Source organism: Periophthalmus magnuspinnatus, chromosome 17 (genome assembly GCF_009829125.3).
Source record: "Periophthalmus magnuspinnatus isolate fPerMag1 chromosome 17, fPerMag1.2.pri, whole genome shotgun sequence".
Taxonomy (NCBI): domain Eukaryota; kingdom Metazoa; phylum Chordata; class Actinopteri; order Gobiiformes; family Gobiidae; genus Periophthalmus; species Periophthalmus magnuspinnatus.
In genome coordinates, this window is record NC_047142.1 from 4,849,136 (window position 1) to 4,963,530 (window position 114,395).

General features: G+C 39.3%; 3 protein-coding genes across 3 annotated transcripts in view; all 3 read left to right on the plus strand.

Annotated features, from left to right (window-relative positions):
* Positions 1-1,145, plus strand: part of LOC117385507 (tenascin-R-like) — a 50,169-nt gene extending 49,024 nt beyond the window's left edge. The window contains 1 exon segment of the mRNA XM_055228602.1: positions 1,051-1,145. Coding sequence (XP_055084577.1) covers positions 1,051-1,145 — 95 coding nt within the window.
* Positions 1,146-10,760: 9,615 nt separating this feature from the next.
* LOC117385508 (tenascin-R-like) lies at positions 10,761-79,967 on the plus strand. The gene is given in 29 exon segments (XM_055228576.1): positions 10,761-10,844; positions 11,084-11,297; positions 11,521-11,621; positions 11,763-11,925; positions 12,769-13,245; positions 17,963-18,082; positions 18,458-18,601; positions 19,813-19,851; positions 19,854-19,927; positions 22,688-22,838; positions 24,788-24,963; positions 25,642-25,732; positions 26,435-26,533; positions 26,879-26,983; positions 28,254-28,343; positions 29,881-30,014; positions 30,124-30,253; positions 32,095-32,361; positions 35,874-35,993; positions 38,002-38,145; positions 48,569-48,688; positions 50,663-50,806; positions 59,233-59,363; positions 65,263-65,395; positions 66,502-66,653; positions 68,343-68,439; positions 74,545-74,706; positions 75,144-75,307; positions 76,502-79,967. Coding segments are annotated over 29 exon segments (4,143 nt in total). The 3' UTR covers positions 76,619-79,967.
* Positions 79,968-104,558: 24,591 nt separating this feature from the next.
* Positions 104,559-107,351, plus strand: LOC117385831 (uncharacterized protein KIAA0040). The gene has a single exon (XM_033983168.2). It carries the CDS (start codon positions 104,963-104,965, stop codon positions 105,290-105,292), a length of 330 nt encoding a protein of 109 aa, XP_033839059.1. The 5' UTR covers positions 104,559-104,962; the 3' UTR covers positions 105,293-107,351.
* Positions 107,352-114,395: the final 7,044 nt, after the last annotated feature.

The following is a 114,395-nucleotide window of genomic DNA, read 5'->3' on the forward strand; positions in this document are numbered from 1 at the left end:
TGAGTTGTCGGGCGTGTCCCACAAGAAAAAGCTGCCTTTGAAAGTGGAAGATAAAAGGACCAGAATGGCTTGGCAGAAAGAGAGGGCAAGCCGGAAGAATAAACACGGCTGTGTGAACTGTGAAGTGACAATGAAATTTTGAACTTTTTGGTCAATTAACTTCAACATAAAAGGCAGAGTAGTGACTGAGAGAGATTTTAAAAACAGGATAAATCTGACAGGCCAATCGATTTTATCTGAATGCATTTGGCATCTAGAAATGGTCCTAATGTTTTTTTTTCTTTTTTGTTAAAGCTGCATAAACTTTTTATCTCACTGCTTTCATCTAAGAGTTTGTATACTATCAGGCTATGTACTTTGTGCTGCTGTTTCACATCACAGCTGTATCACTAGCACAGAGGAGTTCTTTTGGAATTGGTCTTCCATTATGTGGTTGTGTGTTGTTCCATTGTGTACACCATCCACACCACATACCTGGAATGGTTGAGTTTGTAAACCCTTTATTGAACTCATAACCCGGCTGACTGGAGGTGCGATTGCTCTTTCCAAGCCTCGTCTCCATAGTGATGTTGTCTCCATAGAGATGTTAGAGGCACATAATATGGCTAAAGAAATTAAACTTTTTTGTGAAATGTGTGAACTGGAAAGCTTTTTTTTTTTCATCAACGAGCTTGATAAACAGCATTTTCAATATACAGTATAAATCCAATCTATGCAGCCAGTCTACTTCAATCTACTTTCAAACTAAGGATATGATTGTTCTTGATTGCACTCGTGCTTTGCAGGAGGATCATCACACTGTATCAGAAATGGACTAAGGACTGTGCAGCTCAGAGGTTGTGGGAGCAGCCAATGGGCAGAGCCCAATGGTCCAGAAATACAAGGCAATTTGGCCAGAGTGATGGGAATAATGAGAAAACCATTGTAATGTTTCCAGTGTCGGAGACAGAGGGAGAAGAAGAGATGCAGGAAAAGTGCAGGATAAGGCTGGAAAAGAGAGAGCGATCAGCCACACAACAGAGACTGCTATTGGTTTTGTGTTCATGTCAGGGTGGCTGCACATTAACCTGTGCAAATGGAGGCTAGAGGTTTACCTCCATAAGGGCCCGGCAAGAGAGGATAACGGGCCTGCTGCCAGAGCTTAAGGCAGCCATTGTAACAGAGTGCCACTATAGTATCGCCACCTTTCTCACTCTTCTATATATCTCACCTATGTTTCAATAAAATACATCTGTAAAGAGACATTGTAAGAATACAAAGTGTGGGAGAATGGAAACCCTGGTAGAGCAATAAGAGTGGCTGAATATGTTGTGGAGAGATAATAAAAAATGGAGCAAAGGTGCTGCACGGCAGAGGTGATAAAAACCACGGGACGGCCCATTTAATCAGTCTGCCTCCATTAAAGCGCTTATTAGGACACAGCAGTTTAGCATTGCAACAACAGGAGGAGGGAATGTTTGGACAAAAAGTCCTTGCATCATCAAAACATACTCATAAAACTCAGTGCTCAAGAAAATGCAGAGAGACATCAGGTTTGTCAAACAGGGACCGGCACTGATCCAGATCATGTGTCTGTTATCTCCTTATATGCTGTGCATCTGGAGAGTTATATAAGCTGCCAAAGTTAAATCAAATAACAATTTGCAATGTCCCATATAAATGTGAAAAATGTATTATATGATCCACTCCCACTTATGTGAACATACTTAAGACTGGTTATTTAGTTTACTACAACCACACTGCTGCAGATCTGTGGTCATCCTGGAGGCAGCGATGTATCATCTGCAGGGGTTACAGTTGATCCCTCCTCTGTGGCTGGTGGTGGTGTCTGCAGCAGCTGGAGGCTGTACTCATGTCCCTTCTTCACACTGACTGCTCATGATCACTGCACCTCAGTCCTGCCGTGAGTTTAGCAACCGCTGCAGCACTGGAGATTAGAATCACAGCTGGTCTGCACCCACCCATTACTTTATAAAGCACCTCTCTGTCCTTCTCCATTGGAAGTGAACTGCTCCCAGATGACTCATCTACTCATCTGCTCTCTCCGGCCCCCCAGGACCACCCAGAGCAGAGCCCACTTGCACAGATTGAGACATATGTCCATGGGGCAGAGTGTTAGACACTTTACCGGACGGACTGAGTCGTAGAACCCTGTATCCATGGAAAGATGTGGAATGACACTAGTGCTGGGGTAGGGTAATGAAGTATGCTGCTTTTGATCCAACTGAGATTAGAATGTTCTATGAGCCCATAACCGCTCAAAAATGCTGCAAAACCCACCTACCTCAAAGTGTAATCACACTGTGTGGGAAGAGAAGTATTTAACAGCTGCTTGTGTTGTGATGCCGCTGTGAAAAGGATCCTTATAACTGTTATTATGCCTTTTCTGCGTTTATAGATTTATATGAACTGAAACTCATTTTAAAAGATACATGTAGAGCACAAAAATAATCTACTGTGAATGAAGAGGGAGAGAATAAAATGGACTTTGACCCGATTATGCAGGCACAGTGCCCAGGTGGTTAGCGCTCTAGCCTCACAGCACACATTACCTTGCATAATTTGCTTCAAGAAATGGACTGCCTATACGGATGATTATTGTTTTTAAGCTAATGTATCCATTAATGCGCTCTTTGTATTCTTTTACCATTCACTCAGCTCTATAGCACAGAGCTCTCCCGTCTGCATCCCTTTCACTCATCCACACTGACAGGATGCTAAAAGGAGAGGCCGTAGCACTTACAGTAGCTGTTAAAATGTTGTGGTAATAACCGGCTGTCATCCTTTTGTTGGCGCACATCAAAATCCCGAAAGGCTTGCAACTCTCACACCTCTGATGGCAACTTGAATGCAGCTATGAAGCTCAATGTTTTCATGTTGTGCTTTTGACACTTACAGCCAAAACAAAACTATACAATCACATAAACCTTTTCAGAGTGACTATGACAAAAAGCTCACCATTCAAACTACTGAATGTGGTCTTGATGTAGAAGTAATGTGTTTAGTGCATTAAGGATACAAATGCTGCCTGAAGACTACACGCTTCTCCTAAATCTGGAAGTAAAATAGAAGGAGTGTGATTGACAGGATAATAATTTGACTGGAAGGAATGGGAGCCCTAGATAGATTCCCATTAATTCATTACAGCCCAAGTGAAAGTGTACAAAATGTTTTACTGGAAAACTTGAAGCCGTTGCCTCTTATTCTTATCTTATTCCTAGGTCTCAAAATGCCCGTGGCACATTGTTAGTTTTCCCATACATGACATGTTTTGGCATGTGTGCACAGCTTTAGAACAACACTTTCAGAATGCAAAGTGAAACATCCCAAAACGCAACATAGCAACTTGCGTGTCAGACTCTCTCCCAGGTTTGCTTACGGGTTCTATAAAACGTGTTATAATTACATTTTGTCACATAGTGCTATTTTTACAATCTACTCTATGGAGGAAAAAAATGAAAATGTCAAAGGTTATTGAACTACTCCACTGGAAACTCACCTTATGTATGTGGAAGTCCACCTAATCAAGTGCTGACTGCATACATATCAAGGTCAAAAAGGCCAACATATAATCAACCAAACAGGTTAATAGGCTTTTGAGTTTGTTTACAAAGAGCAGTGCAGTGTGATGAAGGGGAAGCAGCATGCATTACATTGCAGCCTGAGCTTTGACCTAGTGTCTATAGCTACAAATTCCAGTAATCCCTGAGGAGAAATTAGCATTCAACCACCTGACTGCTAATGACAACCTCACTACTGCAGCTATAACACCGGAATACTAAAACAAGACAGCGTGGAAAAAGGTTGCAGCTTTTGAGGGGGAGCTTTACTTTCATTTTGTTATCTGTTTTGTCATTTATTGCTGGCTTTTTCCATATCTACCTCCCACCTCCACCATGCGCTCGTGATAAAGGACTCTTTTTGAAGCAGCCCCCCCTGACAAAGATTGGATTAACGTCTGGGAGTAATTGCAGTGTGCGTTTAAAAATTCAATTCTCATATCGACTTACATGGCCGTGAACCACATAGAAGATAAAAGAAAATATATTCAGTGCGACAGACGGGGAGCAGTGTAATCTGAGATGAAAAACTTTAAAAGATGAGATAAAACTGATGCTTTTTTTTAGTAACAATTTATGGTTCTGCTCAGGTGTGCTCAATTACAGTGACCTCGTTTGCATAAGATGGATATTTGGACTTTTGCTCTGATAAAAATAAATAAATACATGAACAGGTTTTACAATTATAGTATGTTTTCCTTTTTTCTGCATGCTCTCACCATTAAGGTAACTCTTATCTGACTGTATCTGTTTAATCCACACAAAAAAAAAACTGTCTCTGTACCAGCCTCTGTTCTTGTTCACTCTGATGCTGGAGACAGACTCATTCAGACGCCTTTTAAAGGTCTCGTACTTTCCCTCAAATGCATTTTTACTGAATCGTATTTCAGTCTAGACCTCTGATTTATGGATATAGTTATTGTGACATATGACACTATTATGCAAATGGCTCAGTCTAAAAAGTTACCTCATTATACTCATTGCTTCAGCGTGAAATGTTGTTGTAATGTATCTGAAAATTGGCTAAAAAAACAAAACAAAACTAAAGTGCACATAGGAAAAACACTTGCTGTTTTATTTCTATTATTATATTTGGAAAAAGGCTTAGTTATGATCAACACCAAAGTCTCCACATTGGTTTATTTTTGTATTTTAACATGTTTTCAAAATGCATTGTCACTCATAGCACACAATTATAGACAATTAATTAATCGTGTGGTTCTTGAAATGTATTAACGCACTGAAAATCCCTCATTTCCCATGGTAAAATCTTTTGAATTGGTTTAAGTCTGTCATATTTAGAGTCTTTTACTGCTGCAGGTCAAGACGAATAGTAGCATTTCTTCAGAATTTTGAATCATTTGTTGTTTTTTTTATTAAAACTGTGCGACTTACCAAATGCTGTTGCTATTTTGCGCGCTGGTTTGCTTTGTTAAGAAATGGGATCATTTTCTGTTATCTTTTTTTTCTTAGATTTTACAAATAATAAATAAAATATCCAGGGAAAACGAACCTCTTTCATTTCATTCCCGACCTTCTTGACTAATTCAAGTGATTTTTTTTTTTTAACGGGACATTGTATTGGACATTACCACGTTAGGTCTACATGGTATGTTCTTTAGTAATCAATGACTTCGTGCGTCACCTTTTTCCACTCAACTTCCCCAGATTGAGAAGCTTCGTGCTGACACATGTAATTACCATCAAGGCAGGTGGGGCGGTGCAGATTGGAAAGGCCACATCAATGACATACAAGCGGTGGGTCCTGTACTTGTACTTTAGCTCATGTGCATATAGATTGAATTGGCATGTCAAAGCGTATCATGTACAGTAGGTGATTCTCATATGTAACTGACTTTACCTTCTGATCTGGAAATGGGGAGTAAACTTAGTTATTTTTGTGCCTGGTTCGCTTAAAGGTTCTATGTTACACAAAATTGACTCTTGTGAGCTTTAAGACACGTTATAATGTTGTTACCTCATCGAAAACATTCCTGGAGTCGTGTTTTGTTTCATTCACACATGTTTAAGTAACCCTTTATTGTCTGTCTATATTTCCAAAGCTCAAAACGCTCTGTTCCACCTTGTGATGTCATCAGCTGGTTGTTTTCAAGTTAACACCTACCTTTTACCTTTTGTTCAGCAGAGATTAGCAATTCCCTGGGCTGAAATAATCCAAATGATTCTATTGATGATGTATTGAGTTTAAAAACGCATTGGAGCACTTCCTGTATTACCACATGATGACATCACAAAGTGGAACGGAGTGTTTTCAGTTTGAGAGAAGAACTCAGGGTTTGTGTGTTTAAATGTGTGTGAATGAAACAAAACTCCAGGTCTGTTTGTGATGAGGAAACAACATTAACGTAGATCAGAAAATAGCACGATACGGGACCTTTAAGTATAAATGACTTAAGTCTAGCTATAATTGAGCCTCCATGAAAATTTTGCCCTCCTCATGCATCACGCTCCAAACCTATGGGAATCTGCCCGCGCCAGGACCTCGTGACTAAAGCTAAATCTTCTGACTTTGAAACCTCTTTTAACTTTAAACAGAGCCAGGGCAAAACTATATATGGGATCACATTAATGCACGCTTCCATATTTAGCTGCCGTTTGGAAGGGTGTATCTGCCTTAGAGCGAGACACTTCTATTCTAAAGTAATGCCTTTATCTCCATTTTTCATACTTCAAAAAATCGTGACACTTTTTCCGATACTTTTTATTATAGTATTTTACTTACTATGCATATCGATACTGGAATAAGTGATTACTTTAATTACATACTTTGTTTAAGACAGTGTTTTCTGTGGCAGCGCCTAGACCAGGGGTGCTCAGACTTTTTCAGTATGTGAGCTACTTTTAAAATGATCGTGTCTGAAAGATCTACCACCTAATACAAAAATGTTAAACATATATTTATTTGTAAATGTATTATGAATTCTTACATGTTCAGTGCATTTTGATGTACCTTGCACAACGTCATGAGATAATACTGCACAACACAACTGAACTTCTTACATGTTCATAATTACTTGAATGATGATTACTGCTCTGACTTGCACTGAATGGAATCAGTGAGGGATGCACAGTTCGGGCAGTAGCTTCTGACAGACAGGAGTAAAATTGCATTTTTCGTTTGAAAGCGATAACAGAGATAATCATGTTGATTACGGTTTTGTCTTTTTTTATAGCCATAAAAATCATGTTAAACGAAGTATCAGAATTTACTGCATTTTTTCACACAACTACTTCTATTTTACACATCCATCCTTATTTTTTCTTTTACGCATCGAATAAATGAGTGTGTGTGTGTGTCATTCGTCACCTTCGAGGGACAACAGAGGCAGATTACCGTAATGATGGTAACATATTTAGATAGCCCTGTGTCTCCGCTTTGAGACGCCGTTTGAATTTACATGAGAGCACAACTGGGCACGGAGTTACGCTGCTGGAAAGTCCGCAACCCGCTCTATCGGCGACGATAGGATCCGACGCTATAGGGTTAAACTAACTCGCGCTTGTTTATGCGTGTGCAGCGCCCATGATGTGGCCTAGGGTCAGGTGTAATCTGACTGGTTGTCCTGTATATTAGTCATGTGACTGGATGGATGACGGGACGTGATCTACCCAAAATGCCTTCGCGATCGACTGGTAGATCACGATCGACATAATGAACACCCCTGGACTAGACTATGAAACAGCGCCCTCTGCCTGTCAGATCCTTAATGCAGTTTAAGACTAGACCCACCTCTTCTCCCTGGCATTTAACACTAGCTACACAGGAGATCTTGGTGTTGTATTGTTGTTTTCTTTTCCTATATTGTTGTATCTGTATTTGTTTTTCTTGACTTTTTATGTGAACTTTGACTTTGATCATCTGAAGTTGTTTTTAAATGTGCGAGATACGTAAACTTGAACTGAATTGAGACACATATGCATTATTCAAAAAGGATTATACTATAGTCAAAGTAACAGCAAGAAAATGATATTATGAAATTAAAAAATAAACAAAACAAAAAAAAAAAACAACAAACGATAGTCTCTAAATATGCCACAAATCTTCACTCACACCTCCACCTTTTTATTTAAATTTACTTTTGGGAGCTTATTTGGAAAGCCAGTACCCCTTTTCCTTTTACCATAGCGATCCAGAAGTTGGGATAGAAACTTAAAGCAGCATAACAGAAACTCACTTTTAATAAGCCATATTTTTTCACACTTCCAACACACACTTCCATGGAGTGACTTGCACAGCCCCGTAATGAGATTAACACGTACGAACTGCGAGATTTGTGCATTAAATGTACTTTTACAAATTTTCTTCAAGTTCCTTTTAGGCATCAGTGGTAGAATTTCCACTTTTTTCATGTTTATTTTTGATTTTTTTGTATATAGAGTGATGAGTGAATGTATTATTGGACAAGTACTTAATGCAGAAAGTAACAGTTGCATTGATTTGACGAAGCTTTCAGGTACACAACCAAAAAAACGTCACTGTATTTTAATATTGCTGTAATGGTGAGTCAACAGTTTGAATATTACAAGGCTCTGCATATTACCCATAGCCGTGCAATTAAAACACCGGTATGATGGCTCTTTAACTTGCACTCTCCATCACCCTCTTGCAGCACACTCGTTGAGCTTGAATATAAATCAGCCGTGCTTGTTACAGTAGGCCAGTGAAAGATCAGCACAGCCCCATTCATCATGATCATGTCCGCTAAGGATCCGCCTACTGCACGCTGCCACGAGCGCGGTGCTTAGGCTAATGGGTCTGAACACACGGTTACGCTTGGATTTGTCCATCTCGCTCTGTCAGAGATGGTGTGCTTTTCATTTTGTTGTGAAGATGCGGTTAAACGGTTCATGTCATGTTAGACGCCGACGCTACGCTTTAGGGAAGGTTCTTTTAAAACCAGAGAGTTTTCTCTTTCTTCAGGATTGCATAGAAGCTGAAGTCATTTTTAAAAGCATTACCGGCTCGCTCTCAAGTCAGTAGATTGTAACATACTGACTATCTCCCCCCTATGGGTCTTCCGTGATAGATCGGGGGTGCCAATATGTTTGGTATGACTGATTGTCTCTGTACCAGCCTCTGTTCTTGTTCATTCTGCTGCTGGAGACAGACTCATTCAGACGCCTTTAAAGGTCTTATACTTTCCCTCAAATGCATTTTTACTGAATGTAATTTCAGTCTAGACCGCTGATTTATGAATATAGTTATTGTGATCTATGACACTATTATGCTAATGGCTCAGTCTAAAAAGTCACCGCTCACTCATTGCCTCAACTTGTAATGTTGCTATAATGTATCTGAAAATTGGCTTAAAAACAAAAGCGCACGTGAAAAATACTCGCCATTTTATTTCTGTTATTATATTTGGAAAAAAAGATTGGTTATGATTCACCAAAGTCTCCCAATTGGTTTGTTTTTGTATTTTTAAACATTTCTTAGAGGTCCTGTATTACACAAAACTGACTCTTGTGAGCTTTAAGCATGTTATAATGTTGTTACCTCCTCAAAAACATACCTGGAGTTATGTTTTGTTTCATTTACACATGTTTAAGTGACCCTTTATTATTGTCGTAAAGACTGACGGAGGGACCAAAGATGCAGATTCGTGGAACAGTTCTACACAGTTTATTTGCAGATACATGAATGTGAAAGAAGGTTGACAGAGCACAGTTGGGAGTGGTGTCGTTGCATTAGTCAGGAGCAGGTGGGTCTCAAGGTCAGAGGCTGGGGTGTTCGTACCAGACATGGAGAGCTGGGTCGGAGACGGAGGTGCAGAGTGACTCCAAGGAGCGGGATCACGGTGGATACACGGACGAATAATCTGCAACATGACATGAAGAAAAACCAGGAGATGACAAGACGATTTGGCCCTGAGTGTCGGGTCCTCAGTCCTTTTATCCTCACAGGTGCAGCTTGATTGATAATGTGCTGCAGGTGTGTGTGGGAGGAGCCAGAATCTCCACCCAGCTCGAGGCACAAACACAGAAGTGACGGGGGGAAAACAGCACAGAACACACGAAAAACCCAAATCTGACAATTATTATCTGGCTACATCTCCAAAGCTAAAAATGCTCTGCTCCACCTTGTGATGTCATTTAATGGTAGTTTTTAAGTTAATGTCCGTCTTTTATCTTTAGTTCAGTAGAGATTGGCAATTCCAGGGCTGAAATTATCCAAATAATTCTAGTGAAGGTGTATTTAGTGGAGCGCTTCCTGTTTTACCATGTGACATCACAAGGTGGAACAGAGTGTTTTCTGTTTGAGAGAAGAACTCAGCCCTAAACATGTGTGAATAAAAAAAAAAACACAGCTGAAGGTATGTTTTTGATGAGGAGACAATATAACATAGATCAGAAATATGTGCTCTTTTAAAATGACTTAACTTCCAAGCACACACTTATAAACCATTACGGTAGTTAATTGTATTCTACTCTTGAGATTTGTTAACCTGCTGAAAATCCCTCCTTTCTCATGGTACAATATGTTTGAGTTGGTCCAAATCTGTCATATTTTCTCTTCAACTGTTGCAGGTCAAGAACCTACACAAAAACCTACACATTTAGTATTTTCGATCTCATCTATGTGCAAATATATCCAACATTTCCCCTAAACTCTCAGAAAATACAAGTGTGGGGTAATACGCCCATTCGACACCCACAAAAAGAGGCGGCTGAGAGCAATCGCTGCCTCATCCACACAAGATGCATTGTTGTGATAGGAGAGGCTGTTGAACACCAACCGCTCTGCCACATCAATGGGATTTTGAAAGCACCTCTTCAGTGGCTTCTCCCGACAAAAACATTGGCGTGAATGTGCTAAAACAGTGTTGTGAAAATGTTGCCAAGGATTTGTGAAAATATTCCTCTAATTGTCTGGCTGCCTCATAATTATCCTGGTGAAACATCTGCACTGGGTTTGGTTGCCCTTATAATGATTTACAGAGCGTTGACTGAAGTCGGGAGGGAGCCATCTCCTTGAATGACTTTGTGTTTGTTTGTTTGTTTCCTGATATAGATCATGTATCTGGTCGTAAACATTGTGATGAGATCTCCGTTCTTTTTATTGCATGAAAAGTATTTATCCCCAGAACTGATCTTAAATTAAAGTGGATTAAAATTCATCATACATTTCTCTTATCGTTACAGGCGTGGCTGCCAGGAGTGCTGAGGCTGTTTCCCAGAATGCTTTTGGCAGAGCACCTTCACAAGGCCAGGCTGCTCACAACAGGCTGGATCCTGGCCCTGGCACTGCTCCTCCTTTTACAGGTACAACTCATCAATTAAAAAGATCTAGTTATGAGACACAGGGGACAGCTCACAGGGCTGTGTAAAATTAATTTTCTGTTCCACTATTTTAGGAAGTAAGTTAATTACTTTTGTCTGGGCTGTTTTAAATAGAACAAAGTGGCGAGGTTGTTGTCTATATTGCTATTATGCATTTACATTTGCATTTCAGTCTGTCGGAAAATATCGTTTTACATAAACTCATACGACTCTTTGGTTAGAATGGTAGTTATGCTGCTCCATCACAAGACAGTCCACTGGTCCGCACCACCAGAGTAAGAAGACAGAGCCCCGGTACAGACGAGCCCCCCTCCTCCTCCACAGTCAACCAGACGATGAAAGACCAGCCTGTGGTCTTCAACCATGTCTACAACATAAACGTCCCTATGGAGTCTCTCTGCTCTGTGGATCTGGACGCCTCTGCAGCTGCCCCCGGTGATGGTGAGTGCATGCAACATGTTCCACTGATAAACTTATTCTTCTTATATCAGAAGTTCTTATCTGTAATCCTGTCTGTAATGCTTCTTAAAAGAAAAGATGTTCTTAAATACAGTAAGGTTATTATTGAAATGTATTCTAATGACAATATGAACATAACATTTAGCTAATTCAGGTAATTCATTCAGTTAATAATACTGAGGATAATGTTCTTTTGAAGGGGCTCGGGCAGAGCTGGGGTCCAGACTCGCTGTGCAGGGGCCACTTGACTCAATGGAACCCACAGAATACACAGAGCAGACGCTGGACACTGAGAGCCAGGTCAGTTGTTGGTTCTTTTATCTGTGAATCTTATATCGATTTAAGCTTTACTCAGCCTAATAAAATTGTATCTTCGTTGATACTTTTCTGCTGAGTCCAATATTCTGTGGTGTGTATTTGATCACTATTTGCTCTAATTAGGTCACATTTACTCATCGCATCAACATCCCCAAAGCCGCATGTGGCTGTCCCTCGTCCATCACCCTCCAGCAGCTGGTCACTCGAGTGGAGATGTTGGAGAGGGAGGTGTCCATGCTCAGAGCGCAGTGTGGCGCTGGGTGCTGTGGGGACGGCTCTGCCATGGGTGAGTTCTGTTTAAACGACATAATGCGCTGTATGTAATAAAGTAATGCTTTGCTCCTGTTTTACTATCTCATTATACTGATGGTCCAAACAGAGAGAACATTTAGTGCTTAAAAATACTTGCACAGGGTGAACTGCAGTTTAAATAATTTCTGTAAATTTGCATGAAGGGCAATAAAGAAGAATGCTGTTGTCTAAAAGCTCTTTAAATCATTTTGTATTAGTATTCATCTGATGTGTCCATGATTACGTGGGAAACTAGACTGGGATGAAGTTATAGGATAGATTATGGTTAAAGGATCTGCTCCATTGACACCATCAAACCATTCAAATATTTTCTAAAAATGCCCTGTCTCTTCAGCGGGAATATGATTATCTGCTGTAGTGCTGATCTGAATCAGAATGAGGCTGAGAGCCTAGCTCAGGACGCTTGGAGTGGAATAGAAATGCACTAAAATGAGCCAAGATTACAGTCTCTGATGTTCTGACTACTGTTATGATTTCTCAGTAATAAATATCAAGTGGACTGGACATTTAAATTACTATTAGAATGTTATGTTATATCCAACAGTTTGTTAATGTTGTTTACAATTTTCAGACAATTTTGTGCTTATGAGCAAGCAGGAAAAAAAACATTTTACAACATTCTGTGGTGATACATTTGCATATTCTTTTCCTGATACATTTGGTCTTTACCTCTCAACAAGCACATCAACACATCAGCCCCAGTTTTGATCATTTTACATATTATATTTGTGTGTGAGAAGGTTGTTTTCTTGTTAGTTCCTCAATATTTCTTGTGAATTGCCTTCATGATGTGATTTTTCCTAATGTTTTTTCACAGGCCGTTTGGATGTCGGCTCCAGCTGCAGCGGTCATGGCACCTTCAGCTTTGAGATCTGTGGCTGTATCTGTGAAGAAGGTTGGACGGGCAAGAACTGCTCAGAGCCGCGTTGCCCGGACGACTGCTCAGGACAGGGCATCTGTGTGGAGGGCGAGTGTGTATGTGACCGTGACTTCGGAGGGGACAATTGTTCGGAGCCGCGGTGCCCTTCAGACTGCTCGGGGCGTGGCCTCTGTATCGATGGAGAGTGTGTGTGTGAGGAGTCCTACACGGGGGAGGACTGCATGGTGGGACGCTGCCTCAACGACTGCTCTGACCAGGGCCAGTGCGTCAACGGCACCTGCCACTGTCGCCCTGGATATGTGGGGGAAGACTGCTCTCTGGTCTACTGTGCCAACAACTGCAGCAAGAAGGGGGTGTGCAAAGAGGGCTTCTGTGTGTGCCAGGACGGCTACGCTGGAGATGACTGTAACTCAGGTATCTGACTATTACGTTTTCCTTGATGTAGTACTTTTTCTTATTTATTATTTCTTATCTTAATACAGCTTGTACTGGAAAGAGAAAAGCTCTCTAGAGTCAAGTATTCTTCTTAAAATTGGTGCTTTGTTTGGTCTCAACAACTGCCTTGAGAGCAGAAGGAAGCTAGTTCAGTGCAGTAAAAACATCTCCCAAACCTCCATGCTATTGGTTTGTACATCCAGTGTGCTTCAATATTTAAAGTTTTATCTTTTCTTTTACTTCTGGAAAACAGAAGTCATCTGTGATGTCTATAATGGTGAGTAATTTGTTAAAATTGCCAACACAGTATCTCCAACTGAGACACGTTTTGTTCCTACTTCTCAACTTTTTAAATTGACAATGACAGGACATGGGAAATCATATTACACACCAATTCCCTCTCCTACACTGAGTGTCAGTCTGAATGTCTTTGTTCTGTACAATTATAGGCTAAAGCAGCAACACACTGGCCACGGATAGTTTGCTGAATTGAGAATGAAGCAGTTCAATTACCTGGGACCTGTCTGGTGACAGGCGTAAGTGTTTCACATTATCAAAAGTTGAAAGAAGCTGGATGTATTTTCGCTTCAATTATAGGAGCCTGTATACTCACTCAGGAAACCGATGCTCTTGAATTTAAATTGCAGAATATCTTGACACAGACGAGCACAGAGGTCAGCCTATGAGGAGGCATTTAATCTCCAGCTGTGTCAGGTATTCTGTAATGATTTAAATTGGTTGTGAGTGAAAAGAATCGGTGACACTTCCTGACATTCTCTGCTTGTGATGCATGGGATATTTGTACAGTGACATTTACATCGGTCTATGTGATGTGACTGAGCGTTTTCATGTAACTAGGAGAAAAATTACAACTCACAAACTTTACATCACTACACTAAAAACTCACTTGTTCCACTTTGCATACATGTATATACTCATTCTGCTAATGCTAAATAACACTTTACATATGCACCTTGTACCTTTTATGTCCCTTTTATATACTTTTTTATTACAAAAAGTTATTCAAATGTTGCTTTAGACCGATAGTACAAAACATTGTGGGAAATATTTTAAAGCAAGCTGAGCTGACAGTGTTTTGGCAGCCATTTGACAGTTCATCTTTGGTTGCTTTTGAATAATATTTGAATTAAATGCGTTCTGACAGGCGTGGAGAGAAGGACAGCTCGATTCGTGTGGCCCATTCAGTGCTTTGCCTCAGCAGCTTCAGAACCAATACTGTCACTGTGGTTTTCATGTTGGAGCTTGTGACCAATGTCATTCAATATTCAGAGCCGTTCCTCTTTGCTGACTAGAAATTGATTCTCCATTTTGCTCCATGACAAAGCACCTCTGAATATGTGTTCGGCAGCGCTATTTTGTTGACCACGTCCAGGCACAATAAAGTGATATGTGAATGAGCGTCTGTCTGCAAGGAAAGGTCTGATGTTGTTCTTTTGTTGTGCATATTATGGTGTAAAACTTGGAGAAAAACAAAAGGAGCTCTGTTTTGAAGTCTGTTTTATCACACTGCGGATTGAGATGTAAGAGTGACATCACGTTGGCGTTGTTTGGCCAGGTAGAGCTGCACTGTGGCCCGTGACCTCAGATTAGGGTGCTTATTGTTAATGGTTACTAACTATGTGTACCCATGAGTGACCCCATGAGGTATTCTGGTGGTGGACAGTGGTGAATACTGATTATATTTTTAGCGATTTGTGCTTTGTCACATATCGGCTGTCTGTCTTAAATCCTGCTGCCTTAAAATACCCATGAATACGAAGTTTGAAGACTGCACAAAACACGATTACACTGCTGTTTTATAGTTTTTGTGGTAAAAAGGGCTGTGGGTGAGTTTGAAGTAAATTTAAATTACAGAATTTGGGGAAAACAATAAAAATCTGCCCCACATATTGACCGAAAAATATGGGCAGAACTAATCAGCCATTAGGTATCGGCATTGGCCATTAAAAAAAAAAACAACATATCGGTCAATCTCTAATTTATTTACTCTGTTATCTGGTTGCCCAAAAAAAAAAAAGACAAACAACCAGCCATCATTTTGCCTTTAAGCTTGGCCCTTCTTCCCCATTCAATCTTATTTTCCCTGATCTTGATAATCTAATAAAATGTCCCCTACAGCAGTGTCCAACAACAACAACTCTCCAGTCCAGGCCCTTTTGTTTGGGAATCGTTTCAAATATAAAGCTAAAAAACAAAAAACACTGCTTTTTTTGTGGGTTGTGGATCCACAGGCACAAACTGTGAGGGTTTGTCATCAGTGAGATAGTGATGTAAGGCTTTTACATTTTTAAGATCACTATTGATATTTCATTACCGTTCTGTCCTTATTTCTGAAGTACTTTTCTTCTGCAATAGCCAAAAATGATTTACATTACATCAAATCAATAAAAAGGACTCTCTTAACCCCAGACTGACCCCTAAAAATAAGTACATTTGAAACCAACAAATTAAATTACCAACAATCCAAAGTTGGCAATGGATAATCATCTACACTGCCTATATAGTAAACAATCTGTCATACTGTTTTTATTCCTTGTGAAATCCAGAATATCTCTGTATTTTTTTTTACAGTTTGATTTCAGTCTGGCCCACACGTCCTCTGATGTCTCATGTCTGGTCAAACGCGATCTTGTAGTCGGATTTATTTTTTCAGTGACACTTAAAGTGAAGGAGCTCATTGGTCAGAGATTCTACAGAAATTTGCAATGTTTTTCAGCCCCTTGTGATATTTTTCTTTTCATTTTTTCCCATACGGATGGACCAAGCGTGTCCCCGATTGGCTAATCCACCTGTCAATCACAGCCAGTCACCAACACAGTACTGAAGTGTGTATTTTGGATCCAAGGCAACAGTTTTTTTTTTATAGTTATGAAGCTGGTTTACTCAAAGGTCATATTGTGATTGAGCATAGACCTTGTTGCTGGGTTCATGCCAGACTAGGTGAACGTATACATTACCTTCTGTGGGAGCATACTTCATATTTCTGTTTGAATTTGAAGAGCTCCTTTGTTCCATAACGTCAAGTGCCGCAGAATCTGTCCTTCACCATAATGTTCAAGCCGCCTGTCGCTTTGCCGTCCTCTGCGACCTCATTCAGTCTCTCTCTAGCCATCTCATTGATTAGTACCTACTTTTGATTTATTTCCTCACATTCTGACAAGTCTCAGATGTTTTAGTGTGTCCATCTGTCGTGTGCGTGAGGAAGGAGCTGAAATGGCTACTAAAAAGTGCCCAGTGGCTCCCTGAGGAGTGTATGTGGTGCTGTAAAGTCCAGGATACCAGCTTACAGACATAAAGAAGAAGTTGATGGGTTGTGTATTATTGCTCATATATGTCTCTACGGATCTATTGCTTCATGTTTATGCCACATCATGCAGAAATGTTGGCCAAGTTCTCCATTCAGATGATTTACAGCCATCCACCTGTGCCTTGTTTTTTTCATACACCGTTCTTGTCCTTCGCCGCCTTCGTCCTCTTACTCTCCTCGTTTCCTTCACAGAAACCCCCATAAACACTCTTGTTTATGCCACGTCATTCTCATTCAGCACCACCTCTCCGGTTTACGGCTCAACAAAATCCACTTCGCCCTGAATGAGAGGCAGCATTTCATCACTCCGTCTAACACTACTCTCTGTTGCTAAGTGTCAACATCCTTTACCAGCAAGAATGTGCAACCCCAAATATAGTCAATCATCCTGTTTTTACGCTTTGATACCAGCAACTGAAACTTTGGGTGAGCTCCCATTTGTTAAAACTGTGTGAAAACTAGAACAGAACCCAGAACGAAACATGGACTTAACCAGGATTTAACCAGAACTTAAGAAGCGGCTTCGATGAGCAGCGAAACGTCTTCACTACTACAACTTTTTATCCAGTTGACAAGTTAGATTTTTTCTTTTACTGTGGATCAGACTTGTATGACTGAGGGATTTCACAGACAAAATAAAAAGAGAGCAAACAGAGTCATTACAACCAAATTAGGTCCATATTAGGACTAAAATGAGCTCAAGCCAGGATAAATCTGCAGTATTTCGATTAGATTTGCAATTTGTTTTTATAAAGCAGGATTCTATTCAGAGTTCACTTTGCAAACATTTCCAGGAGCATTAACTTTGAGACAAGACAGACATATAAACTGTGAAACTAATACAAGAATCCCATGAATTTCAGAGCGTGTTTGTCCTTGCAGAGGACATTCTATTGTTAAATTATTGCAGCTTTTGTGATCTCCAGCTCAATTTGCGATTTATTCTACAGTCCTACTCTGAATCTCCTTTTTGTGTGGTATTTTCATGGGGGAAATGATAGTTTCAAGCTGTGGGGTTCTGAGCTGTTATGAGCTGAGCTTTTACTGGGAACTTATTACAGTAAAACAAAAGAAACTGTATTACATGAGTGAGAAAGCAAGTACAGTCACAGAGTTTGACCCCTGTGCTCCGCTCTACCCTCTCATGCTGTCAAACTGTCCTAAGGCGAGACACTAGATAAGAAGATCTACTGCTAAAAAAAAACAAAAGAAAAAAAGGGCAACATATTTAACATGCCGCCAAATGTTCTACGCTCAAGGGGGATTTTCTGCACCAATACATCTGAAACTTGCCGCAGGCTTTGTGAATTTTGGGGATGCACATCAATAAGCTCATGAATAAATCGTGTTTAAATTATTCTTTTTCAGTGGCACCAGCGATGAACTTGAGGGTACGAGCAGTGACCGATCGATCAATTGACCTGGAGTGGGAGGGCTCGGTCGTCCTTACAGACTTCCTGGTCACTTACACACCCAATACCCCTGGAGGTAAATGCTTTAATGTGGAGCCACCGTTTTATGATTAGGCTGAGACGTGGAGTGTAAAATGTTTATGCGAAAAATATGTAAGATTGTATGAGTTTGCAGAAATGTTAATGTATTTTTTGAGTTTTTTGTACATCAACACAAAGTATTCTTTAGTATTCATAGTGACATTTTTAGGACTTAAAGGATATTGAGGATATAAATTTTGTTTTGAATTTTTGCTCATTTTTCACGCTTCTGAAACCCATGAATAGTGTAATGAATTGTAAAAGGTGTTCTCTTCGACTTTCTGCTGTAGGTAATTGTCATTGAAGTTAAACGCAAACTCATATTGTTGTATAAAGTATACGTAACACGGCGTTGACTCTTTCGTCGCAGGGGTGCAGATGGAGTTGCGGCTGCCCGGTAACACCACCACATGCTCCATCTCCGGGCTGGACGCCGGAATGGAATACAACATCAACGTGTTCTCTGTCATCAACAACAGTATCAGTGTCCCCGCCAGCATCACCGTCTCCACCTGTGAGTGCTCTCCTCTCTGTAACACAAGCAACTTTATGGTCCCATGAGGCCCCTTTAATATTCCTGTTTACTCTCCTAGACAGTAAAGGGAGCATATTAATTCAAGCAGATGCACATCTAGTCTCACACTATTTTCAGTTGATACAACCCCCCAAACCCTCCTGCTGGTTCACTGTGTCAATAAAGTGAGAATGCCACCTGGGTTTTTTCTGCAATCTTGTTGTAAATCTGCTCCAACACCTGTTTAGTATCAGTTTTAATTCAACACAAACAAAACAAGTCTCCCATGTGTGTTTTCAAAATCATATATTAGCAGTATTTGGAAACTTACTTTTTCTATTAAATAAAAAATCTACATACATTTAGACATGCATGTATTATTAATTGGATGCTATGTTTTATTTAATGTGTAAATAAAGCAACAATTTGTGCTTTTGATATCATTCAGCCCTGTAGCAAACATGAATTAATAATAATGATAATAAATAATAATAATGCGCCTCAAGACACACAAAGCGCTTAACGTACTCCGCACTCCACACTCAGGTTATGGTAAATTATTACTGTAGCCACATCTGCCGTGGGGTAGACAGGCATAAGCGAGGCTGCCAATCTGCGCTGTTAAAGCAGAACTATTACGCAAAATCGAGTTGTAGTTGTTTACCCCTCTGTTTTACCCTCTCGAAGTTTTTTTTTTGAGTGATTCGTGCATGTGTGAGCAATCGTTAATCACTTATTTTCAAGACGCCATTTTGCCGGTGAATCCCCGTCTTCACCGTCACCGTTACTTCGGTCTTCAGTTTTATTTTCTTGAAAATAAAATCCATGACTTTTTAGTGCGATCTGCAGCTATCCATAAGAAGGGCCAACAGCTTCATGTCTCTATGTTACGATGACGTTTATGGCGACGTCAGTTTCTTTTATTGCGTCGTTTTAGATGAATATTGCGATTTAAATGTGCAAATGACATATTGATCCACAGTTGTCATTGATTACAGCGATATCGTAGACACAAGCACAACAGTTCTTCTTTAATGCTAATAATTTTACTCGTAACCACGGAATGAGTGACCTTCCACTTAAAGTTACATGTTCATCTTTTTTATCACAACATATTTTTGTGTTTTCTTTGCACAAGTTTGGTGAGGTTGTGATTTATGTTCCGTAAGGGTCACTGAAGAACAACAATATGTCTTTTCTCACCTTTTCAGATGTCTCCAGTCCAGATAGCTTAGTCTTCAAATCCATCACCAGACGTCAGTGGAGGTCCAGTGGCAGCCGTTCTACTTCTCCTTCGATGGATGGGAGATCAGCTTTATCCCTAAGGTTGTGTTTTTACCAGTGTTGACCCATTTGTCAGCGCCTATATGAGTCTACAGTGGACTATAGATGACAACTATAGTCTTTGCGCTCAAATGAAAAAGAGACGGTGAATCTAAAAAAAGCAAAACATCCTGAGTAGTGAAATTAGTCGTTCAAAATATTTGCTCTACTTAAAGCGCACACCAAATTAAAGGAGATTTTCTTAAGCTTATTGGCTATTAGATGGATGAGCTACTAAACCCTGTGTGAGGACAACGTTAGCCAGCCTGGTTCAAAGTCTGAAACTAAAAGCATTCTGTCTTTAATTCCCAGTGTAAACTCAGGTACTCTGGGCACTCTAATCTCATAGACCCTCTCAGTAATTGGCTTTCTGCTTTAGGACGTTCTCAGGGGGAGACATCCTTTGGTCCGGCCAGAATACAATGCACTTTTTATTTATCGCAAGCCTTTTAAGAAAAAAAGGTTCCTTCTAATTTGCTTTTTATTGGCTTACTCCTCCTATCCAATCATTTCCTATTGCTTTCTTCTTACTATAGACCCTCTTGCCTCCAAACCACTATTTTTACATTACGCTGTCTCCGTCTTTTGTGCATGTCATCTCTCTCTCTCTTTCTGGAGTTGTATTCTTCACTTGTTCATCTTTGCTTTCTCTACCCCCCTCCTCCACAAGGGAAATCATATTAAGAGTTGCCTGTCCCGCCCCATGTGGATTTAATCCAGCAATGGGGATTGTGAAATTTAACAATCTCCTAATGGAAAAAGGCATGGAGAGATTGGCCTGAGAGTTCAAAGAACTCACTGCGTTGCTTAGAAGTAGGAAAGAAATTATGAAGAGACAGTGCTTTGTTTGTGCTAAAATGGAAGTTATGGTTAGGTTGTGTTCATGATTATGAGGATCTGTACCTATTTGATGGAAGAAATTGTAGTATGCGGAAGAAAGAAAGCCCAGAAACTGTACCGGTGTGTAGCTTTCTTGTTTAATACTGAATATTCTCATACTAATTTTTGTATATGATGTGAAAACTATAATTGCAACTAACTTATATAATAATATTGCCTTGATTTTTGATTAGATTGTTCAAAAAGTTACTCCACGCTTCATCGCTCTCAGTGTTTGAGGCTACACTTGTGCAAAAATATCTTGGCATTTATTAAAAAATTATATAATTTGACACAAGGAAACTCTGCCTCCTTCTCCAATACACGAAGAAGAAGCAGTACAGTGTCCCTGAAGTGCCTTACCTCAGCGTCATAATTCACATGCAGCAGACGAGCTGGAGGTCAGAGCTCAGCGGTCAGGCCACATGCAAATGCAAATCTCTATATTTCACTGTGAAGGCTGCTCTATAACGTCTTCTTGATGTTGAAATGATGTTAAACGATGCCTGCAGCTACAACACTGTTCCAAATGCATACTGCTAATGATTTCTGTACTCCTGAGTTACTGGAATGATCTGTCAATTGTTCAATATCAAACAGACATTTAAATTTAACAGATATAATCTAAATGTTACAGGTCCAGTGATTAGTGATCTAAAAAGCAGTGTGGGATTTGTTTTTCACTGATTACTGCATATTTAAAAGCAGCTGTTTACATTACATTTATATTATAATACTGTACATATGGCATTTGAAAGGAGAGGTTAACTTGTCTATATTTGGCTATATTTGAATTAGGATTAGTATTTTTATTGGAGCTTTATTGGGAGTCACAGAGTTTGTTCACAGATCTGAAGGTGTTTCAAATCCAGCTCTAGACATAAACATCATTGGTGGAGCCGTTCAATCCACTGACCTACAGGTTGGCAGTGCGATTCTAACTCCCACGGATGGATGCTGTTGTGTCCTTGGGCATGACACTTAACCCCTTGTGTGTGAATATGTGTGTGAATGGGTGAGCGGTTCGTCGATGTAAAGTGTTTTAAAGTACCTTGAAGGTGAAAAAGCGCTCTATAAAAAAATCACCGTTTATCACTTAACGTTTGCTTAGTTTTGCTGTTGTATTTTTTACAACTTTTACAGCAAGTTTTTAATATTTTGCCATTGTCAGAGTGAATTCTTTTCTGCATTCAATAAACCTTTTGCCTCAACAACAACATTTATTATTAAAAACTGAATGATTTTTAGGTGTGGATTTGACCTTTCTCACAGAGTGAATCATTGCTAATTATGTGCACACAGGAGGCAGCTGGAGGTGCAGGAGTAAATTGTTGGGATTATTCTAAATAAGCGCCTTAGTTTAACCAAATAATTATTGAGAACACCAGTTGTGATATGAGCACTAAAACTACAGGATGATGCCCAGTGCAGTAATTCAGTTATTACATAGATTACAACTCGAGTAGCATGTGGAGTTATTGGAAACACCGGGCTTCTTGGTGTTAGTGCAAACCTTCACAGAGCGGGGTCTACAGCAGCATTAGGCCTAACATCTGTCTGTCTGCTGGAAGTGCTCTGAAACCCCCTCTGCCTGAGAACACGTCCAGCAGCTCCATATGGATGAGTGCAGGGCTCAGAATGAACAAAGTGGTGCCCAGGGTAGAAAACTCTCTGAAACATCTATGCTAGAAATTATTGATAATTTTTTTCACTTTTGGTAACACTTAATCTACTTCATTAAAGACAATGCAACTTGTCTAATTCTAACACTTATTGAACACAGTGTTAAAATAAAAGTGTGACCTCATAATTTTCATGAAATTGTCAAGTGAACAATAGCTTTTCTCTTCTTCCTTTATCTCATGACTATGTTTTTCCCTCCAGGACAATGATGGAGGGATGACAGCACAGCTCCCCAGCACCATCACCTCTTTTGTGCAGACTGGTCTGAGACCAGGAGAGGAGTACACAGTGAACCTGGTGGCCCTGAGGGAGCAGGGCAGGAGCCAACCCATCACTGGCATCGTCACAACACGTATGTAGCAGTTACACTACCCAGGCTTTGTTCTATACGTGTTTACATCTTTAACAAATGAAGGCCGTGCCCCTCTCAGTTACATTGGGATCGTGTGGTACATTGGGATCCTACACACGCATTACCTCATTTGCTCATTATTTTATGATTGCGTCACTGCACACATAATTGGAAAGGTGTTGTTCATTTCTGTACACTGACCTGAGTTTCTCCGACACCGTTAATGTCCGTGAAGTATGGCTCTACTGGTTCACCCGCGTGACTCCGCTGGGACAGCTCTAATAGATCCAATTCAAAACGTTCCAATAACAAATTCAGACTGTGGTGTCCGCAGTCAAAACATCATCCATTTCCTGTCAGGCCTTTGTTCCTCATTGTACCTTGTAATTAAGTAAGGATTAATAATTCATGACTCCTTGTTTCATTAATTTTCACTTGAAGCCCCACTGCAGGACACCTTATTGGATAAGAACAGAGGCAGAAGACAATTTGAAGTTGCTCAATTATTTAGATGTAAGATTTAATCTTCCGTAGAGAGAACGACAAACCAATGAGGAGGTGAAGGGAGGCTAGTGGGAGCAGGACAACTGATGTGGGAGTAGTTTTCTTCCTCTGGATTGTTTTCTAGGACAAGGCCCAATGAGACCAGTTCCTAATGCAGCACGGATTGAGACAAACCTGTAGTATGTCAGATCTGACCTAAGAATACAGTGTTTCAGTGTAAGTCTTCTTTACAGCCTGCTGTGCTCTAAGTCTATTACATTTATCCTGAGGCAATGGAGAACACTTATTATGACTTATAGATGAAATCAATGTAAACATTCACTAGATTACGTAACTTCTAATGTTACGGTAATAATGATCACATATATAAACAGTGTTACAATAAAAAATGCATAAATAAAACAGACAATTTCACATCTGATTACCATAATTTGGCTAATCATCAATGAAAAGGTTTTTAATTGTTCTGTTCTTAGCACCTCATTACCTGAGCTGTAAATCCTCTGCATTAGCACTCCTCTGAGCAACCCTGAGTCTGTGAAACTCATTGTGAGGTATTGTGTTTGCTTCATTACACCTGATATGTTTTCTATTCTTTAACACTAATAAGAGTTGTCTTTCAGCAATCACAGCGGAACACTCTAATCATGAGCTGTGTTTTACACCTCTCCGACAGAGCCGCTGGGATGGTGTTGTGTCAGGTCTGATAACATGCACATGTCTGACTGTCGGGGAACAGCATTTCCAGATAACAAAATCTACTGCTGAAAAGCTCCCAGCAACGGACAAAAATCCCACCAGTTTTTCTAATAAGATAAGCTCTTCAGCCACAGCAGTCAAAAATATACCTGCAGCCATAAAACTTTTTTGATAGCTGTGAAAATGTCAGCGGCATGGAACATTTTTAAATTAACTTTTATTACGGTTTGTAAAAATGGTACAGATCCTGCTGTCACTGAGTATTTACACCCTATCTGTTACAGTTTTGTGATGGTGGAAAGGAAAAAAAAAAAACATGAATGATTGCATTATTTTGAATATACATACAAGTCTCTGTGCTGAGGCTGTTCTTGTTAAAATACTTTACAATTTTTGAGTACATTTATCATCAGAGTTCTAGCATTTTTTCTTCTCAAAGATCAGAAGTTCCCAGTTGCCTTGAACACACCATAAGAACGAATGTCCCTTTCTAAAAATGTTGCATAAGATTTTAAACCATTACATCTTCCACTCGTGGCCTCTGTTCGTCACGATTAAATATCGGTTATTGCTGAAATATCGTTTTTTTGCTGTTAGCGTCATCCAACACAGTTCTTTAAATGTCACTTTTAACCCAGTATAAAGCATAGAATATACATCAGAAACATCAATAGTTCCTTTCAAAATGTGCTCGCGGCCGCAGCACTTTGTAAATATTGTGTGTCTTTTGTGTGCTTGTTCCTCAGTGATAGATGGCCCCACTCAGCTGATCGTTCGAGATGTGTCAGACACGGTGGCGTTTGTGGAGTGGACCCCACCGAAGGCTAAAATTGATCAGATCGTTCTGCGCTACGGCCTGGTGGGAGAAGGGCCGCGCACCACCTTCCGCTTGCAGCCCTCTCTCAGCCAGTATTCCCTTCAGGTCAGCCCAACATGTTTGTGTATGTCTGCATGTGTGCGTCCTGTTAACCTGCCAAGAACCACGAACCAGATGGAGTATTTATCTAGCACGAGATAAAGCATGTTTTCTCTTCATGGTTTATGTCAGTGGCCTTCAAACATTTTCTATGAAATACCACCAAAGAAAGGACTTCACTTTCCAAGTCCCACCAGATCTAAACAGGACTATTCCAGGTCTTATTTATGACTAAAGCAGGTCTAAAAGTGGACTATGTAATTTTCCACTGTAGTTCTAATCAAGAAATTATCCAAAATAAGACAAAAAAGTAGATAAAATTAACTCTGAATCATGCAAACCCACAAGAGTAGACAGTAGCTCAATTGGTAGAGATTTTTTCCACTGATCTCAAGGTTGAGGGTTCAAATTGGGCAAAACACACCCACCTCGCCTCCAGTTTACTTCTGCGTATGAGTGTTAGTGTGAATGAAGTGAAAGTGGAAAAGCGCTATACAAAAATGTCCATTATCAAACCGAAGGGCCGTCCAAGTACCATGTGAACGAGCCCACGTACCACAGTTTGAGAAACACTGGTTTATGTTTAATCAGATCTCATGCCTGTCTGCTGTCTGTGCTGGGAGATAAAGCAGAGACAAATGCATAGACCTCTCTTAGGTGTTTTTTGTGTTTTGCGTTGCACAGGTTCTGCAGCCCGGATCACGTTATAATGTGTCTGTGAGTGGAGTGAGGAAAGGAAATGAGAGCGGAGCCATTTCCACAGAGTTTTCCACTGGTGAGAGCTGACAGCAGCACACGGAGATGTGGTTCTGCTGGTGCTATTGACCTTATTCCGCCTTCTTTTGCCTCTAAATGCTACTACACCGAGCTTTCTTTGTAGTGGCACTTCCGGTTAAGCAGGAATCCCCATTTATTTCAGTGGAGAATTTGAGAAAAGTTTTCAACACTAAAACATGATGTAAAGTAGGTTGATTTGTGTAAAAAGTTCAACACTGCACTGATTCTCTGGGAGGCTTTAAAACAGATTTGTAGTCTGTTTAAAAATGTATTTGTTGTTAAGATTGGCAGCCCAGATGCAAAATAATACAACCCGAATGACGATGGCGGTGCTCACGACAACTTCCGGAATAAGGTCAATAGAATACAACATTTCAGTGTTCAGTGTGTCCTCATTATGTGTATTATCATGTGCAGAATAAGAAAACATATTCATGAACTATTATTCTTGATTTGACTGTAAATCTGTAGTTGACCTTTTATTATCCAGTTGTATTTATAATATTATTCTCCAGCGTTCTTAACATAATAGAATGTATAAGTATAACTACACTGCACCAGTGTCATACTGTTTAATTAAAACTGTTCCTGCATCAACATAAATAAGATCTGACTTAACAACAAGTTGATTGTGTAAACTGCTGATGTTTGCTTGTTCAACCTCCCTGAGAATTGGTCTCAGTGTCCCCAACATTGTCAGCTTTATCGTTTTTCTCAGAGATCGATGCTCCTAAGAACCTGCGCCTCGTGACCAAGAGCTCCACCAGCCTGGAGCTGGAGTGGGACAACAGTGAGGCGGATGGTAACACTGCAGAAGCCTTGTTTTTTCCTTTGTTTGTTTGGTTTATTCGATCATTTCCAGTTTAATCTAGAACACTTATTTTTTCACTTTTGTTTTACTTTAGGTTTGCTGCTATCTCAGTTGTCTTCCCACACAGCTAATTTCAATATTTTGATGTTTTTGACAGATTTAATTGGGTGGGTTTCTTTAGTCTCTACAAGAAATTTAAGACCCATGACTCTGATATGTTGAGGAACAGTTTTCTATCTCTGTACTGGTTCAGACAGCAGTGGATTTATCCTCTGATCTATGTTATGTTAATGTCGATGTCTTTATGTAAACTATATCACGTTGCATCTCTACAGGTGGATGGATACCAGGTGGTATACAGCACTTTGGCCGGAGACCTGTATGATAAAGTTATTGTTCCACGCAATGAAGGAGTCACCTCCAAGACCACACTGACAGGTAAAGCAGATGTATTAAACCAGCGCTACTTCATACAGTTTGCACTTATGTAATGTGTTACAGGCAAAGTAGGAAAAAGATACTTTATTGTCTACTTTGTCTAGGCATTTTATAGAATTCTTGGCAAAGTTTGGCAGATATGTTTATCTTTGGATATTGCTGCAAATTAAAGGAGAAAAGCTACTTTTCTAAGATACGAGTGCATTATAGACCTCCTCATCAAACCTAAATGTAACCTGTACTATTGTTCTACTACGTTTGGACTGTGACATAGCACCAAGTAGAGATGGTACAAGGTCAAGTTTTAGTATTATGATTATTGTGAGAAAAAAAAACACCACAATTTAACAATTATTCATGATTATTGAACCCTTGACCAAACAGTGAAATCACAAATTTTCAGCATTACAGTGTGTGATCTGGTTTATGACACAAAACTTTCTTAAGGATTAAGTAAATTTGAGGTGACATAAACAGTCAGATACAAAACACTTTTGTACTCCATAATTGTACTTTTTGGAGTATAGATTGAATAGAAATGACTCCCAAGCATTTTCTAATGCCTAAAATGACCAGGCAAAGAAAGAAATTAATATTAATATTCTCTACTTTTTCTTTAGGGAAATGCCTTTAGGGATTCTATAGAATGGCAAAGTTGAGAATAATGATTCATTTGGTTCTTTTCCTGGTTGTTTCGGGCGTTCTATCACCTTTGCCTGTAACTTATGCATATTGGGCTGTGTGTTGTCATTGAGGATCATCTCTTCAGCTAAAAGTGGGCTGACAGGCTCCTGACTGTTTCTGCACAAACGCTTGTTGTCCTGCGGCCATATTGAAAGGCTGTCAGGGAGAAGGGGTCAGCTGGGAGTTTTTTCAAAAAGGCCATAGTGCTGAAAGGGCACGGCTGGCATAAGAATAGAAGCAAAAGGTCCCTGTGTTATTCAGTATGTCCAATGCAATCAATGCACTTTCTCCTTCCATTCCCTCTCCAACACCTTCCCTTTCTTCATGGGCCTATAGTATTCTTCTGTTGATCAGTTTTTGGTTGCTCATATATTTTATTCCAGCAGCATGGGGAATTCTTTAAAATGATGCTAATTTAATCAGTCATGCTGTTGGTGAAAAATCGCTGCATCTTCAGAATTTAAATGATCTTAATTTTGCTTAGTCACCAAAGTTGCGCTAAGTGGGCTGTCAGACCTCGCTTGTGTACAAGGACACACTTTGTCATACTCTCTAACTAGTGCATCTTTTCCTTTCTCCATCACAGACCTTCTCCCAGGCACAGAGTACGGCATTGGCATCTCAGCAATGAGAGGAAGCAACCAGAGTGCCCCCTCAACCATGAACGCCAGGACAGGTACGTCACAGGGGGGTGCACACACTGAGCCAATCCAAGCCCCTAAAGCGTGCTGCGTTTGTCCAGTGTCAAACTGATCCATGCTCAGGACCCGGGAAGTTTTAACATTTTAACAGTATTCTGACGGAGTGTTTATAAGACATTCTTGGGGGCAAAGCTTAATGAATCTTTACAGTTAGCCTAGCTAAACTTTGGCTTAATTTTGCTTCATGGAATATCTCCAGTGTTATATATTTTTTTTTCATAAACACGACAGTCCCTCCAGTGAAAACTGTGTTATTCCTTTTACTGATATTTATTACATTCAAACTCAGACACAAAGAGTGAAGCTTGTATATTACAGGAAGACCCAGTGCCAGTTGTGCTCATTTAAGTGGCTGGTGTTTTAAAATAGCTTCAATCCGACGACTCTTTTAAGCCCCATTTCTTCTTTCTTTCTTTTAACTAAAAAATACACTATATTCAACATGTATTTTCTCAACCAGTATTAAATGATTTGAAAACACCTCCATCTTCCAGGCACAACACACAGCAGGACATAGGTTGAAAGCAACATTTTCATCTGCTAGACCAGGTTCAGTTAAGGCTGGTCTCTTTTCAGCCCAACTTTGAAGGTGAATCTTGTCTGTAAAAAGACAGTATTTATATCATTTAGTATTTACTGTTAACTAGTGATTAAAAAAACTAAAAAAACATGTTTGTCTAGATGGAGAATTGTGCACATTATTTTAGTTGATGACAAACCGTCTGAATTCACTGTTATGGTATGTTATTCCTTATAATTTTTTTATTTATTCTGATTGATTTTTCGGTGAAGCGGAGCAGTGTAACACCAAGCTTGAGCATGAACATGATTGAACAAGTCCGGGACAGGAAGTGTAAAACATCCGTTTCTATTCACTGTGATGGACTGTCAGCTTGTATCACACTCCCCTTCTCCAGCCATTCACCGCACATTTGTGTTAACAAAATTTCAGTCTATGAAATGTCATTCAAGGTGAAAAGATGTTTACACAGATTTGTTTAACAGTTTAAAATAGACCAATATATATAAATATAGTTTAGTGGTGATATTTTCTAGTTTTAGCATATCAGTTATCGGCCTTAAATCTTCAGCACAGGCCAATATTTTGTTTTGGTCGACCTGCTGCCTTTAAATACTCATGAATACGGAATTTGCTTTGCTTAAACTGTGACTACACTGCTCTTTATAGGTTTGTGGTAAAAAAGTGCTGTGGGTAAGTTTGTTGTAAATTTTAATTACAGAATTTGGGGAAAACAATAAAAATCTTCACCACAAATCAACCCAAAAATATCATCAGACATTCTAAATAATCGATATTGGCATCGGCCATCAGAAAACTTATATCAGCCGATCTCTAGTTTAAGTTTAGTCCTCCATCTGATCAGGTTGTAAAATAAGCTCACAGTTTAACAATGAACTAAAAAAAAACTAAAAAAAACATTTTGATCGTGAAATATTTTTTATATGGTGCAATAAATTTTTCCTGATAGTATTTTAAATGTTTCCTCATAGGCCTGGACGTTCCATTGGACCTTACTGTCACAGCGTCCACAGATAACACCATAACTCTTGCGTGGGGGGTCGTCCAGGGCCCCATTGACCATTACAAGGTTACCTACATATCGTCGTCTGGCGTCACAACCGAGGTAAAAATAAATAATATAATATACTGTATATCAGAGGACATCAATAACATGCTCCAAGGATGTGACCTTATGTTGGTTGCAAGAAATGAACATTTTTGTTTTCTTGCAGCTCACTGTTCCCAAAGAAGTGACCATGGTGACACTAGTGGACCTTGAGCCTGGAACCGAATACACAATCACTGTGGCTGCACGGAGAGGCAGACAACAGAGCACCGCCGCTACAATAGACGCCTTTACAGGTAAAAATTACATAGGAAATTGGATTGAATTCGTCAAAGAATTAGCGCAAAGTAGATATTTTTTTCTTCATCACCTTCAAATGCTGCTTAAACACCATTTTCAACGTTTTCAAAAAGATACTCCTCCAGCTCCATCCAAGCTCCATAATGAACTTGAATGGATTGTATAATGAGGTGGTTTGTGGAGGTAAGGCTACTCATACCAGAAGAAAATCAAGACCTTAAAGGACTTTGAACAAGTAATTAGCCACGGTAAATTATTCTAGTCGACTAATGAGGCTTTTACAAGTGTTTTCTAATTGTGCCTCTGTTCTGCATCTAAAACGATTTGTGTTTAGCTGTAAATCCTTTTCCAACACCACCACCGGCCATTCATTCTTGTGTTTAAGCAACGGTACTGTGACTCACAATCAATACTTCAATGTTTCTCCTGATGTTTTAACAAAACAAAAAAACTGTGACCACCGCCATTTTGACTTGTACAAACGACGTTGTCATGGTGACGGGCATGCGCTAACCTGCTGTCGGATCTGTGATTTGTGTGGACGCTCTCGACTGTCATCCTTCGCTCCTCTTTCTTTTTTTCTTTTTTTTCTCGCTGGACTCATCACTGTCATCGCTGGAATCACCATCTCATTTATCTGATAATGGGAGTAGATTCTTTACCTCTTTAACCATCTGGAGCGGTCTGAGCGGAGACAATAGTGAGATGACAGATTTTAAAGAACAAGAATAAGGGAAAGTAATTGCCCATAACGCTCATGTCAACTTGTCACTTGGTCAAATTGGCAACATCTGTCACCCGGTATTGACGTGAACTCTTCCTACACGACCGTTCTCCGACTCAGAGTGTCTTGAAGGCTCCTCTGGCTTTGCTTTAAATGCGTAAATGACCTAACCTCTGAAAGAACAATAGTAAAACACATCTAAATAGTAGCCTGATCATTTAAATGCTCTTGCCTCCTTCTCTGTTATTAACACTTTTAAAAGGTCTCTTCACCCAAAGTGTTTTGAACGAACTGAGCAGCAGAAACAGTCTGACCTTCATCTGCGCAAAAAACATCTCTAGCAGTCCAGAATGTAGTTTTAGTATTCAACGGAGCAATAAAAAAACAAAAAACCCATAGGTTGGCAGTGCAATTCTAGCTCCCACTGGTGAATGTTGTCATTGTGTCCTTAGGCAAGACACTTAACTCACCTTGGCCTGAGTGTCTGTGTACACTAGTCCTTAAAGTAACGTGATTTGAGTTCCTAGAAAGTGGAAACATTTTTTATTTAAAGCTCAAATATCGTATTAGTTTCATCCTTTCTGCTACGCACGTCATAGAAATGTGCTAACAATAGTGCATGACCTTACGCTTTCAACTGAGATAAGCAATGAGGATTTACATTCAGCTAAAAATATTGAGAAATTGATGACCTGTCTTTAATCAGTCTTTCAAAATTAATCAATTTTTTTACTCAACAGAATGAATTGTGTTTTCTTGCAATCTCAAGTAATGTCTGCTTTTTGCTTTTTAATCACCATCATAATTTCAGTTACGTTTTATTTTAATGCCACATAATCTCATTATTTCTGTCTTTTATGACCAATTAAATCATTACTGGCACTCCATTGTGCTCTAACCTACCTCATCAAGATTTCACCCAAGGCCAATTTTCTCAACTGTGTAATAAAGGACCCGTCATGGCCGCCCGGACCGCCTACATCCATCACTGACTTCCTCCTTTGTCATCTTCATAACAGCAGCACATTTCCTTTTCTTCTTCTCTCACTATTGCTGCTTGTGGTCAGCTCTTTTATGCGTCCTTGGCTGACATTGAAACCTCCACTCCTCCAGGAATCAGGCCCGTAACTCACCTCTTCCTGTCAGAGGTGACTTCAAACACCGCGTTGGTGGCCTGGAGCTCTCCAGCGCCCCCTGCAGACTTCTTCATTCTCAGCTACAGCTCGGCCGATGGGACCGACACCTCCAAGGACACACTAGACGGATCCAAGACCAGGTCTCTGGTTCAGGGCCTGCTGCCTGCGACAGAGTACACCATCAGTTTAATCACTATACAAGGAGACTCTACCTCGGAGCCTATTACAGCCTCTCTCACCACAGGTGAGCGGACAGCAGCCGTCACGAGTTCAACAAGTCTCATACACTACACAGACACTTTTACCAACAAAGTCATTACATGGATCTGAAAATGATTTTATTATTCCTTTAACCAATATCACCCCTACAGAGTATCCACACAGGCTGCTGCTTTAAAATGAAGTTGCTTTTTCTGTTTAGTGGACCAAGGATTTTACCACAACAATCAAACAGTTCATAAAGAGGTTCAAAAGATTCTGCAAATTTGAGTTTCGTGTTCAGTCTGCTACCGTTGGGTTAAATATTTGGCAACACACTAAAACAAGTGATATAAATCCTCTAATAGTATATATTTACACAAATACAAGTTTTACCAATGGTGCATAGACTTATTATTTCCCTAAACTTGTCAGGATAATCGTTTTCCTTGGCACTCCAATAAAAATCTTTTCTGGTTGTTTGCCAAAGCAACTTCATAATGTTTGTTTGAAAATGAAATTACTTTGGGAAGCATATGTCTGCTAGACAGATGATGCAGTACTAATGATGTATTCTTCAACCAAAATCCATGTTTGACTATTAAGTGCTATCTCCATAACGCTGTGTGAATGTGTTTCTGCTGATGACTTCATATGCAGCTTTACAACAGTGACCCTTTTATAGAAAAATAATAGCTTTTTGTCTGTGCTGTCATAGTTTGCTGCAGCAGCTTTCACAGTCCGTTCTAAATAATAACCTCATCCTTATTAGATCTAGTGCAATTGGATGTTAAAGATGTTAGCTAGCTTATAATGTAGGTTATTTCAGTGATTGTTTTTGATATGTAGTCTCTTCTCTGTTCCCTTTGATGTAAATGTTAAGCCCCTCACAGTCTTACACCTTCATTGTAAACAGACAATGGCCCAGTTATGTCATACGTGAATGGGTTTGATGCTGCGTGGCAGCGCACAATATCTCCCTTTTGATTTCGAGTATTCTTTCATTCCTCGCACAGAAGGCCTGACTCGCAGGTCAGGATTAAACAAATAAAAAAAGAGATGCTGTTTTTTCCAGTAGAAAGAGAAATGAAAGGAGAAAAATAAAGCTGAGGAGACAAAGAGAGAAGTCACCATGGATGGATATATTAGTGCTGTGCCAGAGCCAGAGACACCTGCGCAGTTATCTGATTACTCTGCTCTTTCTATATAAGAGCCTTGGCAGCCTTGAGCCACACTGCTGTCTCCTCTCATTCTCCTGCACATAGTGATAAGCAGGTGGACCGCTCTGGATTGGGGAGGGATTTTGAGGCACTGCGCTGCACCTGTCTGTACAATATCTCATGCATTGATTTTGGAGTATTTTTAGAAGGTACTTTACAATTTCCCTTCACTTATCTTTTCTTTTTTTTTTACCCATGTCAGTTGCACAAAACAAAATTGATCTTAGTCCTAGTAGCTGCAGTAGTAGAAGGACACTGCCTGGCCAAAAAAAAGGTCACACACTCTAATATCTGGTTCCGCCTTTAGCTTTGATTACGACACACATTCGCTGTAGCATTGTTACGATTTCGCTTCTGAAACGTCACAAGATTTATTTATTTCTTGCATTGATGATGGTCAAGTCTGACGCTGCACAAAGCTTCTCCAGCACATCCCAAAGATTCTCAATGGGGTTAAGGTCTGGACTCTGTGGTGGACAATCCATGTGTGAAAATGATGTCTCATGCTCCTGAACCACTCTGTCACAATTTGAGCCTGATGAATCCTGGCATTGTCATCTTGGAATATGCCCGTGTCATCAGGGAAGAAAAAATCCATTGATGGAATAACCTGGTCATTCAGTATGTTCAGGTGTCAGCTGACCTCATTCTTTGCTGAACCTAGACCGGACCAACTGCAGCAACCCCAACCTATTTGCTTAGTTAAATCCAGGTTGCGACTTTTTTTTTTTTTTTTTTTGGCCAGGCAGTGTATATTGACATGGCAAGGCAAGTTTGTATAGCACCAATCGGACACAAAGTAATTCAAAGTGTTTTACGGAATAAGGAAGACTTTAAAATCACAATACAACAAGTCAAAACATAAATAATCACAAGTAATCATCATAAAATTAACATTAAAAGAGACGAGTGCACAGTTAAACAGAACCATTTTGAGCCTGGATTTAAACATTGAGGCGACAGTAGCTCAATTAAGTCTCCACTGACCCAGGTTGGCGGTGCGATTCCAGCTCCCACAGGTGAACACTGTCGTTGTGTCTTTGGGCACTTAACCCACCCAGTCCCAAGTGTCTGTGTACACTCGTATAACAATGTGCGTGTGAATGAGTGGTTCTTTGCGTGCCTTAAAGGTGGAAAAGCGCTGTATAAAAATGTGCATAAACGGGAGAGACATATCCGGATCGGTCGTTATAGTCGGAATTTCATCATGAACTTTCATTATAATCCATAATCTCAATTTTCAAGGTCACAAAATATTTTAGAATTACAAATATGGATTTGAACAAAGCTATGTATAATGCACAAGAACATGTTTCTGTCCTAAAGCCTGTTCAAGATAAATGTGCTTCTCGGAGCATTTGCATTCCCACCATGATGGATTCAAGCCCTGGGGTCGCGCGTGTAATGTAATGTAAATGGAATCATATAGTCAATATTGTCAGGGAATTGTTCTATAAGTATATGCTTCCACAGCCAGAGGTAAATTATAGAATTACTTTCCTACTTTTCTGTTGTGCTCTTTTGTAAATTATACATCCGCGATTACATAACAACTGCTGAATTCTATGCAGGAAACGTTTAATTAGATCTGAGCTTTGAATTATAAATGGGACAGCTGCTCATTCAGATTAGCAATTTTCTCTTGAACATAAGATCAAGGCATTCCCCACTTTTCTTTTTAAGTCCTGATTTCTTGTCCAGCTCTACCCCATTTCTATTTAGCACAAGGGACCTGATATCTTTTAATTACTGCATTAGCCCACATTGTTTTGGCCATAACCTTTCCGTCGTCGCTCTGTCCGTCATCTCTCGAGCCACATAAAACAAAACGCGAGCAGCAAGGGACTACTCACCAGACATGGCTCCCTCACAAACCTATTGCCTCTCATTGTGTTCTTATGGCTGGATGATCAGGCTTTTCTTGCAAAAAAATTCAACCACTTCCTGAAATACATTTGCACAATCGTACTTACACGAAGCACAAGGTTTGTTTACGTAAATGGGATGATGGGGGATTAAAGGTGTAGAAAAATATCGAGTACAGATAAAGTCGTCTTAGCGTTCAAGAGGAATAAGTCTTGGGATTACATAAATTTAAACTTTTTCGTTCTACTCCCATACCAGCACTTTAATTAAGTCTGGAAAATTCGTAGTTCCTGGTCTGTTTTGTTGTTCAAACCAATAATTAACTGTCAACTCCTGGACATTTTCCTGGACATTTTCACATTTTTCGTCACTATATAAACATTACTTACTGCGCCTGCCAAGTTTACGTTATCACTTTATTATAATATGCATTAGTTTGGATATTATTTGGCTCTTCTTTGTCCTCTTCCAGGTACAGACCCACCCAAAGTGCTGCTGGTGTCTGATGTGACGGAGGACTCTGTAACGCTTTCCTGGATCACACCACTGGCTCCTTTCAAACACTACAAACTTTCCTACCTGTCTGCCCAAGGTATCATACACATTCAAGTATCAGTTTGCTGTTTAAGTGGATATGACATGTCACTAAAACATAGTTAACACAGTAATTTGACTTCCTGGTTACACGGGGAGCAGATATGACATACACCAGCAGTCAAAGGTTTGGATACACCATCTCATTCTGTGTTTTTTCTGTTATTTTTACTTCTACATGTTGTTGTTGGTTTTTTTTCTCAAGCCCCTGAAGAAGAAAGACTTTGTGGTTTATATGAGTTGAAGAAGTGGAAAGAAGTGAAGCTATTTTTTATTGTTTTGTCCATTTTATGATGAATTTATAGATCCTTTATTTGATTAAATGTTCACGCTGTGCCCTGATATGTTCTGGTGTAATGATGACATCAACATGAAATAGTTGTTTAAATTTAATGTTTATAAGTTGGCATCATGTCTGTGTAACGTCTGGAAGAAGCAGCAGATGAGTTTGTTTAAATGAGTCTATTGGTGTTTGTGTTTTATTGTATTTTGTTAATGGCGTCTTATAAACCCATTAAAGGGATCGGCATTATTTGTATGCAAGACACAATAATAAAATAGATTCAAAATCATGTTAAAACAAACAGAATACACCAGATATATGAAGTAAGATATATGGAATTATGGAGGGAAAAAAGCACATTCTGCAAGGCTGTCAATCAAACCTGTCGCTAACGCTAGTGGGAGCGACCTCGGGGAAAGAAAGCAGCTGATTTGTCTCTTATTAATGTTCATATCTTGAGTTATGGTCGCAATAGTGAAATAAAAACCCCAGGATCATGTAGAGTTGATCAATACGAACAGCTTAAGATCAAAATGACGAGCCTGACAGCAACAGATACAGACAGAGGGGCAACACTTTTGTTATCTAAAGTTTGGAGTCAGAATCGATGGAGCCAGAAGCGCACCCATAATCATTTCCTATTTCAAAAGTGGCAGCTAGCACATTAGCTATGTCCATTTATATACTGTATACAGTCTATGAATTCTGTATATCTTGCTTCATATATTTGATGTCTTTCATATGAATCTAAAATGAAGAAAGTAGTAAAAAGACATTGAAAGAGAGGGTGTGTCCAAACTTTTGACTGGTACTGTATGTAGAGATAACACCACTGCAACCATTTTTGCGAAGTTAATGGTTAAACTGACAGAAAAAAATGTGACTGTGATTAAATTGTCCATGCATTTTATACGGAATTTTCCATGTTGATGGCAGAACAGGGTACAGTTGTCACTCGCTATAACGTGGTTAAGCTTTCGCGCTCTCGCTTTTTTGCTGATTTATTTAGTACAATTTTTCATACTTTTTTACATCGTATGAACGTGTATTGTGTTCTGCGTCCTGATTGGCTAATTGACTGCAGACCATTGTCCATCAGTCTCCTCCGTGCCGTGTCTCTTGTACAGTACAGAATGTGTTCAGACAAATTTACATAAATGTTGGATCGCAGTGTGACTCTGAAGTGCTGTATGTTTGCTAAGTTTTCTCCCCGACAAAACCCACAATGTTGATGAAACGTTCTGCACCGATAAAGGCGCCTACGAAGGTTTGAACTTTGAGAGAGTTTAAACGAGAGAGAAATGTGAGAAAATGTTAATGCCTGTGTGAGAAAAGTGTATAAAGTGTGTGGTGAGGGGTTTTACCGCTGCATAACTTATAGAATAATTGTAAAAAATAAAGCTGATACTTCGCGGATTTTGCCTATTGCGGTTTATTTTTAGAACATAACCACCGCGATAAACGAGGGACCACCGTATTCAGTTTTAAAACTCATCCCTACTTTCCGTATTTTTGTATTGTATTCTTTTCTTAACAACTGTACAACTTTAAAACTATGATAAATATTTACCACAGACACTATCCCACCAAGCCAGGTAATAATTTAAAAACACAACAACATGAAAACCTGTTATGTTCCCTAAATAGCTCTAAACTCACATGCTGTACACACACTGGCTCCTTGGTGTGATTGTGTTCTCATATGTGTCGTTGTGTGGTGCAGGCCGGGAGGACAGCATGGTGATTGACAGTGATGTGAACAACTACACCTTGTCCAGTCTGTTCCCAGCCACGGAGTATGAGATCAGTCTGACTGCTGTCCGTGACAACCAGGAGAGCAAAGCGGTTAGCACATCTGTGTTTACAGGTAAGCAACGCATACTATTCAATTGCTCACAAAATATTACGCACATATTTACGTTCATTTTTGTTACTTTTACTGTAACAAGAGCGTAGCGTAGGACAGCCGAAACCCCGCTATAATTAATATCTTCTCCCTTCATACGCATGCACCTCTGAACGCCTTTGTCCTTGTTTGGACTCCACTGCACTTCATTAGCGCTTTCCTTAATAGCCTCGGTCTCTGAACTTTTAAGATAGCCTTGAAACACAAGTTTGAGAACCACACTTTTTTATCATTTTCAGATAGCTCTAGCCTTTGTGGAAGCGCTAAGATTAACACACTCTCCTGGCACTGTATGCATAATCTCCAGTGTGAGAGATGAGGAGCAAGCAGGAGAGCTTTGGAGAGGACAGGACAGGAGGGAACCGGAGAAAAGAAAGTGTTTGCATGCCAATGAGACCTGATTCACCGAGAGCTGCGAGGTTCAACCATCCAGCCCAGGGAATAAGATGCAGTAAAAGTCCTTTTCTCTCACTTTCACTTAACTCCTCGGAAAATGTTATCTGCTTTTTTAACAACCCCAGCACACTCAGCAAGAGCAGAGGCGCTGGGACTGTAACAGCTTGAGCTACTTTAGTATCAGCCTTGTTAGAAATGGTTAATAGCATTTTCATTATAATATAAAAAGCATGACAAGGGACATGCTAATACCATTTTTAAAATGACACAAACAGGGGACTGGAAGAGTAATCCACTTGGCAAAGGATGTAATGGCTTGAAAAACAAGGCCTTTGTTATTCATTTTACAGTCATGTAGAGAAGGACTGAAAATGAGAGAAGTGTGTTTTATTGTGCTCATTTTAAAAGGAAATGGTATGAAAGAGAATTTGGTGAGGCTTGGAGCATTTGGTAGTGCTGGGCAATATGGGCAAAAAAGATAATTTCTTTACGCACTGATCAAGCTTTTCAGTTCATTTTATCCTTCCTCCAGACCAAGTGCTTCTACAGCAAAAGTCAAACCTTGAACCAAACTAAAGAAGCGCTGTCTGTTTTCTAAACAAAATATTTTAGTTTCCTTCAAATCATATTTGAGAGCCCTCAAATTTAGGTCAAATGAGTAAAAGTGAAAACATGTATTGTATCTGAATATAGTTGATTAGGGGACATTTATTGTATTTTACTGCTAATGTCAATGATAAAGTGTCTTATAATGTAATCGTAATGAAATGTGGCGTTTAATGTTAAGATTAATGAATTTGTACATGATCCCTGACAAATAAACAAAGAAAGAAAGAAATAAGATGCCACAAAGCACCTGCATCTGTATCTACCCACCGTACTGTAATTACCCCCAACTACTAAGTTTCAAATGACATCAGAACATTCAATAGGCCTGTGATGGTTAATACAGATGAGGGCAGCTAAAATTAATAACGTTCATGTGCAATTGTTGTAATATAGTGAGTTAATAGTTCTAGTTACTGTTAGAAATAATCATTGGTGAGATTGCCCGGACAGATGGTTGGATATTTCGTGGAAAAGTACAATATTATCATTAGGAAAAACTGGTTCTTGACCTCCATCTGGGAGTATGAAATCATTACATTTGAGAATCTAAAAATTACTAGTTATTCTAAAAAGTCTCACTCCGGGCTAGAGATGTAGAGTGCAAAAATGTCATGTAATCATTGTTAAAAAATAAAACATATGAATGAAAGTCCACTGCCTGCAGCAGTGAAATGCAAGATCAATATCCTGCTTTGCAATTAACAAGATAAAAAAAAACTGCTTAAATACATAATAAATATCTGAAAATGTCTTCTGTAACCGCGTTTTACCACATACAGTATAACCTGACACCCTGCCCTCTTGTTTTTTGTTCATTACGGTGAGGATTTAGACCTTTAACCTTTCGTATCCTCATACCAGGCTTCAATTTTCTTGTGTCTTTGTATCGAACAATGTGTAAGCCCCAGTCAATCCCAAATCCCTGCTTATCTGAGCCAGGCCATTTCTATCCTGTGGTCAACTGCTGCTGCCTGGACCACCTTGTTTTCTATTGATTAGGTCTTCACTCTGTGTACAAGTGCTGCCAGAGAGGGGAATGAGGTTTCACTACTGCACCGTCAAAGGGCTCGGCCTATTGATAAGTGTTGTATGAGCTGAAATTCAATAAAAAAATAAACATGGGTTGTTTTGATAAAGATTTGTATTTAAAATCACAACAAAATATTAAAAAAACACCCACTTCATCATTGTTGAAAACTAGAGAGCCATCAGTTGAGAGATCTTTGCAAATCAGACCAAACACTTGTCACAATGGCTTGGTGCCACGCTACTATCTCCCCACTCCCACAAATCACCAGATTATCTTCCACACTCACAGTGGCAAAATACAAGCCAAATGAGAGGTTTCTTCAGAACTTCAGAATAACAGAATGAAGACTGTGCAGCACTTGTGCCATCTAGACCCAGATAACGATTTATTTCAACCACCGCAAAGCAATACTCAAGGTTTGAATGCAAAATGTCTCTTTTTAACATAGTTTATCAGGCTGCAGGGCTGTTCTCTCTCTACAAATGAATGCCAAAATAAGACGTCTATTGCTGAAAAAGGCCCATGGGAGATAGCTGTTTTAAGATTACTTTATATAAATGTACGTATCTCTTTGAAAACGTAGCTTGAATCATCCACAAGAGGAGCTCCAAACGCTCTGTTCCACCTTGTGATGACTTAAAAGAGTAGCCTTCAAGTTAAGAGCTACTTTTTACCTTTGTTTAGTACAGGTTGGAAATTCCAGGGTTGAAATTATCCAGATGATTCTAGTGAAGGTGTGTGGAGCTTAAAAACACAGTGGAGCAGGTGGAACACAGTGTTTTGAGAGAAGAACTCAGCCTAAATATGCAGGATTTGTAGGTTAAATATGTGTGAATGAAACAAAACACAACTCCAGGTCTGTTTTTGATCAGGAAACAACATTATAAAATCAGAAAATAGCATAATATTGGCTCTTTAAAGAACTCAAGAAGTGTCAAAACTGTCCCTTTCGATGCATTTTAAAGGCTGCATAAACATTTATTTAAAAAGATTCTTTTTCCAGACAAAGGTTTAGTTTGTTTTGATACCTGAAAGTTTCGACTGCTCACTAGTGGACTTCCTCAGAGTGGTCGTGTGATGTTGCTGATTTCAAAAGGTTTTAAGCAACAAACAAATCTTGGTCTGGAAAAAGAATCTATTAAAATAAATTAACGGATGACCAGATGAACCTCATTGGACTGTTGCATAAATATGTTGATTTGTGAAATACAAGCCAAATGAGAGGTTGTTTCAGAACTTCAGAACAACAGAATGAACAGTCAGAAGATCAGAAAATAGTGTAATATGGGCAAAACTCAATGCATTTTAAATCTTTATTTACGACATACAAACCAAATGAGAGGTTGTTTCAGAACTGCAGAATAACAGAATGAAGACACTGTGCAGCACTTGTAGTAAACGGTTATCTGGTTTCTAGATGGCACAAGCAATACTCAAGGTTTGAATGCAAAATGTCTCTTTAACACGGTTTAGAGAGGCTGCGGGGCTGTTCTCTCTCTACAAATGAATCCCAAAATAAGGTGTCTATTGCTGAAAAATGGCCCACGAGAGATAACCGCTTTAAGACTACACTATATAAATGTATGCATCTCTTTTTAAAGAATTTGCCCATGAAAACGTAGCTCGAATCACCCACTAGAGGAAATTCAAAATATGCTTTATGAATAATTTAATGCTGGAGTATTTCACAAATTGGCTTTTTCAAATAAACAACGAAATGAAAGTGCTTGCAGGATTTGTCTGGTGAAATAACCAAATGTAATATGAAAGCTATGAGCATGAAGGCATCGAAATAATTATCTAAAAAAAAAAAAAAAAAAAAAAAAAAAAGTTATTGCAGTAAAACATATGCTGTATTACCTGAAGTCTTTTCAACAACTACATCAAGATTGGCATAAGAAAACGCTTTGAAGTCTATTCTCTGAGCCACAGGAGCCAGTGCAGAGACCTGAGCACAGGACGCATGTGTGAAGTACTTCCTGGTTCTAGTCAGGACCCGAGCAGCAGTGTTCTGGATGTACTGCAGCTGTGTTAAGGCTCATTTGGAGAGGCCAGTGAGCAGGACGTTACTGTAATCTAACCTACTGGAGACAAATGCATAGATAAGTCTCTCAAAGTCTGGTTTAAACACTAAACTTTTGATTTTTACAGCATTTTTAGATGGTAAAAAGCTGTTGGTATAAGCACAATTCTCTCTTTTGGCGATTAACACATATTATTGAACGATTATTGCCTTCCTTTTCTTATCAAACTTAGCGGTATTTTAGTTTAATGTCCCTCCCCTCCACCGAGATGAGTGGGCGAGTACATTATGAGAGGTTAATTGCCTATATAAAGGCCATGTACTGGTTTTAAAGTCCACCAGCGGTTCTTTTGTGAGCAGGAATTTAAAAAAAGATTATTTAAGTGCAAGCTTTTGTGCACGTCTCACAGTCTCAGCGTGAAGTACTTCGAGTTTGTCATGAGTACATACGTTTAAATGAGTCCATTTAAGTAGTTTTCAGTTTGTTACCTTTCACAGAAGATCACAGAGTTTAATATTATGATAATTCTATGCTAAGTGCTCCCTGACAGTACATAATGACCGTTTTCCTAATGAACCATTTAGGGTTGGGTGCTAAACGCTATTCAGCACAGAGCAATAATTAACCCTGATTGAATGTAATGATAGGTCATGTGTTACCTTTCAAATCTGCTTTTAAACACTGAGAGCACGGGTCTGAGAGCTCATGAACAGTGTGAAGGCAGTAATTTAACTTCATTTGGTGTCACTTTTTTGTAACTATGGAAATTCTGAACAATGGTAAAATGGGAGACAAAAAAGATCTTTCATACAACTGTGATTGGCTGGAAGTTGATGCTTAACGGCCCTGTACATGATTTTTTCCCATGTGTTTGAGCAAAATGTGTCTTGCCCAGTACAGATATACAGTTGTCCCTCACTATAACGTGGTTCACCTTTTGTAGATTTTTTTAGTGCAATTTTACAGCGTATGAACGTGCCAAATTTACATAAATGTTGGATCGCAGTGTGACTCTGAAGTGCTGTATGTTTGCAATTTGTTTTCTCCCCGATAAAACCCACAATGTCGATGAAACGTTCTGCACCGACAAAGACGCCTACGAAGGTTTGAACTTTGAGAGAGTTTAAACGAGAGAGAAATGTGAGAAAATGTTAATGTCTGTGTGAGAAAAGTGTATAAAGTGTGTGGTGAGGGGTTTTACAGCTGCAAAAAACATATAGAGTAATTGTAAAAAATAAAGCTGATACTTCGTGGATTTCGCCTATTGTGGGTTATTTTTAGAACATAACTCCCACAATAAATAAGGCACCACTCTTGAGGTCAAAATATGTCCACTGAATGCTGTGTGCATCTGATAATTAAGTGTTTTATTGTCTGATAATTAGGAAGTGCACAATAGCATACTCTGCTTTTCTCTCTGAAATGAGTGAAAAGTGCTTATTATGGCGAGTAATTAGGATGCTAGGAACAGCCTTGCACCGGATTGGCTCTTTGGTTGCTATGACACTCGCAGTCGGAATTCCAAATATGGTACTTGGCTCCAAATTTCCCCCTATAACTGCTAGCGTCGATGAGCTTTATGTGATTAAAGCCGAACACTATGGTGGACGTCCTCCTCCTTTAGGCCACTTCTTTTTACAGTCCATGTGAATAAGAGATAAGTGATGAATAACTTAACTCGCACTGTTTTTCATGTTTTTAAGATAGTAAAAATGTAATACAGCTCCTTTAAGACTTTACCTGTTGTTTTACTCCATTAATAACATGACGAAGTTTCAATTATGATAAATGAGGAGTAAAAACCTAATATTCCAGAACACAAATTGCCCGTTTATTTTTGTCATCTCTTTTGCATATTCATATCCTCTTTAATGGACTTGGCAGCTGAATTCACCTCTTGCAATTACCGTAATGATTTTAATCAGGTTGACTCATCTATTCTAGAGATAAGAACACTGCTCCGTTCACTAATGAGTGCAATTCTTTCTTTATTGTGGTGAGGCTAGGGCAGTATTAATTACCTCATTTGAGTTTTGGAAACACACGGCTATTCTGTGTGCTCCTGTCGTCTGCCAAAAACACCCGCCCGAGGAGAAATTGAGGTTGAAACATTGGGGTTAAAGGTATAATTACATTCAAACCCAATTTTGGCATGTCCAGGAGTGAGGGAATGGAATACCGACAAGGATGGAGAGAAGTGGCTCTGGAGAGGTGCTATGGGGTATTTGACTGTAAACCTCCCCTTTAATGTGAGGCTGAATTAAGGAAACAGTGATCAGGTTGTAGACGTAATTAAACGGTGCAGCTCTTCTGAGAGTAGGCTCTTCTGATTCTGAATGGTGCTGAAGACCTTGATTGGTTTTGAATGTGTGAGAATCGTTATAGCAGATATATTAGCAGATCATTTAGAAATATAGTTCCCAGACTGAAAATTAAAGAGCTTAAGAACTGTCAAAACTGGTAATCGCTTTCAATGCACTTTAAAAGTTGCATGTTTTGGGGTTTTTTTTTGTATGTGTGTTTGTTTGTTTTTTCAAGTGGCTTTTGTTTTCTTACAAACTGCCAATAACCTGAGTTAATATCCGACTGTATAAAGAAGTGGACAAAGGAAGTGTGACGTCTCTCCTAGCGTGCGGCTCCAGTCATGTAGCAGTTATAGGAGTGAATTTGGTTCCATATTTGTAAATTCGACCGCAAGTATCATAGCAGTCAGTGGCAGGCCGTGCATTTCACCCCTGGGCTTTCAGTGGCGTTCCACTGACACATCACAACATCACCTCAATACAGACGAGTCAAGCAACACTTAATTTCAGGAGCATTTAAAACCAATAAGCAGCATTGCAATTAAGAGTAGGAAAATACGTTCACAGATATATTGTCAAAAATAAAAAATAAAAATGTGATTTAAAGATGCCAAACAAAATGCAACCAAAATGATGCTATGTGAGTTTAAACAAGTCTGTCCAATAAACTGCACAATGTCACCGTTTGATATAAGACACCAACCAGACAATAACAAAACAAACTATTCTTTGAAAATAAAGTAAACAGATCATTTGCATTTTTTGACAATAGGTTATACAACAGGAAATAACTGAAAATGTGGCACAGCTGAGATTGAATGAACTTTAGTGCAGTTTTAACTGAGGTGACTTCAATGCACCACGTTATTATTAACATTATAAACTCACTTTTTCATTGTGGAGCTCCGTCCTCCTGCGTGCAACTGTACAATTTGCTTTGTTTCTCTGAGCCACAGGTGCTATTCATAGCTGCTCGTCTGTAAATTGCGGACAAACCCCTTTCCTTGCTGGGACAGGTTAGGTAGTGCAGGGGTCTCATAATATCCAGCTTTTCATGAAAGGCCCATCTTGAAAAGGTAACGCCTGTTTCCGCCCACACCGCTGGTTTAGCAGGGAGCAGACACTTAGCAACGAGCTCAATCAAACCTGTTGCTAACAAAAACGGGAGCAACCTCAGGGAACGAAGGCACCTGATTTGTCTGTTATTAATGTGCATAAATTGATTTATTGATATAATACGGAAATAAAAATAGTAGGATCATGTAGAGCGGGTTAATACGAACATTTTAAGACCAAAATGACGAGGCTCACTGCAGCAGCTACAGAGAGAGGTGACAGTTTTTCAATGTAAAGTGAGTTGGAGCTGGAAGCGCGCTCATTTCCACTTCCTATTTGAAACGCGGCTGCTATCATGTTACCTATGTCCATTTATACATACAGTCTATGGTCAACGCAACAAGGACACATACACCTTTTTATTGCCGTTTAAGACTTTTGATTGACCTGATTGGTGTAATGATTTGAATATATTTCTCTAAGATCGGAAACAAATCAAAAGTCAAATGAAAAGTAAAAATAATGCCACTGCAACATTTTTGGACTCAGGGAGTAGTTAAATATGCATGTCCTTGTCTGGGCACTGCATATTTTTGTGTCTGTTTACTGTGGCTCACCGATTGATCACTGTAAGCCGAGTGTTCGTGCTGAGAATGTCAAAACAGCTCACCAATGTTCTGGCTCAAACTTTGCGACCATCCTCACAATAAATCCACGCGTCTTTAAAATTTTAGACTCATAGTACATAAATAGATGCCGTAGTAAAGAATTTTAATGTGTTTTTTTTAATGTGGTGAACTTTTAGTGCTCGCTGTAGTGCTGTCTGCTATTAAATAAAGATCTACTAATAAAAGACTGTGTAAAGGAGCAAAAATATAGTTTGATTTGACAGTTTTCCTTTTGCTAATTCAATGAAACAGCTTTACATTTAGATTATTGATGTTTTTGTTCGTATTTTTGCATGTTTTATATCAAACCTGGTGTCAAAAAACTGCCACAAACCTCAGATGCCTTTTAATACTTTGAAGTCTCTTGTAAATCCATGTTGTTGTGTCCTCATCTACACACTGTGAAAAGGTTTTATCATTCTTTAAGGATAATGTCTCTGCTCTTCGACTGTCAATGCTCTCTGCTGTGGACCTTGTAGCTCCAGCAGTCTGTAATTCAGTCTTTGAGTGTTTTGAGCCAGTGTCAGTTCGGATTTGAAAAAAAAAATCTTCAACAGCTAAGCCTTCCTCGTGTCCGCTAGATATAATTCAATTTGTCTGTTCAAGGATGTTTTTGATTTTCTTGGACCTTATATTCCCAGTTTTATAAACTTGTCTCTGATGTCTGCTTCTTTTCCTACTGCCCTGAAACATGCTGAGGTCCAGTCACTCATCAAAAAGTCTAATCTTGACCCAAATATTCTTTCTAACTTTAGTCCTAGCTCAAACTGGCCCTTTTTGTGTGAGGTTTTAGAAAAGGTTGCATATGACCAACTGCACACTTACCTTAAACTTACCTGAACAAAATCGGTGAAAAATGTCAGTCTGGTTTTAAATCCCAGCGCAGTACGGAAATAGCTCTATTTTTGAACGTTTTTAATGACCTGCTTTTAACTGTTGGCTCCGGGAAATCTGCAGTTCTTTTGCTTTTAGAGTTATCATCTGCCTTCGACACGGTGGATCACAGCATCCTTCTGTCCCTTCTGTTTCTCCTGGAGTCACATTAAGGGTGCAGCGCTCTTGATTTTGATCCCATCCGTCAGACAGGAGTTGTTCTGTGGGCGTAGGACAGTACTCCTCCTCTGTGTGAGTACAGAGTGCCCCGGGGATCTACATTAGTGCCAGCCCTTTTTGCTTTGTACATGCCTCCCTTGGGTGATGTTTTTGGAAAGCACAACGTCAAATTTCATTGTTTTGCGGATGACAGTGAAATATATCTACCAGTGACCGCCAGTGACAGCCAGACCATAACCAAAGCTGCGCAGGACTGTCTCAGAGATGTGCAAACTTGGCTGAGCACATACTCCCTTAACTTAAATCAAAATAAAACTGAGCTTGTGGTGTTTGGTCAAGCTAACCCACTGCTTGGGCCTGACAGTGCGATTGGCCCTCTGCCGTCGTATTGTCGCCCTGCAGTGAGGAATCTCGGGCTGATTCTGGACTCTGTGTTCAAACTGGACACATTAGCTCTGTCATAAAGTCCAGCGTCTTATAGTTGAGACGCTGAAGTAAAGCCTTACCTTTCACACGCGGATTTTGAAAAAGCAATCCACACATTTGTAACATCATTCTGGATTATTGTAATTCTTTCTCTGTGGCGCTGGGCATCAGGTGCAATTCAAAACGTTATTGACTGTATTTAAATGTGTGCGCTCTATGGGTTCTCTTTATTTGAGGGAGTTACTGCAGCTCAATACTCCACCAGAGCCCGGACTATGGAACAGCACGCTCTTCCTGTCAGATCCTCTCAGTCTTTAACGCAATTTAATATTAGATTGAAAACCCACTTCTTCTCCCTAGCATTTAATACTAGCTAGACAGGACATCTTGATGATTAGATAGATATAAGGCAGTGTCCAGCAGTAATCTGACCAGAATTGAAGAAGCAACTTGGATGAGCAGAGAAACGTCTTCACTCCTGCAACGTTTTGTCCAGTTGACAGATTTAACTTTAGCTTTTGCAATAAGAAATACCATAAACATGACGACATCGACCTTTCTTAGCACTTCACTTACGCTCTACACTGACTCCACACACTATAGACTGAATATAATGATAGATGTAACAAAGCTGCATGACAATTGTGTGAGGTGTGTTTTTGTACAAGGACATCTGCTCCTGCACCTGCTGTACCTGTGCCCTTTTAAAGTTTCACTACTTCATGATCGAAGTACCAAATAAACTTGTTCAACTCAATCTTTATGCGCTCTTTTCATCTGATAGTAGCTTTAATTCACTTGTGTGTCTTTCTTTTGTAGCTATGGACATGCCCTCTGAACTGGCAGCGATTAACATTACACCTCAAGGCGCCGTGTTGAGGTGGAATCCTCCAGTCTCCAGTGTGGACAACTACGTCTTAACCCTCACGCACAACCAGGGTGAGCATTTTCTGTTTTGGTCTTTATTGCATGTTTCGGGGTGATAAGAGTAAAGCTTGTTGAGCTTTTAAGGCAAAGTATAAATATGAGTAACTATAAAGAAAAACGCATCATGGGTTAAGGATATTCTCTAACCATAAACACATTTTTCCAAAGCAATAGGTTACATTTTATTTGCTGTCCCAAAGATATTTACTAAAACACGCTCTTGAAAGGGGCATGTTATGTGAAACTGATTTATGAGCTTATTATTAACAACAGTCTCTCCTCTCATGATTATTTTACACAGTTGTATTTCGATGGATTCATGCAGACTTGAGTAATCCTACTTTGACCTGGAGTTCAGTTTTGACCTGAGAGTGGAGTTTTGAACATTAAGTCATTGGATCTGTGTCTATTATTAAGAGGGTTTAGATTAATATTGAAGTTTTCTTTAATAAAAATCTAATAAAACAGCTTGCCTTTATTTAAACATACAGGGTGTCCAAGTCTCTTTACAGTTATAAAAATATATTACAAAGGCAATTGATAAGATATCTTAATCAGACTTGTGCTATTGTACGCAGTGGTTTCCAAAGGTTTTTTTTTTTTTTTTACCTCATTTACTCCACCTCTTTATGGGCTCCATTAGTAACACGGAGCACATCAAGACAGTACTCGATTTCCTGCCATGTTCGCTGTAGTTGACCCTCATTAATAGTTGGAATCGCATCTGTCCAGTAATGTCCCGTATCTTTGTTCGATACACGACATCTTTAACATAGCCCCATAAAAACATGTTCCTCAGATGCTCTTGGTGGCCCACTTCTCTTTCTAACACTGTCCCTGTCTCCATAAATTTCTTGTGCCATGCGTGAATTTAAGGACGTGACGGTGGGTCTCTTCCATTCTTTGTTCTGTAGTTTTGCTGCGTCTGCGTATCCACGTTTGTCTCAATAAACCATGATACACATTAAGCCTTATTTTCTCCTCTCTCTCTTCATTTAATCAACACAATGCCTGAAATACAAAAATGCAATGTGATTAAAAACTTTTGTAACCACTGAGTACAATAGAACAAATCTAATTAATATATCTTATGAATTGCCTTTGTAATTACATATTTAAATTGTAAAGAGACTGTGTGGATACCCTGTATATAAACTACTTTTACCTTTTACCAGGCCAACACACATTAAAAGACATATTGCAAAGAACACTATTATAAAGCTTATTGTCATTATAATCAGACAAGGTTGATAAGCAGTGGATTATTACAAGTGTCGAACTGCTTCACAGATGACATGTAATGGACATCTCCGAACATCCTCATAAAATCTAAACAATGTTATTAGCAGTCAATCAAATGTCTTATAAAGAGATTAATAGCCCATCAGGAGAAAATATGGTTTGCTGATGTCTCCAGAATAGTGCTCAGAATTAACAAGCGGCACTGAGGCTGTGAAGTATATGCGCTCAGAGAGGACAGATGGCAGGTCACAAAATCCTGCAATCACTCACAGCCAATTCGCAAAAGCAATCTGCAGCAGCTCTCATTACCATCCAAATGAAATAAAACACAACAAGACAAAGACATTAAGCCATAGACACAATCGCTTTCCTCGCAAATCCCTGATGGACAAATTCTTCCTCTTAGACTGCGGCACGAAACACTTACTCCAACAAATAGGTTTTCAGATTGTACGGAAAATATTGTTGGAGACTACTTTTTGAATACTCACATCTTGTGCTTAATATAGCACTTTTTGCACAGAAGTACCCCAAAGCAAATTTCACCAAAAGCATAATTAGTGCAGGCTTCTTTTGAACTTAAAAAGAGCTTAGAGGAGGAAACAGTTGAAACATCAGTAGCGTCGAGATTCTAATGTTCTTTTCAGAGGGATTTTTATCTGATTAAATATCAGTGTGTGGGATGTGGTGAAAGTTGTAAACATAACCAATAACAACTCTAAATATGTATCCTCTATGTTTCAGTAACGGCTGATACATTCCTGGTAGAAGGCAACAAGCAGGAGCACCAGCTGTCCAATCTGAAACCCAGCACCACCTACTCCGTGGCCCTGTATGCCACCAAGGGACCCCTGACCAGTGGAACAGTCATCACTAACCTCCAAACACGTATGTATTTACATGGAAGAGCTACTCCCGCCGCAGTAGGAGGTGGTGGGACAGGGTCGCCTGTCTAGTGCCTTTCTGAGTGGAATTCAAATGACCTCATCTGCCTCTCTGGGCCTCCTCTTGACAGCTTTATTTTCCCTCATGCACTGTTCTTGGAATAATAAATAGTTTAGGATAAGAAGTGAAATACTGGGCATAGAGTTCAGTTCGGAGAGTGATGAATGTATTATAAGTTCATTCATTTACAGAATATATGCAATGTTTCATAATTACCACTGCCTTTTTACAGCTGGATAATGTTAAAAAGTACCACCAAACAGTACTAGAGAAAAAGCTGAGATAATATCAGCACAGAGACAATACTTTTACTGGAATAAGTATCAAAAAAGGGACCATGCAGGTTCTGGTGTCGTAAACTAGGTAGTGATTAAGTACAGCCCTTTCCCTTAAGTATTCATGCTATTTTTTCCATCTCATGTCTGATTGTTACGCAATAGGAAGAAGAACTATTTAAGTAAACTGCATATGACTCACCTTTCCCCGTCGCAGCTGCATTTAGGTCACAAATGGCTTAACCTTCTATTAACCCTGTAGTCTCTGTAGTTGTGTCTATTGGCAGTCGGAGTCAGGACTAAGTGGGTCTGCTCTACTTTCGCTGAGTTGTAGCTCTGGGTAAACTTTGTTCTTTGGGGGATTAAAAAGGCAGTCAGCAGAGGTGTGTTGTGTCCCGAGGGAGAGTGGAAGTTATGTGTCCTCTTCTGCTACGTCGACAAACCCATACAAAAGACTTCAAAAGCAATAAGCAGGCTTTCCACATCCAAAGGCATGAATGTGGAGCAACGTAATGGTCTAACAAATGATCACATGTTGCTGGCAGTTTCAGGTAATTCTAATTTGGAAAGTAGTTTATCAAGATCATGGGCATCTTGCATGTTCCAAAGGGAAAGCGTGGAGTGCTGCATGGAATCACAAAGAGAAGATACTGAAAAACAAGTAGATGAAAGCTGTGCCATATTGTGCTTAACAAGTGCTGTTCAGTGCGAGTGAGGGAGGGATACCACTTTCTTTTGATTCACACAACTGGTGCATGCTTTGTTCTGTTGTAGACTTGAGTGTTTGATAGTTGTCTTTTTGTTGTTGTTTTTGAGAAAATGTCTTTAAGAATTTGTTGTTTTTTTATTCTTCTACAGATTTGTTTTACTAAAAGAAATCCAAATGGAGCAATTGTCCGCGCATTCAGCACAAACAACCAACCAGTGATGCAAGTTTAAAATGGCAAAATACATTATATATTATTTATTCTAATTTATGTCTTGTTATTTTTCTAAGTAGAGTAAGTAGCAAGTATAACTCCAAGATTATTTGTTTTATTTGGACCAATATTCAGGTATAATTAAATGCTTTCTATTTCAGTTTAATTCAAGCATTATTTCAGACTCAAAAGGGGTCCACACAAAATGACTACACATGTTTTATTCTTCTTTATTCTTCTTTATTCTTCCAGGGTTCAGAGATGTACCTAACACTGCTGTGCTCAGGCATTATTAAAAGCTTATGAATACAATTAGAGAGAACTAGAGACGCTTCGTGCATTTATAAATAGTATTTGAAATAACAGCATTCAGTGTGGGGACGTTATTCTGCACAACCAACACACTGGCATTGTCTGTCAAGTGACCTAAAGTACATCATTATATCTCGAATTTGGCTTTACTGTAACTGCACCACAAGTGGGCAGTATATAAGCCTTAAATAAAGCGATCGTGACATTTACTGTGCAGATAAAAAGTATCAGCTTGTGCATGTAATTTACAATACAGTGTCGGAATGTCATCGTCGGAGAGTTATGTGACTATATAGGTATTTCAAATATGTTGTAAACTTCCCTTTTTTTTAAGACTCAATCTATATTACTGGTTATGCTTAAATGGAGGATTTTTTTTTTCTCAGGTCATTGCAATTTTCAATCTATATATACAGGGTGTCCATAAAGTGTCTTAACAATTAAAAAAGGAAAAAAAGAGGCACTTGACTGAAAGATTTTAAGAAGAGTCCTGCACACTGTCTCACTCTTGGTTCACTTTTATTATCACAATGTTAATGTGGGCTACGTAGAAATCCAGAAGTGTGATATCTGATGAACGTGGTGGAAACATTCTGGAACCGTTTGTCTGCGGAACTCATGAACATGCAGATTAAACACTTTTATAACCACTGAGTAAAATAGAACAAAAGTAATTAATATATCTTATGACTTCCCTTTGTAATTACATTTTTTTAATTGTTAAGAGCTCTAAAATGTTGCCAGTAAGAGATTTTTGCCATGTATCCTCTTCACATTCTCTCTGGCACACCGTCTGGCCTTGTCCAGTCCTCCTTTTGTCATTCACATGAGTTTGTAGAAGCCAAACCTCTTACACCACAGTCCAGAGTTGTTTAGTGTTCTGCCGCCTGAATCTCTTAGTTCAACAGCAGCACATCCCCTAAGGCAGCTGTTTAAGCTTTAAGCCTGAAAATAGTGCTTTTTTTTTCTACATCTGTCTTGGTGAGCCTGCAGGCAACGGCACCAGACCTGCAGCTCTCACATGTGTCGAGCTGCATTTACTGAAGAAGGTTTAGTAAGTTTTGAGCAGAGAGAGTAGCAGAGATTCTCCACTGAGTGCTTGGAAGATGGCTGTTCACTCTTCGCCATTTTCAGAGAATGCTACTTTTACAGAAGCACTATTTTAATTGGATTCTTCAGACTATTGTGACAGTTAAATGCAGTCGTAGCACTCACACTTCTTCGGTTCTTCATCTGCAGAACTGGTTGGTTTTGTGGTGATTTGTGTGTGAAAAATTTTGTTTGAGGAAGTATGGCTAACCTAGATGTGAGATATTACCGTTTGACATTTTTGTATTAAAGTTTCTGCTCCTTTTTTGGTTTTGGAGAAGTAGAGCTGTCACGATAGGACATTTTGAAGTAAATATAGACAATAAATGATAATAATGAAGCCATAAAGCAGAATTATCCCCCAAAAATTAGATTATAAATGTGCAAAAATAAATAAATAAATGTCTGAATGCAACACCGAAGTAGTTAGTTTGTATAATGAGTCATAGAAGTTCAGAATTCAACCTTCTACAACTCAAATGTCATTGTAGTACAGAAAAAAAAAGATTTCCCAGTCGTACAAAAGAAAAAGTCCCTACAATAAATACTGACCCCTAAACAGTATTGTTCCATCTAACATATATTGAACGATAAGTGCATATAGTATTTATGGAGACGGTCCTAAATATGTCTGTCAAAGTCTCTGTACATGCCACAAAGGCCAACACCTGTCTGTATTATAAATGTGTACTATAAAATCCTCAGGGCTGGTTGATATGGGCAGTTGATCAAACACTATTTTCATTTCCATCCATCCATTTTGTTCTCCTTATCTGGGGCTAGGTCATGGGGCAGTAGTCTAAGCAGGGGCTTTCTTACCCCAGACAGTGGGACCCCAAGGCGTTCCCAGGCCAGCTGAGAGACATATTCCCTCCAGCGTGTCCCGGGTCTTCCCCGAGGCCTCTTCCTGGTGAGACATGCTCCCTATCTCTAAGGGAGCGCCCAGTCACCCTGCAGAGGAAACTCATTTCAGCTGCTTGTGTCTGTGATCTTGTCCTTTTGGTCATCACCTAAAGCTCATGACCATAGGTGAGGGCAGGAACATAGATTGACCAGTAAATCAAGAGCTTTGCCTTTTGACTCAGGTCCTTCTATACCACGATAGTCTGATACAGCGACCGCATCACTGCAGACGCTGCACCGATCCACCTGTCAATGTCATACTCCATCCTTTTCTCACTCGTGAACAAGACCCTGAGATACTTTAACTCCTCCACTTGAGTCAAGCATTTTCAATTCCATTTTATTTTTTTTCAATTATAAGGTTCATGAACAAAGATGTTTTTAATAAACCTGAGCTTTGTTAAACAAGTGGCCACAGTATTAACTGGTAGACTTTCTGATTAAAATCTAATACTTGTTGTAATCTGTTATAAGTCTTATAATCTGTTATGAGTTTGATTAACTTTTATGGACATGCCCTCTGAACTGACAGCGATTAACTCGGTTAACTGCACAGTCTTGCACTCCCTCCCATCAGAGACTATAGAGACAGATTGGTCCCTTTCCCAATCAGGAGAGAATTATGAAGCCCCAGTTCTAAAGTGCCTTTCTTCCTGCACAAATGCCCGCTGCCTGTAGTTATCTTTCCATCTGCTGCACTGTGTGTGGCACTGTTTACACTCTTTGTTAATGAGACATTAAACAAAGCCAAACCTATTCATATCAATCGTATTGTTCCTCTCTCCCGATCTGCCAGGAACTCAAATGACTCCTGGCCACCTGCTTGGACACACTCCACGCAGAAGGTTTAATTGGAGGGGACGAGCGAGAAAGGCGATAGCGCGGAGAGAGATTTAATTGCAGAATCAAGGGGACGCTGAGTCGCGGCCCCTGATTTCACAGAAAAGACTCCACTTCTCATCTCCTGGCCACTTGAGAGAAATACAACTGCAGCATTCATCAAAAGATCACACAAACAAAAGATAAAATAAACTAGACTGGCAGCCTATTAGACTGGAAGGTGCTCGACAAAGACTGAAAAGGAAGCGAGGCAAGTGGAACGTAAGCTTTGAACCCAGCATCAAACAGTAATGGTCTGATGTCAGTAACTTAACGATGTGGAAATTCAAGTTAAACATCAGATTCAAATGAGTATTCTTTTCTATATGGGTGAATGTAGTATCTAGAGCTCCAAACCAAACTCTCATTTAGCCTGGATTTGCTTATAGTTTACTGATAATAAATCCAGTTATCTAAATAAGCAAAAATAAATACACGATAATAGGAACATATTTAAAGCAGATTTTTTATTCTATGGTCAAACGTTTACTAATTTGGCTCCATTGATTTTGCTGAGGAAGTGAGAAATGCTGCAAAAAATAGAAGATTGTCTCCACTGTAATATAGCGACCCACATTTGTCTTTATTATTTTTTTATTTTCTTATTTCTTCCTGCTCCTTCTTCATACCTAATTCTACAAAGCATTGGCTGCCTGTCACTGCGAGGCACACATCCAGTCGGAAGTTATGCAGACGGAGCGTTGTGTCAATTACTGAGCTGCTTTTTTATATGCGCAAACACAAAAACACACACACAAAAGCAAAAAAAACAAAACAGATGTCTTGTGTCAGCTTAGCATTGCCAGCGTGGACTGGCAAAACTTGCACTTGCCAGAACCCTGCAGTTCGAGTTGTGCGGTGGAGGGATCAGAAGTGCGGCGACAGCTCACTTAGGCTGCGATCGGTGACGGTTTGGTGATGTAACGCCAGGAAACCGCTCCGCCACTGAAGGTCATCCATTTTCTATTATGCACTTAAATAAGGTTAGCACTTGTCAATAGTTTTGGGAGCAGCAGGAGATCAGAGTAGGAAGAGCTGATGTAAGGTGGGGAAACTGAAGTGACTGATGTGGTTTAAGTGTCAACAAAAGTCCTGTAATAAAGAGGCGGCTTGGATCTGAGAATGTGATGTAATGCCTTGTAAACTCAAAGAGAGCGTAAGATGTGAAGTCTTGGGTGGGCTTTCTAATCTTCTGTCTCTGATACTGCGAACACTTAAGTACAGACAAGACCTCAGTTCAGTATGATAAACTAATATAACCTTGAGAGTGAGCGGAGTGTAGTAGAGTCCGAGTTAAAGCGTGGGCACAGCGAGCGCATCAGAAATACAGTGTTTGACAAGTAAGCGATATTGATTGACACTGTGGGTGACTTGAAACCCACAAAATGAATTCATCAAATGTATATTTAGTGTTGAAATGTTAAGTAAGTAAACTTTATTCATATAGTGTTTTACAGAGAGCAGGTGTACCATGTTAACCCTATAGCGTCGGATGCTATCGCCGCCGATAGACTCGCAGTTGTGGACTTTCCATTACCGTAACTCCGCAACCAATTGTGCTTCATGTAAATTCAAACGACGGCATGGGGCTCTTTAAATATGTTACTTATTTTACCAAAGATTACAAACTCATAAGCTGTAGAACTTCAGATATTCTTTAGTAAACATTATGCAGCTAAGGCATTGATTTTAAACACCTGACATTTTTTCATAGGAAGGGCTGTAAAAACCTAACTCTAAGTACAATCTGCATAATCTCTTGTAGAAATGTTGATTATTGTTCAAATATGTAATTTCAAGTGTTTCTGAGCTGTCCAGATAGTTTTTCCATTGTTTTGCACAAAGGTTACTCAAAAGTACATTCGTTTTTTATATTTTTCTTCTACTTAACCTGGTATTACACTTATTTAATGCATCAATGGAAAAATGAGGATGGATATGTAAAATAGAGGTAGTTGTGTGCAAAAGGGCAAAAGTACATGCGGATAGTTCCTGTAATATGATTTTTATGGCTAAAAAAAGAAAAAAAAGTCTAGGCGAGCTATAATGGTCTATATTGTACTCTGTCCTTAAAGGGTTAAAACCACAGTAAGTAAATAAGGTCAAAGTAAAATAAGAGAAAGTTTGGAGCAGAATGTTGAGAAAATAACCATACTGAAGCATGCTTATAGAAAGTGCAGATTTTTTTAAGTAACGATACAGCTCCAGTTGAAGTGGTTTTCAATTGCACGCTATAATATCTGCACAGACCCTTTTGTTCATGATTTCACACTTGACATTTGAATGCACCAGCACAAGCGTCCCAAATGAGCACTTGTGAGCATATCTCTCCATATACAAACAAACGAGTGCATCTAATAGGCTAATCGTGGCTGAGCAAGCTGTCATTTCCTGAAGCTATTGTAGATGCAGCACATGTTGTCCACTTTAATTGGAGGGTTTTGTTTGTTGACGGGATTGCAACGCGCCGTCACGAATTCATCACGAGGTTTTGATGAAGTTGCGTTTCCATTCATGTCGACGTGCTCTCTGCGCTCGTTCAGATGAGTAGAGACGATTGCGTTTGGAACAGGATCTGACATCTAACCTAAACGAAACTACTAAGAACGTTACGGCTTTATGAATGTACTCTAGAAGTGCTTTTGCAACACTAAACATATCGCCTCTGTCTTCTTTTTGTGAGCATATAATGTGCAGTTTCTCTACTAAGTGACACTAATTATCCTCATAGAAATGTAAATGGAAAGTAGTTGCGATTATGCTTGTCTTCATTAAATATTAAAACATTCAAAAGCTTCGCAGGGACTAGACCTTTGACCCAGTTTAACAGAAATAATAAGGTCCTTAAGGCCAAACATTGAAGAAACAATAACGGCAAAAATATAATACGATTAGATAAGGAAAAGCACAATGAATACATGTGTAAAGTCATACGTGTTCGCAAGTGTTCTACCTACCACAGATATCAGCGTGAGCCATTTGGACGAGGAAGTTATTAAGTGTTGTTTGTATGGCCCTCGCTCACAGTAAAGTGGAGCCCTGCCTTGGCGTGTTTCCAAAAGGTCAGACGCGTGAGGAGCGGCGCTATAGGTCCGACGCTGAAAACCTGATGTGAACGCAAACAACTCAACAATGGGCTTCTGGTTTCATGTTTTCTACCAGGTTTTTTTCTGATTCTTTTACAGCTTCCCGCATTTTGTTGATAGCCACTCGACACGTCTCAGATTGTGAGAAGATGTTGTGGTTTCAGTGACACGGTGTTTGTATTTCCAGTACGCAGCTGCAATAACTGATGATCTGAATAAAACAAATATAACTGACTTTTAAGCGGCCCATTGAAATCCTTCAAGTTATTTGACAAGTTAGAGTTGCTATATTTTTTCGCTGAAAGGACTGACAAATTGTATCTGCCAAAATTGTATTTATTTTGCGTATTTATATTGCGTTATTTTGTGTTATTATGTTGTTCCCTCATCAAAAACAGACCTGGAGTTGTGTTTTTTTGTTTCATTCACACATGTTTAACACACAAACCCTGCATATTTAGGCTGAGTTCTCCTCTCAGACTGAAAACACTCTGTTCCACCTTGTGATGTCATCATGTGGTAATAGGAAGTGCTCCACTGTGTTTTTAAACTCCACACACCTTCACTAGGATTATTTGGATAATTTCAGTCAGAGAATTGCCAAACTCTATTGAATAAAAGGTAAAAGGAGCTGTTAACTTGAAAACTACTACTCCATGACATCACAAGGTGGAACAGAGACTTAGACAAAACAAGAAACACAACTCCAGGTATGTGTTTGATGAGGTAGCAACATTATAATAGAGTAAATTTTACGTAATATAGGATCTTTAAGGCTAGTTTCAGTTAGTATTTATGTCAATCAACCACATGGTCAAGGTCAACACTGGTTTAAAATCCAGCCGTTCTAATACGTGGGTAAAGTATTGCTGACTGCCTGATAACTGCTTCTCTGGATTTTGCAGCAATGGATGCCCCACTGAATCTGACAGCCAGTGAAGTGAACCATCGCAGCGCTCTGATCTCCTGGCAACCTCCTATGGCTGAAATCGACAACTACATGCTCACATACAAGTCTGCTGACGGAAGCCGCAAAGTACGTGCAACTCACCAATGCTTTGTCCATTTATTTCATGCACCACATACATGATTATTATTATTTATTTTGTTGGTTTTTTTTGCTTATATGTGCACTATGTAACTATTTTAGAGGGCGGTCAGCCACTTTCTTGTCTTCATAGAGATGTTACTGACTTTATTTTTTTACATTATGGTATTAAACCTGCAATAGTCAAAATCTGCAAAATATCAGCTTTATTTTTTACAATTATTCTCTGTTCTTGCTGTAAAACCCCTCACCACACACTTTATACACTTTTCTCACACAGGCATTAACATTTTCTCACATTTCTCTCTTGTTTAAACTCTCTCAAAGTTCAAACCTTCGTAGGCGTCTTTGTTGGTGCAGAACGTTTCATCGACATTGTGGGTTTTTTTGTCGGGGAGAAAACAAATTGCAAACGCACAGCACTTCAGAGTCACACTGAGATCCAACATTTATGTAAATTTGTCTGAACACATTCTGTGCTGTACAGGAGACACGGCACGGAGGAGACTGATGGACAATGGTCTACAGTCCAACAGCCAATCAGGACGCACAACACAATGCACGCTCAGATGATGTAAAAAAAAAAAAATGTAAAATTGCAATAAAAATCCGCAAAACAGCAAGACCACGAAAGGTGAACTGTGACATAGTGAGTGGTAATGTTGTTACTTCATCAAAAACTTCCCCTAAATTGTGTTTTGTTTCATTCACACATATTTAAGCAACCCTGCATTATATTATTATTATATTAGTCTGTCTACATCTCCAAAAGCTCAGAATTGTCTGTTCCACCTTGTGATGTCATGAAGCAGTTGGTTTTCAAGTTAACAGTTTTACCTTTAATTCAGTAGAAATTGGCCATTCCAGCGCTGAAATCATTCAAATGATTCTAGTGAAGGTGTATGGAGTTTAAAAACATTGGAGCACTTCCTGTATTACCACATGATGACATCACAAGGTGGAGCAGAGTGTTTTTCAGTTTGAGAGAAGAACTGAGCCTAAATATGCAGCGTTTTTGTGTTAAACATGTGCGAATGAAACAAAACTAAAGTCCAGGTCTGCTCTTGATGAGGAAACATTAAAACACCTATTATTGTTTGAAAAATATAAGTAAAAAAACGCTGTGAGTGGGATCGCCTTTCCATAAACCGGACCTATATCTTGGTCTAGTGGTGTCACCTGCTTTTCTCCACAGAGACAGATAGATTTAACACCAAGTAATGACACGTCCACGGCGACAAGCATGTGGCGGACCCTCCAGCTGAAAAGTTACACAGTGCACCTTTAACTTCTTTAAAAATGCTTCACTAGAACAACGCGTTTCAGGGAGCTTAATACATCCTTACCACACCAAATGCTTAAGAGCTGTATAATTATTTGTAGAACATATTATTCTGAAACTTCTTATTCTTCAATTTTGCCAAGTATGAAATGTCCTCAATATAATCACCTAATTAAAAGAGAACCTCACAGTGAACTGAAAAAGAAACGCTGCCAAATGAAAACTTTACGACAAGCCCTTCAGAGCACTAATTTTATCTTTCAATCACGCAGTCCCTGGATACCACAAATTACACACTAGGAGCACAGAGAAAAATTGCCTGTCTAATAACTATATTACATTCATTTGCCACTTTAGAAATGCTGTTTATTAAATATAAATTAAACTTTGTAACGTGCCTTAGTAGCAATAATAACGCACATTGGTAAGAGGTGTGTAGAGAGTATATTGCTTACTTTAATGAAATGACTGCAGGTGTTTCCCATGAGCCTTTGCACGACACAAATCGGCAATTAGGCTTTCACACACGCGGTCCTCTGCATGGCCTTTGTTGTGAGCGCATTGTGACTCAGTGTGAGATCAAGAGAGACGGCCGCTACAGAGCAACCAGCGCCACAGGAACTTAGACGTGCGCTACAAGGTGTTTACAGCTAGACCTGACAGCGTAATGAAGTTTTAAATTTGATATACCGCATTTCTGACCGAAATATAGACTATAAATGATCATATTCCGATTATTTTACGCTACGGACACAATAAACGCAACACAATTTAAACCACAAAGTCTATTCTAAATGTACGGTATTGTTAAAAAATCAAGAGCTGCAATAAATAGTGCGGTAGTAGTTATTAATCAATTTTTTTTTTACGGCTTAAATCTTATCGTATAGTCAAAAAATAACATAAAATTTCCCACAACTGCAAAGAAAAAGTACACATGATGAATATTAATCCATCTTTCATATATTGAACGATAAGTGGATATAGTAATTATCGTCACAGGTTTATTCACAGCGTAGATAAATCGGAAAAAGGTGCAGTGAAAACTCTAAAACTCTAAGAACTCATATCAAACGCCTTCATAACTTAAAGCTGCACGATGTCACTTTTCTGGTGGGGGTTCTTTACCTGCTTGTCTCCATGGAGAGGTTATTGTTTTGCCTGAAATGTTCCACAGAATGTATTTAGCGTGTATTAAATTGCAGGTGTTTTATTATGGAGATGAGCTGTGGGCAGATCCTTTACGAGAAAAGTTACGCGGTGCAGCTTTATTTATACAGCACAATAATGGAAGATAAAACTGCCGTGTGATTGTGCGCACAGTGTGGAAAAGGATCTAATAAGATTTTTGTCCTTGTGTTTGTTTTATTGAAACATTACGAGCTCACAGAGGTACAGATCTTGAGAAACTACCTTTTAAAATGAGCAAATTTGAAAAAAGCAAATTTTAAAATGTTCAGGTCATGCCACTAAGGAATATAGTACAGTGATGAAAAACGCTTTTAAAGGACAGTGTATGTACGTGCATTGTGTTCTGCGTCCTGATTGGCTGTTGGACTGTAGACCATTGTCCATCAGTCTCCTCCGTGCCGTGTCTCCTGTACAGTACAGAATGTGTTCAGACAAATTTACATAAATGTTAGATCACAGTGTGACTCTGAAGTGCTGTATGTTTGCAATTTGTTTTCTCCCCGACAAAACCGACAATGTTGATGAAACGTTCTGCACCGACAAAGGCGCCTACGAAGGTTTGAACTTTGAGAGAGTTTAAACAAGAGAGAAATGTGAGAAAATGTTAATGCCTGTGTGAGAAAAGTGTATAAAGTGTGTGGTGAGGGGTTTTACAGCAAGGTTATTTTTAGAATGTATCAGAATCAGAATCACTTTTATTGATCCCCGAAGGGAAATTCACTTAGTAACCCCCACGATAAACGAGGGACCAGTGTATAAGATATTAAAAAAAACATGTCAGGTCAATATTGTGTAACATATTTGCATTTGATCTTGTAGGAATTGTATTTTCTTCATCTTGTCATTCCTAACTATTCATACTCATATTGTGTTATTATGGAGTAGTACATAATAGTCCGTGCTGAAATATTCCTTTTCCATTGGAGCGTTCAAACTGGCATAATAACTACTAACTATTTCTTGCATGAAGTTTGAAAAGCCACAAATCGTGTTCTGACCTTTAGAGGCAGATCAATAGACCAGAGGGGCATTTATTTGCATTACAGTCAAATAAATGGTTTCCCCGTGTCATATTGTTTTCTATTTTACCTCCAGAGAGACAGGCCAGTTTGTCCTTATTTGTCAGTGTTGGTTTGTTGGTGTTTGCGAAAATGGCACAATAGTTGATAAAGTAGCACAGGTTTTTGATGGGCCAGAATAGTGAATGTTTCTTTTGTAGATACAGGATTTCAACCCCTTTACTCCTGAATTAGATTTCTTTAGTGATTGAGTCCAGTATTCTCTAATAAAACTTCAAATGTAGTGCTTTTTTTAAAGATTTGTGCTGGATTTTGTTCAACAGAAAGAACTGAATCAATAGCTTTCTTCTAATAGTGCTTATTTGTTTGGATATTTGTGTTTGCTCAAATTGTGAACATGATAAAAATAAACCCCCAACAGCCTTTTCAGCAGGTCTGAAATATGAAAAATACTTTACTTTTCAGTCCTAGTGAGTAGAAAGTACAGAAATATCTGCTCTCAAATGTAGTGAAGTAATAGTTAGTTTCCGTTCCACTGCTGCCTTTGACTATTGTTACACTGCACTTTCACAAACGATTATATTCAAAAAGAGTAATTGAAAACTTATTTTGGACAATTACCAGACCGCACAGTCACCTCCGCCAGCCCTTCACCCCTTCAGTTAGTATAGTTCAACAAAACTGACTCATCCCACGTGTACTTGGAGCAAATTATTCAGCGTCGGCACAAACTGAAGTGCTCCTTGGAAGAATCTCCCTCCTTTTTTAAAAGCTACGGTCTGGTTCTGCTCTGAATGTGCTGTGTCCTTACCACCAATTGGTCTGTTGCCAGCTCCTGTTCTCAAAGAGATAATGGCCTTTTATCATTCATACAAAACACTTAAGCTGTAGGATGTATCTCTTATCTGATTAACACAGACCTAATAGTTTGTAAAGGAAAGCTGTGTGTGTGCTCCGAATGACAGTCCACTCCTATTCAAATCGCACAAGGACAAAAACATGGTCACTCCCGCTCTTTGAATAGTAACTGTATGAGTCTACAGCGAGAACTATGTTTCTATAGTTGTTTATCTAATATTAAATATCTAACACAAACAATGGGAAAATTGTTAGATCCTTTGAGAAACAGAGGCACAGTAAACCAGCTGCTTCCGTGCATAATTCACACAGGCACGTTGCATGGAATAGGGGGCTATTTTCCAAACTGTGAATATTTCATTGCACTTGTTCATATTTGATGTGTATTGAGGCCAAATATATTTATGTGCTCTCATTCACAAGCACAGACAAGGTCATGTTTCCTTTTAATCAGATTGGAGAAAAACAGTGTCTGCTGAAGTTGAGCAGGGTTTATAAAAAAACAAATGGACCACCGTGACTTCATCTAAAATAGAAAGTTGTTTTGGTGGGTATTTAGCGGCTCTTTAGCCCAGCTGCCGCTCTGGAGTCTTTTATCTTTTGATAGCTGTCAAAGTGTCCGCTCTTCAGCCTCCCACTCGCCACCTTCTTCTTTAGGAGTTTCCAGAGACTCTGGCAGTCCTCAGATCTGAACTGAAGGTTTTCTAAAATGGACTCAAAAGACGTCATATTGCATTTCTATGAATATTTGAACTATGAAAACACTCAACAGACAAGGTGCATGCACGGTGTGGTCATTATAATATAGATTTTACACAAACCTGGGATGTGGAAGATGAATATTTCCCCAGAACTGAATTCTAGCATCAAATGTACTGAACGTATTTTGCTAATGGACACGGTTTTGGCTTAGTTTTGTTCTATAGTTTGATCAGTTCATTAAATACAAAATCTAATTTGAAAATCTAATGAAAAAATGTAAAAAAATATAGTGACGCTTTACTACTGCTCAAACAGAATATCTACACATGCTTAAATCACATGAATTCTAAATATTTATAGTAATATATCACGTCTTTTATATATTTAGTCTTTAATTATATATTTTATTTTATTTTTTATCTTTTTATATATTTTTTGTCTAGTTTTTAAATAGTTATCTGCCAGTGGATTGAGATATTTCAGCTTACTTATAATTAAATTGTCTTATTCCATTGGCTGATAATTTATCTTGAAACTAGAGAAAAAACAGCCAGTAATCCCTTGAAAATAATATATATATTTATATATATAGATAGATTTCAAGCCTGAATCTGTGTTCAAATTTACATAGTTAATCTGTTTTTCCAGGTAATCTGTAAAATGTCCAGATTTCTGTAGAAAACACAAAAATACACATTGCCACGCCTCTATTTTACCACATTTGACTGTTTCAGCAGTGACACAATGCACCTCAGATTACTTAGCTGGAGGATCTGCTGAAGTCTGAAATAATGACCTGCCGATGTTTTGAGCTGTGTTTGTTTTGTCCCCATAGGAGCTGATCCTAGACTCCGAGGACACGTGGATCCGCCTGGAGGGACTGGCTGAGACCACAGAGTACACCGTGAAGCTGCAGGCTGCCCGCGGACTGGATACAAGCGCTGTTGTGTCCACTACTTTCACTACAGGTACAATAAACACATACATTTACACACTTATGATGATAAATGAACCCCAAAACAACAATGTTACTTGGCATTTTTCCCTCGAGGTTCACAGTGACATATCTCCAAAGCCAGGCACTATTTGTTCATCCCCTCCCCGCGGACAACCGAGAGAGAGAGACTTCCATTAAGCCGCAGCTGCAGGGTGGCACTTACTAAACAATATGCTTGAATCTTTAATGTCTTCTGTTTGTATTTTGTCAAACAAGAGTTAGAGGCGCCATTACAAAGCCGCTAATCACCAGGACGTAACATAAACATGCCACATTTTGACACCGGTATCCATTCATTTACCTTAATAGCAGTTCGCAGCAGCTGGAATTGTGTTAAAATGTTTTCCTTGGTCTCTGCCTTGTTACCATGGTGAATAATATTAACATAAGCTTGATTGTAAAACAGTGTAACTCATACATCAAGGAACATTATGCCCACTGGGAAATAATTGTGATCGTTAAATAGTGATCATTATTGCTGTTTTATTCCATTGTGATACAGGTTGTAAAACACAGCGATCAGTCATTAAACGTTTGCATTTTGGCCCTTTTCAAACTCTTTTAAATCTCTGCTTGTGTTTTTCTTTGCTTAAATGCATAAAAAAGATTAGTACAAGGGATTTAAAGATGCACTACGCACTTTTTTTCTATACCTCAGCTGCTGGTCCCCACTGTGGTATTATTACTTTGGATGAAACGACTAGTCTTCTCGGAGAAACGCAGGTGAAGTTGGTGGTCAGATATTTACTGACAATAATAAGAATGTTTTTCACCTATGAATAAATGCAAGATATATGATTTATAATGATAAAAAATACTAAATGTTGTTATACTGAAGTCTCCCTCCACTTTCCTCCTTCCACATCGCCAACCAGAAATAAAAATAACTTGTGACAACATTAAGACATAGTTAAAACTTCACTAAATACACTGGGAATAAGCAGCAGCAGCAGCAGCCAGGAGCCAGAGTCTGTTTCTTTGTAGTTTACACAGTTCTCCAATCGGCCCCGGTGAGTAGAAGGAAAAATCTTCACAAAGCACGTTCTGTCAACATTTCTGGTCTGGTCTCGTCTCCAGGGAGCCGCTTGTTTGCTACACCTCAGAACTGCGCCCAGCACCTGCTCAACGGAGAGGCCCTGAGCGGAGTCTACACCATCTACATTAACAGAGACCCCGGCCAAGGCGTGCAGGTGTACTGCGACATGACCACGGACGATGGAGGCTGGATTGTAAGACATTTGAACATAAATATAAACTTTCTATTAAAAAGCCGATATTGCACTATTGTCTTATCTATTTTATAATGTTGTTTTTTCGTCACACAAACCGACCTGAAGCTGTGTTTTGTTTCATTTGCACAGGTTTAACACACAAACTCTGCACATTTAGGCTGAGTTCTTCTATGGTCCACCTTGTGATGTCATCATTTGGATCATTTCAGCTCTCAAATTTCTGAAATTAACTTGAAAACTACCATTTCATGACATCACAAGGTGGAACAGAGCATTTTGAGCTTTGGAGATGTACAGACTAATAAAGTGTTACTCAAACATGTGTGAATGAAACAAAACAACTCCATGTGTGTTTTTGAGGAGGTAACAGCATTAGAACATGACTTAAAGAGTCAGTTTTGTGTAATAGAGGACCGATATACTTAATACTAAAAAGGCTGAAACATTTTAAAAGAGAAATTCGTATTGACTTTACACTAGCCTCAGCAACTAGAAATCATCATAGAGTCATCAAATACTACTTTAGTACTACTGTAGTTACTTTTTATTCAACTTGAAATTGCTGTGTTTCAGATGACGTCACACCACTTTATAGATCAATCATATTTAATGCAGATAAAAACTGTTAAAATGGTCAAAATGTAGTTTTTTGTTGTAATATGTCAAGTTAATGGTCTAGTCACTGATAGTGCCGTAATGGCAGGTGCAGGTGCGGACCAAGGAGTGCAGACTCGGGGTTCACAGTGTTTATTCACAATTTGTGCAGAAATATGAGTCAGTAGTTCATTAATCACACGGGGAGAAGGGAGCGGGAGGCAGACCAGACGGGTGTAGTGCAGAACGGGGACGGGAAAGCCAGGACCAGAGCCAGGACAGGATCGGGATGAGACCAGGGCGAGTCGAGCAGGAGTAGTCCAGAGAGCGGGGGCCAGGGCAGGAGATGGGAAGCAAGCCGGAGACCAAGACAAGACAGGAGGCGAAGGCAAAGGGTGGACTGTACCGGAGCTGGGGTGCGGAGTCAGGAGCAGGAACGAGCGGGAGAGCAGGAATCTGGAGAGTAGCAAAAATTCCAATTAACATCGAAAAAGTCAAAATAACAAAGTGCAAAAACGAAGCAAGAGTAGTCACGTTGACACGCGGATGGTCTGGCACCGAGTTTCTGAAGCTCGTTCATCTTAAACTCCGCAGCAGGTGGAGGTGATTGCGCTGATGCGCTCCAGGTGCGCGCAGAAGGATCCAGAAACTCCGCCCAGCTCCGGACTCAGGCAGGAGCGGGAGGGGGAGAACACACAGGGAGACACAAGAGAGGCAGATAATGCGTGCCTCATGACAGATAGAAAAAAATACGTTTACATTTAGTGAACTTTTAGGATATTTTATGACAAAGTACAATGCTATTAATAGGGAAAGTGAATCTTGCATCATCATCATCATTATCACATTCTAGGATCTGAAAACCACCAAAACATTTAAATAAATTCATCCTACAAACAGGCTAGGATTGATGGAAGGATTTTTGTCACACTATTTTGCTAAGAGTAGTGCCTCCCGGACCGACACGGCAGCCAAATGGAGACCCATTTGCAAACACAGCTACTAGCGCCCGACTGAATTCAAAAGTAGATACTTGAGAGTGAGTATGATGGACATATAATAGTGGTTGTTTATCTGTTATTTTGTTTTAAGGTGTTTCAGCGCCGACAGAACGGACTGACTGACTTTTCCAGAAAGTGGAACGATTACCGCGCTGGTTTTGGAAATCTGGAGGATGAGTTTTGGCTTGGTAATGTATTCTGTTTATCATTCCTGTGAAGTGTAGAGCTTAGTTTCACTGAGGATTTTGCTGCAGTATTTAAAAGACTCATATTAAGCTATTTTCTGATATGTTGTAATGTTGTTTCCTTATCAAAAACAGACCTGGAGTTGTGTTTTGTTTCATTCACACATGTTTAACTCACAAACCGTTGGATAATAATAAAGGTTTAATCAGACATTTGTGGATGAAGGTGTATTTTTTTAGGAGATAATAACATTCTAACATGTCTTAAAGCTCACGAGAGTCAAATTTGTGTAAAATAGAACCTTTAATAGAACATTCCATGAATCAGAAACACAGGATTTGCTTTAACCCGGTAAAAATATGTGTATTATTTCATTAGTACACTTTAGTGCTAGGGTCACATCTCTGTTCACTCTTGTACAGCTGTCTCTACTGTGTAACTGTTTCCCATTTAGTTCAATCTATGTCACACTTTCTGAAGGCTGACTCATTGCTTTGACCCAGGTGGATTTAGTGGGTGCAATCAGCAGAAGGTCAGGGCATTCACATTAAACTGATGGAGATGGAAGAAGCATGTATTTTTCAGTGTATTATTTCACGTCAGTAGTTCTTGATTAAGATGGAGGACCATGCTTTTCAAACCTTCTCCCTTTGCTCATTTGGCTCCTCTACTTGACTTCACAAAGCTTCTCTGATTCATTCATTATTGGATTGTGTGAAAGCTCGTCTCGGCCGTAATTGTTTTTAGCAGCATCCCGATTCAAAAACAAAACACATAAGACTACGTTTGATGGACTGCTGCAAAGCCTTTCTTTCCCAAATCTCATTATGAAACAATAATTATATTCATTAGAAAATGTGCAAATGACTCATGTTTTTTTCATGTGCCAGTTTATTATTGTTTGGTGCAGATGATTAAAGGGAAGTGTTACATGAATATTTCATCAAATAAATGAGGGAGCAAAAAGGGCATTTGAACTTGATTTGGAGGAATTAAATAACAGAATTTATGATGGGAGAATGAATGAAAAGTAAAACAAAATGTGTCTATTGGATGTGGGTGGACACAGTTTATAACATAAAGGTCCTAAATTATGCAAAACAGACTCTCGTGTGATTTAAACCGTGTTATAATGTTGTTATGTCATCAAAACATACCTAGAGTTGGGTTTTCATGTGTTTCATTTGCACATGTTTGAGAAATCCTGGCTTATTAGTCTGTTTACATCTGCAAAACTCAAAATGCTCTGTTCCACCTTGTGATGTCATCAAGTGTTTTCAAGTTCAACAACTCCTTTTACCTTTAGTTCAGCAGAGATTGGCAATGCCAGGACTGAAATTACCCAAATGATTCTAGAAGTGAAGGTGTGTGGAGTTTAAAAACACGGTGGAGCACTTCCTGTATTACCACATGATGACATCACAAGGTGAAACAGAGTGTTTTCAGTTTGAGAGAAAAAATCAGCCTAGACGCAGGATTTGTGTGTTAAACATGTGTGAATGAAACAAAACTTTAAATACTGCAGTAATAGTTGTCTAAAGTAGTTGGTTTTATTAAACAAAACAAACAAAAAAAAGCTTTTGAGGTTTGGCCTGGTTTAGAATCACAGTTTCAGACGATGTTTGAACAAGTGTGGTGTAAAGTCGGCCCAGGTGCGAGACTCTAAACTGTTAAAGCCATTCCTTTTATTTGGATCATTTTTTTTTTTTTCTCTCAAAAACCATTTATCTGGTCACTATTAGCACAAAAGTGTTTTATCCTTTACTGTATAAACTGAGGAAAAGAAAGTGGAAGCAAACAGCACTTGTACTTTCTCCTTCTTGTTAATGAGAGATAGATACTTAATGCTACTTATAATTGCACAAAATAAGTTATTAAACACAATCCATGCATGACTGTAAAGCACAACGTTTAATACTTTATTGTGTTTACACATTGTGCAAACAATACTGACCTTTACCTGTTTGACCTAAAAAGTGTAAACAAAACAAAACTAAATTGTACCTAAAGCCTCAATTTTGAAACGACCTTGGACAGGATTTTCGTCTGTCCTTCTGTTTTGATATTTACTTAGTTTTTTGTTGTTTCTTTCTTTCATTTTTTTCTTATGGGCAAGTTTAGCCAAGGCGAGTTTATTTGTACAGCACAACTCGTACATAAAGTAATTCAAAGTGCTTTACAGAAAAAGAAAGACATTAAAATCACAATACAACAAATCAAAACAAAAGTAATAATAATAATAATTTCATTCTTTCTCATGGGCTGGTGCACAGTTGATAAGATGCGAGTCAGCTATGATCAGCCCAAACACACTTTACCTGACGCAGACGCTTGTACTTTTCACAGTTCAATGAGAGAGCGGTGGAGGCACAACTTAGTGGAATATTCACTTCACTAAACTCTGTGTGACTCGATCGAGCTCCAGTCCCCTCCGTGTGCACACTGGTGGGCCTCTTGGGCTGCACTCTCCTCCCTCTGCCTCCACTGTACTCTGTCCTTTCTGAGCTTAAAAGCAGCTAATGTAACCTCGGGCTGGTGGCATCAAGGAGAGATGTGCACTCCAGTGAAAGGCCCTCTAGATTACAGATAACATGTGAGCACAAAAGAACAGGGAGAGAGAAGAGGGAGGAATGTCAGGACAAAGTCGTTTGACCTGTAAGACCGTGCGTACATAGTCATAAGAAACAGTTTCGGTTATTCCCAATGCTAATGCTAATTTCATTCTACATTGATTAGTTTTATTAAAGGACCTGTACCCATTTCTTTGTCCTTGGTCAAAATGTGTCTAGCCCCAGCACAGATATTAACCTTATTCTGCTAATTACACTTTTAATGAACTACTTATTACTGCTTCGTAGCCGTTTTTGTACATGAACTATGACTCTAATAGGCTTTTGGTAAGTAGGGTTTTGTTAAAGAAAAAGTTAACTTCTGCCACAAGAAATGTTATGAAGGCGTTGATAAAGTGTTAGTAAATGTCTAATTAGCAGCAGGATAAGGTACGCAGTATTAAGACACTAATATTAAGAGTCGATACCTTATATAACTTAATAACAATAAGATCAAATGAGGCACTTAAACGTTTGCACAGCAGTTAGATAGATGTTAACAAGTGCACCTTAAAATAAAGTGTTCTATTTAAACTGTTCAAACTCAATGAGATGCAGTTGCTTTTTGGCAGCTCTCGTGGCCTTTGATTGTTATGATCCTTCTTTCTGGCAAAGTTTGATGCAGAAACAGTGCACAGCAGGAGGAAGTCGTCATGAAAAATAACTAAGAGGAGCACTGCAAATAGAATCACTGCCAAAACTCCCTTTGCAACATTACAAGATTTTGCTTTGGTATTTTTACTGAGATCCGGGCAAGTTAAAGGCCAAATGGCTCACTTATCTAGGTCAGAAGCAGACAATTTTTGACTAAAAAGAATTTCAAAACTTTACTGAACATGTTGGAATTTGCGGGTCATTTAGTTCAACAGTTTTAGGCTTTATATTTATACTAGAAGAGCTCAATACAAGATGTTTTCTTATTCAGGGAAACATGCACTTACCACGATGCAAATTCATTTACTTAACCAAAAAAATTGAACTTTTCTGGTGGAGGGTCACGCTGTGGAAGATTTTAAGCAAAAACAAGGCGTAAGACCCCTCCAGAAAAATGACATAGTGCCCCTTTAATTTAGTATGGTATGGTAAATTGATCGTTATAGTCTCACTGTTTGACAAATGCTAACTATTTATTGTTTATATAACCAAGGGCACCAAGGGCAATACTGTAATACCAGCATCATCAAAACAGACATGTTTGAGGCTGATGACTTGCTCTGGTTTTGTGAATAAAGCTCAAGTCAAGTCAGATTTATTTTTAAAGCAACTATAGCTGCCCAAAGTGCTACACAACAGCAGTGTAAAGTCCAATCATATAAAACAAAACATGCAGAAACACCACAGAAAAATACAAATAAGATAAGATCTGCCTTTATTAGTCCCACAGTGGGGGAATTCCAGTATTGCACCGCACAGTTAAAGAACAGAAGGAAAATGGTACATGCAATAAAACAAGATAATAGATAAATAGCTTAAAATAAATACAAAAATAGACTTAAAAATAAACTAAAAATAGACTCTAATATAACATATTCGTAAAGTGACTTGAGTATTGCACATAGGTGTGGTTGAATGACACATGTTCAGTTACAATAAAATACAATAAAATACAATAAAATACAGCTCGTGTTAAAAGTCACTGCAAACAAGTGACTTTTCAACAAAGATTTTGAAATATTTAAAGATGGGGCTGTTCTATTACACAGAGAGGATTATTCCAGAGGCTGAAGACCTAAAGCTGACAAAATAAACATCGCATGGACATGTTCTTTCTCAGTGAGCTTCAATAGCGTGTATACTCAACATCACACTTGTATACTCCCTCCATTACATAACATATAGACCCCAGTGACACATGAAAAGCACATGAGCTGCCATATGGTCCACGGGCGCCGCTTTAGCCCATCCTTATTGCCCGCGGTGTGGCCGTTTGAAAGATCTGTGCGGTCTTTACACAGAGAGCACAAGCTAATGTCACACGGACGACCAGCGAAGAGCTACTGCCCGCGACCTTCACCCCCCTCGCCACACGGGGTCACTGTCACACCCCCAGGCGCTATTACACATTTAGCTAATCACACACGCTACAGCGATCCACACAACCATAAACATCAATATCATTTCCTCTCATAGGACCGACCAAGAAGAGCCACTTAACCGCCGGGCAGCTGCAGTAAAGGATATGGAAATTAAGCTTGCACAATTATCTGCCACAGTTTAGGGAATGGGCAGTTTTATAGCGGCTTTGGGGCGATGTATTTTTCCTGTTGAGTGACCTCGGCTTGTTTCACATCTAATACCAATGTCAGCTTGGTGCAGTGACGCAGTGAAGCGAATGTACAATTGTGTCCATGTTGGCAAAACGTTCCCAAAATGTGCTTTACTCCCGGTTTGCAAAGAAGAAGTGTTAAAATGGCTCTAGTAAAAACATTAAGACAATAGTGGACTGGCTGGACATAAAGTAAAGAACTTTATTTCAGCAATACTTTCCCCAGATGAGTGCTTTTGGGTCACTGCGGATGTCATCACTATATCCACAGCTCGCAGCAGAATGATTCCTCTGCCCCCTCCCCGTTATCAGATTTTTTACTTACATTTTCCAGGGGTTTAAAAACTACTACACTGCACTATATTTCGATATAGAGGGTTGAGCAGGAGAGGGCACATTTTTCCTGATAGGAGCTTGTTGTAATCTGATAGTGAATGTTGTCCACTCGCACAGGTCAGGGAGCTGTACTTTATCAGTTGTGGGTGTTTCTGCTGCCTCAAAGATAAACTGTAAAAGTACATGGCTCTTAGAAAAGTGCAGTATGTGACATTTCCGAGGGAAGCCGTGGAAAAGACTAAACTGAGTGCCACAATCCAGTAAAGGCTTTCATTTAAAGCTGCTAGGCAAATGAGGAGGAAGAAGCACAGACCATTTCAGCCTAAACTATAAAGATTCTGTGTGTGTTAAAATAAGACTGCGTGCATTTGTTTTGTTATCATTTTTGCATACTGTAGCTTAATATAAGTTTGTGGTGATTGCTATGGATTGGTATAGGTAAATATCAGATTTATATCCATGTTGGACCGTTCCCTTAGCCGTTTTTGCTGAAATCCAGGCATGATCCATATCCAAGCGGCTTCTTCAGTTCTGTAAACAAATAGGTGTGTTAGTTTCAGTGTAGTTGGCTCCTCCCTTCAGACAGATATGAAGCAGTGTCCAGCAGTAATCTGACCAGAACTGAAGAAGCGGTTTGGATGAGCAGCGAAGCGTCTTCACTCTAAAAACTTTTTGCCCAGTTGACATGATTGACGTTTTCATTTTCTATAATTGGTTTATATTGCATTCGCTGCTTATCCACTACTTTTTAAATCATTTCTCACTTGGTTAAAGCTCTTCATTTCAATAGAAAGCGTCGAGACATAGCGCAAGGAAATACAGCAGTACGCTAACGGTGCTTTTCACATATTGGCGTAAAAGTTGTATAAGTGATGTGCGTGTCTGTTTGTGTACAGGCTTGGACAACATCCAGAGAATCGCCGCTCAGGGCCGTTATGAGCTGAGAATCGACATGAAGGATGGACAGGAGTCGGTCTACGCAAATTATGATAAATTCTCCATCGGGGACGCCAGAAACCTTTACAAGCTCAGGATAGGGGAGTACAACGGCACCGCAGGTATCATTATATGTGCCAACTTCAGGATGAGCTACTATAGGACATTATATAAAAACTTTGTGCTGCTACTTCACGTCAGGAAGGACAGTTTATTCATGTGGCAGAATCTCTAAGCTCACCGCAAATAGTGTCCCATCATCGCTCTGCCATCTGCCAAAGCGCCTCTCCTGTCTCCGTCTTCTCCCTCAAGCTCCTCCACATTTCCTCTGTCAACATGACCATATGCCAGAATTACCTGTCACCCGCTCATGTTTATCATTCTAATTCTCTCAGCCTAAATACATTCACCGAGGCTGCGGCAGGACCCTCTCTGCCTCTCCATCTCCCTCCTGCCTGTCCATTTAAATCCCCTCATCACACTATTATTCACTGCTGCTCCACACAAATGTTTACTCATCGTTCTCCTTCAGAGTTTAACTTTGTGCCTTTGATCACAGGGGACTCTCTGAGCTACCACCAGGGCCGGCCCTTCTCCACTAAAGACAGAGACAACGATATTGCTGTCACAAACTGTGCCTTGTCCTACAAAGGGGCCTGGTGGTACAAGAACTGCCACCGGGCCAACCTCAACGGCAAATACGGGGAGTCCAGACACAGCCAGGTCAGCCTACAAAACTGTATTCTATATGTTAAATGTTTGCTAAAAAGAGAAGCTAGTATTAGTATTATTTTTCTTATTCTACCAATGATTTTTGCTTAATTGCTCATGTTTATTATTATTTGCATTTATATGTGCCATACTCATATCATAGCAACCAAAGAGCCAATCCAGACTGAGGTAACAGGCGTTTAGCAACACTGTCAATCAAACTGGTTGCTAACGCTAGTGGGAGTGACCTCAGAGAAAGAAGGCACCTCATTCATCTATTATTAATGTCTTGATTTATGGATAAAGTAGCCAAATAAATACATAAATAAGATCATGTAGCAAGGATTAATACAAATATTTTAAGACCAAAATGACGAGCCTGACATCAGTTTTTCAATAAGAAGTGAATTGGAGCCAGAGTTTATGGAGCCGGAAGCACGTGGCTAACAGGTTAGCTATGTCCATTTATTTATACAGTACATGTGTCATAGTAGGAGAAGGTTTTAGAGTAGCAGTAAGTATACGAAAGGCACTAAAAGTATTTGTAGTACATGTAATTCTAAAGTTTGGTGGTTGTTGAAGTAATATTGGTCAAATTGCAGCTGTCAGCTTGCTTTCAAAAGGGTTGAAGTATCCTGGCTTGATTAATATTTTACCCAGGACGTTTACATACCAGTCGTACCATTGTTTAGTACATAACTGAGTACTTGATGGCCCGTGTGCTGCTCACTCAGTCCGCTCAAACATAAACTGTATTGAAAAGCTACAGTCCTTCTATAATAGATCAATAAACATGGGCTCCCCGGTCTTTATAGAAAATGACAGGCTGCAGTTCTCAGCGGCGCTCTGAAGAGGTCTGATAGACAGAGGTGTTGTGAGGCTGTGATTGGCTCAACTTTAAAGGCTGTCAGGCATCAGTGCGTCTCCAGCACTCTGTAGCTCGAGCTGCCTTTTGATGACAGAAATTGAGAGAGGAGCTGGATAGACTTGTACTGAGAAACTCACATCTGACAGAAAGAGAAGTCGCTTTAAAGAGAGTCTGCAGTACCATTCCAAGAACGTCTGTAATTGAAACATTTGCCTACAGCTCTCAAGTATATACCCATTAAAATAAAGTAGGCATCACTCATGAAACACCTTCTCTGCTCAGTAAATATTTGGCATTAGCATTTTAGCATTTTCCTGTTATGTGACTATTATGTGCAGGGGATTAACTGGTACCACTGGAAAGGCCATGAGTTCTCCATTCCGTTTGTGGAGATGAAGATGAGGCCGTTCAAGTTCCGCAGCATCAGCAGCAAGAGGAGGCGGTTAGCTGAGTAACCGCACACCCCCGGCTTGGAGTGATGGAGCCCTGGTCGGACCATGTTTAACACAGGATCTGAATAACTTCAACAAGAAGATAGCTACTAATATGTTAACGTTTGTTACATAACAGCTACGAAGTGTGAAAAGCCTCTCTAACAACCCACTCTTAGCAGCATGAGACATGGTCCGACCTGCGTACATCCTCTCTCCTGCTTTCGCTGTCTGCTCCTGCTGTACTTCTGCCCAGAAGACAATGTATGTATTTGATGAATAATTTTGATGACAATTGTTCATTTTGCTGTAAAACAGGAAGGCAACCCCAGAGCTTTCTCTCCTTTTAAGTCTGTGAATGGCCTTTCCCTGTGTAGGAAAGACAAGAGCTCCGAAACACCCTCCAAACTGAGGGAGTATTATTTTAAATTCAAACGCTTTTAACAAAAATAAACTGTACACGCCCTTAAAACTCCTAACTGTAAGATATCTATATTTTTATAACTGATATTGTGACAATATTCACCTATTTCATTTAATTTAATTATATTTAATTTATAGTCCTGTTTTTGCATCTATTTAAGTTAATGTTATTATTACAATGGATATAATTTAATCAACAACCGAATCTCTCAGAAAGCAGTGCACCAGCAACAACTCTGTGATATTTCTAATTCCTCCAAATGTCTCAGTGTGTCCAGATGTGTTATTTAAGTACACTTTTTCCTGTGCATTAAATAGTTTATTTTGTCAGTTGGTGTTATACATATATATTTTGGCGTAGAATAGTGGACAAGATGGTACCGTGTTTTCATTTTTTATTTGGCCGTCTGAGCCCGGATACATCTCCATCTATTGGCTTTTTCTGAACATTTTGGGTGTATTCACTATCACATGAATGCACCATGAGTTTTCTGGATAAATCAGCCAAAAAAGAAAATTATAATGGTGTATTTAATAAAGTTATTATAGAGGGAGTATAGAGGAAGCTTCATTTGCACTAAAAGTAAGAACAAATAAGCTATTCTGGTCTCATTTGTGTGACTTTTATGGCTATTCATGAACAATAGTCATAATTTTATCAACTCCCCTCTGATGAACGAAGGCGTGCTCCTGCTCTCTCTGTGTGGGACTACTGATGATGTGGTTGCCTGCAGTTATGGTGACATTTAAGCTAAATCTGCTTTATAGACTCAGCCTGCTGTTTGAAATATGGTCATTCTCTTCTCTTAATGAAGTCTTGCCTTTTAGGACTCGCAGTTAATCATGTCCCTGGGTGGGTGTATTCAATGTTGCTCATAAACTCCAAATAAAGTCATGTTGTTAATCCAGTGTTAGCCTAAATTAAACAAAGAAAGCAGAACATTGCATTGCGCGAGCCAATTCTTTGCTTCTCTGTTTAAGCTCCCAGCAGAACCAACATGGCGGTGCTTGTATTCTTTCACTGTCCGGGTGTAATCTGCTGCGTGGCCTTCCAGCGTTATGTATTTAGTTACTATTTTCAAACATTTATTTTCTTTTATACAGCAATCAACCAAACACACCAGACTAAATCCTGTTTCTGTTGTCAAAATGAAAAGAGTTATGTAGATTATTTTGGGGTTTTTTGTCACCAGGACTGCAGGCATTATTTGGATTTTCATAAGGCACTTTTATTTTGAAACTGTGAAATTTCTTTTTACACTCACCCGTACAGCCACTGTGAATTGTATTATACGGCAGTGTTTTTGGTTGTGTTTATTTTCCCTGTTTTTGACAAATTGTATGTGAAGAACCTGCTGTGAACCTGTGAGCCTGTATTTGTGTCCACTTAGGGTTGTCAAACGCATCGAAAATCAGATATTAATTGATGCAAAAAACAGTTTTAAGTCTATTCCTTAGTATCAAAATCGAGTTTGAAGTTTTAGTATCGCGACAACGCTACGTCCACTCCACAAATACAGCCTTTACGCAGCAGAACTATAGTCAAAGCACTTGTCGAGCATTTTTGTGTACGAGTTGTCTACGTAAAACCCTTTTAATTTTATAGAAGTCAACTTAACGCGAAACACTTCTTCACTGTTCTTGTCCTTAATTTCTTCCTTGGAGCTCCCTCTACATTTGGTAATGAAAGACAATTTTAGATACTCATTTATTCTGTTAGCTCTTGTGTAATTGACTTGCGGTGCAGTGCCAGGCAGCAGCAGCAACAAAACAAAGACCCTTCCTTCCGCTGGATTTAAAAGTTTGTGTTTTCATTATGTCAGAATGTCAACCTTGAGTGACTAAAGCTGCACATTAGCGTTTCGACTAAATACGTTCTGTAATTTGCATCCAGATTCACACATACATCCCGGTAACCTCTGCATTAACAACCCAGCTCTAAATATATCCAGCTAAAATTAAAAACCGAATCCCCGATATCGCGTTAACAAGTTGCATAATTAATTTACTAAACGTTTAATGGCGGCCAGGGTTGCTATGGAAGTTGGCTGGAAAGGTTGGAGTAGGTGAAGCGACTTAACTTTGATAAATGAGTTCTCCGGGCCAATGAAGAGAGGCTCAAATTGCTAACAAAGGCAAAACAAAACAGATGCAAGTAAAAAAAAGTAAACAATGAACAAATGTGTATGGGCTGGGCGACCTTTTGCAGAGCTGATTAATGTTTGGGTGTCAAAGTGACTGTCTCGTTGCTTCTCCCGCGATCCATCTCCCGCCGTGATTCATTGTAGAGTAGGGAATTTTCCATGTACTTTCTATTATTAAGTATTGCGTTTGTGCGTTTTTATGGGAGGAACGCTGGAGGAACAGAATGTGATTTGCTGGGCGTGTCTTACGGCGCACTATAACGTGTTTGGGTCTAGTAAAATTTCATGACCTTCAGGGAACATCAGCTGTTGACAGATTCATGCCAGTTCTTGTTTTCTTTAGCATTAGCAGTAAAAAAATGCCACAAAAGTTACACGTTTATTATAAGACCCTAAGACATCAATTGTAAGTTATAGCTCGTACTATTTATTTATCAGTTCCTTTTGTTTCTATGTGTTTTTAGGTTGTAATATTTAGATTTTTATGAACCACTGGAAAAACGCAACTTGTCTGTGACGTTATCTATATGTACGCTGTTGTTTTTTTCTTTTTATCTGATTGAACAGTGAACTAATTATGTTACGAACCATTTTAATTTATATTTTCTTATGTTCAATTATTATATTCATTTACATTTTTTGCCATAATGCTGTAAATGTCATAAAGGTGAAGTTGACTGTTGGAAAGCTATGTTAAAACTACTGATTTCTTGTTGGATAACCTTAGCTCTAGTTTGACTGAAACATGTACAATATAGTTCCTTTTTTAATACATTTTCTACATATTAATAAAATATTTAATAGTCCAATTCAGTGCCGTTTGTGTTGACTTCATCTCATGCACATGCTCGCTTCAGCAGTTTGTACATTTGGTCGTTAATTAGTGCAGATTTTACAGTTATTATGTGCTAATTATTCACTCTGTCCAGTCAGCAGAAAACTCATGTCGATAATGGGAAAAATAACATGGGTTTTACATAGAGATAATGTTATGACACTTTTAACAGAATTTACCGTATTTTCCGGACTATAAGTCGCTCTGGAGTATAAGCCGCACCAGCTAAAAATACATAATAATGAAGAAAAAACATATAAGTCGCATTTTTGGGGAAATTTATTTTACAAAATCCGAGACCTAGAACAGACATTTTATTTTTAAAGGCAAGTTATAATAAAAAGAATAAAATGGAGAACAGCAGGCGGAATATCAGTACAGTTAACGTAACACATTTATATTTATTCAGCGACATGAAGCATCGACAGAACTGAACACGTGTCTGGTTTGTTAACGTAAGATATTAACAGTTAATCAGATAAATAAAGCAGAAAAAACAAGTTTACTCTGGATCTCACTGCAAATCACTAAATCGATTGAATTCTTCATCCTCGGTGTCACTTCTGAACAACTCCACTAACTCCAGAGGTAAATGAAGCGCCGCTCCCGCTTCTTTTGAATTACCGTAATGTTGAAATTTTAAGTTTTCAGTGGTACAGGAGGAGTAGATACTGGTGCACAAGTCTAGAGTGTGAAATTGTTTTAATAATTTCACATAGAAGTCGCATCTACCCCCAGACAAACTATGAAAAAGTGCAACGTATCGTCTGGAAAATACGGCATCTATAGTATGTTGAACCTCAGTGATAATATATTAATCACTATGATAAAAGAAAACTTCAGATCTGTTAAGTGGACAAAAAGTTGTAGGACTGAACATGTTTCACTTCTCCTCCAAGCCGCTTCTTCAGTTCAGGTCAGATCACTGCTGGACACTGCCTTATATCTTTCTGTAATGTGTCCAGAATTCTCCTACAACCTTTCGTCCAGATTTGAATGTTTCTATATAAATCCTACCTGGACAACTGAGGGACTCCACAGACATGAATCACTATAGTTTAATCAGTAGAAAAACATTTGTGATCGTTTTACTACTGTAATACGTCACTGACAAGTCCTAACTCCTCTAAATTACACTTGTAACCTGCCAACACTGCACTTAGTCCTGTGTTACAATGACGAGTGAAGTGATGATTCTCAAACAGTGGGTCTACTCCACCGCCTACAGCAGGGAAGGGCCACATCAACAAAAACGGTTGCTCTCAAAGGGCCAGATGTAACTGTAAGATAAATGTCACTACGTTTTTATCTTGTTAAATAACCGTTTCTACATTTATTACTTATTCAAATTACAAATTTTGCAGATGGATTTGCACTGATATGAAAAAAATGGCTATATAATTGTGGATCTAATGATAAAGTGACATTTTAAAACAGTCATACCTTTTCATTTACTTTGTCGCGGGCCACATAAAATGACGTGGCGGGCCGCATTTGGCCCACGGGCCTTGAGTTTGACACATGTGGCCTACAGTGTTTCAAAAAGAGTCAAACACATTTTCAAACCGTGAGGCTTTTGTGAGACTTGTAGATTGTGGAAAAACATGTGTTGAATCTCGGACTGCAATAAAAATATACATTATTTTACTGTGAACTTTTTATCGCAGTCGTCTGGCATAAGAAACGTCTGCTTCCTCTCAGCTAACAGGTCCCAGCAGGCACCTCCTCCTCTTCCTCCTGCTCCACTAGCCCCTCTCAGGACTGCCTCATCAACACCGAGCTGTAATTGGAGAAAAACTGTAAACAACTGTTCAAAATCCTCCTTGAAGTTATGAGCTCGTCCTGGGCGCAGACGGACTCTAAGGTAAGGGATGAAACTCGCGAATATTTTAGCAGTTATAGACGCAAATTTGGAGCTGAGTCTCATATTAGGAGTATCATAGCAACGAAAGAGCCAATCTGGAGCGAAGCTGTCGAAGGTAACACCCCCTGTGCCTGCACTGCTTAGCAACGCTGTCAATCAAACCTGTTGCTAACGTTAACGGGAGCAATCTCAGGGAAAGAAGGCAGCGGATTTTTCTGTTATTAATGTTCATATCTTGAGTTACGGACACAAAAGCAAAATAAAAACACCAGGATCATGTAGAGTGGGTTAATACGAACATTTTAAGACCAAAATGACGAGTCGATGGAGAGAGAAACGTGCCCGTGATCACTTTTTATTTGGAACACGGCAGCTAGCAGGTTAGCTATGTCCGTTTATATATACAGTCTATGATCTCATGCCATAGGACTGCAAAAAAAAAGCTCACAATAACATAATAATAATAAATGTATACATAAATGTGAACGGTTGAGAGACACGTTTATCAGCTTTGTTATTTTTCATCTATGCTACTTTTATCTATCAGGGTTAGTTTTATTTTTACTACCTGGTTAAATAAATGCAAAGAACGAACTATTGTTTTTCCCGACGTCACCACAGGCTGCATATAAACACAAATACACACTTTTTTTTGGATCGTTACATATATAGTCACTACTTTTCTAACTTTAACCCTAGTCTTCACCTATTTTAACCAGAATCATAACTTTAAATAATGTTATTGATCTAATAATGTAGTTTGTGTCAGTTTGTTCACAGCAGCACGCTAGCTAGCCATGTCTCAAAGCTAACGGTCACTTTTATTAAAATCATAAAACATAAACTAAACAACATATTAAAATTCTAATCAATTAAAATAAAGACTACACAGTTATTTAAAATTTAGTATGCTTCAGTTGGTTTAATATTTATTATGCCTCAAAATTAGCATTAGCATTAGCCTTAGCACACAAACGTCTCTTTCCAAACGCAGAAGTGTCCCCTGGTGAAGATTTATTTTATTTGTGTAGTTTTTAACATGTTGTCAGTGACATTCACCCGCAGCTCTCTAACCCTGTAACCTCTGACCCCTGACCCTTAACCCACCCGCATCTCCCCGTCCGCCGCCTTAACTTTAAATCTTTAATTTTACCGTGACTCTGCAAAAACCTCATAAAGATAAAACTGAACAGGAAGCGGCGACTCTAGCGGTGAAATTGCCGGGTGCCGTTGTTCACGGAGCCTGTTACGTCACGGGGACCTGATTTTTGTCTCCGGACACTATATATTTATAGCGTCGCTAGCTAAGGTGAATCCATCATTTTTCAATTTCCTCCTTGACTCATGCACCTGAAATGCACTTGTTGTTTTGTCCCTGTCATTCCAGTCCGGTCCGGTGTATCTGTGGACCATGATGCTTCACTGTGCCATGGCTCTTTACACCTGACTGCTCCCTCACAGCAAACAGGTCCTGGCAGGTGTTTGAATACAGCCCAGACCTCCACCTCCTCCACCTCCTCCACCTCCACTACACCCAGGACTGGTGAGAGATGAAATCCACTAATATTTCCTGCATTTTTTTGTGTGTTGTTAGTAATAATTGCACGCTGATGACTGTCTAATGAGAGGGTTTGTGGATTATAATGATTGGCCAATTAAAGAAGTTGACTAATTATGTGCGCAAAGAACCAACCAGGCTTTGATATGTGGAACAATGCGCAATGGAAAAAGGCTGTGGTTTTGCAAATCTGAAAACTGCATGTCTCACAGTATTGTCTTCATATTGCCTGGAATGTTACAAAGCAGGGCATTAAATGTATGTATCTATGGGTGACAGTAGCTCAGTTGGTAGAGTGTTTGTTGGAATCCCTCTTTCAACAGAAACATCATTGGTTGAGCGGTCAGATCCACTGATCCACAGGTCCGTAAAGCAGCTCAAAGTGTTTTACGGAATAAGAAAGACATTAAAATCACAATACAGCAAATCAAAACGTAAATAATCACAAGTAATCATCATAAAATTAACATTAAAAGAGTCGAGTGCAGAATATACACCTGAACAGAACCATTTTGAGCCTGGAATTAAACATTGAGGCGACAGTAGCTTGATTAAGTATCCACTTTCCCACAGGTTGGCGGTGCGATTCCAGCTCCCACAGATGAATGCCGTTGTTGTGTTCTCGGGCAAGACACTTAACCCACCTGAGTACACTGATGTATGGATGTGAATGGGTGAGTAGTTCCTTGATTTAAACCGCTTTGAGTGCCTTGAAGTTGGAAAAACGCTGTATAAACACGTGACCATTTACCATTTTGCATTCATTAAATCACCCATGTTTTCTCACTAATAAAATATCCTGATAAACATGACTTTTTACTGTGCGTTGGCTTGCTTTTACACAGATCTGAACTCTAATTTGGCCTGGTGCGGTTCCTAGAAAGAAAAATTACAGGCTTAGCAATAGCATCTCCGTGTAAACAAACAAGCACCACAAAGGTTGCACAGTGCACCTTGTAATTTTGAGAGTTGAAAGTGAACGCTGTTGTAAAAGTCTATATAAAACAGTGATATTAAAGCCTATGGTCCATATAGTGATTTAAATACATTTTGTCATTTCTCGCCCCATCCAAATTTGTTGTTTTTTTCTTGTAATGCTCGATTATCAGATGCAGTTTTCACGAAATTCACCCAGGATTCTATTTATTCAGGATTTTAACCATTCTCCTCTTTTGGAAGAAAAATTGTAGCCTTAAACTCTGAAGCCTGCCACCCCCACACTGCACCTGACCACGGGGCAGACTTGTAAATGCAGATGAGAACTGACATGGCCCAGATGGTGCATTTTAGCCCAGAAACTCCAGCCCATTTGACAGGAGTTCTCTAGAGGGGAAGTCTACTCACCATAATACAGAAGTGAACTGTAGTCTGTGTACTCCTCTATATGCGCCTGTTTCATCATCCACATTGTATATAACAGTACTGGTGCGTGCCCTTTTCAGTAGCATTACTTTTCACTTAAGCGTTTGCGCTGTTTGAAACTGTTTTTATTCTAACGGCATGGTTTCCGAATGCCCTGCGGTTTCTTTTAAACTGTAAAGGGCACTATAGGAGCTATTCAAAATAAATAGATGCTGAACGCCTAGCAGCTCGCTCTGACAACGTCGGGCAAATTCAGATGGTATTTTGTATAGGCTCAGGCTCATAGCTACAGCGCGTAGGGTGTTACAGTAATTACACCTTTGCCTCCTGGTTTCATCAAAGCCAGAGGAGAGAGTGGAAAGTCAGATCGTACAGAGAAAATGGGCTCTTGAGATGAAGTTTGTTGATGTCAGGGGACTAAATATCAATGGTTAAATAGTAATAACAGGCAGGTAATTAAATCTTTGTTACTCACCTCTTCTCCCTGCCATTTAATACTATCTACACAGGATAATCTTGGTGTTTTATTGTTCTTTTCCTGTGCATCTTTTGTTGGCGTTTATGTGAAGCACTTAGGTCAGCTGAAGTTGTTTTAAATGTGCTATATGAATAAAACTGAACTGAATGTTTTACTTTATGTTACTGCATTTAACACATATTAAGCTATGATCTCTTTTTTCATTACTTTTTTCCACTACTCTGGTAACACATTATAATAACTGTACTTCAGCCTTAATAAAGCAATAAGGATAAATATTAAGATTATTAAAAGAAAGCGCAGGATACAATAAATATCTGGTATACAACAAAAACATAGTATCATCATTCATATAAAACCTATAATAAAAGTCTTGCTGGGACAAATACATTAAAAGTATTTGAAATGTACACATTGTCAGGTTAAATGTGCAATTTAATTCAGCTCAATATATGTATATAACACATTTAAAACAACTTCAGTCAACAAAAAATATACAGATAACACAATACAATAAGTAAAACACAAAGCTATCATGTGTAGCTAGTATTAAATGCCAGGGAGAAGAGGTGGGTTTTCAGTCTAGTCTTAAACTGCGTTAAAGACTGAGAGGATCTGACAGGCAGAGGGCGCTGTTCCATAGTCCTGGGTGGAGTATAGAGCTGCAGTAACTCTCTCAAATAAAGAGGACCCATATCTCTACTACATGACACACAGGTACCGTATTTTTCGGACTATAAGTTGCACTTTTTTTCATAGTTTGGCCGAGGGTGCGACTTATACTCAGATGTGATTTATATGTGAAATATGTTGTTTTTTTTTCTTTTCTTCATTATTATGAATTTTTTGGCTGGTGCAACTTATACTCCAGTGCGATTTATACTCCGGAAAATACGGTAATCGGCCTGGTACCATGTGTTAATCACCATTTTTAACATCATATAGATTTTATTTGATTTAGTTATGATAATATTGTTTAATGCAGCGTTAAAAGGTCGTATTACACTGTTTTCTGATCTATGTTATAATGTTTCATCACCAGAAACAGACCTGGAGTTGTGTTTTGTTTCATTCATATGTTTAACACACAAACCCTGCATATTTAGGCTTTGTCTCTCAAACAGAAAACACGCTGTTCCACCTTGTGATGTCATCACGTGGTAATACAGGAAGTGCTCCACTGTGTTTTTAAACTCCACACACCTTCACTAGAATCATTTGGATAATTTCAGCCCTGGAATTTCTAATCTGTACTGAACAAAAGGTAAAAGGAGCTGTTAACTTGAAAACCATCACGTCATGACATCACCGGGTGCAACAGAGCATTTTGAGCGCTGGAGATGCAGAGTAATAACGCAGGGTTACTCAAACAAGTGTGCACGAGTGGGTGGAATGGCAGAGAAATTCATGAAACTAATTTTCTCGGTAACAATTTCCTATTTCTAAGAATTTTTACATCGCTCGTCTGTGCCCTTCCCTCCCTCAGCCCACTGCAGAAATCCTCATTCACACATTCATCACCTCCAGACTTGACTACTGCAATAGCCTTCTACCCTCCACCCACCTCCAAAAAACTGCAGAACATCCAGAACTCTCCTCTCCGCCCGCCTCCTCACCCACACCCGCTCCAAAAAAACCACATCACCCCTGTCCTCAAACAACTCCGCTGACTCCTCGTACAATACTTTTCCTCAATTTCCTCCATAACGTGGCTCCTCCTTCTCCCCTCGACCTCCTCCATCAGCACTGTCCCACCTGACGCTTCAGAACACCAACCATCTCACGCTCCTCATCAGGACGAAGCACCGAACCTTTGGGGATCCGAGCCTTCGCCGCCGCTGCCCCCGTCTTCTCGAACTCACCTCCATCCCATTATGAACTCACTTTAGCACTTCATATCACTACTAAAAAGTCAAACGTTCAATCTGGCAAAGTCCACCCCCTCGTGATTTCTACCATTATCGTAAAGCGCGTTTCAGTGTTCAAAAAAGCACTATAAAAGTCTCCTGCTTTTCATGTTGCGAATTCATTTGAGAGGGAAATGACAAATCGGAGTGGGTGGGCGAATAGTTCAAAAATGCTTCTGTTTTTGAGCCTTTAATAGAAATGCTCTGGTTGTTTCTCACAATGACATAAGCGCTGTCACGGGGTCAGATCATTTGATTTAATCCTGTTATATCACACACAGCTGATTGTGAGATTGTATTCAGCGACATAACTGCAAACATGTATGAGAATTTTTTAATTGAAGTGTTTATGTGAAGATGACTAGTTTTTATAGTACTGTAAATTTTGGACTATAAGCCACTACTTTTTTCCCACACTTTGAATCCGGCGGCTTATACAACAGTGCGGCTAATTTATAGATTTTTACTGCCAAACGGCCACTGGGGGGTGCTCTAACAGTAAATGCATAAGTGAGACATGGGGAAATATTATGAACTGATGCTTTTCAGACACAATTTAAAAAAAAAGAAAAAAAGCGTTTCCTAAATTAAAACTAAAAATCTTTAATCTTTCTGTGTAAATATCACATGTTACAACACAAAAACCTGCGGCGTATATTCAGGTGCAGCTTATATATGTACAAAATTGATTTTCTTTTCAAATTTAGCTGGTGCGGCTTATATTCAGGTGTGCTCTAAAGTCCGAAATTTACGGTACATTTTTACCTTAAAAGTGAAAACGGTACAAGGAAAATAGACTTATAACTTACTGATGTGTTGTGCAGTTACCTTTGTGCAGTGTTATACTTAAATTTCAAACTTGATTTCAGTGCTAAAGAGACAGACTTGCTAATCAATACAGTTACATTATTTTATTTTAATAGATTCTTTTTTCAGATCAAGTTTTAGTTTGTTTTCATACCCGACAGTTTCGACTCTTCCTCACAGTGGTCATGTGACGTTACATCGACATATCAGCAGATTTAAGCATCATAAATTTAAACATCATAGAAACAGAGGACAACAAACGTCATCGCTGGATTAAGAAGGCAATCGAAATACGGAAACTTGCCCACGGAACTGTAAATCGAGACGAGGGGGCATTTTTACTCTCACACACCTTCGATACTGTCCTGAAGAAGACGGCCTGCAGATGGCACCACGTGAAAATCTTTTTAAATCAGCTGACCGGACATGTCGCAGCCACATCATGTGACGAGTCTGAGGAAGAACGCACAAACTGTCAGGTATAAAAAACAAACTGTATTTTCTGGAGTATAAGTCGCACCAGCCAAAAAATTCATAATAATTAAGAAAAAAACATATTTCACATCAAACTGTCAGGTATGAAAACAAACTAAACCTTGGTCTGGAAAAAGAATCTATTAAAATAAATAAATAAATAAACAGATGTTACTACAAAATAAAAATTAAAATGATAAAAAAAATATATATGCCGCATTTTCTGGAGTATAAGTCGCACCAACCAAAAAATGCATAATAATTAAGAAAAACACATATATTTCACGGACAAACTATGAAAAAAGTGCGACTTATATAGAAAAAACGGTATATTGATTCCGTATAATGTAAACTTCAATACCTTTTTTAGTACTATTAAGAACTTGCTCAAATGAGACTGTAGTTTGAAAAGTTTTTGCATTTATCTGTGCAAATTTGAGACGCTGAGTGACAAACTACGCATATCTCTGTGCAATTCGTCCGACTCTTGCTCCCACTGCTAAGCTGCTACTGTGTTAGCCTAACTAGCGGTGTGTTGTTTCGCAGGTGACAGTGATTAACGGTGATAAAGAGTTTTTACCTGGAGAGCAGCTTCACACAGGTTTCACAGTGACATGACACACCGTTCAATTACTGTCCTGGAGATATTAACTGCAGCAGATTCTTGGATAAAACAAAGCAGTTGTTTTTTGCACGGCACACGGGGTATTTTTAATTGAAGTAGCTGCTGTGTCAAAATGTCTCGGTTGCTACAAATGAGAAATTAATATTCTCCTTCGGTGTGAATCTTAAATAGCTGGGGCGTTGCATACAGATGACTCATTTTGGTAACAACGGGAAGAAGAGGAATAAGGAAGTGCTCTGTACATATCTTATGACCACACTACTGTCTGCGGTCGAGTGGAACAAGTTTATTTAGACGACACAAAGCCTGCCTGGAAATAAAATGACAACAAAACGTCAAGATTAGAAATGAGCTGAACACAGGAAGGCTGACTTAAGATTCTGAGCATTTGTAGTGTTTTAGTTTTTCTTGTGAAGTTTGGAAATAGTGGATAAAAACGATTTTGAAATAAGATAAACCGGCACGAACGAGATGACTTGTAGATTTGAATTTCAGACTTGATTTTGACTCGATTCTCCAAACTGATTTAGTTCTACAATGGAAAAAAACCCCAAAAAAAACAGTAGAATGAATGTAATTTTCAACACAAAATAATAGTAGTTTCTTTCATACTATCATTATTTTAAGTTTTTTATTTTTTATGTGGATTAAGACCATTCTATTCTAACATTTCATTCAGAAAAGCAGAATTTGGTCCGTTGTGTGTTTTATTTACTTGTTTATTTTGTTTATTTGTGTATTGTAGAGTGTATCGTTGCGTATCTTAGATTTAGTATTAGTATTGATTAGAACTGGGGCGACAGTAGCTCAATTGCGAGTTTTCATCCACTGATCTGAAGCTGACGGTTTGAATCCCGCTCTAAACATAAAAAACTTCATTAGATCCACTGACCCACAGGTTGTCGGTGCAATTCCAGCTCCCACAGGTGAACGGCATTGTGTTGTTGTGTTCTTGTATATTATCTATCTCTATTCATGATACTTTCTGTTGTTACGCACGGGAATTTCTCTTGTTTTGGACTAGATTAAGACTGGTACGATTATTTTGAAAGTATAAATATACTGTAAATACAAATACATGACCATAACAGACAGTGGCTCATTATTTTCTCCATCACTCGAGGAAAAACTAAAACTAATACACAACTGTGCCCACACCAGTCCATCTTTCACACAATCAAGGAGTAATTTAGCTCCATAAAATGCTTCTTTATAAAAGGGCGAGACGACACCATTAAGGACGACAGCTCTTTGACGATTGTGCACAGTTGATTCAATAAATGTGACTTTTTGATTCAAGACAACTTCTCTATTCATTTCATATATTTTTAAGGTTTTTACTATTAGAAATTCTACATCTGTGAGCAGCTCCTCCATGTAAAGTGCTTTCGTTGCCTTGAAGGTGGAAAAAATCTATCATTTTTTTGCATTAATATTTTTTTTGCCATAGATCAGTATAGATATATCAAACTTAAAATAGCACATGTCTCTTTGGTCGATGTGGTGTGTTATACAAGGTCAGGCACCTGCTTGACCCGGACAGCCTTACAGTACACTTCCCTTTATGTGGAAATGTTCCGTCTTTGTAAAGAGGAACCGAGAATCCCCCTAATGATGCAATTAGAAGCTTTTAGTTCCATTACTGTATTTTTTGCTTCTAACCCAAAACCAAAACACTAAACCAACCCATTCTTACTTTAAAAGGTAAAATTCCTCGCTAATTGAAACACATGATATCACTCGAAGTTAAAATAGTTCCATTGCAGTACCAGGCCCATGTAAAATCGTACAGTTTACATGCCAGCCAGTAGCTCTACAGATTGATGGCTCGTCGATGGGAGCCAAACTGAGCGGCGTTGCCTTATATGGACGACCAGACTGTTTTGTTTTAACTGGACTTATGTGGGCCAAACATTTAACAGGCCTGAATCATGGCGTGGGTCTGTCTCAGGGGGACTGGGGTTTTATTAGACGGCTATTTCTGGACACTTGTCAGATTCCAGTACGCAAACACTTTAGTCACTTTTCATTATCGCCTCCGTTCGAAAAGCTACGACACGCGTTTACGTACGTCCGCTGGCTGCAAATATGTGTCTCTCAGCTGCCAGAGCTATGAGGTTATGATCATTTGAAGTAATCGTTTGTACTACTTCAAGGCTGCACTTAAAGGAAGCACAAAGTATTTAAACTGTTGGACTTTAATGGCTGCAATGAAGGGGAAAACGGTTTGGATTAGACGCAGGATTGTTAGGATTTCATGGGTTTCAGATTTTGACTTTTTCCCCATTCAAATGATATATTTTGTTTGGCTAATCGCTACGGCAACAGTGCTAATTTTCCATGATTATGAAAGCAATGGATAGAAATGATACTGTTAATCTACTGACAAACACTCCTGTAAATGTACCACAGTAAATTAAACATGAACTGCGTCACTTTTTGTTGTTGGTTGGTCTCCATGGAGATGTTACTGCTTTGCCTGGAATGTTCCGCAATGTATCAAGCTTATTTATCTTGATGGAGACCAGCAAGGGACGCCGTTTGTGGAGAGACGAGCGTGTTCACAGTAAGAATTAATTACGGTTTGTGACGAATGAATGCACGATAAGTAAGTCTAATGCCATAACGCGGAACATACCAGGCAAATAACACCTCCTTGGAGAGTAGACAGCCCCATAATAAGAAAAGTTGTATCTGCTACTGACTGCTTTTTTATATTCTTATGTTTTCCAACTAACTGTCAGGGTCCGGAGGTTGTAGTCATTAGTACTACTTCTTGTGTAATTCAATGCAACTTTGCCTAATGCTACCAGCAATGTCCCGCTCCCTGTTTCCACGACGATTGTGTGATCAGCGATCCAGAGTGAGCCTGTGGGTCTTTCCTGCAATTTGCCCAACTGCAGGCCCGGGCAGAATAAAAGGCTGCATTGTCTCAGTCTGAGGTGAACTCAATAAGCTCTCTATGGAAATGTGCTCTCATTATGGTCCACAGGAGGACGGGGCAGAGTTGGGTTACAGACCAGGAAGTGGTACTTTTACTTTGAGTCAGGGCAGCGACGCTCAACATAAGGAAGTGTAGACATAATGGGTTAAGTGTTGTATAATAAATAAATAATAAAAACAATAGTGCATTTTCCATATGTGCTAATGAAATGCTGCGTTTCAGATGACGTCATATAAAAACATAAAATGATACAGCTGTCCCTCGCTATATTCACCTTTCTCGGCTTTTTCTTTGTGCAATTTTACATGTTTTTTACAAAGTATGAGCGTGCATTGTGTTGTGCGTCCTGATTGGCTGTTGGACTGTAGACCATTGTCCATCAGTCTCCTCCGTGCCGTGTCTCCTGTACAGCACAGAATGTGTTCAGACAAATTTACATAAACGTTGGATCACAGTGTGACTCTGAAGTGCTGTATGTTTGCAATTTGTTTTCTCCCCGACAAAACCCACAATGTCGATGAAACGTTCTGCACCGACAAAGACGCCTACGAAGGTTTGAACTTTGAGAGAAGAGAGAGAAATGTGAGAAAATGTTAATGCCTGTGTGAGAAAAGTGTATAAAGTGTGTGGTGAGGGGTTTACAGCTGCAAAACATATAGAATAACTGTACAAAATAAAGCTGATACTTCACGGATTTCGCCTATTGCGGGTTATTTTTAGAACATTACCCCCGCGATAAACGAGGAACCACTGTACTGTTAAAATGCAGATCTTTGTTGTAACACGGGGAGTTGTAGAGTCTAGTCACTCAGAAATAATCAGGTACAACAGGGGTGTCTCATTAAGGGCCACATATAAAAACACAGTTGCCGATACAGTGAATACTTCAAATCTGTGTTATTATTATGTTAGACTGAACCACTAGACCTTTATTCATGCTCACATCCTCAGTGGGACACATTAAATATTTGATATGAGCATGTTAAAGTAGATTTTCAGAAATGTACAGTAAAAAGTAATGTTTAAAGTAATATGGGCCAATTCACCTGGAAGCTTTAGGGCCGAGAAAAATTGGACTGAGGGCCGCATTTTGCCCCCGGGCCACAGTTTGGGCATGGCTGAGGTACAACATTTGTGAATTTCTCTTTTAGATCATTCTTATTTTGTCTGTTGGAGCCGTGTTTACGCTTATGTAAATGTGTTTTTTTTAATTATTACAATGAAAGCGTTATGATTGACTGATTAACTGCTGAATTAGCCTTGGACATGAACACACAGTGCGCACAGTACATCCATATCACAGCAACTTCTGCAGCTTACTGGGGGGAAAAAGAAAGGAAAAAAAACATCACAGTGGACTGAAAAACATCACGTCTTTCTGCAGAATCGATGAGCGAAACGTTAAACTCTCTGATCTGATGAGAAATGTTAGATTTTGTTCGGTGACCAGACTGATATCTGCATAAAAAAACACAGAGAGAGTGAGTCTGGACCTGCCAGGCAAGCGTTTAGTACGACAAAACACACACAAAATAATACATACATCGGTTATTGTTTCATTGTGCTTTAAATGTAATATGAAAAATGTTAAAATTAGTAAAGAATATGATCTATCCATGTCTTAACAGTGAGTAGAAAAGCAAATGTAACTTTCTTTATGTTGCCATTCGCTCCCATTTTAAGCCTAATTGCATAACAGTCCCTTCTGCTCCAGTCGTATAGTACAACCCACAGGTAAACACTTTTCATTGAGGAGGGATTCTGCTTCACTCAGAGGTCATTCATCACAGGTGGAGTTGACTTATAATGAGAGACAGATATATTATATGTGTACTCTCCTTTCCAGTTTACAGCAGCCTCCTATGGAACTGTGTGTGTGTCCAAGTGGGCGGACGGTACCCATTTGTCCTGCGCTCCTTGAACACACCTGCAGACATGGTGAGGATTGTCTCATCAATTTTGAAGTAACCATGCCCCGCGGCTAAAAGAAACACACCGCAAGTCCACTGAAGCTGGGTCAGGAGTGCACCGGCCCACACAAAATCATTAAAAAGAGCTCCCAGGCCAAACTTCTACAAGATAATTACTTTCACTTGAGTGGCAAAATGCACGGGAAATGATTTTTAATGTAAATTCAGAGGGAAAAAGTCTATTATTTGCTCTCCGTGCTTGCTAAGTACACCTAAGTTAACCTCAAATGCCCCGGGAAGTGCTGAGAAGTGGCTCGGGTCTTAAATCTACCCACACAAACACAATACGTAATAAGGGCAGTCTATTGTAGTGTGTGTTTTAAATATCTGTGATTGAAAGGCATTTCCGGTTCAGTGGCCACGTCAATATTCAATAAAGAATAAGGAGAAGAAAGTGGTAGAGGAAATAAATAAATTAAACAACGGGAATGACTGTGGGTCTGGGACTGTCAGCGCCGAGGAACACAGCACTTTTTCTGTTTTTCGTTTTTTAAATCACTATTATTTTTCATTTTATCTTCATTTCTCCCTCTGTTTCTCTCTTTCCTTTAAGTTCAACATGCTACATGCTACATTTAGCTACACACTACACATAAACACATACTCATGGTTTATTTTTACTTCATTTTAATGTATTTATCATTATTATTTATTATTTATTTTAATAGTCTTGTCTACAAACAGCCCCGTTACGTCTTATATCTTGTTATTTGAATCAGTATGTCTTGTTATTAATACGTCTTGGACCTACAATCTTGTAAAAAATACTTAAATATGTCCGTCTGGCGTTAAATAAATAAACAAAAAATATTTCCTGTTAACCTCTAGCCTCATGTTGTACCATTATTCTCACAAGATCACACCAAATTTGGTTATGTGAGTATTTTTGGCTCATATCTATATCGTACTTTGTTGTTGTTGTGTGTATTTTGAGTACTTCTTTCAGCGCTGAGGTTACTCCCAGTATTTCTGTCGTCTCACTTTCACTAGAGCACGTGTGTACAGATGCTTTGGGGTCATGTATTTTCTGTACAGTGTGTTTTAAGCGCACAGCTCGGCACGTGCGTAACTCGCTTTACAAGCCTGAACACTTCACAAGTACACAGTCCAAATACCCAGGGGCGTTGGACTGAGGGGGGGTGGAGGGTGGTGTTTACCCGGGGCCCAGTGCAGGGAGGGGGCCTCACAAAGTCTGTAATGTACATTTTTTATTAGACAACATGTAATGAGGGTACTTCAAGATCACAATACTTGGTGCTATACCCTCTGTACTCCCTCCCTCCTCTGGTACACACAAACACTTCATGTCCTCTTTGTGGCTCTAATCAAATACTTTCCAGCCTGAGTGAAATAAAACCGCAGGAACCAAAATGCCAGGGGCTTCTCTGCTGATCCACCTGCCTCACTGTTCCACTGCTGTTCTTCATCTGGAGCCAAAGGTGAACGTGAGGTAAAAGAGACACTTAAAGACGTGTACTGAGGCAAAATGAATCCACCTACTACTACAATCTACTACTATTATAACTACTATTACAACTGTCATTACGACTGCTATTAAAACTACTATTACAACTACTTCCACTACAGCCTTTAGTATTGGCTATGTGCAGCTGCTCATACTATTACTATTACTACTACTACTACTACTATGACTGCTACTGCAAGTACTACTACTGCTGCCACTACTATTATAAATACTACCACTACAGCCATTACTATTTGCTATCTTTAGCTGCTTGTGCTATTACTATTAATACTACTACTACTAGTACTATTATAATTACTACCACTACAACCATTACTATTTGCTCTGTGCGGTTGCTTGTACTATTATGACTACTGCTGCTCCTGCTACTACTACTACTACTGCTACTACTACTTCTACTACTTCTACTACTACTACTACTACTACTACTACTACTACTACTACTACTGGTGCTGCTGCTACTGCTGTTACTACTACTACTATTACTATGCCTACTACTACAATGACTACTACTACTACTGCTACTAATACCACAAGTGCTGCTGCTGCTACTACTACTACTAATACTACTACCTCTACTACTACTCCCAGGGAAGCAGATAGAGCGGGATAAATGGATCTATTGTCCCGGGGCCCAGGGTCTTAGGGGCCCAGAATTGGACCCTCTTCCTATTCATTTCTATTAGAGAGGGGCCCATATGGGATTTCCTGTCCCGGGCCCCCAAATTTCTGTCAACTACTACTACTACTACTACTACTTCTACTACTACTACTACTACTACTACTACTACTACTGCTGCTGTTACAACTACTACCACTACTACTACTACTACCACTGCTGCTATTACTATACAATAATAATACTGTTACTTGGCACATTCTCTACAGCTGAAATGCAGTACTTTGGTTTGCAACTTGAAAATACTTAGCACTACAACTTTAATATTACAAAACAGGACTCGTGCAATTGTATAACTTTACTCAAAAGTTCACTTCTTACATGTAACTTCTCCTTCTACCTTTTGAAAGTACTTTGTGTGTCTGTCATGTACCTCCTCTGTAAATAATCCATGACGCATTGGTTTTTGTTGTGTTTTTTTTTTTGTTCAGTGTACCTTTGGGCTGACATCATGTGTGTGAGTGTGTTACCACAAGAATCTGGCGCGCCACGCTGGGAGCACAGAGGGCCCATTCTTAGACTAAGTGGGCCGAGAGAGGTGACGTTGTGACTAGAGGAGGGAGAGAGAACGAGAGAGAGGAGACGGAGAGGTGGGGGCAGCAGAACAACACGGGGAAACAGGAACAGAAAGTGAAGACTTGTGTCAAGATCTGGCTTTTGTGAACAGAGCTGTGCAGAAGTGGATGCCAAAAGTGCAACAACTATGAGGTACTGGAGACAGCTGACCTACTGAAAGGGTAAGGTGCCACTTTAAATAGAAATATGCTGGAAAGTTTTATTTATAAGTTGTTGAAGTTGTGAGAATAGCATTGAGAACACAGCTCGTGTTGTTGTTTTGTTCTGGCTCTGCGTTTGACAGGATGTTTGACAGGCGCTGAAGATAAGCAGATAGGTTTCTTCCTGTCTTTGGGCGCTGGAGATTCACACTCCCATCAACTCCTCCAGCTACGCTCCTTCTTTTTTTTAAAATAAACCACTCACAAAATCTCTTTTCAATAATCGAATCAGACCAGCATCCTCAGAGTTTGAACGTGTCCAGGCGTTTTGGGTAAAAAAGGCTAAATTTCCTCTGGCAGTTTTTAGATTGCTTTTCATGCTGGAAACTATTATGATCAAGTTGTCATCGCAGAAGTGTGTAAACTGTATAAACTGTTAAATTGCAGCTCTTCTTTCATTTTGTGTGAAGGAAAATAGTGGAAAGTGTTGAAACTACTAAATAGAAAATGCTGTGCAGATATGCCCAAGTTTGACAGGATGCAAAATAACTATATATTTAAATTTAACTTAGGTTTAAACGCGTATAATATTAAACCATTTTGAATTTCCAGAGTAGGATATTTTTTGTTTTTTTTCTATTATGAAGAATGGAAAAATACAGTTGTTTTTAAGCTTCACAAAAAGTGTAGTTTGTAAAAAGTGTCTTGTAAAGGGCACCAAGTTCTATAAGTCTATAAGAAAGTGTATAGAAAATGTTTACTCTTCCTTGTACCACCAGATTTAAACAAGATTTATAGCAAAAATAGAGTTAAACTAGGCCTAAACCAGGTACTACAGCTGGGTGGTCTATTATTGTATTTTTACAGCGCAGCACTCAACAATCCTATTAAAAAGCGCACACAGCAACACAAAACATCAATTTGTCTCACCATATTGCGAGATGCATGCCTTCTGTACGCGATCACATAATCAAACCCGGGCTGTGTTCTGTATACTGTAAGCTCGGGGGCATGTACTCTTGGGGGGATGCCATTCAGAATTCCTGCCATGCCTTCTGTCACAACTTGGAGCCTTTTAGGTCACATACGCTCCATAAAAAGCAACACGGGGGCTAAGTTGGTGTAACCATCACATATTTCTCATGCAGGCCTTTCCTGGCTTTGTATGTCCAGAGAAGTGACCTCTTCCTGTGAGTGGATGGCTACAGGAAAGGACCGTGTCTTGAGAAAGTGAAGAATGTGAGGTCGCTAACTATTGGAAGTCAGTATTGTAATAGAGTCGATGGATAAATGACACTGTTTGTTCAAATGGGGTTTGTGAGGCTCAAATGAGTTCTTAGGTTCTTTTTTTTGTTCTTTTATACCTGTTTTTATGCACTGATACTGTATTACTTTGTTTGCATTGCCTTAGAAATCCTATATTACGCAAAAATTGACTCTCGTGAGCTCTTTCCAAAAAATATAACCTTGCAAAATCAATGTCTTAGCTGCATAAACGCCTGACTTTTTGTTTTATAAAAAGGGCTGTAAAAACCTAACCCTAACTACAATCTGCATAATCTCTTCTATAAATATTTATTATTGTTTAAATATGTATTATAAAGTGTTTCTGAGCTCGCCAGATAGTTTTATCATTGTTTGCTTGCATAAAAGTTACTCAAAAGTACATTTGTTTTTATATTTTTCTTCTACTTAAGCTGGTATTACACACGTATTTGATGCATTAAAGGAAAAATAAGGCTGGATATGTAAAATAGAGGTAGTTGTGTGGAAAAGGGCAAAAGTACATGCTGATACTTCCTTTAATATGATTTTTATGGCTAAAAAAAGAAAAAAGTCTAGGCGAGGTATAATTGTCTATAATGTGCTCAGTTCTTAAGGAGTTTTAAGCCAAGTTCTAATGCCGTTGCCTCATCAAAAACATGCCCGGAGTTGTGTTTTGTTTCATTCATGCATGTTTGAGTAATACTGCATTATTAGGCCTGGCTACGCCTCCAAAGCTCAAAATAGTTTTCAAGTTAACTGCTCCTTTTACCTTTAGTTCTAGTGGAGGTGTGTGGAGTTTAAAAACACAGTGGAGCACTTCCTGTATTTGCGCATGACATCACAAAGTGGAACTGTGTGTTTTCTGTTTGAGGGAAGAGGATTCGAGTGTCAAACATGTGTCAGGATGTGTCACCTGTTTGTCTCAGAGGAAGTATTTATGAGCAAAAAATAAACCTATAATGAATCATCTTCTTGGAGACAGAAAAATAGTAAAACACAACAATGAGCTTTTGTGCGGCTACAATGCTAAAGAGCCAAAGGAGATTCCAAATACAGTCACCAGTGTGGTCAAAAGTATGAAATAACACATTAAAGTATTAGTAGTATGTAGTTTAAATGTAGAGTCTGTGTGTGGCGGCTCATAGTTGTTGTTTTTTTTTACCAGCGCTATAATAAGATAACACTTGCCTTGTATCCTTCCCTTGTCAAAACCTCAGCACATTTACAAGTTTTAACGCTTACTCATGTACACCTCTCATCTTTTCTAACCACAGCCGGATCATATCTGCAAACAACACGATTATTCATGAGCTTAGCGTCGACAATGTGTGAAAATACTGAGGTTCCACAGCTCTGCACACGACCCCAAACACACACATGTCAGTTAGTCCGGATCTGGTCACCCACTGCTCCTTGACGGGTTATTCTGAGGTACTGAGGAAAGGTGGGACAAATGCAGAGGGCGGGTTTCTCTACAGGGACGTTAAAGTCGGACATTACAAATATTTATTTATAAGTGCTTTTCGAAACAACCCAGGAAACTGTACAGAACCAGTGTAAAATATTAAAAACTGGATGAGTTGTGTAGATGGTCTTGTGGTGTCTGGACGGGTTTTGAGGCGTGATTTGAAAAGAGGAAGGAGGTCAATGTTGTGGAGGTCGAGTGGGAGTAGGTTTCAGAGCTGAGGAGCAGAGCGGCTGAAGGGTCTGGGCCCCGTGGTGATGAGACGGGCAAGAGGGAACGGAGAGCAGGAGAGAGGAGGAGGAGAGAGGAAGAGGAAGACAAAGAGGAGGAGAGAGAGCTGGAGAGAGGAGAAGCAGGGAGAGGAATATAGAGAGGAGGAGATGGGACAGAGAGCTGGAGAGAGGAGGAGGAGAGAGGAAGACAAAGAGGAGGAGAGAGAGCTGGAGAGAGGAGGAGAGAGGAAGAGGAAGACAAAGAGGAGGAGAGAGAGTTGGAGAGAGGAGGAGCAGGGAGAGGAATATAGAGAGGAAGAGATGGGACAGAGGGCTGGAGACAGGAGGAGGAAGACAGAGAGGAGGAGAGAGGACAGAGAGCTGGAGAGAGGAGGAGAGAGAGGGGAGAGAGGGGAGGAGAGAGGAAGACAAAGAGGAGGAGAGGGGACAGAGAGCTGGAGAGAGGAGAGAGGAGGAGGAGGTGGAGCAGAGAGGAGAAGAGGGGACAGGGAGCTGGAGAGAGAAGAGAGAGAGGAGGAGGAGGAGGAAGAAGACAGAGGACAAGAGGGGACAGATAGCTGGAGAGAGGGAGAGGGGTGGGGAGAGAGGGGAGGAGAGAGGAAGAGGAGGAGGAAGACAAAGAGGAGAAGAGGGGACAGAGAGCTGGAGAGAGGGAGAGGAGTGGTGAGAGAAAGGAGCAGAGAGGAGGAAGAAGACAGAGAGGAGGAGGAGAGGGGCCAGAGAGCAGGAGAGAAAGGGAGGAGAGGAGAGAGCAGCAGAGATGAGGAAGAGAGAGAAGGAGGAGAGGAGAGGGGACAAAGAGCTGAAGAGAGAGGGAGGAGAGAAAAAAGGAGCAGAGACGAGGAGGAGGAGAGGTGAGAGTTGCAGAGAGAGGAAGGAGCGGTGAGAGAGACGAGGAGGTGAGAGAGGAAAGAGGTGCGGAGAGGAGGAGAAGGGACAGAGAGCAGAAGAGAGAGGAGGAGGAGAGGGGAGAGTGAGAGGAAGTGGCGATGTGGAGGAGAGGTATTGTGGAGCGAGGTCATGAATAGATTTGAATGTGACGAGGAGGATTTTGAAGTTGACTGAAGCCGGTGACGTTGTTGGAGGATGGAGTGATGTGGTGAACGGTGGGAGTCCTGCTGATGATCTGTGCATCAGGGCAAAGTTCCATCTGGGGGCATTAAAGTCTAACCTTTTACTTTTTAAGTGTATCGACCCTTAAAAATGTTCACTCTTTAGATTAGATTGGATTTAAGTTTACTCATATTTTACTCATTAAACCAAAATGTAAATCGTGGGGCCTTGTTTGTTTAAAGTCTGGAGGCGCTCAGTTTCTTTTTCAGCAAATGTAGAGGAAGAAGTTTAGCAGAGTTTGAGGTTAAAGTCACATCACACATGAGGCGCAGGTGCATGTTTTTGTACGTGCAGAACAAACCACACAGGGCGAAAGATCCCACGGCTAAAAACACTCACAGAACATGACTGATGAGACACGACACAAACGTATTAACAGTTTACAAGACGCCCGTGTTGAAAGAAGTACTCGGTTTTGTTACTTAAGAGTACAGATACAGAGCTAAAAAATTCTCAAGTAAAAGTATCACATAAAAAAGTCTACTGAAGTAACAGTATTAGATAAAATAACTGTGTAAAAATTGACTTAAAGAGTAAAAAGTTAAAGTATTTCACACAGATTTTAAGATCTATCATAAAGCTTCAACTGTACTGATTTTTATAAAGATTTTTGCTGAATTTTCGTAAAACAATTGAGTCATTTTTTGTCCTACCTGTACATTTTTGTTTGCTCAATTTAGAACGTTGATGAAAATAAACTTTCAGCCTTTTCTGCAGGTGTCAAACTATAATGAAAAACGACTTTTACTTTTCAGAGCTGTTCAAAAATGTAGTGGAGTAGAAATTTCGAAGTTTCTTGCTTCGTCTTTTGCTATGGATCAGACCTGGACAACTGAGGGTTTACACAGACAGTGGAGCAGAAAGTACAGATACATGCTCCAACACTGCACATCAGCAAATAAATGTATTTAGATTCATAATAATTTAAGAATGCATGGACACAGATGAAGCGGAAGGAGTCACAGTGAGAGAAATAAAAAAACTTTCCATACAGTGCATAAAAAAGTCCGTTCTTGTAGGTGTATTTTGTTTCCAGTTCTACTTCTGTCTGCTTCACCTGCGACGTCACACTTCACTGTTCACTGGGGTTGGACCTGTCAGTGTCAGTGTAGTTGTATAAAGCCTGCGACGATATTTGGGCAAAATGCTGCGTCTCCGGTCGTAGCATAAGGTCTTCTTTAAAGCTGCAGTTTGGTGCTTTCTATCTTCGTCTTCATGACAACATTATCACCTACAGTTTTCAGTTCCAGGTGTTTTTATTGGCTAAAAGATCCCTTAAAAAACATGCATTCTTATAACTAATTGGCTCAGTGGTGTCAAGAAATGTTTATTAATGAAGAAAAGAAAATGTCCGCAGTCTACCATTCATAAAAAGTTCATACTTGACGAGCAAAGTCCGACGAGAGCCATTATCCCTCTATCTGCACACAAATCCTCTCCTTCTCCCCGGGACGCTCTTCAGACCTTTTACAAAGATTTTACCTCCATCCGTGCCTCAAACTCTCATCCTCCATCCCTTTTGTTTCTTCTGTCTTCGCCCTGTCCTCCTCATCCTCCTTATCCTCCTCCTCGGCGGGACCCCTCGATCTGCCCTGAATGCTCAATGAGTTCCGTGCACTATTAATGAGAGGGAACACTGAAAATGTGGAGCTGACATCGACAAGAAGGCGACGTTACAGGCAGTGACAGATGGATGGACGGGAGGCGGGGAGGGACAAAATAGAATGACAACTTGTCAAGGGAATACATAAATTCTTGTCTCACTTTCTTTTGCAATTTTACAGTTTTTTTATGGGGATATGGCTATATAATTGGACCTGGGAGTTTTGAAGGGCAGTGTGCAACATGGAGAGTCAAACCTTTTTTTTTTTTCTCCAGGGAAATGTAGTTGTTTTGCCTGGAATGTTCTACAGTGTGACAGAAGACTGCACCAAATCAGCTATTTTTCACCAAATAAAGCCCCTGTAATTGAATGAGCGAAGGTTACGCACACGTTTTTTTAGCATACTGTGGAATTTTCCAGGCAATGCAATAACATTTACATTTACATGAGACAACCAGGTGACAGACTCTCCACTACAAAAGTTCCATAATGACCTTTATCTGTACAATCATCATCATCATGAGATATAAGCAACACAACTGGCAAGGCAAGTTAATTTGTACAGCACAATTGGAACAGAAAGTAATTCAACGAGCGTTACAGAATAAGAAAGACGTTAAAATCACAATATGACAAATCAAAACATAAATAATCTTCATAAAATTAACGTTAAAAGAGAAGAGTGCAGAATAAAAACCTTTCAGACGTATGCACAGCTAAACAGAACCGTTTTGAGCCTGGGTTTAAGTACAGGCCTGTCTCACATCTTCAGAGAGACTGTTGAAGGTTTTTGCTGCATAAAACTGAAAACACTGATTCCCCATGTTTAGTCCTGACTCTGGGCACCAGCAGGAGGCCGGTCCCTGAAGTCTTCAAACAGCGAAATGGTTCATGTGGCTCTAACATGTTGGGGATGTTCTTTGGTGCTGGGTCGCGCAGAGACTTGTAAAGGTCCTGTATTACACAAAACTGACTCTTGTGACTCGCTTTAAGTCATGTTAAAATGTTGTTACCTCATCAAAAACAGACCTGGAGTTGTGTTTTGTTTTGTTTCATTCACACATTTTTGAGTAAACTTTATTATTATTTGACAGTCTTCATCTTCAAAGCGCAAAATGCTCTGTTCCACCTTGTGATGTCATGAAGTGGTAGTTTTCAAGTTAACATCTTCTTTTACTTTTAGTTTAGTAGAGTTTGGCATTTCCAGCGCTGAAATTATCCAAATGATTCTAGTGAAGGTGTGTGGAGTTTAAAAACACAGTGGAGCACTTCCTGTATTACCACATGACATCACAAAGTTTCTGTTTGAAAGACGAACTAAATATACAGTGTTCTCCAGGTCTGTTTTTGATGAGGAAACATTATAACATAAACCAGAAAATAGTGTAATATGGGCCGTTTAAAGTCTATTCTCTGAGCCACAGGAGCCAGAGACCTGAGCCACAGGACACATGTGTGAAGTACTTCCTGGTTCTAGACCTGAGCACAGGACACATGTGTGAAGTACTTCCTGGTTCTAGACCTGAGCACAGGACACATCTGTGAAGTACTTCCTGGTTCTAGTCAGGACCCGAGCAGCAGTGTTCTGGATGTTCTGTTCTGTCTTAAGGCTCGTTTGGAGAGTCCAGTGAGCAGGACGTTACTGTAATCTAACCTACTGGACACAAACGCATGGACAAGTCTCTCTAAGTCTGGTTTAGAGAGTACACTTTTTACAGTTTTTGCAATGTTCTTAGACGATATAAAGCTGCAGATGTTGATTTGATGTGGCTGTTAAAGTTCAAACAGCCACATCAATGTTGCAACATGTTCCAGACGCTTTATTAAACTTGTTCTGAAATTCCATACATATTTTTTGTCACTTTCCTTCGCCTGCGTTTGCCACGGCACATAATATTTAATAACATTTGAAATAATCGGACGGATGGGAAGCAGCGAGGTTCAAAATTAAATTGAAAAACTGATATCCTCCTCTCACTTGTTCTCCTGTTTTTTTGTTTTTCAGTGATACGCCCAACGAGTGAAGAGGATTAAACCCAAGCAAAAGGCCAAGAACGGAAGCGTGCAAATGCGAGAGGAATGCATAAACAGCACTGCAAACTTTTCTGCGACTGCCTTGAGATAAGAATTGTCATAACGGATTTCAAAGTTCTGATGTTATAAGCGAGTGCTATTGGGCTTGGAGTTTGACAGACGTTCTGCAGAAAGCTTGCAGCAGTTCCTGTCTTGAGTAAACAAACCGAGGCATCAGAAAAAAAAAACATGAAAGCTCGCTAACACCACCAAAATGTCTGGCTGTGTTAATTAGCCATTTCTTAATTACTTTGGCGTCAGAATTCTTTCACTCGCGGTATCCCAAACTTTGAAGGATTTGCTAAACTTCTTTTTTTTTTTTTAACACTTTTTAAACTGAAAAATGGACAAAGTGGAGGATTTCTTCAAGCAGCTGTGGAGTTTCGTGACAGACAAACACAACCAGGGTGTGTTTAACAGCGTGTGCCTGGTCGTCCTGCTCACCTTACCCCTCCTCGTCATCCTCACCACCTTCATCGTGTGCTGCCACTGTTGCTGCTGTCGCCATGCCGACGGATGCTGCCGCCGCTGCTGCTGTTGTCGTCGGGGCTCCATGGCAACGACGAGGTCAGAGACGAAAAAGAAGAAAAACTCGACAAACCCGGACGACTTGTGGATTTCAGTAAAACCTGGGGCGATGACGGCTGATAGAGTAGCACTGGGAATGGTGTAAGGACATGGAAGGCACCGTGTACACAATCATTTGTATTCAGAGCGCGGTATGTTTTGTGGCAGTGTTTACAAAATGTGATGTATTCAGCGTATGGTACATGAGGAATTTGCTGACACAAGCAGAAACCTGTCAGTGAGAATGTGTGAGTGTGTGACGCGGGCTGCTGTCAGGGGAACAAAAAACACTGTGCTCTTACTGTGTGCTGCGGTGGACACAAATGTACCGGTTTGGACAGATCAGAACAGCAAAAAAATCATAAATTATACTGAATCTACTGAGAGGAACATGTTATTTTCACACAGAGCTACAAATAATACAAAATAATAATAGTTTTTAATGTTCCAATCGAGGAATTAGGACCGTGAGTTTCAGAATTAAGGAAATCTAGGACCATAGCAATTAACTATTTCAAGCAAATGGTGAAAAGTTAATTCAAAAGTCCATTCAAAGACATAGTGTGAGAAGCCTGGACTAGAGTTGCTGCTCATGCATCTGTTCCGATTGCCTCCTGGACGCCTCCCTGAAGAGGTAATCCAGAAAAAGTCCCACCGGGGAAGGCCCTGGAGCCACGCTGGTCTCTCAGCTGGTCTGGGAACGCCTCAGGATCCCGATGGAAGAGCTGGAAGAAATGAGTGTGGAAAGGAAAGCGTGGGCCTCTCTGCTCAGACTGCTGCCTCCACGACCCACGAAGATGGATGGAAATCGTTTCATAATCTTGTCTGTAAACAGGAAGCTCAAACCCACAAATTAATTTCCGTAGATTTATTTTTGCCTCATTTTTAAATCTAATCATCCCGGTTGTAGTTTTTGCAGTTTGTTCTATTAAATGGCCCTTTTTATGAACAAGTTAGACATATTTTCCATATTTGAGACTATTTAAAATGAACATCCAGCTCGTAGCGCGTGACTGCAGGCCTGGTGTGAATGTAAGCGCTGAAGTCTGCAGAGGCTCTTGTTCCTGCGGCGCTTGTGTGAGACTCACTTTGTGTTAGAGCTAGAGTTATTTAAGGACAATCTAGATGTGATAAGACTGTAAGACCGCTGCACTCCACATCGCTGCTGATCGACCGAGAAGGATTCAAGTCACAGCCTCACGCCGAGAAACTCAAAACTCCACGCACAACTTTAGGATTGGACTTTTCTACACGGGGAAAATCATACGCTGGCATGTTCACTTCTGCTGTATTTAGGGTTCACTGGTGCTGCTATGACTGTGCGCAAATGCAGTGTTTTCCATTAATATCGTTGAGTACGGTGGCCTCGCATAGTCAAAAACAAGCCAAACTAGCTTTACACATTTTAATATGGAAGTACAGTTTTATTTATATGTTCTTTTTCATTAGTAGAAGCAATTAATAACATTGAAAACTCCAAAATTGTTCAAAAAGTGTTGCCTTTGCCACTATAATCTCAATATAAACCTGTGGGAAACACTGCAAATCACTGATCTGTAAATTCGTTTCAAAACTTTTTCTTGTGCAATAGATCCTTTCCAAGTTATATCTGATGCAGTTTCTCAATATTACAGTGATTTCACAATTTTTCTCAGTGTCTCGTATCATTTTTCTCATGATGTACAAGCAGCAGGTTGAATAATGACCCTCTGACTTTAAACAGCACATCATTGTATTTGTCCTTGTTCAGATAATATTGAGTTGAGAGCCCGTATTATAGTTCCATTCACACATGTTTAACACACAAACCCTGCATATTGAAGCTGAGCTCTTCTCTCAAACAGAAAACGCTCTGTTCCACCTTGTGATGTCATCGTGTGGTGATACAGGAAGTGCTGCACTGTGTTTTTAAACTCCACACACCTTCACTGGAATCATTTTGAAGACGCCAGCCCTGGGAATACTAATCTCTACTGAACTAAAGGTAAAATGTAGCTGTTAACTTGAAAACTACCATTTCATGACATCACACGGTGGAACAGAGCATTTTGAGTTTTGGAGATGTGGACAGACAGATTATAAATGTGTGAATGAACAAAACAAAACACACAAAAACACATCTCCAGGTATGTTTTTTTTATGCAGAAACAACATTATAACATGCTTAAAGGTCACAAGAATCTTTTTTTTTTTGTTTGTTTTGTTTTTTGTTTGTCTTTTTTAAATATAGAACCTTTAAAAAGAAGTTACTTTCTTTAACTTTCTGGTTGAGTGTCCGCCATCTGCTTGACTCTATGTAAATGCTGTTGTTTTTTTTGTTTTGTTTTTTTCCTGAAATGTTCTCCAGAGTGTCATTTTATTTAACTATCCCCATTTAGACAAGCAGGCCACATACATAGGCCTAGTTACAGGTCAGATCTGTGGAAAAGCGGGCCTGCTCAGTAGTTTTGAGAAATAAAAACACCTGTAATGCCATACTGTTCAACATCCCAAGCAAAGCACTAATATCACCATGGAGACAAGCAGATGAAAGAACCTCCACCAGAAAAGTTACACAGTTTATCTTTAAATAGACTAAATGACTCAGGTAGGACTTCACTTCTCCGTATCATTTTTAATGAGCTGTAAAAGTGTAAATGATGTTGAATAATTCTGTAACTCTGAGACTGTTTTTGATTTCTAAGTTCTCCGAAGCCCAATTAAGCTCCGATCCCGCTCACAAGTCCATCATCTTTATGTATTAGCTTACGCGGGAGCTACGCGGATCCTCCTCTCTAGGGCTGATGGGAAAATGGGGCTGTTCTTAGTTCATTACCGCTCTGACAGAGGGAGTCTTCTGGAGTCACTCACTGATGTGAAAGTGAAAGTGCACTTCATTTGGGAGATTTATCACTGAACAAAAAGTTTTTTATTAAACTTTATAAAATACAAAACTTAACAACACAAACTACTGCTACTACTACTACTACTACTACTACTACTACTACTACTACTCTTATTTACTGTTTCCCAATGTTTAACTCTATTAATGTGGTAAAAAATAAATAAAGAAAGAAAATAAATAAAAATATATCTTCAAGGCAAAAATAAAAAAAATATATCTTATGTGGACACCGGTTTTACAGCCTTAAAATATATATAATAATTGAAAAATAAAGCTTTCTACTTCACGGATTTCGTTTATCATGGGTTATTTTTGGAACGTAACCCCCGCGATAAACGAAGGAACACTGTACTGCGTTACTTTTCTGTTTGAAGGATGTCATCTATCATCCATAGTTCATTAAGTATAGGTTAACAGTTTAATGCCACACTATGTACCATTTCAGGCAAAGCAATAATCTTAAACTAAGACAAGCAGGTGATGTACCATCCACCAGAAAAGTTACGTAGTGCCCCTTTAAAGCCCCATACTACGCTGTTTTCTGATCTGTTCTAATGTTGTTTCCTCATCACAAACACCAGTAGTTGTGTTTTTTTGTTTCATTCACACATGTTTAACACACTTCTCTTAAACAGAAAACACCCTGTTCCACCTTGTGATGTCATCAAGTGGTAATACAGGAAGTGCTCCACTGTGTTTTTAAACTCCATACGCCTTCACTAGAACCATTTAGATAATTTCAACCCTGGAATTGCTAATCTCTGCACAATTTAAGTCAAAAAGTAGCTGTTAACTTGAAAACTACCACTCAATGACATCACACGGTGGAACAGAGCATTGAAGATGTAGACAGACTAATGACACAGGGTTACGCAAACATGTGTGAATGAAATAAAACACAACTCTAGGTCTCTTTTTGGTGATATAACGCGATTCTACAATGACTTAAAGCTCAGAAGAGTCAGTTTTGTGTCATATAGGACCTTTAGTCTCACTGACATCACTTACTGAAATCAGACTGTTGCTAACACCCATGTCGCCCGTGTCATGTTATACTAATCTTAAACATTGTAAATATAGATTACGGCGTATGAGCTTAAGCCTCTCGCTAAGTGTGTAACCTGTAATCAGTGTGACTGGAGGTGCCGGTGTTTGTCTCCATTAGCGCGCTGATGTGTGAATTTGTTCCATTTCACGGATCAGGAGTCTTCACCCCGCTGACAGCTTTATTGTTGTAGCATTAGCAAATCTCTATGTAAACATGTTTATTTCTGTAAAAAGTGCGTCGCCCGCGGACCTGCCTTTGAAAACCGTCCTCTGCTGATATCCACGTTTGACTCTGATGGGGTCGGGGAAGGTGTGAAGTTTTAAACAGTGAATTAATGAGCTGACAGTTTACCTCAGCGCATCTCTTTACGCCCGTTTTATGCATTATACACCTGCTCGAGTGTTTATGTGAAAGACGACCTCACGGCTAAACTTTTTATTTAGCTCGTATAATTGTGTTTGCAGACATTTAAAGTCCAACGGAATAAATTAGATGTGGAAATATGATAATGGATAATGCAAACATTTACGTGCTGTGTAATTAATGAGCTTAAAGTCGCGTTGTGGAGGTTTTCTTGGCCATTTTGACTCTATAGACATTTGATTTGGCAAGAATGAGCTACAGAGACCAGGCCGAGGTACAGGTCAGATCTGTGGAGAGGCGAACCCGTTCACCTAATATCTGTGTCCATGAAGAGAAGCAGGTGGGAAAAAAAGTAGAACACTGTTAAGTTAAGTGATGGAAAATGTTTAAACTGATGCGTTTAAGCACATATTTAAGCCACGGTGGAACATAATGAAGTACAAGTAGTAAAGTACACATTTTAGGTATTGACTTATGTACATTTTAAAGTGGATACCTTTTACTGTTACTTTACTACGTTTGAGAGCAGCTGTCTGTTCTTTCTTCTTCACTACATTCTTTAACTAGAACAAAAAGTATATGTTTTTATTACTCGAGAGCTGCTGAAATGTCTAAGGAGTTTATTTTTAACACGTTCATAATTTGAGAAAAACAAAAGTATATAAATAATACCAGCTAGAATAAAAAAGCAGTTGATTCAGTTGTTTCCGTTGAACAAAATTAAGATAAAATCTTTATCTAAATCATTACATTTAAAGCCTTATTAAATCTCAAAATATCCTCAAAATACTTTTACTTTTTACCCTTTAAGTACATTTTTAATACTTTTAGTGAAGTAGATTTTTTCATGTGATACTTTTACTTTTTTAGAGAGTATTTTTTTGCTCTGTTATCTGTACTTTTACTTAAATAACAAAATTGAGTACTTTTTCCACCACTGTATTTAGACAATTTAACCCGAACAATGATTGAGTGAACAGTTTTAAAGTTTGAATAATGTTTTGTCTATGCTGTACTTACATATATTTATTTACTTACATAACTAAATAAAATAAAATCAAGTTCTAGATGTAAAAAAGCCAAGAAAACGTGATTTGGCTACGTTATGTGATTCCAAAAACTGCTAAATATGAAGTAAATTTCTTTTTGCATAGGCCCCACCTCTCCACCTGTGCACTTTTATAGAACCTGAGCTGTATACACTTTACTTCATGAGAGTATTTCTAATTAATAAATGAGTTTTTCCGCTTTAGCATGTTCCATACCACTTCCATGTGTCATTCCCAGTCTGCGTGGGCGGCTCACATCACTTCTCCAAACACACCGCCCTTGTCAGCACCACAGCCCTCTGCATCATGGAAAAGAACACATCATCAAGAGCGAGGCCTACACAGAGTCACACTGCATCATGGGAACACCTCGTACTAACGCCTGGAAAACCTCCGCTCAGGGACATCAGCTCCTGCGGGATGGAAAGTCCTTCACGACAGCAAGCTTCTGTCAAACGTTTTGAAATCAAATGCTCTGCTAAACAACTGAAAGCCGGTAGACAATCCCGTGTCAGCTATACATACATATGAGTTCATTAGAAGTGTGAATTTAGGATCTACTGGGACGTGTTTCCATCTGGCGTGTTTGGAAAATGTTTTACACTTTCTGTTTAGTCTATTGAAAAGTTCCACATGCATCTGACGAAGTAACAGGCACAATCTCACTGTTAGAGTCACTATGACCCGTCCAATTGTATCTGTGTGAGGTTTTTGTCACGTTAAAATTAATAAATATTTAAAGATGAAGCAGTGGACAAGGAGCTGCAGGTGGGTTAGGGGTCAGAGGTCAGAGGTCAGAGCTTAGGGGGTTAGGGTCAAACAGTGTACAGGGAGCTGCAGGTGGATGCCACTAACAACATGTTAAAAACTACACAAATAACGTTAATACTTTGTGTACTACATGTTTAGAAAGAGACTTGTTTGTGTCTCAGTGCTAATGCTAATGCTAATTTTGAGGCATTGCACTGCAGGACACTGAGTTTACAAGTTGAAGTATTCAGTACAGCGCAGACAGAAGTAGTGTTCCTCAAAACGGCAGCAAAAGGCAAATGTAAGTCGATACTTTCAACATCCTCCGGCAACTGTTTTATTTCGTGAGCTAAAAGATCAAAGGTTATAATTCTATACAAATTGATTTCAGTCTGGTCCACAAACATGATCGTCCAATCAGATCAGTTTTTTTCAGTGCCACATGTGAAACGAAGGAGCTCATTGGTCGCTTTAGTGCTTCACCTTTTAATTCTGCACAAATCCACAGTGTTTTCAGCCTCCTGTGATCATTTTTTCTATTATTTTTTCCGATATGTATACGGCCCATGCCTGTCCCTGATTGGCTAATCCACCTGTCAATCACAGTCATTTGAAAACAGAGAGTTTCACTGTTGACCAGACTCACGTTTTGGTAAAGTGTTGAAGAATTGTGTACTCTGCGTCCAAGGAAACTGACCAACAGCAAAACAAACTTGAGCCACAAGAGCGAGAGGTCAATAAATAAACAGTTATTACAATATGATTTATCTGGGTCACGATCTGAATCCTGACCTCGCATCCTCTGCTCAAAATCAGAATCACAAAGTAGAAACAGTTCCCAAATCCACCCACCATCCCAACTGAACATGCTCCTATTACTTCAACTAACGCTGCAAAGTTGAAATCCAGTTGACATCACAGTTAAAGCTGCTCTATGTAACTTTTCTGGTGGAAGGTCTTGCACTTTCTCATCTCTATGGATACAGTTGCTTCACCTGGAACAGAGGTGTCAAACTTCATCAGCAAAATGGACCTCGAAGGACCAAATGTAACTGTAAAACTGTATAAAGGTAACTATATGTGGCCAAATGTAATGTAAAATAAATGTAACTACTTTTTTAACTTGGTAATTATCTGTTTCTTTATTTATTACTTTAATTTATGTTACAAAACTGCAGCTTCTTTCTGTCCCAAGTGTCCGCACAGAGACTGGTGAAGTGGTATTTCCATTTTCTGCGCCTTCAACATGGAATAATTTACAAAAAGTCTTGAAATTACAAGAACTGACTTCAATAGTTCAGTTTAAATCTATGTTGAAAGGTTTGGAAACTAAGTCTATGATTTGTAATTGCTTTTAGGAATTTAGTTTGTGATGTGTTGAAATGTGTGTGTGTGTTGAAATGTAACTGTGCTGCTGTCTTGGCCAGGACTCCCTTGAAAAAGAGATTAGTCATCTTAATGGGACTTTCCTGGTTAAATAAAGGTAAAAAAAAACCCAACTAAGACTTTTCATGTAAAAAATACGAATGTGTAACTGTGTATTTCCTGATAAAGTGACATTTTAACAGTCATACATTTTAATTTACCTTGTCTTGGCCACATAAAATGACGTGGCGGATATTTGAGTGACATTTGAGTTTGACACGTGTGGCCTGGAATGTTCCACAGTATGACATTAAACCAATCCATCTCATTAAAGACAAGCCACGTGCCGCCATCCAGCCAAGTTACAGGTCAGATCTCAGGAGAGGCGACCCTGTTTAAGATTTAGAATGCATGTTTTTCAAGGTATTTTTGAGCAATAAGAACATCTATAATTGAAAGCATGAAAGACAGACGCAAACTATGACAAACTATCAAACATGTCAGGCAAAGTCCGAAGGTTGCAGGTTCGAATTCCGCTCTAGACGTCAACAGCATTGGTTAAGCGTTCAGATCCACTGACCCACAGATTAGCGGTGCAATTCCAGCTCCCACAGATTTTTTTATCAAGTACAATTCACAAATTCATCCTTATATAAGCTTAAAAAGGAGTGGGAAGAAGAAAAGAAAAGATGAATGCTGTTGTTATGTCACTGGGCAAGACACTCCGCCCCCGGTGTCTGCGTACACTGGTGTATGAATGTGCGCATGAATGAGCGAATAGTTCCTTGATTTAAACCGCTTTGAGTGGAAAAGCGCTGTATAAAAACGTGACCATTTACCAAATCAATAACGTCTCCATTAAGACAAGCAGGCGCTGGGCCCTCACAAGAAAATGTTACACAGTGGACCTTTAAATACGTATATGATGATCACCTTTGTCTGTCCTAAAAGAAAATAACGCATGCAAAGTAATCAAATTAGATCTAAATACACCTAACAAGGCCAAATGTGCAGCCAAACTTCCAATTTGCCTGAGTTAGGAGCATCGTAAACAGCTTGTTAGTCAGTCTCGGGTGACCTTTAGAAGACGGATTGGGACTGGACCCGTTAAAGGCTCGTGGGCCCAGACGGTTTTGAATGGAAATGCAAAATTAATGATGAGAGGCGTGGAGTCCAAATGAGATGTGACACTTTAGCAGGAGGCTGATGGATGAGGCCTGTCCATGTCACAGTCCCCAACAGTTTACAATGGAAAGTAATTAGGTTGTAAAGTCCCAGCCAAATTAGTTATCTTTGTCAGTTTTACAGATGAAATTTGGGAATAGATTAAAGTGTATATGACAGGTTAGACGACTCATTTAACCTTTTTTTTTATTTTGTTGAAGTTTTTAATTGTACTTCTTGATTGGACAGACACTACCAGTCAAAAGTTTCGACACACCCTCTTATTCAACGTTTTTCTGCTTTATTTTTACTACTTTCTACATTTTAGAAACATACGAAAGACATCAAACTTAAGAAGCAAGATATATGGAATAATTTAGCAAAGAAAAAAGTTAAATAACACTACTGAATATGTTTTTATATTTTATATTCAAACCTCAAAGTGTCCACCATATGTTTTGTCGAAAAATATCCATCCATCCATCATCCTTATTCAATTTTAATTTTTTTATACATTTTTTACTACTTTCTACATTTTAGAAACATGCAGAAGACATCAGAAATACAGTATGTCATAAAGAAAAAA

What these genes read in the sequence shown, in the direction of transcription:
- LOC117385831 (XM_033983168.2), top strand. Translation starts at nt 104,963, where the DNA reads ATGGACAAAGTGGAGGATTTCTTCAAGCAGCTGTGGAGTTTCGTGACA.